We start from the raw sequence: 123,340 nt of genomic DNA, 5'->3' as shown, positions 1-123,340 counted from the left end.
GCATCCCACAATGTAAGGAGACAACAGCAATCTCCCGTGTTGCTATTATGCAATTTATCATTCCAGCTTAGAGCCAGGAAAGTCGATGCAATTCTTAATGTGGATCATCATCAGTATAACTATACATTCAGCCGTGATCAACAGAATTAGAGAACTTTATAGTCTCCTGAGCTGATTCAGCTTCTGCTCATGAGAGACGCCCGGAGAAAAGAAGTGATGTCATTTGTTTACAATGTTTTTATTTTCTTTTTTATCATGTACTCACTCCATTTGTCTGATTTTCTCTTCTCTCTGTTTCAGATACATTTCTGAGGAACATCAGGTACTGCAGGATGGAGCAGAGGAGGATGAAATGTAAATGAAGAAACCATTCAGAAAGACAAAAATACATATTCTGAAAAGACTTAGTAACTTCTTATTTATTTATGTATCACAATCTTCTAAACCAATATCCAAGTCTGTACAGACATTTTATTTAGTTTCTCTAGATTTTCTCACAGCCTGGGAATGTGAGAGGGCATTCACTACAAAGTTTCTGTTATCAGTTTAGTCCTTTCCTGAACTTCTGATTGGCACTTGATAAAGATCTGGAAACTGGACCTGCTGTCTGAAAGTTTTGTGGTCCTGAAAGTTTTTCGGTGACTGTAAGTAATGAAACGCGTTTATGACTTTAATTCAAAGAGGGCTTTTGGCACATTTTATTCCATAGAGACCCCCGGGTAGCCTTTTTTCATACCTCTGTATCGCTCCTTATGACTTTCTTTCAACGATTCAAACAGTAAATCAATATGAGTAAAGTGATAAGTAAAGTTAATAATGAAGTGAAAAAAAAAAGCACTTCAGCTGGATTATCAGGCTACGCCCAGGAGATAAGGTTGTAGACAATAATATTGGTGTGGAAAGCCATGTTTTTGATTAATAACCTGCAATGACGACTAAACTGACAGCAGGGTTTAGGGGAAAATCATCTATCAAGACTTCAGCAAGTCTAAGGAATGCAATGCAGTATTAACACAGGCTAATTACTGATGTCAAACATGCGATAAAGCAAGTTTGTGACAGCGTGTGACTTAATCGTCACTTTAGCTGCTGCTGAGTAAACAAAAACATCAGACCACCAACTTCTCCTTAGGTTTACATGACAGTAAACCTATTTCTCATTTGCATTTTCTTTTGTCGATTTTATGGAAATTCTGTTGAAAGTTTGAACTAGAGTTGGATGGAAACTTGGCTGCTGGCTTTAGACAGGTCAAGAGTGAATGTGACATTGGTTAGGTGTGTTAAAACAACCATGATTCAGCACACATCAGGTGTTTTAGACCAATTTGTGGATCACAGAACCACCGGGTCCAGCACTGAATATTAAGTGAATACCTTTACGACAGAGACACGTTTGGTTTCATTCAGCTGATGATGTACGGTCAACAAAAAGCCCTGAAAACAGAGGGGAGAGGGGAAGGCGTGGAGAGAGAGAGTCAGCGGGGGAATCTGATAATGAAAACCCACTGAGAGTATAGACAGCAGGGGAATCCGACGATAAAATACCTGCTGAGAGCAAACACAGCAGGGGAATCAGATAATTCTGAAGTCAGAGTCTGTGATAAACAAGGAACCACACCGTGCACTAACACACACACACACACACACACAATCAACACGGGCGTCACACACCTCGGAGGCCTGACACCCAGAGAAACCAGCTGGCTGAGGCTGAGATATGCAGAGTCAAGATCAGGCTTTTGGTTGCAGGTAAGGTTTGAAACTTAACAACACTAACCCGAGAGTCAAACGCAAGTAGTGACACACGGCGGGAGTTAAATGGAAAACAAATTCTCAAAACGTAATAGCAGGAGAGCGAGCGACGGACGGAGACTCGCCTTTCTCTCTCAACCAACCATTTTCTCACCAGTTTTTGTTAAGTTCTGTATTTTCATCGATGGAAGAAAAACACTTTAACTGCAAAAAGATAAACTGCTCAGCTACAATGACGCTATTTTCCCATTTTGTAAAGTGAAGATTAGCTGTTGCTACATCTCAAAGGGTTGATAAAAATCACTTAGCTCTGACGAGTGAAACTGGGCCACACTGGGAATAAAGGTGCAAACTATTAGTTTCATTTAAAAGAGAAACGACATTTCCTTCTTACCTGACTGAGCTGTGCTTTCACAGAAATGTGGATAAATTGTGACCAGATTTTTATTCCACAGGTTGTGGAAAGGAATCGACAGCCTTTGTCAGTCTTAACTGCGCATTAATGAGTAGGTGAGTGAATTGTGGCCGTCAGTGAACAGTTAAATGCCACTCTGCCTCCATCCTTCACAAACACAGAGCAGTTAGTAAGTGAGGCCTGGACGGAGCTTATTTATTGTACAGTGTCACCTCTCATCCAAATCAGGTTGGAGAGTTTTTGGCTGCAGTTAAAAAGTAAAATAAAACCAACATGTGATTACATGTGTACTTTGATGTCTTTTTTTCCCACGGTTTGATCAGATTACTTCACTTTTTTTTTTTTCAGGTTCATCAGTTAATTAGTGTCATTAGATGCCAGATGGCTTCACTCTCACTCAGCCAAATGAAGCACTCTAAAGCAGCAAAGGGTTCAGAGATTGAATAAACTATTCAAAGCATGCTCTTATTGGATTGAGCACTCATTCAGCCACTGACTCCCACTGGGTCCCTCTCTACTATCCACCACACCCCCACTCCCCCTCTCTAAAACAGAGGAATTTCTATCTCTGACCTGCCAAGTTAGCCGGTCAAAGCTGTGGTCAGGTTTTGATCCAGCGATTCCAGTGACCCCCGCGAAGAAGCAACGAACGTTATTTCTGTAGACATCAGTGGAGTGTTTCGTTCCTTCGCTGTGGCAGCTTCCAAAACAAGTGAACAGACGCTGAATGGACCTTTGAAACACAGAGAGGAGAGAAGCATGAGAATGAGCGGGAGGGGGAGAGAGAGGCTGGTTCGAGTGAGAATAAAGCAAAACTAAGTGATGATATGAGAGTGTGATGTGGACGATTTTTAATTAGATCTTTAATCTCTAGTTAAGAGTGTCTCCATTTAGTTCCCTCTGTTCATTTTCACACACTTGATGCTGTTTTTAAAAGCAAATTTAGGGACATTTTTTCATGCATAATGAGGCAGAGCTGAATATTCATGTACAAACAGTGTGAGTGTGAATATCTTTGGGAAAACACTAACTCAGGATTTGTCAGTAATCCTGAGTTAGTGTTTCCCTGGATAAATATTGACATACACGAGCTTTACATTGAGTCGCTGTGGTGTGCCGTCTGATCCCGTTCATTATCGTACGATATGGTGCTTGTTTGCTAAAATTCAAAATAACTTTTAAGATGAGTTGCAGTGTCTTCACAGAGCTAGTAGTTAGCTCAACAAATCCAGTATTTCAGCCACTAGATGTGTGAGTTGTTCATCAGGCATCTAGAACCACATATTTTTTAAAGGAGAAAGCAGTACTATCATCCATCAGTCAGTATTCAGGGAAGTCAAAGCCATAATGAGATTTCAGCAGAACTGTTATTAGTAGATTATGGAGTAAACTGAAGCATTAAAGGCTTTAAAAGGACCAGATTATGGAAGGAGTGCATAGTGAGGTTGCAGATTGCAACCAGCCGAATACCTCTCCCTTCACCGCTCGCTTTCCCGGCGTGTTGGAGAACCTACGGTGGCCTTCAGGTAGCGTAAAAATGTGAAAGGTCTGCTCTAGAGTCAGCGCTTGGTTTATCTGTTCTGCGCTTCTGCAGAAACACAGCAGCACAACATAGCGGACTGTGTGGAAGAGGACCTGCTCCCTGTGTAGATCTGTGAAGAAAACACAACAATTCTCAGCTTGTCTCTAACATGAGTCACTTTGCTGCTGAAAGATGGGATTTGCTCCTGTGCCGCTGCCTCATCTTTTCGTCCACACTCGTGTTTATGTTGAATACCAGATGGAGCGAGCTGGTGATCGATGCACCCTGACTCTGCTTTATATTCACGGCAGCAGCTGCAGGCTGCTGGAGGCCTGCAGTCCAACCGGCCGGCCAGTTGGCTGAAACAGAAAAGACACTCAGAGTTTCTCTGAGAGCAGGAAAGAGATCAAGCGGCTGGAAGTCAGAAAAGAGGGAGAGAGATCAGAGAGGTGCCAGCTCTTCTGTGTACTGTACGCTGATGCTTTGCATTCTGGGTAGCGAGGGTTGGAATTAGAGGGTTGATCCTCCATCTGCTGTAAATTAAAGACCCATTTAAGTCAAATTACACAGAGTTACGCAGTATAAAGTGCAAAAACGAACTCTCGCTGTGCACAACTGTTCCTTGTCACAGAAGAAATGTGAGAGCGTGGTTTGGAGGTGGAGGCGTAGAGCAGGGGATGGAGCGGGATGTGAACTCTTATGCTGGACATTTCACAGTAAATCAGCGTAACACCTGAAAACAGCTTTTTGAAAATGCTCTCCTGAGAATAATTCTAAAAATAGGAGAAACTGACTTTGGTCAACATGGTCGGGGGCGTTGAAAGGCAAGAAGACAACTTTTTTGCCTCCAACGTACTTTGTGATCCCTCATTTTTAAAGGTTGATAAAGCCAGTCACAGCTGTTGTCATTAAAGGGGAACTCCACGGATTCACACATCAAAGTGTGTGCAGGTCTTGGGGAGTACTACTTAATGTGTGAACCTAGGTGTATAAAGCCTTTTGTGGTTCCAGAGGGAGCTGTGTGAAGTCTGATAAATTGCCTCCGGTGCTTTTACTTGAGTCAGCGTCGGTTGGGTCTGAGGAAAAGTCTGAAAACGAAAAAGAAAACGTGTGAGCGTGGAGTTAAAAAGACGAAGGGCTGACCAGACCTCCGTAACCTGCTCCTCAGCTCTGCTGCAGGCAAGCAGCTCCAGGCTGAACTATCTGCCACCAGCATCACACAGCCAAATCTCCAACCAAACGGTTAGTGGTGCATTGTGGGTAATGTAAGCATCAGGTTTTGACAAGGAAAAAGACCAATTTTTGGTTCCGCTGCGTTGATTTTGATGCTTTTTTAAAAAAATGTGATAGTGATTTTAACTAGAGATTTTACAGCACAGCAGTGAAGGAATGCACATCCCACAATTACCATTTAATTATTTTCTCTTAAGTCGATGAAATAAAAAGAAACAGGACATTAACAGAGGAAGAAAGCATGATTTTTTAAAAATGTCCGTTTGCTGCAGGGTTTGTGTTGACTTCTTTTCCCTTTAAGAAAAATCAAATATGTAATTTGCCCTTTGGTGCTCAAATGTTTGAACACACATTTTTTTGTACACCTACAATCGAGCTATTTTCCTACCTCCTGCCCGTCAAAACATAAGATTCAGAAAGTCGAATTCCTTATCTACACAGCAGATAAAGTTTATTTGGATTCAGATATTAATTTTCAGATTTGCCTGAAAGAGTCAACAGTTTCCTAGTTTGGAGCATCTGCTGACATAATTATGATCGATATTTGGTGAATAAGCAAAGAATTCCACTTTACACTCTTGCCAGATGGATTGTGTTACCTGTTCCCTGTAGATAGCCTCACTCTCATGCTAGAGGATGACCCTGACTGTGTGTGTGTGTGTGTGTGTGTGTGTGTGTGTGTGCGTGTGTGCGCACGTCAGTATTTCATTTACATAAACTACCATTTTAATAACCTTCAGAAACCCAGCAAAGGCCATGGCTTTGGCCTGCAGCCTTAACAATAACTCATCAAGGCAGAGGAGCAGGCTGGAGGGAGCGAGGGTATGAAGTTGTCACAAGGTCAGTTTTAAAGTAATAATGTGTGTTTGAGTGTATTTGTCCTTCCACATGAAGACTTTCAGTTTTCCAGCTCTTAACTGTGTAAATCAGAACCTAATTACTTATTTGAATTGTGCAGAAATACTGCAGCACAATATTAAAAATGCTCAATGAAATCATTCTGATATTTCTAAAATAACATGATTTCCATCCTGTTTTCTGTCCTCACTAAAATAAATTAAAACCTGTTCTATGAAGATGTGAATGAAAACAAACTTGAATACATTTCCATTCTGACGCAGCTCATTTTTGACCCCTTTCACTGGACCTTCACACTGTGTGGCTCCAGTTTTATTTAGAGTTCATTTATTCACACAACACATTTTATTTTGGCAGAGCAACACAGAGAGCGTTCCCACTGGGCTTCCAAAGTCACATTGCTGGCTGCCAACATGATAAAATGTTAATGATAAAATCACATTTTGTCTTGTTCCTGGTTTTATATCTGTTTTTATTTAGCCTTCACTGATTGTGGTTGAAGTGATGAAGTCTTTAAAAAAAAAAGTGAAACACCCGCAGTCACATTTAAACTCTGAGACCTCACACATGTTCTCAACTGAAGGAAGGAAAGTTTCATCTCAGCTTCAAGATCTCAAATCACTTTCTTCACCAGACTTTGAATCCTGGAAAAGTTAGAGTGGGGAAAACAAGCCAATCTTTCTTTTCCTTTGTTTTTACAAGAATGTATGCTGTTTTATTTTAATTCTTAGTGAATGAAGTGAGAAATGAAATGGTACCTTCTCATTCTATGCAGCCTGATGTCAGGCTGACATGCTCGTCTGTCTGCCATCCAGTCCCTGCCCCAGTATAACAACTGTTTGAGCTGTTGGTCGGCTCAGTGTGACCTCCTGTTCTGCACTGTCTGACAGTAACACAGATATTCTGTGTCAGCTTGTTCCAGCTCAGGTTATGATTCATTTAAGTTATGATGTTCACACAGAGACTCCCTGTCTTTTAAGGCCTGCACCGTCCCATCAGATAAAAATATTCAAGATGTCTTGAGCATCATTTTATACACGTTACTCACTGATTCACTCAGACATCTTTGGTGTCTTTGGAAACGCTGCAGCATGAATGAATCAGTTTTCTTCATCTCCCTTCTCTTTTGCCTTCTGTGCAGGAAAAAAGGACTTGAGTCTTCAAATAACTTTACAAAATGCACTTGCAGCAATATCTTAACAAAACAGTAAATTAAAGTGGAGACAGTTCTGTGTGAGTGGGCCGCCTTTGCTTGTTTCAGTGCACGGTGAAAAGGCTAAACTGGACATGGACTCCAGAGGGTTTGAAAATGGGTCACAGGTGTATTAACTGTGGTTCATTTATGGCAAGAGAAGCAATATTTTTTACTAAACCTGCATTAATGTACAAAGAGTCCAAATGGGTCACAGGATAAAAATATAATTTACCAGATCTCCCTGATTAACTCCACACAGTTTAGGAAAGCAGTGATTAGATCATGAGAAATCAGAGTTAGTACTATGATAAAATAAGAACTGATCTGGAACAAACAGGACATGTTCAAATCAAATGAAGAGCACTAACACAAATGATCTTCACGTCCTTCTGACAATCGATGATTAACCAAGTCCCTCTCTGAACAGATTAAATCTAAGAACATCTAATATTAATTAGGGATCGACAAAAACACCTACCAGCCATGAACTTTAACGACTCCCATAATTACCTCTGCTGTCTGGATTTAATGAACTTCACCAAGAGTTAATGACTGAAAAAAAAAAGCTCTGAAAAGTCCCCTGCTAACTAGATCCAGGCTTGCTTTTTTTCCTGGTGGGCTGTGTGTGAAACAGCAGATTGTTAGTGAGAGTTAGAGAGCCTCAGGTGTGGATGGTCCTGTGTGGTTTAATCCTTACCTGACAGATGGTGTGAAATGCCTGCAGGTGATGAAGACAGCAACAAGTTTCCTCAGAGAGGGCACTTCCTGTCTCTGCTGGGTGGACTACAGGTGAACTGCTCTTCATCTGAACTTAGAGAGGGAAGAAAGAGGTTTTGTTGAACTAACAGGTTCTTGTCTGTCTTTATTACCACTGTCTCCTGGAAAATAAAAAAAAAAATCTCTACATTCAGAGGTCAGTTTTGAAGGAATAATGTCTGTAGTGTATCTGAAACCACAGTTAACTTCTCAAAACTCAAACTGACGTCAAAATAAGAACTTAATTCAAGGAGATGATTACGTTTGAGTAAACTGCAGTTTCTGTTTTCCTCTGCGTCATGGAAATATTTTAATTAAGCCGGACGCACCAATGAAAAGTGGAAACAATCCAGCAAATTAATTTTCTGTAGCAAATAAAGTGTTTAGTTTTGCCAAATCCAAACAAAATAGCCTGAGGTCTGAAACTATACATGCCAGCGCTCCCTTCATCCATTATTCTGGTATTAATTTCAGACGTGAGGGTCTGATACTCACCAACACCGGGCACGCTAATAGAAATTTCAAGACCGTCAGTATTAAATAACCAATTCTGCAGACTCTAAGGGTTAAAGCTTACAAGTAAGTGGTGTATAAATAGCTCAATAGCAGTTTTCTTTTGATTTTAAAGGTATTAATTACACACGGGAAAGATTGTTTTTTTACCGTTACCCTGAATTTACTGTACTTAACTGTCACTGACGTACACAACATCCATTTACTACAGTAAGATAATATCCTCACTGCTAAGACATTGATCAGCACTGGGCAGTTATTGGAACACACATGGATTTACCTTGACTGAAAATACACCTTATACTGTTTGTACATGTAATACATGTGGTCTTTAAGTAGGCATTACTCTAAATCTGGAAGTCCAGGAATCTTGATACTCTGAAAGGTGAAGTACTTTAATTATGAAGGCGAGGAAGAAATGAATCAACTCGTCATTCTGAGCTTTTTGGATAATTCGAGTGTACCAGAGCTTCCCTATTTTTGTGCATTAATGGTCTCATTAAGAGAAGAGAGGACAGGGCTTTCATTAAACCTGAAAATAGCATTTCAATTCACCTCCTTCATTAAAAATGTTTTTGAGAGGAAATTTGTCTGAGCCCAAAATCATCCGTTCAATTACGCTGAGGAAATGAATCATGAAGCTCATAAATAACTTATACACAAGACTTTATCGTGGATTTACTTGATCTTTTTTGTTGTAATGTGATATCATTGAATGTAAAGTGGTTTGTTCTTTTCAGTCACGGCTGCCAATGCAGTTCATCCTCACCACCAGTACAACTGCTGTATGTTGTAAAGCAGAGAATAAAGAGGAGAAGCTTGTTCCAAAATAGCTCAGTTACCCAGAGCACTGGCCGGCTAATCCAGCCAGCAGATTCAGGGGAAGATGAAATTATTCATCTCAGCGTAGTTTCATTTCCTGCCAAAAGAGAAGAAAAAAGAGAGAGAGAGAAAAAAAACTGAGCTGAGTGCAGAGCAGCTGATTAATGAGAAAGCAGGTTGACAAACTTGTTTTGTCAAACCAGCTGATGACTGCGGGGTCCGCCTGCAGCAGAGGCTCCGGGGGGATGAGCCTGCTGAGGATCCTGGGGACTACCAGGAACGCCAGGAACACCCTCAGATCCAGGGATTTTTCAGACAACCTGAACCCGGACAGAGCCCATCAACCATCTGATCTGTGGCACCATATTTTGAGCTGTGTCCTTCTGCTCTTTACTACTAGCACACATACTATCTCAAACTTAATAAGAAAATTAAAGAAAATTAAGCAGCTAACACCACATTTTGATTTCTATTTTAGAATTTCCAGTGGTGAAGAGAGAGAGACACACACACATAAAGAAATAAAAGGAGAAAAAAAATCAAATGTTACAGGGGAAGATGGCTTTTTTTCTTTACTTTCTCTTAAATGGCTTTTGAATCTATTCACACAAACCAGGGTCTCGGACTGGAAAAGGACCAGAAAGTGTGAAATGTCAAATGCAGCTTCTGAAGTGTATCTGGTTTAAGGCGAACAGAGTCAGAAATGGAAATGTTCTTTCTTTCTTTGTTAAAGTTGTGCTTCAGATCTCCATCCACTTTCCTCAGATTAGATTTATTCACACGGCGTATACGTGAAAATAGAGAGACTTATCTGAACTTAAAAAGCTGTGTCTGGTTTATCTCGACTGACACACCGACAACCTCAGGAGTGGAACAGTCTTTTTCCAGATAAGACCGCAGAGCTCCTTAGCTTTCTCAAATATATGAAGGATATACAATTACTGTTTATCTCAAATCGGGTGGTGAGAAGTTGTGACAGAGTGTCTCGTAAATAACCTTCGAAAGGGATGAAATATCATGTTGATCTAAAAGCTTATCCCTCACCGTGCATATTCCTTTCTTCTCTCCAGGTACCAACGGAAAACAAGATCGTGAATTCAGGTTTTAACTGAGACAAACACAACAGAAACATAATTTCTGCTGATTATCTCTGTCTTTTCAAGTGAACAAAGGGCTGTCTTGTTTATTGTGAAACGCTCAGAAGGAGATAAAAAAAGAAAGAACTCAGACGCAGTAAAGGTGCATTTGCCCGGAGATATTTTCCACAGAGATCACAGTGCTGCAGTAATTTCACTGAGGACAGCGAGACAGATACTGGAGACAGCAGAGAGGTCTCTGCCTGCTGTTAGATCTGTGAACACCTCTGGCTGTTACAGCAGAAGAGAGTGAAGAGAAATGAACTGAGGTTAACAGAAACAGACTGAAATATACTGCGGTAAGTACATCTGTGCTCAGATATTCTTACAGTGATGGGTGAAGAGGTGGAGCACGAAGACCGAACCTCAGGACAAAACCTGGAGCTGGTGCAGGACAGAAACATCCTCCAGCTGGGTTTCTGTTGTCAGGAAGAATTTCTACTACGAGCCTGACTGTGGGAGACCTGAACCTGCAGGAACAATCTACAGATCATTTTCCTCTCACTGACTCTCTAAACCACTGAGACTGTTCCCTGATTCCTAATTATTTTATTTAATCTCTGATTCAGCTTTAACGTTTGGCAGACAGATCAGTGTCGTAGTCAGCCCTAGCTTCTTCCATCTCAGATCACTCAGCAAAATTAAACCTCTCTCGTGAAGACCTGAAAATGATCATTCACGCTTTCATCTCCTCCGGAATCAATTACTGTAATTGCCTCCTTGTGGGAGTAAAGCCATCATCAATTCATCGCCTCCAACTGGTTCAAAACGCAGAAGCCAGATTTTTTTTAACAGGTACAAGAAAAAGGCAACACATTTCACCCATAACTACATCAACTGCACTGGTTAGTTGAAGGGTCTGTAAAACACTTGGGTCAACTCTCTGTTGCAGCTAAACGTGCTCTGTGGTGTTGACTTCAGCACCATCAACAGACACTTTGAGGAGATTCAGAAGAGTTTGAGTCTGACTTCTATTGAGATGAAACGGCCGATGAGTCCCTGAAGCTGCCGTCTGGGCTGCTTAACATGACAGCTGTGCTCCTGCTGCTGCTGCGTTTTATCTGCAGCAAACTGCTGCAGGAGTTATTTCCTGTTTTGTGCATTTGGGTTGGAAATAGCTGTGAATCCTTCAGTAAGAGCAGCACGTTGAAAGTTGCTTGTTACACTTTGAGAATCAAAGTCAGGACTGGTTGGGGAACATTTCCATGGTCATAACTGATAACTTTTATTTAAAAATGGCATGAGGGGGCAGTTAAAAGTTTTGGTAAGTTCTGGAGACAATATTTGCATGTTCCAAAGTTTGTGATTTTGGAGGGTTATTAAGTTATCATTCATTATTGATAATTTTAAGTGCTCCCTGGTTTATTATTTAAATTTCAATTTAGACCAGACAGCAATTTTGCTTCTTGGTAAAAAGTTTTAATGGGCTTGCTCTCACGAGAAGTGCCTGTACTGCCAGTGCTGATTGCTTTGTAATTTGAGAGAAACTGCAGTAATTTTCTCCACATTAAATTCTGTTAGTAAGAAGCAAGCAAAGAAGGCAAAGAGCTGTGTGAAATAAGCCCTGCAGCAGAAATGTCAGAATCACGTGGAGCAGGAAAACAGGAAGGCAGGCTAAAGAAAGCGGTGATTGAACTTTCACGGCAAGGTAGGATGACACAGACTCCTCCTTCTCCTCCAATCACACCAAAAAAAAAAAAAAGATCTAGACAGCTCTCACTCGCAGCTCTTTGGTCACTCATTAAATTTTTCATTGATTTTTCTTTATATTTTTGTTGCTTTCAGACTCTGTGGCTCTAAATTGACTTCACATCTTTGCCCTAAAAACCTGGCTGTGCCATTAAATGCCTGATTTTTGAGGTTCGTATCCAGCTTGAGATCCCTGAGGGGGGCTGTGAAGCGTGATATTAGACCCTGAGCTGCACAGCAGGAGGCTTCAGAGTCCAACCTGACAACCTCCGAGCATCTCTCCAACCCATCATCTGTGACTGGCAGCTGCTCTCATCTGGAACAAAACGCTGCTAAAAGAGAGGAGCTGCCTCAGTAGCGTGAAGTGACGCTGAGATGGTCAGTGAACTAAAGCTGCTATTAGGATGAAGCTACTGTCTGTGGATTACTGAACTCTTTGAGAACATTGATGGATCAGGACAAGACCAAGAAGTGAACCAGCTAATAGGACAGAGAACTAACCACAGACCACTGGACAACATGATAACAGTACTGCAAGTGCAGGTTCAGACTGAGTGAAGAGATTAAGTGGAAGGTCAAAAGCTGAGTCTCTGTAACAGCTCCATCATGTGACCTGACCACGATGCCAAAGCCCTGTCTGTTTAATCGGTGCCTGCTGGGTAAATATCAAAAGACTGCACACGAAGTTACAGCAGAAATCACTCACCACATTCCCAGCCAGTATGAGAGAAGGATTTGGAATAATCCCATATGTTATCCATGGCAGCAACTTGTTAAGGCTGTAGTAATCATGACAAGCGCAAAGGAGGAAGTCAGGTGACGTCTTCTGCTTCTACTGCTTCTGTCCTTAAAAGCAAAAACAGCTGACTTCAGTCACTGGTATGGAAAATCAAAAACTCTGGATTCTGCTGTTGATGTCACTCAGTAGCAACGATATCTATTTGTACATGAAACATCCACATATTTCAAGCTCCACACTCCTGGTTCATAACACTCGTCCAGTTATAAATCTTTAGACAAACCCAAGCGATTTAGGTTTTTTGGGGGGTTTTTTTTTGTCAGAAAAAAAAACAAAACACAGGCTCAGAAACACTCCTCGTGATTACTAAATTGACTTTGACATGTACAATCAGTGAAGTGTCCCTTTGAGAGGGCTGAAATCTGACTGGTCTGAGGAGGAGGGGGTTGGAGTCATTTTATAAAATACTGCAGTACTGCTGTGCTGCTTTCAGGGCTCAGTCCCATAAGGAGGAAATTACCCACATATACATTTGGACAATTATTCATTTCTAATAACCTGCTTCACACTTCTTGGTAATAACATAATTTCCTGCTCTTCACTGACTCTTAATGCATTTAGCGCTGCCTCAGGCTCCATTCTCCATTTAGATTAAGATTCTGCTGCTCTGCCTCTCCTCCTCCTCTCACTGTATTAACAACATCCAGCTTCTGTCTTTGTCTCTCTCCACCTGCTTTTCTGTCCATCAGCTTGTTCTGTCTCTCTCTCCCTCCCTCTGTCTTACTTCCTGTCAGTGTTGGTCATTTTTCTCTGCAGGGTCTCTTCCTGTCACAGCTGACACTTGTTTCTCCTCCACCAATCTCCTGCTGACAGCAGCAGGGCTGAACTGAGCAAACTACTTCTCCTCACATGTAAACATCCATTACTGAACACTGAGAGAGGGAGAGAGAGAGAGAGAGAGAGAGAGAGAGAGAGAGAGAGAGAGAGAGAGAGGGGAGGGGGGGCAGAGAAAGAGTGGGGGAAGATGCCACGAGTTGTTGGTGTACCCACAGCTGATGTGTTTCAGGTGTCTTCAACCAAACAAACCTTCTGATAGCTCCGACCTCATCAGGTGAGGATGTTTCCAAGCAGCAGTCTGCTTCCATTACCAACACTCTGAGCAACAGTTGTTTCCAACAGCAACTAGAAAAGACGTCAACAAAAGTCAACGCACATGGCTGAACCAAGTAAAATGAGATGACAAGTGTCAGTGAACGCAGACACCAATTAATCACTTGTTTGTCAGCTTCTGCCTCAGATGTAAAATCAGCATTCCTGCCTACCAGATGAACATTTTCACACTCAGCTTATCTGTAATTTCATCTTCATAAACACTTGAGAAAAATACGTCTCTGTAGAGGTTAAACTTTATTTGCCAAGAAAGCTATACTACCTGCCCACTTGTTGTCTGGTAGATTGATTTTGACTGGTTAGTAAAAGCTAAATTTGCAGGCTAAACAACCAAAACAATGAGCTAAAAAAGGCTAAACAGCTTCACAGAGCTGCAGAGGTGCTGATGATTCTCTGCTCCGTCGCTGGGCTCAGTGATTCTGACAGTTATGAAAATTCAGCAGATAAAGATTTTTTTTTTCCACCCCAGAAGGTGCAACAAAGCTAAGAAAACAGTGAGGAAAGTGTCAATCAAATTCCCAGTCTGTGTCTATATCCGTCACAGTCTGATCAGCTTTTGATGTTTCACATCCACTGTAACATCAGACTGAATAAGATTTAATGAAGCCTTGGATGGTGAAACCTTGTACAGCCGTTTCCTTGAAGAGGAACATGATGCTCTTGAAATGTCAACACCGGAGCGTCAAACTGTCAGATCCTTTTTTACTTCACGTCAGATTTCTGCTCAGGCCCATCAAAGGTCGGACACGATCTACACCGACGCTAATGCTCAGACTGACACAGAATAAGTTAAACACCTCATTTCCCATCAGCACTTTCCCACAAAAGGTCAAGCAATCATCAGACAATTCAGCATTTTTATGGGCGAGCTGCGTCGTTGCTCGGAGCTCAGGACCGTCTCAGCGCTCGCCATCAAAATGTCACCAATCACATGTTGATTCAGTGTCTTAAAGTTTGACCTGCTCAGCTACAGTATATTTGGACTGTGACTTTCTCTCCGAGCTGAATATTTGGAAGAAGTGCTGTACTCTGCCGTAACAATCCTTATTTGAATTGTTTACAGGAGCTGAACTGCTGAATGTGGAATTAATGGAGATGCTAATGACTCTGCTGAATCAGAGTGGAGCTGTTTGTGCTTCAGTGGCTGCAGGTTCAAAGGGTTAATGGATTATTTCTGCTTCAGGGGCAGGAAGGTAACTAATGTGCTAATATAGCATTCAGGTGAGAGGAGAGGAGGTTCGATTATTTCCGTTTGGTCTTCTGCTTTTATATTTTCAGTGCGTTTCATCTCTCCCTCTTAAGGTGCAACCTGCAAACACTTTTTAAATAGCAGCAGAGATTCAGTGGGTCATTTATACATAGTTACACTCATTTACGTTCTGCCAGGACTAATTAGCTGCTTGATATTCCCTTTGTTACAGCCGAATTAATTAATGTCCTGACCCGACCAAAGAGAAAATAAACTCTCTAAACACTACATCACGCTTTTTTTCTCTCTCTCTTTCTATAGTGAATAAATGCTGAAGTGAAAACTGACACAGTTATGTTGACATGAAGCAGTTCAGAATCTTAATTGTGATGAAATGACTGCTGTGTTTAGAGACTAATGAAATAAACTCTGGGTTCTTATGAACTCAGAGCCTACGAACTAACAACTACTGTGCCAAGCTGAATTAAACAGAGAGTGAATTAATGAATTATTTAGTTTGTAAATCATGTTAAACTCTAAAAGTTTAAAGTCTCTAAAACTCTAAAACTCTGAGACTTTGCTTTTTTTCAGTGCTGTACTGAGCATTTCCCTTTTGACTGGCAGATTTATTTATTTGAAGAAAGAAAATAAAAAGAACAGATACAGACCTAAAGAAAAGGTGAAAGCTTGGTTTGGTGGATTTTCTTGGAGACAGCCGCCATGCCTGCGTCAAAACAACAGTCCCATGAATAACATGCAGTAAAAACACATAAAAACACACTGGTCATTTGAGACCAAGTGAAGCTGTTGCAGAAAAACCTCTGAGTCCACTGAATTAAGTTAGGGTGTGTTTTATTCCTCATGAATAAAACTTTCCACATGTAAGAGGAATGTTATCTTTTTAGTAGTTGTATTTCCACAAAACTAAATGTCCCCAAATCCAATAAAGAGCATGATGCTGACTGCTGATAGTATCCAGGACCAGTGGATGTGATCGTTAATTAGCCAATCAAGAGGAAAATTGATCGAATCTATTTTAATCATTGATTAATCATTTCAAGCATAAAGACAAACACTTTCTGGTTTCAGTGAATTAAACAGCAAATTGAATCTTTAGCTTTTGGACTCACTGGTCATAAAAAACAAGCAAACTTAAAACACCACCATCAAACAACTGATCAAAAATATTGGCAGATTAATTAATAATGATAAAAACGGTTGCGTCTCCAGAAGAAATGACCTGTCAACTGAGCTTCACTGATCATGGGCAGAAAGTAAAAGATGATTCTTGACTAAACAGGCGTCTGTACAGCACAGTGAAAACTGGAGTCACAAAGATAATGAGTTCACCACTCCATCTGAAACCGGCTAATTGTAATCTGCTGCTGTAATGAAACAGAGCAGTGGATTGTGGGTCGCTGGTGTCCAACCACACTTCCCATCAGCAGATCTGGACTGGGCTCAGTCACATCACATTGCCTGTATAAGTGGCACTCTTTCAGCTCTGTGTAATTATCAGCCATTTGACACAGTCTGAGCGTCTCGTCTGGAATCCGAATGAGGGAGATAAAAATACGGAGATCACAGCCAACCGGAGCCTTGTACCTGAAAGAATTATCAACGCCTCAACTCCCATCAATGTCCTCACTGAGTCCTCACTAACACACAACAATTGCCTTGTTTGTGGCCACTTTGCCTCCTCACGTCTTCGGGCTGGTAAATTACTTCCTTTGAGAGGTGAATTCCTGCTGTAAACCCTAAATATCAGCCAGTGTGTCGCAGGTTTGTTGAGGCTATGTGGCACAAAGCCCAGACCTGCTATTGATGTGTACAGCTCTTAGTGATGCAGCTAATAAGAGCTTAATGATATGTGTGTGTGTGTGTTTAATATTTATTCTGCAGGGAATCTGTTTCCCAGATATCAGGGGTCAGGTCCAGGCAGTTCATCACCACATCCTGTTTACTGACCTTTGGTAAAACAAAGTAGGAATCAGACCTTTCACACGTCCTCTTTAGCCTTGACCTTCCTAAAACATGCTAATCCAAAACACACAAAGACGTCCTTGTAAATTAAATCCAATTCGTTTCAGCTCCTTCCAAAGGCTGAAATGTGACAAAAGAAGCTAAATCGCTTTTGAAGTAACTGAAGGAAACTGTGTTAGCTGCTGAGGCTGTTTTCACCAGAACCACAACATTTTGATAGAAGAGCACCTGCTTTTTTCACGAGAGAATTGCAGCAGATACACCAGAGTTGTGACAGTAAAAACTTTTCTATATACTTTATATATACATATATAGAGAGACAAACAGAGACAAACAGCAAAGTGTCCTGTATAACAACTTTCAAGAGTCAAGTACAACAAACACCCCAGACACAACAGTCACATCACAGTGAATCCTGTGTCTCTGCCCTGATGGCAAAAACTCATGGTCCCTGAAAAGAGAATCTAAATCATCAAGAGCTGCTTTTCAGGCTGAGGTCATTTCTCTCATCTTCATTCAAGACAATGATTGCTGTGTCATGTGCTAATTTAACATTAAAAAGCCTAATTTACACGTATGAATGATGGCTGCTTTTAGTATTGTAGGTGTCTGGCTGCGTCTCCGAGAGAACTGTGGCTCCATTCAGGATATAACCGACCTCAAAAAGCCAGCGTAGAAATTCAGCACTTTTAAGCTTTTTTCAGGTTCAGTAATGGATTTTTCAACTGAGAGCAAGAGAGGCAGAGAAATAAGGCAACAAAAGGACAGAGTGAAAGGTAATAAGAGAAGGAGACAGACAGAGAAAGGGTAGAAAGAGGAGAGTAAGAGGCAGACGTTAGGAAAATTCAGCCAACTTTCCTATAACGTTTTCAAACATGGACAAAATGAAACAGCGGAGAGAATAAAGGTTGTTTTTGTCTGACAGCCGTGTGTGTCGGTCTGAACATAAGCGATCGAGCAGACAGAGAAACCGGAGCTGTGTCTTCAGCAGGTAAATGTGAGTTCCTCAGGGAGATCGCACACAGACACATTTATTCCCTCTCTCACTTTTATCAAGGCCGAATCTCAGCCATCTTATCCACGGAGGCTCCGTCTGAAGAGCTGCCGATGAGCCCACGAGCAAGGCAGTGATTGTGTCAGAGTAAAAGGCCCTGAGATCTGACTCAGTCTACACCAGACTGCATTCAGTGGGCGGGACAATAACCTGGAAACAGGTGGTTTATATTATGCAGATGATCACTTGCAAAAGTATGATAAAGAAACTAAGGAAGGGAGGATTGAAACTGTTCCCGGTTGTTTCCAATATTACGTCCCCAGCCTCTTCATTTCGGATTTTGACATTCAGCTTCTGTCCTGAGGGACAGAGGAGGCTCTGCGTTGGTTTAGGCGCTCAGCTCAATCACGGCTCTTCAAACAGAGCTTTGATTACACTTCAGAAACAAGAATCTGCTGTTCGTCTGCCTCACAGAGGAGATGTTCTGAGTGACTGCTTCAGATTCTTTTCCAAAGAGTCTCTGATTGGGAAGATTTCCTCTCATCATCATCATCATCATCTCCTGGTAGGTTAATACACACACACACACACACACACACACACACACACACACACACACACACACACACACAGCCTCTGCAGCCCTCCTCCATTATGTGGCTGTGAAATGGAATTTAACGGACTCAGACTGTGAAATGTGGCTGGTAACGTCGCAGTTACGACGCAGATCTCTGCTGAATCGTAATGATTCACACCTTCACCTGGCCGTGTCTCGCCCACGTCAACTATGATCCTGCAACTTGCACAATTGTCATTGACACAACTTTTGGTGCTCGACAGTTCTTGGTACAACTGACATCATCAAAGACTGACACAATCAAAGCCCAGTTAAAGTCCTCTGTGCCATCTGATTAAAAAATTAGAGCAGAAAAAAACAAACCGCTTCCCTGAGAAAGTTCCAGTTCTTGCCGTGACGAGGCATTTTATGAAACGCTTAAAGTTATGAACTGTCATTCACAGTATGTTATAGTTTAACACAGTATTGCAAGAGAAAAACTTCTATTCTCTGCCGTCAACGAGCAAACGTAATAAATCAGAGACTCTTCTTCTGGTCCATGCACAGCTGGGATCCTCGTTGTGTTTAATTTAGTGGCAACTTCCAACATTTTCCCTGTGGAGAAGTTCACACCACAGAACAACAGGATGACTTCTCTTCTTTATATTTAGATCTGAAAGGCAGGAGGGTAACACTGCCTGCAGACCCCTCACAGACACACACACACACTCACACACACGCACACATACACAGACACAGACACACACACACATGGCTATGTTAGACTAGATTTGATGCAGGCTTAATTAATGATTTGATGACTGCTGAGGTGTTAAAAGGAGCGCGTGGAAAGGCGAGAATCCCAGACGAGGAGTGGAAGCAGAGCTGAAGTGTTTCTCTCCACCTGCTGTAGCAGAGTGTCTTTCTAGCTCTCCTCTGTTTGGATCAGCCTGTCTTTGTCTCTCCGTCTCCCTCCCACTCTGCCATGATCTCCGTCTCAGATCAGTACAGCAGGACGCCTGCAGCACGCTGCTGGTGATACTGTAAATGTGGAGGAGGAGAGCTGTCGTCTCTGCAGACTTCGTGCTCTCTGTAGTTGCTGTTTCATTAGAAAGCAGCAGCAGTTCTTTTATTTTTTTACCTGAACAGAGTCGGATTGTTAATGAAACAATCTTTGAGTTGCCTTCAAAGAAAAAGTAAGCTTGTAATTTCAGAGGAACAGATTCAGCTCAGTTGTTTGTCAGGGAATGATTTCTGCAGGTGGCCTCGTCTGTTGTCAGAGGTTAAAGAGGTGGAAAGTAAATGGACGTGGTCAGTGTTTGACTGTTGCCTGTTCAAGAGCAGGCTAACAGGCTGTAGGTAAGACAGCAGGCGTCGCTCTCAGTGACAATCCTACAGAAAATTATGACCCAGCTCTGCAGTTCTTCTCAGCTCTGTGGAGCTTTTTAGCACCTTCCAGCTCATTGCTTTGGTTTTATTACCTACAGATTTACTATTTCGTTCACTCACACCTGCCGATTAAAAAAAAAGCTCTTAAAACACCACACAACAGAGAGACAAAGTTAGCGACTAGCAGGCTAACATAAAGATATCGGCCTCAGGAGTTAGCTGAGGCCAAACCAGAGCTAAAAGGAGAAGGAACACTGAAACATAATACGTTTAAAGAGCACTCCACTGATCCATCACTGCACTCCTAGAATAATGTCGGACTCAGGACAAAGAGGTTTCTTTCGTTAAAAAATTAAAAAAAATCTACACAGCATATGTGCTGATACCCTGCAGCAGAGACGAGCAGCGGGTTATGGAGGTCTGACAAGCTCACGTCTTTTTTAACTCCACACCCACACATTTTTCTTTTTCATTTTCAAACTTGTCTTCAGACCCAACTAGCGCTGACTCAAAGTAACAGCACTGGAGGCAGTTTATCAGACTTCACACGGCTCCCTCTGGAAACACAAAAGGCTTCATACACCTAAGTTCACGTATGCAGAAACACCTCCAAACACCTGTAAACACACTTTGATGTGTGGAGCCTTTTCACCTTGTGATGGCTGGGCTGCCCCCAAGTGGCCGAAAATAATCAATCAATGCTGATTTGATTGAGAGGAGGTTAAAAAAAAAAATTACAGTGAGGAACAGAACTAGAGTGTAACCATTCACGAATCAAGCTGCATTGATCAGTCAATTAATCGATTACTCGACTGACGGAAAATGAATCAGCAATTATTTTGATACACAACTAATGAGTCAGCTTCAACGACCAGAATTTTATTTACTGCATCAAACTACACAAGGACAGATGTGCCAGATTTCCTTCATTCAGATTTGTCAAGTATGTTTATGTTATATAGACACACTGAGAAGTTACAGTGTGGAGAGACAACTCAAAATGTTTGAGCAAACTCAGATATACATTCAACGCCTGGTCCTGCCGTCAGTTTTATTGTCTCAGTTTGACGTCATGAGTGAACCAGGTACAGCATCAGCAGCTCGTCTCCTGAACCCTGAGTCTGACTCTGTTTCTTCTCTGCTGTCATTAATGAAACGGCTGCAGCTCTGAGCTGCAGGCACAGTCAGCCAATAAAGAAACAGGACAATTACACACATAATGAACACTGCCGAGAGGAGAAATTAAAATTTTAACCGAGCCAGGTGTACCGCTGAACGAGAGCGAGTCAAATGTGCTGCGAGGGTTTATGAAATTAGACAGAGGAAAAGGTGGGACTGAATAAATAATCGAACTGAAGAGAGGAGAGAGAGTTTAGGCTGCGTCTGAGTTATGAATTCAGATTTCTCCTCGTCGGTACCCGGGGTTTAGCAGCGGTGACGATACAAAGAGATTAAAAGGCAAAGAGAAAACACTTTTTGTCTGTTATTTCCTTCCATATTCAGTGCAGTTAAAAAGCATTCGGCTGCTTTCACATCAAATATTGGTTCAGTTTTGAAGGTTCAGAGCTTTGAGGCTCCTCTTTCATCTTCCATGGTTTTAAAATCATGTAGTTGCAAATCTGACTGTTTGAAGATAAAAGTTTTTTTTTTCTTTAAGAGCAGAAAGTTGTTCAGAGCTGCCTCATAAATCTCTGCCCCTCTCTCTCTCTTTCTCTGATGACCTTATTTTCTCTACACTATAATTCAGGGGTCTTGAGTTAAGCGGCCTTTTGATCTAAATGATGTTATTAATCAGCACCCAGAGGAGAGGAACCACTAATGACCTTTATAATGAGAGGGCTGAAGTCAACATGCTTCTTCTTCTCTCCTCCTCACCTCCTGCCGTGCTCTCTTTCTCTTCACTGTCTGCCCTTTTGTCTTCTGCTCTCATTTCTTTCCCTAATTTATTTTCCTCCTCTCCTCTTTTCCTTCTCGCATGCTTTAATTATTTTTTCATGTTTAAAATCTGCTTAGGGGGGAAACTGAGAGATTGAGAACAAAAATGGCCTCAAAGGGGAATAAAGAACAGCCCCCCCCCCACACACAAAAACTGTTTAGTGGATGCTTTCATCTAAAGTTTCTCTGTGCACTGGGTGTGTATACATTTTGTAGAACATGAATTCCCAGCAGGAAATAAACCCCACAGCCAACTGCCTCACTCAACGCACTGAACTTCAGATGGCGGCAGTCGACATCCTGACTTCGGGGACGTTGGAGTATTGTCGTCAGTGACAGAGAAATGACTTCACATATTAAATAATTTAATGATCATGATTTACTGTCATTATGGAGCCGAGAGTTTTTTTGTTTTTTTGAAAAACAACTGAAAGAATGAATTGATAATTAAAAGTATTGCTGATTATTTTTCCGTCTGTCTGACTGACACACTGTGGAACAGAGCAGAGTCCATCTGTCGAAGCATTCGAGAAGATAAATCTGTAACGATCACTGATCACAGTTCTGTATGTCCCTGTCCAACCATGTCTTCTACAAAACAAGCTTACAGACTAATTTGCTTTGCCAAACACATAATGGCTGCCACTCAAGTTTTTCAGACGGTTGCAGAAAGGCGAGGGTGGACCTCAGCGTCCCACAAGCTGGAACAGGCTAATGTGGTTTTGGTTAAATAATGAAACAGCCAAAACCTCATGTCCAGAGCTTCATGTCGACGTTGACTTTTTAAATATTTAACCAAGGCCACCATCTTTCTCTGACCTTGACTAAGTGCTTTAGGATGTTTAAACACAACCATAGAAAGGTTTATCAGGCTTTAGCTGTCATTAAAAAAAAACAATAGAAGAAGAATTAACAGGAAGCGTACCAGTTCTATCCTCCCCATAATTAGAACCAATTTAGACAGTTCTTTCTAGGAAACTTCCTCCAAATCTGTGGTTAAGTATCAGCTCCTCTCTTGTAAATAATGTGCTGCCATCAGATGCATTTAGACCAACATGGGTGCTAGAAATAAATTAGAAATAAATTAAAAGTTCAAATCCACTAATTAAACTGACTTTTCCACACAAGTCCATGAACACTTGTCAGTTTTTATGTGTTCAGAAAACGCATCCAATTACACTGCAGCTTACAATTTTACAAATATTATGTAATCTTAAGTTAATGATTTTCCCCTGCAGTAACCAGTAACATGCCTCTGGCTTCCTTTAGGCAGAAAGCAGGGCTGGGATGTGTTAACATCCTCCCTCTGTTCGCCAGAGCCACAGACTCCATTTCATTCTGCTGCAGATTAAAACAGAGAAACAGCTTTGGACTGCAACTAAAATAAAATTAAAAAAAAAAAAATCCACTGAATATAGATTAAGGTGATCATCTGTTCAGAATAATTTATTTTAGATTATTTTATTCAGAGTTCCAGCGACACAGAGCTCATCTGAATGCTGTGTGACTCTCTGGAGACTAAGTCCAGTCAGAGTTCTAGCAGCTTCTCGGAGCTCACTGTTCATCCTGTGTGCTCACACACTGAAACTGGAGTTTAGCCAAGGATGCCCGTCCACCTCGACAAGCTCCAGTCACCGAGCGGGTCCATCTCCCACTGCACAGAAACACCTCCTCCTCCTCCTGTTGTTGTTGTTGTTGCTGTGATGAAATGACCTTGGACTTGCTGTGCGGGATGAATTAGAAACAAGGCTTATGAAGAGTTTTGTTTACCGTCAACATTCAGCTGCAGCAGATAAACAGTCCTCAGGGAGCCAGACATCCACAGCCACAACAAGTTTGTTCAGAGCTTTTCTCTTCACGTGTAAAGCTCCTGTTTATTATTTAATAGCCAAGCAGACAGATGCCTCATTAGTTGCCGATGAGTCTCCCTAATGACAGTTATCAGGTTAATAAGTAATGAGAGTCAGGTGCGTCTGCAGCGGCTGTGAGTCATAAAGCCGGTTCTTGTTTATTGGCTCATGTTGTAGAAGCGAGCAAACAGAAAACATGCGTCGGCTCTAACCTCAGCATTCAGCTCGTGGGACGCTCAAAAATCATTTGTAATTTAGACGTAGTACTGACAGTCGGCTGTCACCACAACAATGATGATTAAAGAAAAGAATCAACTCAACGTGATATTAGTACAAGTGCATTAAAGTGTTCACACTTAAGAGACTGTAAAGGCATAAAAGCATCACTTCTGCTTCACTCGGAGACGGTCCTAATTATAATCTTCACTCTGAGCAGCTTAAAGTTATCGAACAGCTCTGTCCTGCAAACAGACAGGAAGCCATTTAGCGAGCAGGATTTTCTCTCATAACCACTGATTAAAGCAAAAAAAAAAAAAAAAATACTGAACACATAAAAGAGCGAACAAGAGGATTTTTTTTGGCTCACTGAATTTACAGACCTTGAATTACGTATAGTGATCATTTTCAACAAATGTTCAAAACTAATTCATCTTACAATAAATACAGGAAGTATTAAATTCAGGGGAAGCTGTGCATCGACTCCGAGTCTCTCTCTCTCTCTCACGCACACGCACATACACACACACACATACTCTAGAAGCCAAAATCATTTACTAGATTTATTAATCTCAGTTCTTCATACAGTGACCGGCCTGAAGCTATGGTTACATTACTTCTGTCTCCCACTCAGTTCGATCCAAGCCTGTGTAAATGTGTTTCCTGGTTCGCTGCACTCGCAGGTCAGAGTTCACCCTGTTTAACCCTGACTGTGCAGCTTTTTCACAGTCAGCCAGAAGAAACACTGATGCACTGTGTCTGAAAAGTGAGATGTCGATACGCCAGCGGCAAAGCATTGCTCTCGAACATTATAATAATAATTGGCAGATTCCTCTATAATGAAAACAATGGTTAGTTGCAGCCCTTGTGGAAAGCTGTCACAGGTCAACACAAACGCGTAGCACGAGTTCCTAATTGGCCGGGGCTGCGTGATTCATTGAAAACAACATATTTCTGTTTCTGAATGTTCCCGTGTTGCCTCCATTCAGCCCTGAAACTTTCTGTGACTGGGGATCAAACGGTCAGAAAAGTTTTTTTGATGGAGCCACAGATACAGAAGTCCTGTGAAGCTCAGCGGGTGGAGCGTCTCCTCCACGGTCAGTGGTTTTATTTCCACTGGGACCATCTAAACTTAGAGTCTGTGCACTCTCAGTGCTGTGAGCTGATAAGAGAGTCCAGTGAGCAGCATGTACATATGATGACACTGAGGTGTTGATCTCCGTCTCTGTCTGCTGCCTCTGTCTTCTCTTCACACGCTGTGTCATCTTGTTGGTGCAGAGACAAAGAGGAAAAACTACTGCTACCAAAGAAACCTCCTGGCTTCCTGTCTGAGCCAAGACTTTCTGTCTGACGGCCTCCTGATAGAATCCAGTGGAGACCGGACTCTTCCAAAGGTTTATCAGCAGCAAACAGCAGCACAATTACACCACAATCTACAATGGAAACGATTACGGGAAACAGCTCCTGGAAATTAGCATAACTCAGAGTGACTGCCCGTCTTTGTCTCTCAGCATCTCTGCTGTTTTTCTTTCCATCCTGCAGCATCCCAGCATTATTCTCAGCTCTGAAGTTAAACCTGTTAACTTGCATTACACGCAGGAAAAGGATTCCCCCACAATTCACTCTGCTCTGTTTTCCAGGACTGTTGTCTTTCTCTCTGGAAGGATTCAGTCAGATAATGATTAGTGATGGAAACATGGAGAAAACATTGTCTTTTCCTCCCAAAGCAGCTCAACAAACACAGACATCTCCAGTTTTCCTGCCAGCACGCCTCCTCCATCCTCACAGGCAACAGGTTTCAGGCTGATTTGTAACAGGAGCTAACAAATAGAACAGTCCTCTCTCTTCTACACTGCACGGTTTGAGATCCTGGTAGAAATTACAGGATAGAGGAAAGAGCAAAAAGAATCTGTTTTGTCTCCAGAGGCTGATGGCGACAGAGGGGCAGCTATTATGCAAATGACTCCAGAAATCAAAGCGTGTGATGTTTTCCACTGGAACGTGTTGACGGTAAATGACTGGAGACGTGGAACTTGTTGGGAGTAATCAGGCAAGACAGCGAAGCTCGAAGCCGACACGGTGGACAAACTTAACTGAGCATGTGAAATCACAACGCGCCGTTTCCTCCTGCTTTTATTCGGCAGTGTCCCCGCGGAGCCGGAAGCTCACTGATCTAACCAAGCATGCTGTGTTAGCAGATGCTGCAGCGATCTGCAGGATTTATTTAATGACTCCAGATGAGGTTTAACTGCTCCCACTGTCTTTGAAAAACAAATTATACAACAGTTAGCTCCGACCAAGTAATCCAACTGGACCTGAGGCATCCCATGAGTGCTGATACAGTTTGTCATCACTTGGACTTTTAACTACATGGATCACTGCACTTCACAGGTGTTCGAATAACTGTTAATTACACTAACAGTCGTTGGCTTGTATATTAAAGATGTAACAAACTTTGCTCCACAGAGATGAACATATTTCCACAAAGAACATTTGAGTTAGTTTATCACTGGTCGTCAGAAGAGCACAAGGAGAAGGAGAGAAGCCTGGATGCTTCAGTGCAAACCTCCAGGTGTGCTCATACAACATCAGCCGACCTGACAAAGAGCATAAATTAAGCTAATGGTGTTGGGCAAACTACTGTATTAAAGCAATATCACGCTTGAATATCAGCACGAGGGCCTACGACCGCACCCGTGCTGATATTCAGAACAACGGCACGACCTTGTGTGCGATCTTGCTTAAATAACAACAAAAGCAAAGCAACCGTTCAGCCTTGAAGTCCCAAGTTTGGGAGGTGTGTTATTTTTCCTCGTGTTATTTTATGCAGTGAATTTGTGCAGTGTGCAGTATAAATGTGACAAATCCCTGAGATGATTCTTGACACTTTATGCTAATCTGCTCTATTATTTGCTTCCATTTGCCCTTGATGGAGACAGCTGCACCCTCAGGCGCGTTGGAGAAACAGTTTTTGGATTAATGCCTACCACACACACACACACACACTGGGGTTGATCTGACTCTGTGACTTTCACTACTGATTTGTGTCACCACTACAGCCAGCAGACATTATGAAATATGTCTTCCAAATCAACAGAACACTTTCTGTGGATACGAGCATCTGTTCGAGTTCAAAGCGCACTTGGAGACTGTTTCGGCAAATGTTTCCGTACTTTTACACAATGTGTTTCGTTTAATCAACACTCCCGGATCCCAGTCACACCAAGTATTTCTGAAAATACATTTTCTTTACCGATGTCACAACAATGCCATTTGTTAATGGATCCTCTGTACTTTAAAATATTGCCAGTGTTCAACCCGCTCTGTTCTACGCGTTCTGTAAGAGGAAAAAAAAGGTTTGGTTTGGTTCCAGTCAGTAAATTCATTTAAGGTCGCTTTTCTTTTCGTGTTTTTGTTTTAATGCTTCGCCTGTGGGGACGTTCTGACGTTCACTTATCGATCAATCTGCAGTGAGAGAAATGTCACTGCATCGCTGTGGATCAGCAGATTGGCCTTTCGGGATAAATCTCATTAACTTGGTAACATTCCCTCTGCGCTGTCACTCATCAAACCAAAATGTCAAGAGAAAACTGGCACCTTTGCTCCAAGTGGTGAGGGAATTCGAACAAGCCGATCAAACATGGAGGAGGCAAAGCTTCAGGTTTGGATTCATTGCATGTTTCTTTCCGTGTTCCTCCATCAGCACCAACGCTCCTCAAATACATATGAGTAAGCCACAAGCTACATGATGTTCATAAAAACCACATGACCCTCGTCAACGTTGCCTCTACAGTTGCTCTTAGGATTCACTTTAAAATACAGGTGACATCACCAAGACATAAAATCAATCAATCAATAAATAAAAACAGTAGCTCTGTGGGTTTGTTATTAATACTGGGGCCAGGGGAGGAAAATAACATGAATATCTGTTCAGGCCATGCAGTGTTAAAACCATCAAACCTGCCTCACAGAACTAAATCCTGTCCAAATTGGGTGGTTTCAGACTCTCAGTCAAATTGTGAAGTAGGCGTCACTTTACCCCGAAGGCTAGATCTCTCATTTCGGAGAGAGTTAGAGCCAAATGAGTCAGGCCATCTGCTCAGTCGTGCTTTGCTTCAGATTCATTAGAAAACGTCTGATGATTGAGTCCAACGTCCATATGTGTGAATTTAGTTTGGGCTTGATGAAGGAGAAAGTCAGCGACACGACACGGCAGTATTATACCCATGCTCTGTATAAGTTTGTACGGTAGAGGAAGATTTTCTGAAAGCTCACGAGTTGTGAAATATTGTTATCTAAACTTTTACTGCACCTTGACTCTGCAGAAAACTTCTCTTTTTTATTGTCACCTTGCCACAAAGTTAAACCACTTGAACGCCGCTTTCTGCGTGAAAAATACAACCTCATGTCTTCCATTTGAAAACAGCAATAGCCTTGATATCACCTTGGGTCTTTCTGCAAGAGGAGAGCAGATTCAGGGAGGACATCTGGGTAGAAAGGAGCAGAGTGTGAAATATATTTTCAGTTTTCAGCTCAATCTGACTGATAAGATGTAATTCAGAGCAGAATTCAGAGAGACTGAGCAGATTCTCAGCTGATTTTATCTCCCTGGTTAGTTGGGTTTTCTCCCAGCACTGACTGGCTTACGCCACCAAACAGGGAGAGACGGAGGGAGACCGTTAGCTACCTGGAGCTCCTGTGACTCAGGCCAATCTTAATGGAGATCTCTCTCACAGCCTGCTGTAACCAGTGAAGCTCAAAGTCATGCAGTGACAACAGTCAGCCAAGAGCTGTACGTTGGTCTTACAACATAAAAATCCACTGCAACCCTTGTAAAAGACGTCTATAAAACCTCGAACTGTAAACAAAATCAATTCATGATCAATTTGTTATTTTCTAAGCCACAGTTTAATATTTGTGAAACTTTTACAGAGCTATTTATAAGTGTGTGATGTAAAACACCCACTCACCAAACTAGCTGAAATACCTTCAAGGAGCTGTCAGCACAGCAGAGCTACACAGCGTGAAGTGGTTGCATTCACCTGGAGCCTCTGAGTAAAGTGAACCACGTGTGGACACACTCGGCCCAGCTGACTGCTCCAGCGCTCAGTCTGGGCTAAGAGCAGAGCGGGGTGCCAGGGTGGCAGCATGAAATGTCTGTGGGGAAACGTAATCATCATGCAGAGCTGTTCGCAGGAGCCAGAGACGCAGCCTGTCAGCCTCTAAGTGAGTGTGAGTGTGAGTGTGTGTTTGATTTGCAAAGGAGTGTAATTACCATGCAGAGCTGGTAGCAACAGTCAGAGGAGGTCCTGTCTGGATTTGCATGTGTAGATGTAGATGAGAGGGGAGTTCCTCAGAGGTGGTCACACACTCGTACACACACTCATACACACTCAGTGAAGATATTAAGACTCTGTGTGTGTGTGTGTTGACCTTTCAGTGTCCACTTCTGTTGATGCTCCTCATGTCTCTCCATCAGTCCTCAGGTGGTGACGTCCCCCCGTCCTCTGAGGCCGTTTGTCAGTCAGCTGTTTAATGAAACTTAAAATCAGTGTGGAAATATTGTATTAATTAATGTAGCAGACAGTCAGACGACCTTATTAAGAAAAGACTCGGCCATTAAATGAAACCACACCGGACGTGGAGCTTGCACTTCATTCATCCTTTCGTTCATTATCTTCCTGCCTTTTTAAAAAACATGTTGCAAACCGAATTATTTTTCCATACAAGTCTTTCTGAAAGCATTTTCATGTTGTAGGTTTGCTGTGAACACTTCAGCCTTGATTCTGCCACATGTGCATTGAGATTACTTCATATAATTAAACAGTACTTCAAACATGGAATTTAACCCCATTAACTGTTGCCAAGGTGAAAAAATATGTTCTGTAAGTGCTGTTAATTACAGTCACATCAGAAGTAACATCAGAAAAAAGGGTTAAGTAGAACTTACTTGCTTTGCGATCATGTTAAAGATGAAATCCAAGTTCCGCCTGAGCAGATGTTAGGTCGGACGTATGGTGAAGACGCTGAGCTAATGATCAGAGCCTGACTCTGGAGCCTCGGGCGACGCCACGGCAGCCTCTCTGTGGAGGACCAACAGCGACAGTTACAGAGTGGTTCAGCATTTCAGCTTTAATTGATAGTGATAACATAGAGAAGGAAGATTCAAACCTGTGGTAAGGACAGGTACACTTCCACCAGGTGAGCTATCCTCAGACTGACTGCTAAACTAAACGATTAAGGAGCCTGAAGCTCTCTGCACGTCATGTCAATTTTATTTACAGCATAAAGCCAAAAATCTTTGTGCTAACAGAACATGATTGTATTCAGATTAAAATAATCCGAAAATTCAGTTTAAGCGGGGATTTAGTTTTCAGTCTGCCAGAGGAACAGTGGTTGTCCTGACCTTGTTTCTCAGGTGTAACTCTGTAACTGGAGCAATTTAAATTAGGACAGTCCTAAAAAAAAAAAAAAAAAAAGGAACATGCAAACTCAGCAAAACTCCTTTTCCAGGATAAATGAAGGTTTATGCTGTTGTGGGAATAAGCAGACCATGAGATAACAGCAGTTAACAGCAGGTGGATCTAAATAAACGTGAGTTTAAGTTTCACACTCTGTCCACACACACACACACACACGTTCCCTGTCTCTGCACATTACTGCTCTATAATGTTTCACACATTTTCAAACAATGATCCATTTCATTACATCTCCAGCCTGTTTTTATTTAGTTTTTATATCCACAAGCGTCTGTTCTTAGAGCTCTTTGATGGACATGGTGGGAGCTCCACAGAGGTTCTACTGATTCTCAACTTCAAACACAAGCAAACAAGAAAGCACAGCAGCCGGGTCTCTCTGGGTCTTTGACAGTTTTCTAACATTGATTACAGTGTGAACAGATATCATCATCATCATCATCATTTATCTGTGGTCTGAAGCAGAGTTTCTGACATGAAAAGGGGAACCAGAGATCCGTAGGAGTCCACACATCACATCGTATTAGTGGCATCACAGTTTCTGAGCCGTGTTTCTGCACTGATCTGTCTGATCTCCACATGTTATTTCACACCTCTGCTTCTCTGAGCGCTGTGTAGGAGGTGTGACAGATGTCATACAGCTGCAGGAATCTGGAGCTTTGGCTTTTAGCAGAGAAGTTCCCCTAAAGCCTTCTGCCACTTGGAGATTTTACATCATAAAACAACTCTACGCAGCATGTTCTGTTGTGAAAATCCTAAAGCCTGTTGGAGAGCAAACACGCACATTGCTAACAGATTGAGGGCAGATATTTCCTTTTTTGAGCATCTGATGCACCACAGCAATTAGATGCGAAATCAGAGGGCAGAAAACAGCAGGTGGCAAAGTCAAAATGTTGGCAATTTCTCAAAAAGAGACAGCATTTCCACAGCAGAATAAAAGAAAACCTTTGCCCCCTGCTGAATGCTTGATATTTGCCTTCTTATGCCAGGAAATCTCTGATAAATTAATCCATTTTCAAGGTTTAACCCAGACCCGACATCAAAGATGTCATGATCCAACGAAAACGCTGCCTTTTAAAGCATCTGCACGGCGAAATCTGACTTTGTGCTTTGCCTTTAATGTGATTTTTGATTGTAATCGCTGCTTCAAGATTGTTGTATGATGTAGCTATACGTTTATTTAAGCCTTATTTTAAAAGTTTGCTCCCTGTGGTATGAATTTTTGTGTTATCTGTATTTGCAAATGTTATTTTATCTTTCACTATGTGATGTTTTTTTGTCATTTTTAAATTTTTAAATGTCTCTTTTGTCTTGGTTTGTTTTTAATGTCATTACATTTGAGATTGACCCACAGTACATTTTTTGTTTTCATAGTGAAGCACGTGGTGATGCATCCATTTGTATGAAACACTATGTTCGGAAAACATCATTTAGCATAATTAAAACACGGAGCCATTTGTGGTGTAAAACCTTAGTCATCAGCTCATTGAGTCTTAATTTATTTAGTAGTTTAATAAGTTATAAACCACTGGTCCAGATTCAGTGCAAATCACAGCAGCTGGGTATTTTTTCCCCCACCTGGTCCAAACTGAAAGAAAAGCTGACTCACCAGTTTCACTTTCAGATTATTCACAGAAACGTCAGCTCGTCTGCTTTTCATCCATCTGCTCCGCGTGTTCCAAAAACCAAACATTTCGCCAAAACACACCAATTAACTGATAAATTCACCTAATTAAATGTATAATTTTGGCTGATCTCATATTGTTGGGATGAAACTTGTTGACTGATTCTTATAATTTTACAAAAACTTTTTTAAATCAGTCACGACTTCCCATCTTTTTTTCATAGAACAGTGTGAAACTGATTGCCCAAATTTTTGTTGATAACAGTTCAAAATATATCAACTTTGTTTGTCAATTACTTGTTCAGACATGGAATTATAATCAAATACTCACCTCAGCAGGGTTCGACGGTGTCTCTGAAAAGTCTCAGAAAAATAAAAAAAGTATAAAAATGTCCATAGTTTGAGTAAATATAAAAACAGCATGAAGAATATCTCCTCTTATCAGAGGTCTTTATTCCAGTTTGATAAAGCCGACAGCATTTACTCTGCAAAGTTTCTTATTCACAATCTTCCGTCTACCTGATTCACAGGTAAACCTCCACAGTCCCAGTTCATAACTTTATTCCTCACGTTGGATACACAATGATCACAAAATAGTGATTTTTCCCTCTTATTTTTAACACTCCAGGCATATGTACTTATATTTACTATTTGTACAATATATTGTCAGTAAATCCATTCGTCCATCCACCCACCCCTCATCCACATGCACGCACATAAAACACTGTACAAACGCATCGATGGAGACATGTTTAAAGGCTCTTTACCTTAACATTTTATGTCCATTAGTCACGGAAAGAAACAGCTGAGTACCGTCGTCTGTTTTCAAGTTAATGTTCTGACCGCTGCGAGATGATTTGTTCTAAAAGCCGGATGGAGAATGTGGCATGCAGATATAATACAAAGAGAGGAGATGACCTCTCATGTGCTCAGGGGACCCCGGTCCAGTATTTCAGGAGGAAAAAAAAGAGAGAAAGACGGGAAGAGAGGCAGACACAGAGAGAGAGAGAGAGAGAGAGGAGAGGAGAAGGCTTAAAATAAAAAGAAAGAGAAAAAAGGACGATGATGCAAATGTTCTTGAAAATCATAAAGATCCTAAATTAAAAAAAAAACAAAAAAAACCCATAAACCTCCACATCCCTTCTTCTCCTATTTCTAGCTCCAAACTGTTTAATTTCTTAGTGTGTAAACGTCTAAAGCTAAGCCGAGGGTCGAGGGCAGTTTGGTTTCGTCTGTCGGTTCCGCAGTGTGGTACATACAGGAGTCAGGAGTCTGTTTAAGCGATGAGATGTACAGTACAGTTCGTACAGGTTGCATCCAGCATCATAAACCTCCAATACTGACGCCTCCTCTGTGACGGAGGCTCCTTTGGTCTCAGTCAGTCTGTGCAGTAGTAGAGGCTTGTTTGGCCCGTGTGTTCTTAGTTTCAGGAATCCAGTGTCAGGACAGGAACACGTCACCTTTGCAGTAAAGTGGCACAAATGCAGCTGCAGGAGAAAACAAGATACTGAAAAGTGCAAAGAGTCTAAATTTTTTGGTCGCTAGTTAGTTACACCTATGTTTTGGTTTACGAAACAAATTCGCGTTGGCTTTGGTCCACGGGTTGCTAGGTTGGAGAAAGCCAGTGACCGCAGGTTGGTTTGAGACGAAGAGAAGCTGCGCCCGGGCCGAGCCGGGCTGTTTTTGGCAGGGCCATGCTGGGTTGGGAAGAGCTCTGCGTTGGGAGAGAAAACAAAAAAAAAAAATAGGCTTATCCTCTGGTGTCTCTGTCTACCTGCCAAAAATATTCTCATACTCCAGCAGTATCAGCTCCACTATCTGGTTCTGGTAGACCATGTGGACCGCCATGTTCCAGGTCTCTGTTTCAGGCCGCAGCAGCGTGGGGCCGAACACGATGGCCACGCTCTGGGTGGTCATACGGTTCTCCTCTCCATGGTCGATCACCCTGAAGGGAAGAAGGAGTTTTAGTCAGATAACAACACTCTGGTAACGAGGAATTAATTTCTATTTCTATTTAAATTTCTATCAGTCACAATTTCTGTGTCGCAGAGAGAGGGCTCACGGATTAATGGTGTTGTGTATTGTGGTGGGTGACCTTCAGATTATGGCATTAATATGTATATTTTCAGTCAAAAATAAACACAAATGTAGAGAATCTTCATTTACATGGAGGCTTCAGAGAAAAAAAAAAAAGATTTTAATCTGTGTTTAACTCTGTTTAGTGGGTTGGTTTTCTTACTTCCTGAGGTGTTTGAAGAGGACCTGCATGGTGTCGTGGTTGGGCTTGGGCAGCTGTCTGACCAGATCTTTGATGGCGTGAACTCGCTGCTTGTAGTCCGGTATTTCTGCACAACAACAAAAAAAAAAAAAAAAAAAACAAGAAACATACATTAAAGTCGATTAACCTCCCTGCATTCACTTTAAATTTAGCACAAAATTAGTGGCAAAAATCTCCATAAGAAGCTCCTCATGTCCATGTCAGGAAGAATTTCGATAAAACGCTGGTTTGGGGTTTTGCAGCGGTAAATTTCCAGGCGCAGTCTTGCTTTTGAAGTGACAACATAGTTAGTAATACAGACAGTACATGAAGTTCACACTGAGCGAGTGAATGAATGAATGAATAAATAAAGATGTGTGTGCTACAGCTGTGCGCAGCACGTACTGATGGCGCTGACAAAGTCATTGAAGAGAGCGTAGGTGAAGAGAGGCTCTGGCAGCTCTCTGAAGTACATCTTTAAAGCTCCAGTGGTCACATGGATGTCCTCCCACTTCCCGTCTGCCAGGTTCACCTTCTCATCTGGACACAGACAAACCCCTCAGTCAGCGTACTGCCCACAGACCCTTCTAACAGCTCACACGACAAAAAGAAACTGCAAAAACTCAAACAAGAACACTTTTAACAACCTTTCAGACTTTTCACATTATTCTCATTATTATATTCTCCCAAAGAGCAGAGAGAAGCGGTTTCAGGAAGCAGTGACTCACCGTGATTGACGGCAAAGCGTAGCTTCTGTATGACAGCGAGGTTTCCACTCACTCTGTACAGCCCATCTACACACAGACCTGCAGGGGATGATGGGATGAAAACTCAGGTTCAGTAATATCTGCAAACTATTCTTATGTTTTTTTTTTTCTTTGAGTACCAGAAGAATAGAATCCTCCAAAATAAGACAGCTGAGTTTATCCTGCCAAGAAATTCCTACTGCTCTGCTGTTTTTCAGTGAGCGACAGCTTATCTGACATTACCTGTGTTATCAAACGGCAGTAAATCCCACCCTGGTTTCACTACAACCACATTAACAGAAACTAGAATCATTTCCTCCTGACCGAGATCTGGTAACCTGACATGGATCCAAACCCACCACTGTTCTCCACATGGTCGATGCACATCTTCACAAAGCCTGGCACAGTGCTGTTCTCCCTCTGACACAAACTGGACAGACTGCAGCCAAACACCTGATCTGAAGACACATAAGGACAAAAACAAAGTCATGAAACGGTCCAAAGTCCTCAGTCAGCAGAGTGTGTTTTGCCAACACTCAGATCTTAGCTTCCAAAACCTCCCTGTACCTTATTACTTTAATCCAAAGGAAGGCTTTCTTCCTGTATGCCTTTTAAAATGTCAAGCTCAATAAAAGCTTTATAAAAAAAAAACACATTCACTGGACAACAATATAATGTTCTGGCTGAAAGAATCAGAGTCTCTAACATGAAGATAAACTGGTGTTTAAAATGTGAGAGGGCTTTGTGTTTCTAACTGCAGCTGGTTGCCGCCTCTCACCTTTGATGTATCCCTTGTCTCTGACGGCCTGCAGCGTCGGACGGCGGGTGAGGAACTTCTTCAGCTTGTGCCTGGTCTTCTTGTTGTCGGAGGCATCCAAGCTGGCGGAGGTCTTCATTGCTGCTGAGGAGAGATGAGACAGGACAGTGTTGTCCACAACTCGTCTCAGAGCACTGATCGCCATGACGGCCGCTCGATGTTTTGGAGGAATGAAACTGATAAGCAGGTGTTTTATAGGGCAGGTACGACATGAGGTTGTCAACACACTGAGTCAAACAGTTAATTCCTTGACTTGCTTTCACTTTCTTTATGTGTTCTTCTATCCTGTTCATTTTTCCTCTTTTTAGAGAAATCCTGTTTGTCCCCTCCCAGTTCATTCAAGGCTTAAATCTTTAACTCTTGATAGTTTATTATCAGTTTCACAGAAATGTTTATGTGGTACTTTACTTTTTAAAATACCCCTAAAATGGTTTGTGCTTACACATCTGTTTAACACCAGTAAAGAACACACACAGACCTCTGCTTTTCTTTGAGTCTCTGTGTTCTTTCTCCTTGTCATGTTTCTCAAAACCAGGCGACTCGGGCATGTCCTCTTCAATGGCCTCGTCAGACTCCCAGGCCTAAGAATCAGCCACATTAACACACACACACAGAAATAAGACACTGGTTGTAAACACCGCTGCCTGCTGCCCCTTTGGACTCTCAGGGCAGGGAAACAATAAACTTAATGAGCAGAGAAGGTGAGGGTGTTGGTGAGTGTTGGTCCTCACGTGGGTGCTGATGGTGTCCTGCAGAGCTCGGTACCAGTCGGAGATGACGCCGTCATTTTCTGATTGGATCAGCAGCTCTGTGCCCTGTCGAGTCTTCAGCTGCAACCAGGAGACACACACGAGAGAATCAGCCTCCAGAAAATCAGCTGTGCCCTGATTCTGCATTTTAAGCCGTCATTGTTGTTCATTTCTTCATAAGTTCTTTATGTCTGAGTTCATGAAGTAGTGTTTAAATGTGTCAGTGGTTGGAATTAAAAGTATCAGTCATTCTCGCATGTTTACTGCCAAAATGTGGTGATTTTGTTGTGTTGTTGAAAGCGGAGGCAGCTTTACTTTTCAGAGCATTGGAATGAAAAAGTCATACAAATACAAAAAAAAAAAACCTTGAAAAGATTTCTGAAACTACACTTGAAAGATTGTTCTGTTTGTATTAAAGACCTTTCAGTGCTTTCATGTTATTATAGAAAAAAAAAACACAAAACCTGACTCAAAACAAGGAAAAGATCAAAGACCACATAAAGGTGATGTGAGCTCTCCCCCACCTCTATTACGTGCTTCTTGCTGGATTTGTCCTTCGAGGCCCATTCCACCGAGCCGCCCCTCAGATCTACAGTGAACTCGGGTTTGGACTGACTGGCTCCAAACTGGACAGAGGAGAGAAAGGATCAAAGGACCTGTTCATACATGTCTTCAGTATAGATCCTTAATCATTGTGATATGATAGTTTTATGACTTACATATCATTGTACATGATTTTTGATAAGTAATAAAAGACATGTACATGTTCCATATAAATACAAAGCCATTTAAATCCTCCTTCATGAAGGTTGTAATGTTCAGGTTTTGTTGATTGAACAGTTGATTGAACAGTTGATTCAGCTGGATGATCATTTCCGAGGATGCAGTTTGTGGTGCTCTTGAACAGTATTGCGTTATTAAACAGAGGTGTTTCTGATATTTAGCCTACCCTCATTGATATGAATGGGGTGGACAGAATAATAGAAACACCTGGTGGTATAACACAATGCAGTTCAGCAGTTGAATCAACACCTATGAAGGGAGGATTTATGTCCACACTGCTGCAGCAGACTGCGTTAGCTTTAGCTACATGTACCTAATAAACTGCTGAGTGCGTCTGCATATATTTAATTATGAATTAATATAAATGGTAATTCCACTGAATAATAAGAAATCTTGCTCTTTTAAAGTGAATGAATGCTGGATTTAAGATCTCAAGGTTCAGGAAAATGACCCAGTTACACAATCAGACTTCATTACCATTCCTTTCACCTTGAGATCTCATTAACTGCAGGGAAAACTGTGCAGTAACTTAAAACTAAGGAGTCTGTTGAGTTTTGCTTCACCAGCAAACACACATGCAAGTAAAAAGTGAAAGTAATCCTTCCTGTGTGTCACGCTCTGTCTGTGTAATCAGAAAGCATGACAGCAGACCTCCATCCGATGATCTCCATCTCATGTCTGAACTTTACAACTTCTCCATTTCCAAGAAAACAAATCTCTCTCACAGACTACAATGACTTTGCAAATAATGACAGTAATATTGTCTCCTTTCTTCACCTCATGTCAGTAACTGATAACACAGAGGAGTTGGGGTCAGAGCATGACAGACAGGACGGAGATGTCACGCAGAGGAGGAGAAAGAGAGAAGCACACATAAGGAAGGAGGAAGCACATACAGAGGAGGCTCGGTCGAGCCCTGAGCAGCCATAGGAGACAGCAGGACGTTTCTTAGCTGACGGCCTCCAGCTACTCAACAGTGACAGGAGAAATTCAGGGAAGGAGCCGCTGTGGTAGTATGGCTGCATGGAGGGATGGGAGGGGGGATGGAGAAAAGGAAGATGGGAGGGGGTGAAGCCAAAGGTAAAAAGACGGAGGCATGGAAGGAGAAGGAAAAGGAAACATCCAGGAAGGATAAAGTTCAACCCCAACTTCCCTCTAATGACCTGACAAATAGCTCAGAAACTTTAAAAGGTAAACTTTCAGGCGCTGCATTAGCAAAACAAAGAAGGCATAGAAACTGAATCCTGCAGAACGAAAAAGGCAGCCGGCATAATCAGACTTTCCCTTTGGACTGAACTCATTGGAGGAGGCCTTTTAACATGAAAGAGCAGCTACAACTACACAGAGATGACAGACTCATCCTCGTCCTTTGTTCAGGATCGAAAACAGTCCTTCTATTGTATGTATCTTTGTCTAGGCAGCAACACCACACAATTACTGAGTTGATGAGAAACAACTTTTTTTTTTTTTTCTGCCACTGACCCAACTTGTTCCACCTCCTTGTCCTTTGGCAAACAGCAACGTGGATCCTTGGAGGACTGTCCAGGAAGAAGTCCAGTTCTTCCTGGAATAGATAGTTCATAAGAATTCCTGAGTGTTTCCTGTGTAGTTATTCAGCAATAAAGCAGGTTCTTAAGCCAAGGACTGAAAGGTTGACTCTCAGTATTGTTCACTTACTCTTTGATAAGATGCTTGAGTAATGACAGACAACATTCTTGTACAACTTCTCTGAGTTAAGACAAAATTAAACACTTCTGAATTTGAGAAACTGACCTACAAAAAAATGTCCCTCAAAGGAAGGAATCAAAAAACAAATTTGGTATCAGTCCTGAAACGTATCACACGGACTGAGGCATCTAAAAAAATCCAAAGGCTGCACAGCCGTAACAGTGGAGCTGTGAAATTTATTCTCATTCCTACAGATTCACAGCAAAGTAACAATGCTGGCAAAATATCCCACTAAATGATAGTTAATGTTAAAGAAATTACATTTATTTAGATAAAGAACAGCATTAATGATTATAACTGGAACCAAAATGGGGATGTCTGAAACAAAACTAAAAAAACTAAATTCAAATTGGCTTTAAGCAATACTTAGGTCTACACGGGATAATAACACTGCACTAGATTTAGTTAAAGAGTTGGTGCTACTCACCGTACTTTCTTGCCATTCTCAGTGATCTTTGTCACATTCAGAACCCCGCACTTCTCAGATGGCTGAAGAGAAAAACAAGCGTTAGAGCATTCTGTAAAAAAATAAAACCCTTCATGTTACAGACACATCAATCACACAAACTATGACTGACAGCCACAGCAGGATCACGGAGGAGAAAGCTGCTGGCAAAACGACATACTGCTCAACAATAAGCATGTGTCAATCCACAGTTAAACACCACCACCACCTCAAAATATACCACCACCAGAACAATCACAGCTTTAAGTTTGGTATATAACACTAGAGAGCGACCACATCAGAGTAAAATAAATTAGAAGAGGTTAAAGGTAAAGCTGTGGGTTCTTGGCAAAGCGACTGCTGCATTGAGCCAGTGATCTTTTGCCTTTTCAGATTACGATGCAAATTTTGGGGAAACAAAGATGATCAACCCAACCAAGAACAAACCCCCCCAGAAATATTTGAAAGTCTCTTGACAACAAAAAGCCCCCAAGTGATTTGAACAAACCCAAGCCACATGCAATTTGACCTATCAGATCAGCTTGTTAACAGTGTTTCTACACAGGCTCGAGTTCACATTTACTCTCCTCCTTCAGCTTTATTTCTGCTGTAACACTCGACTTTTCACTAATTACTTCCACCTTTTCCGGACCTGTGTAGGAACCCTGCGGTAAGCTTCAACATGTGCCAATGCTTGCAATCAGGGACCAAGTTAAAAGCCCCGTAAGACAGAGTCTGTTGGTGAGGTGAGGACGTGGGGTTAGGGGTGAGTACTAACAGAGGCGGGGGGCTTGGGAGACGAAGGGCAGGAGTCGGAGTCAGGAGAGGGGGGCTTGGGGCCCAGAGGAGCGTCCTGGTGAGGAGACAGGGATGAGGGGGGGAAAAAAAAAAAACACGGTCACATGGGCTAACAACTGAAGGTTAATGAGAAGATGATGTGAGGTTAAGCAGACACAGACAGCTGAAAGAGTGTGATGGCAATTAGCAGTGAGATCATGATGATGCAAAGTGTGTCAAGTACCTGTGTGATGTCCAGGAGGCATGAATGGGTTATTAATTAGATGTGGATAGAGCTACAGTATTTCTCAGTCTGCTCATGCACCTACAGAATACTTCATTTTTAGGATTCATTGCTTTTGTCACTGTGGCCAAACCACTGAATGCTTATGTTCATCAGTTTTTACGATTGAACGTCTAATTTCTTAGTGAAATGATTTAAATGATCAATCAATCAACTCAGGGTGAATTTGACATGAAAATGGGAATGTAATTATTACTCCTGTCGGGTGATTGTCTTCATGCAAGCTGATTGTGTGCTTTGATTTGGGCACGAGGCACTGATTGGTCGATCCGACAGCCTACTGACTTTGTGTTTGTACGGGTGTTGGCGGGCAGAGCCTGCGCGGAAACGCCTGGTTTTTAACAGCCACTGCAACGTAACCAGTCTACAACTGAAACTCTGGACTCATCAAACATCTTATCAATGGACACAACAGATAACAGCTGCACTTGCAACAAACTAATAGTACAGTACAGCTCATTCACAGCTAAAATAGAAATTAGAAATCATTAAGCACAACTGGCAGGTGTTAAAGAAATGGATTGGTAAATTTACTTTGTGGTGGAAGTTTTCACAGGAGATTTTCGTTAGCAGTGATATGAAATATTAAAAGTGGACCAGTCTATAGTCTGTACTTTGCAGCTTTGGGTGTCAGACCTTTTCGCTGGTTTCTGGGACATGAGCGCTGTGTCTCCATTTGGTCAGGACGATGGGCTCCAAGTGTTTCCTGTCCAGACTGCGACTTTTTGGACCGTCTCCGGACGGCTGCGGAGGGGAGAGGTTGTACTGGAGGGAGGGAACGGGAGACCACATGGCATCAATATACAGTCCTTTTAATTTTACAGAATGAAAATATATAGACATAGGAGTTAATATATGTGCCTTACTCCACCTAAAGTTTACACGATGTTACAACTGAACATTAATCTCATAAGTCACAAACATAACATAGATAAGCATAGCACCTCCATTAACAGAAATTTGTGGACTGAAATTTATTTAACTAACTTACTAAGATGATTATTGACAAAAAATACAGTCAACAACTTAATAATTAATTAATAACTTCAGTAATTTATCAAGCAAATTGCCAAATGTTCATGGACATCAGTTTCTACATTGTGAGAGTTTTTTCCTGCTGTTCTCATCTTATATCATTGTCAATTGTCTCTTGGTGTTTTTGGAATTACTGTAAGACAAAACCAGTAATCTGAGGAGGGGGCTGTGGGAACTTGAGGTGGTAACTGTATACTAATTTTACACCATAATGTCTTTGTGTATGGAAGTTCAAATTTTGGTGTTACCTACACCAGTCACTCGGGTTTTACCTTTGGCAGCTCCCATTCTGACCTGGAGCCGTCTGCACTGTAGTAATAAGGTCTGCCCTGGTCATCAACGTGTTTTAACCACTGATGGCGCACGCACACGCACACACACACACGCACGCACGCACACACACACACACACAGACGGGAGAAACACAGGACTCATTATTGACTCCTGACAACCTACTGACCAACAGGCAAACTTAACTCTTAACGTTCTTCATCAAATAATGTTGTAAATAATTGTTAATGCCGTTTTGAATTTGTTCCTGCACCCATGTCTTTTTCATCTCTTAGACTCTTGGACATTTATGTACATCAAGCCATTTTAATTTGAATATATACATCTGTTTTAGTGGATGTGCCGATGTGATCAATCTGATTAACAATTTCTGGATAATCAGGAAACTGCTTTGAAAGCATTGTGAGAGAACCTGCAGCAAACAGTTCAATATTCTCATCCTTCCTCGAGCAGTGGCAATCACTCTCATGCTGAGGTGTTACAACACTGCCTAATCAGTGTGGAGGAAACATCTGAGTGCTGCAACCTACTGTAGGTGGAAAATCACCATAAATCAAACCAAAATCTATTTCCCCCCATGCGTCCCCAGAAACCACCACAGTAAAGAGACAGCAGATCAGCCCTGTGCAGCCGGTACCTTCTCGTTAGTATAGTCGCTGACGTACAGCGTGTGGCCGTGCTCATCCATCTCCTCCGACCAACCACGCGGTGGTGAGCCATACTGGCTGTCTGACTGGCTAGAGTAGGTACTGAAGCAGGTGTCCTCCGACGACAGAGGCTGAAGTCGACCAATGGAGAGCGACAGGAAGGGAAGGAAAGACGGCGAGAGCGAGAGAGGAGTGGTCTACCATTAGTGTAGAGAGAGAGAGAGAGAGAAGAGAGAGAGAAAAGAGAGGGCATCTTTCACCATTGAGTTATAGAGGAGAGAAGACAGTTATGCACCCAGACCCAAGAACCCATGAGAAACTGGCCAACACCAGTTTAATACAGCACCGACAACCAGAAGACCCATCAGAGAGTAAAGAAAAAAAATCACCAATGTTCATGCTTCATTTTGGACAGTGTGGTGTAAATCTAGAGCTGGCTGCTGCAGTGTGACACACCATAAACTGAGTGACAGTGACTGCTTTGCACCTGTAGGTGGCAGTGTGGTACAGCCATTTAATGAAGCGGAGGTTGACTCAAAATCAGAGATGATTCAGGCTAATCTGTTGTGTGACAGTGCGCGTGTTCGTGTGAGATTCGATCATAAAAATAGTCAATCACATAACACTCATTCACTGTTAATCAAATAAATCAAAGCTGGATCACTGACTTGTGCAAATTCCAAATGACTAAAGTCTGTATGTGTCTTTTTAATCACAGTTTTTCAAGTTTTCAAAATTTTTTCCGGTGTTAAAATAAATCTTTCATTTTTTTTTTGAGATGTGTTTTGTCTGAAAATTCAAATCTCCCATCACATCTGTCACCGCCAAGAGAACAATTCTGCAGATGTCTCAGTCTGTCTACATGCACAGCATTGTAAATAATGAGGAAGACACAGCATGAGATGATTCCTGTTGTTGTCTATTTAAAATCTGCGTCTCACTCATGATGCTTCGACGCTGACTGAGTATACGTAAGCATGTGAGGGCGTAAGTTCTTGTAATTCTACGCTTGTGAAAACCAGTTTGAGTTCAAAGTGACGGCATTTTTGCAAAGTCAGGTCATTCTGGCTGGGTCACTCGTTATTTTTTGTGAAACTTGTTCCACTTATTTTTTCATTATTTTCATTTTTTTTCTATGGATCTCGACATACAGTGTATAGTTTGTCTCAAGTATGTTTTTATAAGTTACTGTTGCTGTTGTCGTGAATTGTCTCAGGTGTTGATGATTTAGCTGCCTTTTCAACTGGTTGCTGCTGCCTGTGGTTCTAGTGTTTACTTTGTGAATTTGGCACCTGAAGAAGGTCAGTGCCTGAAGCACTGTACAGCATCTTTAATTAACTCAGTGCTGAAAAATGTTAGGATTAATTTATAATACAGGTTAATGGCCAATGGACAGACCCTCTCAAAACAGATGCTCAGACAGTCTGAAAGCTATGAAAACTTTCTGAAAGTGATATTCAGTCACAGTCACATCTGCTTTCTGCAGTGACTCAACAGACGCTCACATGTGTGAAATGACAAGGGCCCAAGCTTCGCAAACTCATTTCTCAAATTCTTACATCCTCCACCGTTATCGTTTGCGTATGAGCTGAATGGTCTGCAGTCACGGAGAGGAGGTGTGCTTTCGGTGAAGCAGCTTAAAACAGGACCAAAATCTGCTGCCTCAGCTGGTTTTCAAAGCACAGAGGAATGTGGCTACCTGTGTGTTACCTGTAAATGCAATGTGTGTGTGTTTTTTTTTTAATCTCTTGTAGCAGCGACTACCTGTAACACTATGACTCATTTTGATGAACGGCTTCTCGCTCCACCTTTAAGATCACCCACTTTTAAAGAGTCTGCTTTTTCCACCAAATGGGAGACACATTATTTGAACCTGCTCTGAGGGAGAGTAGTGAGTTTTTGTGCTAGAATTAAGTACAGTATAAACCATATTTTAAGAGAGTGTTGTCATAAAGATAGATTTAAAATACTGTGTCTACATGCGTGTGTGTTTTCTTGAACTCTCTATGCAGGGATCCGTACCTCAGAGCTCTCTCCTGCGCTGTGGCTTTCTCCTCTGGAGTTCCCGGTGCTGGTGTCCCTGGCTCGGGGCGGCTTCCAGGTTCTCTCATGGGTGGAGCGGTTGTAGTAGAAGTGCCTGCCGTTTTGGTCCTTGTAGGTTTCCCAGTCACCCAGCGAGTGGAGCGGGGAGCCAGAGGGCAGAGGGGGCAGGTTGGTCTGGGTGATCTTCAGCTCCTGGAGGTTGGTGTAGACAGGTGACTCTGAGCGGCCCTGGCCCGACGAAGGCACCGTCTGATGGAGGGAGAAAGAGAGAAAGAGAGTGGTAGAACTGTGAGTCATCCGTGAGCGGATTTACATCTGTTATATAATCAGGGAAAAGTTCCTGCACAGCATGATGTACGAAATTCACAGCTTTCAGAGTGTAAATCAGCAGCTGCACATGCAAGCTGATGGACACTTTGATCTAAAATACCTTAAAACACCCTCAGATCTTACATCTCAACACCTCCACACTGTTAATGCCACGTTCCCACTGAGCTCTAAATGCAGTCAATCACTGGATCTTTACAGTGTCTGTGCTGGGCAGTGAGTGGCATTGGAACATAAAGGAAATGACTGAAACGCCAATAAATAAATATCTGTTGTTGAAGCTGACATGATTGTTGACCACAGAGGAAAGCACTCAACTCAAGAGGAGGAAGACAGGGGGAAGTAAGTGCTGCTGTTATATAACTGAGTGGCAGGGACCCATGTCAGGTAGAAATGGGGAAGTAAAACTGACTGTCAAGATGCGTCTTGAACATTGGGAGGACAGTTTGTCCAGGCTCATTCTTACAGCTGTGGAAATCTTTCCTAGAGAAAAAGCTGAAAGTACAAAGGTAAATGTGGATTATTTTGTACGTAAAAGAGTGGGATTACATATTTTACAATTTCTTTTGAGACCTCAAAAAAAAAAAAAAGCCCCCCCCAAAATAAGATAAACAATTCTACATATAGGCAGGTCTGCAAATAAAGGCTGCTGTCATAATATCTCTATTAAAAAAAAACTCAGAAAATAGTGAAAACACCCTTTGCAATTATCCGAAACCCAAGGTGACATTTTCAAGTTGCTCTTTTTGTCCAACAATCCTACACCCAAAGATATTCAGTTTATTATAACATAAGAAAAAGAAACATTTTCTGCCAGTTGATTGCTCAGTTAAAAGACTAATCATTTCCCCTCTTATGATTGGCATAACCATTTTAATAAACAAAATATTCTCATTACAGGATTCTAAAATGAATCCAGAACTTCTCAGAGTAGGTTTTTAATCAGAAGACGAAAGTCTCTGCAGACAGTAAAGACTGATCACACAACAAAACATCAATTATGTTTCAGGTCCTGTTAACTTTAACATGAAGGAAATCAGGTCTCAGTTACTAACACACTGCAGAAATGTTCCATCCAGGATGGGAGACTCAACCAAGCTCAAACCAAATGTTTTTTATGTTGCTACAGGTGACCAATATGATTTAAAACACTGTGGATTACTGAATTACAACACTATCGACAAGTGAACAAAAAGTTAGCTCAATAACATTTCCACAGATGTTGAACCACCAGCACGCTGCCTCTAATGACAGAGTATCCTCCTTCAAAAACCTGACGAATGACTGATCCAGTCAATGGACGACTCGTCATGATTATTTCATGCTGGTTTTACAAAGAAGCTGCCTGCCTGCAGAGCGACAGGGCAGAGAGAGTCATAAATAATGCCAGTGCCCTGCGGCCTCCTAACATTGGCTCTGTGATGTTTTTATTGCACAGGGATCAATAGAGATGAAATATGCAGGAGCCCAGCAAACAGCTGGAGGTACCCAGGAGAATCAAATATTCAGCGGACTCGAGGAAGCCTGAGAAAAGTGCTGTTCAGTGCAGCACCACAGCAAGGCAAAGTACAAAATTAAGGTGGCAAGTGCATTTATTATACATTATATATTTTACATAATATATAGTTGCTTCTTCTACCTGTTTTTTTTTAATGACTAGAGGCCAGCATTTGACAGAAAGGCATTGGTCAGAAAGCCCAGAGAAAAACAGGGAAACTGACTTCGGAAAGTCCGACTTCCAAAGTAAAAAACTGCTTTTACCAAGAAGGCTCTGTGATGCTAATGTGCAAAACTGTACACTGTGAAAAAAGATGCAACTTACAAGTTAACTTATGGTAAATAATTAATAACATATGAAATATTACCTCTGGTGGTGAGCACCTAGTAAACACATCATCCTCTGCAGGCAATGAGAGTGCTCGCAGAAAGCTTCTCCTCCAACGGGTCATTGCCATTGTCCCTGCTTGATATTTTGCATTAAGAGTCTGCATTAAGCTGTCAGTTTCCCTTCATGCATGCAGTGTGCAACCCTGGTGATACTGTTCTGTGGTCTTCCTGTATAATGCTGAGTGAACATGTGATTCAGTGCATGAATTTGTCAAAGGGGAAGTCCTGATAGTCAATTGACCATTAAAAAGCCAGTATAGTAGTATCCCACTGAAGCGTCATCCACAAAACCACATTTCCTCCCAAGTCTGGTCGAACTCACTTGAGGGGTGGAAAGCTGCTTAAAAAGAAAGTTTGATATTCCTTTGCTGGCAGGCAAACATCTGAAATCCTCTAAGAGGAAAATTAATAGTGATTTCAAGTGGGAGTCTTCCTGTTTGTCTGAGATCATTTTTATTTCATTAGATTCGGTCGGGTCTAAGGGTTGTAAAACCTTCTCAGCATAAAGATCATGAATAACTCAAACTAAACAACTGTTACAGCTCATGGTCAGCAGCAATATGAGCTACGAGCTAAATAACAGGTCTCATTGTGTAACTAAAGGCTGCACTGCCAGGTCCGCTCATTAAAAATGCTCGGGAAGTCTCTTAACTCCATTACAGCAGCTGGTGTCGGACATCTGGTGTGAACAGACCGACCGCCTAATCAATACTGAGCTCTAAAAACACTGAGCCACAGTGGGACATTAAGAGGTCGACCTCTTATACTGAGGAAGCCGCTCTCTTTGATAGTGCACTGTGCTTTAAGGAAAGGTTGCCAGGTGGCATTAGTGGCAAGTATCATTATGTACTATCGTGTAGCCGGGAGTGGGGAATTATTTGGGGTATTTGGTGTTTCAGAAATAAAAGTCCTGTTCATGCTGTACAAAGATAATGTAAGTGGACTAAACGTTGGAGCACTCCTGAGACTTGAAGGTACATGATGGTTACACAAGCTGAGCCATCACAGCACCAGTAAAGCTTCGATCACACCAGTGACTAACAGTAGCCACAACACCCACTGTCACTGATACTGACAGCAGCACTGAGTCTGATATAAAACTGCACAGCAGCAGCCAATTAACACTTCTGGCTGCAGCTCGGCATAATCTTAATTTTCTATTTCAGGTCAGAGCAGGGGTGAACGGGTAGAGAATAGGAAGGGACACAGAATGACGCTGCCAATTTTTCAAACAAGAGGACCCGCATAGTCTTATCTGTACTGCCTGCAGCTCTGCAGTGGAATAATAATCAACCGGCCCAGTGTTTTTCGGCCGGAGTCGAACCACATCGGAGCCGGAGAGAAACAGAGCTGGAGAAAATGGAGACATGCAGTCAAAGCATCGCGGCTAATATTAGACAGAAATGGCTGCAGATGCTTTGGCCACCACACAGTTTATATTTAGCCTAGGCTGGTGTGAGATTCAAAATGCTGTGCTCATTGTATGCAAAGCCGTTGTCCTGATACACATTAAGCCGGGGCCGCTCTAAAATGGCTGGGTTGCTTTTTTTAAAAGTAAAAGCAACGTTCAGTCTGCTGGTTCTGGTTTGTTTCAGTTGTGGTTTCGCTGGCTTGTTTCAGTGTTTATGCGTCATTTGATTCAACTCCTTGTCTTCAAATTGCTTATTTTGTCTGACCAGAGCTTAAAACACAAAAATGTGTTCAACATAGTTTTGAGGCAGAAAAAAGCAGCAAATTGTGACCAGAGTTTCAATTTTTGTTTTCTTTAGCATTTTTTTTTGACTGGATGTTTAATCAAAACATAATCACCAGATTATTTGCAGCCTTATGTGTTTTTATTTCACAGTCCCAGTCAAACCATTAAGCTGTTGAACCTTTCTCAAATGAAAACCAATCAGAGGCTCCAAAAAAATCTTCCAAAATAATCAATGCAGGATATGACTGTAAGTGGAAGCAGAGCTCTGTAATGACGGTTCCAGACTTTTGCTTTTGTCTCAGCAGCAGAAAGAGAAACAGGAAAAGATCACGGGTAAGCAGAGATGAAGGCAGCAGGATCCTTTAGGTGGCAGCCTGACAACAACAGGCCAGTGGTGAAGCAGGAGGAGGGGCTCCACATGTTCACCTCCTCTCTCCTCCCCTTTTCTGTTTGACACAGATGAACCTGCTCTGCTGCATACCACAGTTAGCCGGGCTATGCAAACACAAAACATACACACCTGTAAACAAACACACACTGGAGTACTTTGATACCAACATGCTTAGATGTGTGGGTTAGACAAATATACACACGGCACACGTGCAAGTTCGCACATGCACAAACATGCCCACGCAATTAAACTCGCACAGAGAGAAAACCTACTTCTCCTCTACTTCCTCGTCCATTCAGTTCTTAGTTTCAACTGGGACAAAGGGCCACTTCAGTGCTGTGTGTGTGTTTAAAGCCACACACATCATGAGTGTGTTAGCGAGGAGCCTCCACCTCCTGCTTAATATTTCTCTTTTTGGCCACAACACCAATGTCGCTGACTGAGGCACACATTCAGATTTTTTCCTTAACAAGGCTTGATCTTGGTTTGATGAGTCAGCAAAAAGCCACGCTGAGTCACTTTTTAATAAACTTTGGATTTGGACAGCATCACTATAAAGTACTAAATCAGATCCTGGGGAAGGTAGACTAATGTACATCCACTTTAAACATCACTATTTGTATGCCAAAGCTTTGATGAGCCACTTTTAACATGATGGACAAGAAATACCAAGATTTACCAAGATTTACAGCAAGTAAACCAGATAACTAAAGCAGCAGCAATTAGTCAATTAGCTGATTAATCAACTATTTTGATGTTTAAATACTAATAATAATATCTGTTTGCAAATGTCAAATATTTGTAGTTTCCATGATTTCATTTTATAGACAAATGAGTAATCAGTGACGAGAATAAACATCAGTTGCAGCCTTACAAATAACAGGCTTGATTCATATTTAGGGAAAACTTCAATGTAATCCATCTTTAAGATTCATGCTGTCCGTAGAAGCAGATTTGGTGCCTTGTTTTAGAGGACTCATTCAAATATTTCTTTAAATTTTCTGTCATTTCATTTCTCTATCATATGTGGTTTGTGATGGGAGAGGTCACTAGTACATAGGTGACACGCTAACAGGTGTATATGGGACAAATGAGCAGTGAAACCAGCCGTGAGGTGTGACAGCGCCTGATCGAAACAGGAAGAAAGGACGTTATATTAGAGAGGAGCTGTGCATCTGGAAAATGGCCAGGCTGCCTTTCCTGATAAGATTACATCACAGAACCATAACACACTAAAAGCATGAGAGGTAATACAGTGCACTAAACAAAAAGACAATTTCCTTACTGTATTTTGTTGTGCTGCTCCTGATCTGCAAGTTTTTATTTACGCCTTTTTTTTTTATTTATCTGTGTTTGTTTTGTTAATTCCCTCTCAAATACATATTTATGCCTTCAGTTACTGTGGGTGAAGGACTGGGCACATAAGAGGGAGGGACACAGAAATCTGCAACTGAAAATGAATGTTCAGTATACTGAGAATCAGCCAGGAACAGAAAAAGACAAAACGTAAACATGGCTGAGGTCTGAAAAAAAAAAAAAACATGCTAAAGGGACCCTGCCTGTAAAACGCTGCATCCATTACAGCCCGGTGGGCCTCTCTGTCTGGTCTGAGGTAATCTCAGTAAATCTGACTGAAATGAATAATAAGGAAGAAAAAGCAAATCATGAGCAAACGCGCTGCGAGTCGACACAAAAAGCTCTTTAAACAGTGGCACCACCCAAGGCAATTACGCAACTCCTGTGCAATTACATTCAACAGGCGAAAAGAGCAGACGATGCAGAGGAATGCTGGGACAACACAGCGAACGGCCTGAGGTGAGATTGTGCTCTGAGTGACCTTCTGGAGCTGAAGTCAGGAGGCTTTCAGGCTCCACTGACCCATATTTAAATAAGGTAAATGACTGAGCAACATATTGAACTTTCATGTGTCTGATAAACAATATTTCTTCCAGGACTGACGGAGGCAGCATAATACGCTGCCAGTGGAAGCAAAAGTGACACAGAAAGTGAAAAGTGATTTTTCTTGGCACGGCCCAAATGCAGGAGCAATGACACTTCACAGATCTGTGTGTGTGTGTGTGTGTGTGTATTTAGATTGCAGAGTGTATGACCATATGCTTGTGAGTCTGGGACAGCAGCTGTCTGGATGCTGCTCTGCCCCCACCACAGGGGATGAGAGGTGTTCCCTGCAGGCTGCGACATGATGCCTGAAACCACAGTCACCCTTTTTTTAAATGCGGGAAAAAAATTACTTTGCAAACATGACTCTTGACTTTCAGACACTTTACTGACATTTATAACCAGAGACACTTATACGACATGAGCAGAAAGGAATCCAGTGTAGCTCAGTGACATATTTTCACACTCCGGGCTTGAAGCTTTGCCCACAGTGACACACGTGTTTAATAAATTCTAATAATGGCCTGTATAATATTCTCAGAGTTGACTCAGCCTTAAATATAAGAGCAGTCCTGTGGTGACATTGTTATTTGAGGCCACAGAGCAGATCCAGCCTGAGGGAACACAGCGCAGCGAGGCGGTTGACAGCCTCGACCGAATGATTAATCCTCTAATTCCATCTACCTGACTGGTCACAGCTAGTGACGCTAATTCTCCAGCGCGGCGGTTGGCTGGTGAGGGGTCTGCTAAGGACAGCTGGCATGTATATAAATACGTGTGTGTGTATGTATGTGTACGAGTAGGTGATTATGTAAGACAGTAGCAGGGGGACAGGTGTGGTCACTCCTCAGGACACATGATGCAATGGGATGTGACTTAGGAAGATGCTGTGTGTAGCTGTCCCCTCCAACTTGAGCTCTGTGGAGGATTTGATGTTGCCATTTATGGACAAACACCGTTGCCAGGTAGAAAATGTACCTTTAAAAGTGGCTAATTTTTTCAGTGGCTGAGAGAAGGAAAAAGTTTTCAAAAGTCCAAAATGAAAGAATGAAAATCTTCGGTACAAGTTAAAACAACAGAATCATCTGATTTACAGTGTGAAATCTGCGGTTGTACCTCTTAGAAATAAATGGCCGCACGCTTTGAGACATTATCTAAATCACCTCTGATGGATGTTTACATCTTGACGCCTGTTATCTTAATCCCGCTCTGTTGAGCCAACACAGCTGAGGAGGATGAAGATATCATGCAAAGATACAAAGACTCTTCATGTCTGTCCTGTCCTGCAACTCCCGCTAAAGCCAGTCTCAACATCCTCCTGCAGGCTCATACATCAGTTATCTGGATCTGTTTATGCTGTGCCACACCACACGTATTAAACTGAGCGCGTTATGAAAGTCCTGCGGAGAAACACCCAATTTACTTTGTGACTCTCTTTGAACCGTCTATTTATCTTGGGTTGGCGCAGCTCAGCCCACCAGCTCTTTCCCATCAGTGTCCTGTTTTACATTCATGAAGTTAGAAGCTGTCAGGCCCACGGGAGGTTCGGTTTTTCTATTACTTGAGCTGAAAAGTTTTATTAGAGCAGCCGGGTGGTTTAAATGCCTTGCTCAAGAGCAATGTGCTCAGTCTCAGTCTCAGGGAACGCGATTTTTATTTATGTCCAACCCAGATTTATCCCAGCTGGTCTGGGGATTTGAAACAGTGACCCTCTGGTTACAGGCTCACTACTGTACAGCTGCTCTCCAGTGTCTGAGACTGAGCCAGCGAGCTGACCCAGAAATCCAAAAGAGCAGTAACTACGTAAGCAGAGAAACTATAAAAAAACCCCAAAAAAAAACGACACCTCATTGTGAGATCCTTAATGAGGGGAAAACATTATTTCGAACAAATGTATGTGCACTTTTCTGACTATTCTCAATTATTTGCTTTTTATGTGAAGCACTGGCGAGTTTTATCTCGTCGAAATTAAAGAATCTAGCAAGGGAACATGATTCTTGGTTACTTCTCTGGATGAGCTGCTCAGAAGCTCATCAACATATACGGCCTGTTAGGAGGGGGTCTGGGGGTTTGAGTAGATATTGCTCAGTCATAATGGGTCACAAGCCAAAAAAACATTGCCTAACAGGACTGTGTGCTAATGTTTAACTTTCAGTAGAGGTATGGAGCCTCAGCAAAATTAATGGCCTACTTCTGAAAAAACATGTATTTCTTCTTTCTGCAAAGATACACAAGAGACAAATAAGAAACTGTCATGGAAAAACCAAGTGGGGGGGTGGGGGGGTTGACTGCTGCTGAATTTCAACAGAACAGCTCACGCAGCATGCCAAACATTTTCCACTGAATTGGAAATGTGAAAATGTGAAAATGTGGGTGAAAGGGCTGAGGAGGCAGTGAGAGGGAACACCTGCAGCCTGATGCATCTGTCCACTTTCTTTCTCCCAGCTTTTTACGCTTTTCTGCAAAAGTGTCATTTGTGCTGCAGCAAATACTCGATGCACTGATTCTCGATCTTTTCTCAAATAAAAGTGCCAAACACTGGCCTTTCCCAGCTTCTCACATATGAGGATTTGCCGTTTTTTTGATGTTTTATAGCATAATCAATAAAGTGTTGGTTGGATAGTGTTTTAGTAACTATTCAGCAGACAGCAATGATCATTCTCATCTCGGAAAGTTTAACTTTTGAGGTAACGACAGGTTTTTTAAATGCAAAAAGTAAATCGCTGTGCACATGATTTGAAACACCAGACCTCTGATTTGTTTTGAAAGCGATGAGACTGATGGTTGTATACGTGGGTGGGTGTGTGTGTGTGTGTGTGTGTGTGTGTGTGTGAGGGTGTTGTAATCTCTCTCTGCGGCAGACAGGGCACATTCAGTTCATTTCCCATTCAGCAGCACATTATGAGAACACAAGCGGGACACAGTCTGATTTCCTCTGGAGTCTGCAATCAACAGCGTTATTTTCCAAGCAGACCCAGACTTCTTATACAAGCGCCATCAGTTTTCAAACCCATCAGTTTCAGCAACTGTTAAACTCAAAAAATTAACCACAGACACATTTTCTGGAAATTCTGTTAAAAGTTGCTCTAAATTTTGATTTAAACTTTTAAACAAATCTAAATGAGCTTCTGAAAGAAGCTGAAAAAAGAAAAAAACAGTCCACTGAGAGGCTGAACACGTTAGTTTCCTACCCTGCTCATCTTGTCAGATCACATTACAACAGACACAGCTTCACTGTTGAGCAGCCTGACCCAGCTGGATCCACTGAATGAGTTAAGACCAGACCCAGCGGGGAGGAACAAGATTACTAGTATTATTCCTTCAAACGCAGACACAGGTCCTTTAAGGCCATCAGTCTAAATGTGTTCGATGTTTGTTCATGGACATAAGTGAGGCTATATGTCCAGAGAACAAGGACGCCGCACAGCCATGATGCTCTCAGCTCAGCCCAGTGTAACTGACAGAGATAAAAGGAGACTCAGTGGGGAGCAGTAATAAGCTAAGTAGACTTTATTCATCCAGAAATACCAGACTGCCTTGAGTGAGGCCACTGGCTTAAACGCAGTCTGTCAGGAAATGTATTAAGACAGGTTCTGTGAACTTAAATGCTCACGCTGTGCTGCTTTCTGAGCCATGCCTCCTTCAAAATGACATAATGTTAATGGGGATCAACCCAGTTTAAAAAAATAAAATTGGTAATGCTTCATTTTACGAGTCTGTAATTTCATCATAATGATTTCTTAGGTAGTTTACAAGAAATAAGTATTAGATTCAGTGCAAATTATAGGGGACAATAATTCTGTTTTTGAAAGCTTCATTTAAAACCAAGTAAACAGAAATTGAAAGTGTACCAACCGAAGAGTGTTTCTCTTCTCTACACTGTTATTAGTACCAAATTAAATGGGTCTTTACAAGAAATTTCTGGGAAATTATGGACCTGGAAATTAAGGGATTACCAAAAAAAAGAAAAGAAAGAAAGACAGAAAATGAAGAGGAAATGGTCCACTCACAGGTAGAAGGTTATTTGAAATAATCACAGCAAAACAGTGACAAACATCCAAAGCTCTGGGAGACCTTTTCTTTGAGTTATATGCAACTTCCATTCTGTAAAGTGTAACTCTCCAAAAATGTTACCGACCTCCTTTTTAGTTTGCAAAGTCTGTTCACAAAGCTGTGTCCCAATTATTTCCTAAGGCTGTTACTGCAGCACCTGACTTCCCTGTACCTTTAGCTTTTTGGTCTACAGCCTGAGCAATCTGATGTAAAACTGCAAACAAAACAGCAGGCTTGTAAAATCATGCCATTTTCATATAAGGCTGAAAATGACACATGGAGCTTCACAGTTTGCCAACAGCGGGCCAAAGCTAATCTCTGCAGCGTGGTGGTAGCTGACGGAAAGGGTCAGTGTTACCAGGGAGCACAAAAATGGTCTCCTACATCCAACAAACACGTGATCTTCAACACAAAATTTTGATTTAAGTAATATTTCACAGATGCGAACCCCCCCAGCCCTGGGAATGCCTCTTGTGTCGGTATATTGATATTCGCATACACGTAGTCAGGTGCTCCAAATTAACTATCCAGAAATTAGATGCAAAATACGTTTAGTGCCGAAAGAAAGTTCTGTCCATGGTTGAAAAATATCTCTCACAGTTTACACTGGAGATGGGGATGAACAGCCCTGCTGCCGCTGCAAGGCAGAGGTCAAGTTATGTGTGCTGAAGACAATAACTGTTAATTACAGCCCTAGGTCCCTGAGACCTGAGCGCAGAACTCCTGCCTGACCATAAAGAGACTTTAGGTCATTGTCCATAACTGTTTCTTTCCACTTCTGGAGTCATGAAAAGCCACATTATTTTCCTCAATGCATTAATGATAGCTTTGAGGTCAAACGTGTGGGTGAAAGGTCAAATGCCTGCAGGGCTGATGACAGAGGCGGTCTGAGGGACTGTAGGTACATCAAAGAGCCCACGTACAATACGACCACTCAGTGTTGACACTAAAGTCCCCTCTTAAAGAAGCCTCCATGAGGCAAAACAGACAAATATGGGATGCATGAAATATTTACATCCGATGCAAAGACTTCAGGGACGGGACAAAAGGAGGAAGTTAAAGAGATGTAAGCTGAGAGACACAGAAAGTAAACAAGCAGAGAATATTGTCCTCTTCATAGAAATGAACTGAGGTTTCATGTTCAAAGCCCTGACATCATGAAATAGAAACTGAAAAAAAGCTTTATGTGGCTGCACATATAACGGAAACACTACACGTCATGCATTCAAGGCACATTCGTAACAGTGGACCTCATAAATGAGTGGGCACTGGAAAAGAGTGAGTCACGCCTGAGACATGACACAAGTGGCCTTTTTTACTGGCACCACAAATCATGGCATAACTCAGACATTAAGGGATCACTGTAAGTGAGAAGAGTATATTGTGTAAGAGGGAGAATTATGTTACGATAGCACTAACCCTGATGGGATACTGGGTTAAATGTTTCTTCTTCCAACCTGACAGACCTGGTTTGGGTTATAAATGTACTTAAACAAATCAAATGTCCATTGAAAGAGGTTAAAAATAGCTCCAGGAGCAGATAAAATCAACTTAGTCTTCATTTGGCTGGTATTAATTTACCTATTGTGTAGCCTGGAGCAGTTCTGAAAAGGCCGGATATTGTCATGTTCAGATTTCTTTTTATAGCATGTTTTAAAATGAAAGTCACAGAGAGTTTCATGATAAAAACAAAAACAAAAACATTTGTTGCTAAATATTAAACAGGCAGGTTTCTAACAAACATCACAGCAACAGTAAAAGTCTAAATACATCAGCTCAGTTTTAACTTTAATTTCCTTTTTTTTTAGGCTGTTGCACTTTCAGTGGAAAAATGAGAAACTGCCTACATTTAAGGGGTCAATGCAGCTCTGGCCTGATTCGGTTAACTGGGTTACTGGCCTGACAGTTATATAGGACATTCTTACTGCTAGAGCCAGTCGTATTTTAAGCTAACTGGGATTTGTTTAAAAAGCCAGCAGGTTGATATGGAGTGAGATAAGACTATTCATTACTTGTACTTCCACTGCACAGAAAGAGTCCTGACTCTTGCTCTGTTGTTAATGTTGATATACTTGATGAGTATGAGTCGAAGGATCACCACAGAGTTGCACATTATTATGAGTTCACACAGAGAAGTCTGTAGTCTCCGCTCAGTTATTATAACGCAACTCAGAAAAGAGTGAAATTAGGCTGATATATAAGGAAACCAAGTGATTTTATCTGCCTGGGAGGGGTTTAATCTACCTCTGCTGGCTGCCTAATTTTTATAATCAGTGTTATTTTCAAAGAAAATATGACTAAAATGTAATGGCTCCAGCTTTTGTAATGAGATTTGCTGCTTTTCTTCATATTATATCATTTAAACAAAATATACATTTGAAGAAGCATTTTCTCTCCTATTTTTGGATATTGTTTTAAACAGGAGAATAATCAGCAAATTAAGCGATAAAGAAAATGATTGTTATTTGCAGCCCTGAGTACATGTATGAAAGTTCGCCCTGGGATATATTTAATAGTCTAGAACAGATTGGAAAACACCAGCAGAGCACTACATGCCTTTAGGACCAGAAAGCCAGTTCAACACACTGCAATACAGCAAGTGAAGAGGCCAATAATTGTGATGCAGGAAAGCTGAGCAACAGCACGCAACGGCAAAATGACAGAGCAATTAGAAAAGCTCAGAGTGTAATTAAGCTTGACAATGTGCCCAAATACTCCCTCCGAAGTCTTTTCACAAGGTCAGCAGCAGTGAAAGGTAATTGGTGGTGAGTGATGAGGAAATAACGAACAACTGGAGCCATTCAGTGCAGAGATGCAACGAGGGCTGGGCGGTGTGGCCTAAAATTTACACCATGGTATAATTTGAAGCGTGGATGATAATGTTACATGTGACAGCATATTCATTTTCTTAAAACCACTGCAACCAATGCCGTCCCACATAATTTGCAGATTATTGTTTTCTGCTCGTTGTCTGACTTTTTAAAGCTGAACCGTGTCCACACAAAGGAAGGTGCACTGGTCTTTTTTTTCCTGTTCAAGGTGCCGTTATCCTGCCTCGCTGTTCTGTGGGACGCTGCAGAGGGCTGCCTCCAGAAAACAGGCCAGAGATTAGGCTGTAGATTATAAAAGCTGGTATTAAAACCCCAGCAGTTCAAGATACTGAATGTAAGTACAAATATCTGCTGTTGACATGGTAAAACCCAAACTGTCTCCTCTAAATAGTCTACTTTCTCGTCATGGGTCATTTTCTCTTTATATGTGCATATTTTTCTCCCCAGTTGTCATGTATTGACTCGTCTTCACACCTTGAAGAATGTGGTGTAGAGGGAGAGAGAGAGAGAGAAAAAAAACCCAAATGTCCTCAAACACTTTTCACCTCCTCCAGATACGCAGAAAAGGCCACGTGTCCCAGTTCCTTACAGCTGCATGCCTCAACAGCGCACCTCTTTATGGAGGTGGTATGAGGAAGACAGAGGCAGGAAGAGAGATCCCTCTGGCTAAGGATGATTCTGCAGTCAGCCTGTGACATGTCAGGACTTCTCCTTTTAAAATGACTTTATGGGCTCAAGTTTGGAGAATTGTTGCTCCAAGAAAAGCACTGACAATGAAAGCAATGGCGTATGCAAAGATGTTTAATTTCTGTTAAACTGTGAGATAAGGATTTAAGTACTACTGAGCTCCAGCTGACTCCTCTCTGAGTGGGCTGAAACCTCGTTAACATCTATCTGATCAGTCCTATCATCTGGCCCTAGAGAAAAGCACCTCATCCCAGCTGTTCCAGTTGGGCAGCTCAGTAACTAGCTCTGAGAAGCTATTGAGGCTGGCAAAATGTGAAGCGAGGTGCTGCTAAAAAAAAAAAACTGTGTTCAGACAGCCAGGCCTGGATAAATAAAAGTGTGGGTAATATAGGGAAAGTGGTGCAAAATGGAAAAAAAGGGGGAAAAACTGCATTGCACAGGCGTCAGCTGCTGTAGCTTGTAGTTAAAATGACTCCTGGCAGTTTTCCATCCACTGGCTTCCACTCTGGGGATGAAGCAGTACGGAGAGAGGAGCCTGAGACAGAGACTGCTGGCTGTGATTACTTCAGTGACCATGCAAATCCTGCAAGGTCATTCTGCTCGGCACGCAGGGAGGCAGAGAGGTAAAAGGAAAACAAAACTCTCCGACAGTTACGCAGTAGAGGGAACAATTCAACAGGGAGCTCGAAGAAGACACTGTACCAGACCACTATTTTCCCAAACATGTTCCAACCTGAATCAAAAAGTGAGAATTTGCCCCAAGAAGCACTCGGGAGCACTAATGCTGCCAGAGAAACAGCTTCCCATGAATGAAACAGCAATACAGATCCACAGAGAAGTCCATTTTCGTTTTGAAACAAACACAGAGCAGAGAATTTCTGGTGACACAGCCCTGAGCTTGAGTAGACCTGAAAAGATCAAACATCTTACATCACAGTGCGTGACTTGTTGTTGTCCTGTTGACTGAGACATACTGTGCTTCACAACAGAGGCCTGGTGAGACCGATTGTAAAGTCAATCTTATATTTAAGTGTTTGTTTATTTTCATGAAAGATCAAAAACTATTTTGTCTAAACTGGGAACAAGGGGCAGAATCCCATTCTCCTGTGCTCCTCTCATTCAGTTTTATAGATCCAGTTATGTGCACTTCCAAAGTTATCCTCTGAAATCGATAACCTTTTAGATGCTGGTGGTTTTTAAGACATGTCTGATCTTGTTTCATTACTTACTGGGAAAAATAAAAATAAAATGCTGACGTGCCTCAGCTACACATTGGGTCAGGGTAGACGAGGTTCTTTCATTCTGTGAAACTGACCGATAACAAATAACACTGTGTGATCTGACTTTGAATAATGTCCGAATGTCCTTGGGGAAAAAAATGCTTGCTTTTCCCTATTCAGAATACCAGCCATTCACTGGGCCTGAACCTGTCTTTCTGGTCTTCAATGCAAATGAACAAAAGTGTGCATCTTGTCTCTGGCCTCTGAGACGGCAATCCTGAGCAAGGCACCAAAAACCTGATCACAAACCAGTTCAATGAGACAAAGGTGGGTTCACTGAGTGTTCTCTATGGGATTTTACAGACAACTGCAACAGAACATCATTACACATTACGCAGATAGTGTGAAATGATATATTACATCTATTTAACGCTTAAATAATCAGAAGGCAGGAGTAGGAGGAAGAGAAAAGGGAAGAGGAAGCGGAAAAGGCAGGCAAGTCTCCTAGAATAATCTACTAATCTAATCTGAAATAGAATTATCCCACAGTTCAAACAGGAGGGTAAGGAGCTGACATTACACCTAGGAGAGCTGGTGCCAATTCCACAACATGACTCTGCAGGTCCATCTACTCATTCTGTGATCTTTGGTCTCCCAGACAGCGTGTACGAAATCGGATTTCTTTACAGATCATTCTGAAACGTGAAGCTTGTTCAGGACACCGACAGCGTGGGCAGCAGGCAGACGTTCACAGCTGCACAGCTGCTTAATGACGGTTTGACAAATAAAGACAAAAGTTGCAGAGCTGGGTTTGAACTTGTAGCTACGCAGTTAATGTTTGAACTATTACGCAACACTGCAAGCTGCTACCATTGTGCTGAGGAGTGAGCATTTCAACAAATACTTCTAACACGAGTCTAAACATGTCTTAGATAATTTATGATTAAAAACCAAATAAGGAGGCCTTGAGCTATGAAGAAACTCTAGAGCCTGTTTTATCTCAAACAAATCAAAACCCTACAAGACCTTAAAGACGAAAGCATTTAGTTTGTTCATTTGTTCAAACCGTACCAACCACACCATAAAACCAATATTTAGATGATCAGATCCTGGATGAATGCTTCACCCAACTGTCTGAAAAAATCAGTGATCAAGAAGCACATGCACAGCTATAAATTCTCTGCAGATGCTGAGAAGCTAAAAATAGAACAAAAAACAAAAAACTGATGGGTTGAAAAATGAAGTAAATATATTACAATATAGGAGAAGTCAGAAACACGTGTCTCCCTGAAGGATAAAGTTATATAGAGAGAAAAAGTCGAGGTGCACGCCAGCGGCAGGCTTTGTTTATATTTCATTTCACATGAGATCTGATGACATGATTTATACACGACCACAGGTTTATTTGTAACTAGATGTTTATTTACGATGAAAAGTGAGAAACAGAAACAGAAGCTTTCATCAGCCATTCGCCAAGCACAGAAGCAGAGCAAAGCTTAAGCACGGATCATCTCGTCATTGATCCCTGACCAGTTCATATTACTACCATTCACACACTGTTCTCTTTATCCCATGACCTCTGCCCTGTGCAACTGCAACATCTCTGTAACAACCAGCCTGGAGCGCCATACAGCAGAGCAACATGTGAAGGGTTTAAAAAAAAAAAAAAAAAGTAATTTACTGAAGATGCAGTGACCCACTGACCTCGAACCAGTGATGTCCATAAGAAACCCACTGTAAGCTCTGTGGAGAAAGTAGGTCTCTATAACTGAAGACTAAACCTGCCTAACACGCATTGTCCTCTTTTAAGCTTTATCTGCAGAAGCCCATATGACGTATGATCAACTCATTCACATGTTCCCAACGGTAGATTCCATGTTCCACGCCTCTGGAGCTGAGGGAGCTCTTATCCTTATGTTAGTAATGGTATAGAAATGATTTACAGAAACACAAGGAAGAGAAAAAAAATAAAATAAAATACAAGACAATATGTAAAAACATGGAAGCTCTGACGTCAGTTTCTCCACTTCAAACCAATCAGAGGTTTGCAGACAGAATTAGGGATGATGATGTTATCTTTCTGTGCCAGAGCGAGAAAAATGGCTACAACCACCAAAAAACAGAAAAATGCCACAATAACTGAGTGTGGATAAGATCCACACAGCTGCACTTACAGAAATACCAACTCTTAAATCAGTGCATTTCCCTGTTTGTTACAGCAGCTTCCGTGTCAACTGAAAATAATGTCAACTGCTAGACACGGGTTAGTGCTAACAATTTCAGACTGGATATTTAAGTCAAACCAGATAAACCAGGTGACCCACATTCCCAGTTCCTTATAATCTGAGAATGATCAAATCACTTTTCCAAACTTTTCCACAACCAAGTAAGAACAGAGTGTGAGTGGGCTACATCACAATGATCAGATTAAAACTAGACTAAATGTAAGACCAGAAATATCTTGTTCCCATGTTGCCAAGTTAATCATCTCAGACTCTGAAATTCAGTGGGGGCAAAGTGCACACACAGACAGCCCTTTATACTGCAAAGTGAGAAATTATAGTGCACACTGTCATCAGCTAGGCAAGCATGAGTACACATGGGCAGGGCCACAAGCAAACCTTTATTTATATTGGACCGGGAGATTATATGGTGCAAACGGTTCCCTGTCATTTAGTGGCTGCTCAGATCAAGGTTGGTTTGGAAAGGTCTGATCTCACTTTACAAAGAGCAGTCTTTGAAAAGTGGCAATAACAAAGAGCCCTCTTCTCATGCATTAAGAACTGTGCCATGTTATCCTAAAATCCAATGATATGTCCTTTAAGTGGTATTTTGTTTCTTTAAATGCTCATGTGGAAATTTAATTTAATTTCTTTTGCTGGAAAGTAACAGGAGATAAAAAAAAGGGAGAAAGTGTGGGAAAGGATTTGCCAAACTTTGCTGTCATGTCAGTGTAATGGAAAACACAATTAAAATAAAATTAAAATAGAAGCTACAGTATATCTGAAATCCAAATGAATATCACAGAATATTTTGTCCTGTCTGCCACTCCTCCTCCTCCTCCTCCTCCTCCTCCTCCTCGTCCTCCCTCCCATCATCTCTGCTGCCCCAAGCTCGTCTCACCAGCCAGCTGTCCAAACAAATGTTACGTAGCTGGCGCTTATGTAATGAAGCATAGCAAGTGCTTAGCGCATCCTCTTAGCGATCCTGTCGCATGCCGTCACCACTTCAAACATCTCAGCATAGAACTGAAGCTCCAGCCTGTTCCTTCAGGCTACTGATCTTATGGATTCAGTGAAAAAAGTGTCTGGGGTCTCAGCGATCAATGCCATCGATCACCGTGAGCACTCCGCACTGAACGAACGGATAATAAACACACGTCTGCCCTGAGCCTGTGAACAAAAGCTGCAAGATCAGCTGCTGTGTGTGTGAGAAAGAGGAAGAGAGAGAGGGGAGGGAGGGAGGGAGAGGGACAAAGACAGCGAATGGGGCAGAGACAGAAATACAGAGCTGAGAGAGAATAGTCACATACAGTAAGCTCTGAGTGCGTGTATGACTGAAAGCTTCTATAGATAACTTTAGTGCTCAACACTCTCTGCTCGCATGACCGGATAAAAATATCGGTGCAATATGTGGTGGCATGCGAGACAAAATTTAAAGCAGACGGCACTTCTCTTAAAGACAATTCTCTTAGAGTGCAACCAACGCTAAAAGCAACAGTGCCAGCTGGCATGTGTGCATGTGTGTGGTAAAGAGCTTCCTGCTACCTTTAAAGCTTTGTCATGAGTTGCATTTTGTTAGAAGTATTTACAGGCTTCAGTCGCTGTGCAGTGCATTACTTTGATCCAACAGAATACAATACACTGAGGGTTGTGCTGACTTGGCAAAAAAAAAATAAAAAATGCACATGTCACTGCATGAACAGAATGACTTCTGCGGCATCTTAAGTTGACTGTTTCTGTATTTTTGGGTGTCGCTGCTGCCAGTACACATGCACAGATAAAGAAGCTGTCTTACCGTCTCATTCTCATCTGGGTACATACTGTCCTGTAGCTGAGCTGCCGCTGCAGAGGAATAAGTGTAGTAGCCGGCGGTGCTGACGAGGACACCGACGATGCAGAGAAACACAGCAGCCTCTGCCTATTCACAAACTCTCTCCCTGTCTGACATGTCGCTGTGGCAAACCAGACAATGTCATTCTGAGGCCCCACACGCAGTCAAACACACACACACACACTCTTATTCACTCACACGTTCTTACATAAACAGATAGAGAGAGAGAGAGGGAGAGAGAGTGTGTGTGTGTACAGAGCTCAGTGATGCTCGCTCTCCCCGGGCTGCAACAACACACACCGCTTGACCTGCCCTCCCATAATGCCATAATGCCGCTCTGCACAACACACAACGCAGGACACCCCAGCTGACATAATAAGCAACATGCACGAATGTGGACACACACACACATGCACAGAAACACACACACACACACACACACACACATCCAATTGAAGCTCTCAGAAGGATTAGGAAAAGCTCCATAAAGTGAGGAACAGTGTGCCCCCTGCCCCCACACACACTTCTCTTCTTTGTCTCTAATCAAAGAAGTCATACAGGGCATGGTAAAGACTTACACTGGATTATCCCCCATAATCGGTATCAAGGATATTTATTATGCTGCTGACAGTTGTGTTTTTTAAACCTTCCAGCAGATCAGGAGTCTAACTTCCGTCAGTGAGGGTGTGACTCATCACTCCTGCACCTCTGGATGGAGTCCTCTTCACAACGGGGCAAAAATCAAAGCCTTCTCTTCTTGATCAGCATCTTTCTAATAAAAGTCTATCTCTGTATTTAGTGGCAAAGCTGCAAATCTTCAGATCTCGGTGCAGTTTCCCGACACAACTCCCACAATCTTGTTCAAATGCAAATGTTTGGAGTGTTAACTTGACGGGTAAACAACACCTCTGGGTTTTTTTTTTTTGTAAATTAGACAGCTGTCCTTCAGTGATAAGTGACGGGATTAGGGATGCACTAATCTGACATGCTGGATAAAGGAGACCAGTCCACATTAAATCTCTTTCTCAGCGTCATTCTAAAATTCATTTTTTTCCCCACTATTTATTAATGGACTGCTGACTCGGCTTTTAAAAGCACAGCAGTCTTTGGTCTCATGGTAAAAATGACTGCAGTGAGGAATAAAGACTTAACTGAGGTATCAGATCAGGCACTGAAAAGGTCTTCAGATTGTACAATCTTTATGAACAGAAAACAAGTGTATGTCATAATAATATTAGTGTTTTATCCAAAGAAAAGCAGACGAAGGCACCTGCCAACCAGGGAGAGCGACACAAGATGATATTTGTCAAGTGTCAAGACATTTTTCCAAACCATCTATAGCTATGAGGAGCTCTCCCTTTAAAACCTGTGGTTTAACTGGGCCACTGCAGGTGGTGTTTGCAATGGGAAGGACAGCTTTAGGTAATAATGGCTTTACTGTATTTTTGCAACAATGTGATGAAGTAAGCACCATGATTACACAGGTAGTTGAATCACTGGATTATCCAAAAACAAAAATTTGCATCCACAGATTTTATCTACCAAAGGTTTGTGGTCTGAGTTGTCAGAAAAAGTGCATGTATCATAAAGCCCTCGCACAAATGTGTACAATACTGAAGTATCTGCATTTTAGGAAGATAATCTTTTTTAAAACAAGGAATAAGTGCACATATAGCTTTTTTTTTTGCAGTGTTAAAGGGAGTTAAAACTGCAGTGCTAAACACTACAAACAGCTTAATTAAACTGCTGCCTAACAGCTGGAAGAGGAGCAGGTGAATTTTAAATGAAAGAAAAAAAAAAAGGAAAAGAGAGAGAGTGTCAAAGAAAGACAGAGACACAAAGTGAGGGTGGCAAACCTGGCCCTGCCCCTGCTCTGTTACACAACAGCCAAATACACTACAAAGGAGTGGGTCAGCTGCCAGACTGCCTGAAGCGCTGTGTGTTTGTTTGTGTGTGTGTGTGTGTGTCCCAGGTTGAGAACAGTACAGAACAGTACTATAAACCCCTCAGGGCTGCTTCATAACACCGGCGATGAGCACACAAACCGACACTACCACAGTCTGCAGTACTCCACTGAGACTTTACTGCTTTTTCCCCAAATGAACTGCTGTTTGCTGACGGAGGTTTTCCTGAAAGGAGACATCTGGGAAGTCATTCTAAGGCTCAAAGCCCAACATACATCTAAATCCTGGTGGTGCTAATGAATTTCATGGCAGGACAGACAGACGTTATAGCTGAAAGGATCGGAGGGTTTAAAAAATAAATCACGGGGAAATAATTAACTAATCAATATAATTAGTTTTCAATGCCCAAAATGTGTATGTTCCATCTTCTCAAAAAGAGTAAGTCTTAGAGTAAACACTCTCCAGATTAATGATGAGGAAAATAGCTGTTAGTTGCAACAGTCATCGGGTTGGCTGAATAGTGACCAAGATGTGAGAGAGGTGGGTTTGTGACAGAAGGTCACCACTTGTGATCCACAAACAATCCGACAGGAAACATGACCGAGTAAGATAAGATGAGAAAGAGAGAATATAAAAAAAGAACTGAGGTTTGAAAAAAAAAACATGAGAACCATTTAAGCAAATGTTGGGAGATGACAGTAAGTCTGGGAAAGTGTGTTGATTGCTTATTTAATTTCAGTGTTACTTACACTCTCCTCCTGTCAACAGTTAACGTCACAGTGCCCCTAAGTGAGGTGTGCAATGGCTGCAGTGATGCTGCTCAGTCGCCAGCAGCACAAGCAAAAACAGAAGAGGCTAATGTGTAAACGGCATCAATGGAAAACAAGGCAAGGGTTTATAAAAAAAAAAAACTTTATTCATAGCAATTAATTCATGCTCTATTAAAAGTATTTACAAACTGGCGCCCGTGATTAATATGTTTTCATCTGTGGGTCCTCAGCATGAAAATATTTGTGACCTTCTGAAAAGCAGGAAGACTCCGCGTCTGAATAACCCTGCACTGAGTTCTGATCCTCTGAACTGCCGCTGCCAACATGTGATATAATAAGGCTTTTTAATAAGGCAGAGAAGGAGAATTAACAGTAGTGCAGATGGCCTGGCTCCTATTAACAGATCCCTCAGACTGTGTGTGTGTGTGTGTGTGTGTTTGTGTTCGTGTTTGTCCGCGTACGAACAGATTTGCATGGATGTGTCTGCTCGTGTGTGTGTCTTTGAATAACTGAACAGAAACGGATGAGTGTCTGTAACTGTCTCTGAGGAGAGGATGACTTTTCATCTACATTAATATGCATGGGGTGTGTTCAACCACTTAACGTACAACAAGGTTTGACAGTGTAAAGAAACACACATGCCAACTCCACTTCCTGCCACACAGCAGCAATCAAAGAAATGAGGAAGTGCTTCCTCCAATCAATCATCCCGCTGAGAGTCATTAGAGGTTTTCAGTTGATTACAGCTGTCATAAAGAACGATGGGAGACTGCAGGGTCGGTGGTACCGACTGGGACAATCAAAGGTGTGGGGTACAGAGAGGGGGTAACTCTTAAGTGCCTGTTACTTTCAAAAGTGAGACACTGCGGAAGCTAATAACGGCGTGCAAAGATACAACAACTGATTTACGCACTTCAAATGTTCATCTTTCTGAGGATCTGCTTTTTTTTGGTAATTACAGAATTAAAGGTTCATAAATTAAAGCCTTAAAACAGACACCCTGAGAATGGGGCTAATCCATAACACTTTGAGGGACGCCTGCCATTTTGCATTACATGAGACTACACTGCACTAACACTACGCTTTCCATGACTAAACTCTTCAACAAGATTGCCCTGTTTAGCTCAGTTTAGGTTTTTAATAGTATTAATTCTGTAAAGCTGGGGCTGCATTGTAGAGGTTCAAATATTTTTATACTTCCCCTGTAAATTCCCCCCTATCCACTCCCAACAGCTACAAGACCAAACACTGAGGCGTGATATCACATGACAGAAAAGAGAAGAGGTCAGGGTTCAGCAGCTGGGAGTCGACAGTTGAGGGTGAAAGGGAAAAGAGAAGTCTGAGTGTGACTTTCTAAAACTAATTACATTAGGTTCTTACACACTGAGCATTCAATAAATAGAATACTGAGTGTTTCTCACAAGTGCTGCTGGATTATTATGATCCTAAAGGAAGAGAGATGATGAAAAGCAGAGCGGATGAGGCGGTGCGGTGAAGCAGCAAATTAAAACACACTGAGACCTTGACAACCATTATATTCAGTGGCTGGCGGGAAACATCTGCTTCAGTGGATGCAACGTCCAATCCAGCATGGCCAGGCATCTTAAGACATACTGAAAGTGTCAGGTGATATCTCAGTCGGTAACTCGATCAATGGCTGATGGGCTTAAAAGAAATTCAAGTGTTGCGACAGCTCTGTGCTGTTTTTCCAAACATGCCTGCACTGTTCCTTTCATTTCTGTGCTGCAGCATGTTTTCTGTGCATTACATGGTTTCTGCCTTGGATGCAGTGCACAGTGACAGATGCAATAGGAGGTGGGGGACAGTAGTAATATGTGTTTATGTGCTATATGTTATTTTTAACCAACACCCTACCCTTACATGCTGATCTGTCAGTAATTCCCAAAATGCAAATGTAGTCCAAACTTCTAACCTCAGCTAAAATCTGACCTGACCATCAGCAAAAACTTCAACTCAACACTTCCTGTAGCTACTTCACAACAGATGCTATTATCAAACCCCTTTCACTTTGAAAAAAAGCAATGGGGGAAGAAGAAGTGCGGAGTTGCTGGCAGCAGAACTTTGTCCCTTTGAACAAACTCCTCCCTGGGAGTTGGTTCTCAGGTTTTTACATCATTTCATTAAACAGAACTAGCTCACTTGCTAATTGGCATTTTGCACGCTCATTAGCTCGGCTGCAAACAGGAGTAAGTTCACACAGTTTATTCAAAAGACATATTTGTACAATCGACTCCTGCCTGCAGTGCCTCATTTGTAAAGCAGGTTATGCTCCAACAGAGGAGGGTAAAATAAAACTGTGCAGCACAGCTAATGAGCTCAAGACAGCACGCTATTAGTCAATGGTGCTAATTCATGTGTCAAAGGTTCAGCACAGTTGAATTTGACACTAAAGATTTTCCAGCATTCATGCTCGCTGCAATTCCACCGAAATGAATTGATTTTGTCTTTAAATTTCTGCTGTGACAGGGCCCTCAGATGGAGAGAACATAAACGGAGAGAAATCTTCCAAATCAGATCGTGAGATTTCATCAGAGTTCAGTCAGGAGTGTCTGAGAGCTTTCAAAAGACAAAGAGTCAAATGTCCATTTTGGGCCACTTGTACTGTTCCCCGTCCCTGACGTCCCTGACGCCCGAGATAACAAGGAATGGATGATATACTCACAGGAGCACAATCTAAAAAGTTTCATGGAACAAAGCCTGGAGGATGATGGAACAGTGGTGGCTGCTGGAAGGGGACTATTCACACAAGTAGTGACAAAGTGGGCCCCAGCGTCAGGTCCAGCGCAGCAGATAAAGGCCTGGTAAGGAGCTGTGCTGCTCTGCAGACACACTCATCACGGCCTCAGCAAGTGGCTTATCAGAAGGAAGTGCATGAGCTGGCAATAAGGAGCAAGGTCTGGCAGCTGGAAACACAAACACACAGCTCCGCTTTCTGCATTTACACTGCTGCTTTGGTTTTTACGTTCAGTGAATCTAATTTAACGGTCACTCTTTGGTCACGCTGCAAGAAAGGAAATGATGAGGCTGAGGTAACACGCGAGAAGACAAAACATGAGACCAGAGACAGAGGAGAGGCAGGGTCTGCATGTTCTAGGAGGTCATGACACACCCATGGTGTTATCACCAGCAGCCTGCTGCAGAGGACAGAGGAAAAACAAACAAGCAACACACTGAGATTGGGTTTCACATCACCAACGCTTACCTTCTAGTTCACATGAGCTTAGTAGGAATATGGGTCAACCTGACCGAACAACAATACATCAATAAAGGAATAGTTAGTGCTGACAGTTCCCTCATTTACATGTCCTTCCTGATACAGGAAAATCCTGGATGAGGAAAATTATAGCAGGAAACAGTGGATTATCACACCAAGGCTGCTTATAAAATGAAAACAACCATCAGGGTTTTAACTGGAAAAGTATCTGAGGGAGAAGGAACCAGTTTAGCCTCGTGACCGAAGAGGTTTTATATCTGTTGTGATAATTGCACATGTGGATTAAATGACTCACACTATGAGAAAATCACACAAGCAAAACAAGCTTGACAACTCTGACCTTTCTCCTGCCATTTATATGGCACACAGAATGGCCGAGGAAGGAAGGAACACCAGTGTGGACTGAATGGTTTCCAGAGAATATACCAACCAAAGTGTGCATGTTCATTTTTAGATAACCTTTAACAAACACATCATAATGAATCACGGTTACGTCAGTGTGATGTATCACTGTGAAATCAGTACCTCTGAAACTAAAGTTGACAAAGTGTTAGTGAGGAGTGGAACTAGGGGTCCAAAGTTAGACAAATATGGAGTTAGTTTGTTCACAGAGAAACATAAAAAGTCATGTATCCCAACACAAATAACTTCTTAAAGTTGTGCTAGATGACTACTCTTGTTTGCCATGGTACCAAGGCAGAAGGAACATTCATGACGTTAGTGTTGGTATCTAGGTCAAAATTCCACAAACTGTAAAAGTCCTATTCTATACATGTGTAACTTGAACACAACTTTAACTCCTATTCCCTGCTTCCCACTGTGACATACAAAAAGAGGTCTACACCCAGTGGCAGCGCCGCACAGACCCGGTTTCTATTTTCCCACTGGCTTTTGTTCAGCAGCAGACTGAGCTAATGATTTCAGGAACAAACACCCCCACTGACCACGCTCACAAGTTCAGAGCCACCTCATCTCACTCAGGCGTTTCTGACTGAAGCTGCACTGGCTGCTGGAGTGACAATTTCACTGTGACCCAGTGAATCATCTTCCTACAGGAAATGTTTTATTTTAAATATCACTACTGTTAAATTATGTGGGCACCAATAGAAACCAAACACACATCATAGAAACATCCAGAAAGTGCAAATGATCCCCACAGCTCGAATGCAGACGCCACTTCGGTGTCTACTGTATCTTTCAAGTACAGCAGACAAAACAGCTGTCTACAGATGTAGACAATGGTCTTAAATCAACAAATGGCTACAGATGGTACCACTGCATGACATGTACATCTTGGTTTTTAGTTAAAAACAGCCTTAGACTGATGTTTAAACTAAAGTAATACCAAGTGGAAATGATCCTGGAATGAGCTAAGAGTGAAAACTGGGTCTTAGAACCAAAATTAGCTCCATGTTTCACGTGTATGAAAACATTTGACCACACAAGAAAAAAAAGTTTTAAATTTGTGTGATTTTTACCTGGGGATGTTCGGTGGACGAGCTGCTCAGTTCATCTCCAGACTCTGAGTCGTTGGTGGGTCTCTCTTCCCCTGCAGAGTCACAGTGTTGGGTGCTGTCCACGTCCAGCGGGGTCCTGGACATCACTGGCGATCGAGCTCGGGTACGGGGCAGACTGAAGGACCCTCCTTTGTGGGCAGGTTGGGAACCCCCGCCGTGGACGGGGTTCTCAGGCGGAGCTCGGTCGTGGTCTGTGGGGATGCTGGGAGCGTGATGGTGATTACTGTCCCTGCGTTGGATGGGGGGACTGAAGTGTCCTGAAGAGGCAGTTTGTGCAGAGGGTGAGCGCCGATAGTTGGACTCATGCCTCTGAAGGTTGTCAGCAGACCGGTTTTGGAGTCCCGTCTCTGGATTGTTTGGCTTTATCCAGTGCCCAGCCCCACTTTGGGCAGGTGCGTTGCCGGTGGCAGCAGGATGATGTGGGATGGGTTTAGGAGGTGGCATGAGGGCTTTGCGGACCTCTCGGACATACTGAGCAGGTACATAAAAAGCTTTAGTCCCCTCTTCTTTTTTCACCTGCCACCAGTCCTCATTGGTTTTCTTGACCAGCATATAGCATTCCCCCTGCCGGATGGTGATGAGGCGGTCCTTCGACTTGTACTCATAGTCGTACTCCACCTCAATGTAAACCTGTCCCGGGGCAATAGGCAGTTCGGCCATGATGCCTCTGACTGTCCACCAGGCAGTTTACCGCAAGAGGAAGATGTTTATTAGCATGGCTTCATGAGCAGACCTGGAGAAAAACAACAGGGGTTAAAGTAAATTCTTATTTTTCTACTTTCTATTGTCCTTTTATAATCTATACCTGGGCCTTGGGTACTGTAGTGGCCTAATGCTTTAATACATGTACCATGTAATGTCCGTTTTTGGAAACAGGCTGAAGATTTTTGTCAAATTAAAGCAACACACCAAGTTTATGTCCTCTAAAAATGCTATTCACTCAGTATTTGCCTTAATGTCATAAATAGAATCTACTTCTGTAAAAACAATGGCTAACTGGCATTACAGTGAAAGTGGCCTTTTGTAAGGGAGCTGTCAGGCAGTGCATTAGTTTACTTTCCATTAAAAACCTAATTTTACTCCAAGATTAACAGACTGGGAAAAAACAAAGTTGAGTGTTTTACATTTCTAGCAGCAATGGCAGCAATTTCTTTGGAATAAAAAGAAGAAAAACTAGGCTGTAAGCATTAGCAGCAATGTCAACCAGCAACAGTCAGAAAAATTTGTTTCAAAACTTATTGAATCGTAAAATTAAAAAAAAAACTGAAAATAGTGAAATAACAATGGTATACTTCATCACCTTAAGCTTTGGTAATATATATGTATAAATCCCCCTTCCTTTCCTGTCCTATTCCCTCTTACACAACACGCACCACAACAATGACACAAACAACCATGTCTTTTAAAGCCTAATACTCCCCTAACCCAATCAGAACAAATGAATGAGATACAAACTGAAGGACTTTAATCCTCTTCAAAGGCTGAATGTACAGTGCGCTCAGAGCTCCGGAGCAGCGCATAAGATTAGACAGAAGGAGGGGAAACATTAATGTGACTCACATGGTCTTCTTACAACACTGAATCTCTGTCTTTATGGCTAACTCTGTCCTTCTCCGTCTCTGTTCCTGTCTGCTGATGACAGCAGCTGAGGCATGTCGCTGATGAGTGGAGACATTAGTGAAATCACACACATACTTTCCTGCTGAAGTCACGCTCGTACACAAACACACACATGCTCTTACAACATGAGGTGAGGCTGCAGCACACCTTGAGCAACCTGAACCTTGAAATGTCTCTTTTTTTTTTTTTTAAGTAATAAAAAAAAGGCTCATAACTCAACTGACAGTATAAACTAGAAGCATGTGATGGAGCCAAGCCTTCGTTTAAAAGATATGTTCTATCTGCAGTGATCTGCAGAGGGCAAACATGACTTCAATAATAACAATCCAATGGCCAAATAATGATAAACACAGAGGCCAAAGCAAAGAACATGTCTCACTGAAGTTATAGTACACGTTTAGCCCGTGGGCAGGAATGTCACATGATGAGATCTTGTCATACTCTGTGCATGCACCTGTACATGTTTCAGATTGTTTTTTGGACACAATCTTCTAAAATTTCTATACCAAAGTGAAATTCCCATAGTACTTGTGTTTCTCACTAGCTCAAACATGGCGAGTAATAAATAGAAAACTAAATCCATCTCAAACATTCTAATCATTACTGAGACCTCAACGATGTTTATACTCAAAGGTCTAAACTGAAACATGGCAAAACAAAGCTCTCCTTGTTGTAATAAGGCAAACCGCATGTTGTAGTATGCACTCCTTGGCCTTTCTAAAATTTAATCTAATGTCCCCTTCCATCCAAAACAAAACAAAATGAGGTTGTGTGTACTTTTAACCTCAGCCGGGCAACAACCCAAACAGTAGTTTCAAAGAAAGTGGTGTAGTCTGAGCCTCATCTGATCTAGATGAGGTGGCAGGATGTTACAATGCCAGGAGCAGTTAGAACAGGATGTTACAGTGACAGTCGTAACTGTAATCCCACAAAGTCAGAGTGAGTCACATGCAGCCCCAACTTTCTTACAAACCCGACAACCACACAACAAATCACATCCACTGCCAAGTTGTGTGTGAGCGTCAGACAGACAAAATCCTGATGGGTCTATTTAGGAGGCCTATTTTCAGAGAATTAATTTGCCAGGCTGTTCCTAACCAGTGTGTGTCCAAAGAATACGTAATTACCATAACATGGGAAGTATCCACATCACACGCACATAAAGCAACATGAGCTATAGCCACTTGATTAATTCTTAAATCATTTCAAAGTGTCGTCGCCATAAAAGTGTCATCTTAACAGCAAACGTGGGTCAGGCAGCCGTTATGTAGCATTTCTGTGGCATCTCTGTTGACTTTCAGTTGTGCACTGGCTTAATAAAGATCTCTGATTAGGTGTGATTAGTCCAACAGCACCTGGATTACTCCCGATGCAGTGACTGGAGGGATAATATCACCACGGATTACCTCGCTGGTTTCGGCTAACGGGCAGTGAGGGAAATCTCAACAAATCCACTGGCTGCGCAGACCATCCATTAGCCAAATGAAACAAAACACTGACTCACATGCTAATTCACAGCTCTCGGTAACAACACACAAAGCACGCCGGGCTAATGGAGCATTAGCTTGGGTGATGGGCGTATCATGACAAGAACTGGCAGCCTTACTCATTAACCTGTGACCTCCTAATTCAGCTGGCTGGCCTGACAGGAAGGAGACTGTTTCTTCTATTTCTATCTAATCCTCGTGCTGAAGACACGTGGACTCCAGTGCACAACAGACAATGAACCCACCTACTAATATTTAGGGATGCGATTAACAAATGTTTCCTTTATCAACCGACCTGCTGGTTCATTTTCCCACTATTTTCTGCCATTTTAAACAAACAATTCACTAACTGAGAAAATAAACTTAGACTTATGGTTGATGCAAATAAGCTCATTATTTTTAAACCAATGAAACATCAGAAAAAAAAAATCTCTTTCCAAATAATATCCTAGCATTAATATCAATTTAATGAAAAACCATGCTCTATAAATGCCACTACCTGAATGACTTAAGCCTACAAACGCATATTAATTGAGGCTTTCTGAGTACCTGTATTCTTCATACTGAAAAGCATTTAGAAGGTTAAGTACGTGGGGGCTGTTGTCTCTTTCACTTATCCCTCTCTAGATTAAGTGCCAGCATCAACACCGCTATTTAGTAGACAGCATAAATCTTCTCAGAGTCCAATCAGCAAAATCAGAGGACTTGCCTTAATTTAATGTGATGGTAATAAGATTTACAGTGGGGTTGGGGGGGGGTAGCGAGTGAGCAGGAAGAATTAAACCATCCAGACTAACAGAACATGAAGACAGGGCCTCGGCTGACATGTTGGGAGCGATGGGAAAGCAGAAGAGATGTGTCTGGGACCGTTTGAACTGATATGTGCTTACAAAAAAAACCTGATGTTGTCAGCACATGTAGGAAACACACCCTCCCATTTTCTCCTGCCAAAACAAAAACAGGAAGCAGCACCTTCCAAAGGGTTTTTCATTGTAACTGCATGAAATGCATGGACAACATGGACGAGTGAGGCAGCGGAGCGACTACTCTGCATCAGGTCTCACATGACTCTTGTTAGCCAGACTGCCTCCATCTAGAGTGGGTGGCCGCTGATTACTCTGAATGAGTTACTTTCACACAGAGCGACTGTCATGGAGATTTTTAGAACAAAATCAAATAATAATGAAAAACAATGTGGTAACTCATGCTGTTGAATCTACACACAATTATTACCTGAATCTGCAGCTCACCTCAGCTTTACAGCGCATCATAGCTGGTTTCCACCATTTGTATATATGCACAGCCAAACTTTTTTGATTCACTCTCATTGCTCTCATAGTGGCATTATCACATTAAGCAGCTGTTTTAACTATATACTATAAAGCTAAAAACAAAACAACAAACACTGGACATCAAATGCTCAGCAGATAGACAGACACAGTTAGCAACTAGCTGGTGAACACAGTGGAGAATTTAGCAGCTAAAGAGCCAGATCTTCAGGAGCGTGTGTGGCACAAAATCAGAGCTAAAGCAGTACAAATACTGGACTCACATTTGCCAGATGCATAAGAACAGGACTCTGCAGGAATCTTGTTTAAATACTTTGATTAGCAAACACATTTTCCACCTCCACTACTGGGGTGGCAGCAGATATCCCAGAGACAAAAACATCTCAAACCCCTGCCACGTTAAACAAAGACTATCCGCATGCCTCAGTAACTCAAGGGGTACGAGAAATGCACTGACTCTTTGCCACAGTAAAACTTTTGAACAATTTCAATCAAGAACAAGCAGAAGCGGTAAAGTAGTGCACTGTGACCTTCGCATGCAGCCACACCAAATATAGGTCCATGGTGCCCTAAACAGCTCGAATTCAGCACAGGCTGTCCCACTTAGGCACCTCTCACCACAACTTTCCTCAAAACTCAACTCCCCAAGGTCCCCTGCCACCGTCAGAACCACAGTCTGTCACACTTCAACAAACCACAGCTGCAGATCACTTAAAGTGGGCATCGTGAGAGAGGAGAGAGAGGGGAGCATGCAACATAACAAAAAAACACAAGAGGAACATGTTTAAAGGCAGGTAGGTCACCCACTGTAGGGACGACAGCAGTCAGTGGAAAATTCAATTCAACATGACATCAGCTTCCAACAGTACAGCAAATCTTTCCTCACACTTACTGGAAAATAAACCAGTTCACCAGTTACAAGCTGCATCACAAAGTCATGGGTAAATGATCTATGATGTGATTCATGGTGTTCAAACAAACTGACTGTTATTTTTTTCAACAGAGAACCAATTTTGACAATCAAATCAACAGCTGAAACCAAGGTTCAATATATTAATTTTCATTCTGATGACTTGACTAGTGTATGAAATGTCACAAATCAGCAAAAAGCGCCCGTCACAGTTTCCCAAAGCACAGAATGATGTCTTAAAAGTGCTTTTTCCAATAAAAGTCCAAAACTCAAAAATATTCAACTTACAAGAAAAGGATGAGCCAATCCTTACGTTTCATTCATCCCTTATCCTTTTAGTAATGGTAATAGTAGTAATAGTAATTTTCATGAATACTTTGAAAGTCTTATAATTTATAACAGGAATTTGTCATTGTGGTTCTTGTTGTGAGCCAAATTATTGTACCATGACAGGTTGATTTCACTGCTGACAGCTAATCAAGTTAACCCACAACCAAGTAGTTAGTGAATTTCACATCTTTGTCTGCTAACGGCTCAACAACTTGACGGTACAAAACAAAACAAAGTCCCATGGGGTTATAAATACACCTCGGTCAGGCTTTAGTCTTGTGTTTGTTCTCTGTGCTTTGATAATGGGTAATATTCCCTAAACGGATTAACTTTAAAGTTCCTGGCATTTGTAAAGCGTTCCTCTGAACTTTATTAGCTACGTGACTACTTTTGTGCACTTTCCGTGCGGCTGCAAATGTCTTACCTTTAACCTACGCTCACGTTCTGTGATCAACATCAAGTTTCTGACAGGGCGTCCGTCCTGGAGCTAATCCACCGCTAACGTTAGCTAGCTAATTAGCTTTCTGGCTAAAACATTCCTCAGTGTCCCAAACACCGCCACACCTTCACGTACCTTCTCTGCGGGAGTGAGACGCTCCGTGGGGAAAAGAAAACGCACACACACACACGCAAAATCCTGGATGAAGCTGAATTCCCGCACACTTTCCTGTCGACCGACCACCGTGTGAAACTCGTTCTCCACTTGGTCAGGTTAGTCAGACTGAGGCGCTCCCGTTCTCCCCTGTGCTTCCCAGGCCGGTGTAATAATCCACTGCAGTGCTCGTCCCCGTGCACTCACTCCTGCTCTCACAACTTCGGCAACTACATTCAAGCGAAGATCGTCTATTATGACGACATATTACTCAACTTTTTTTTTTCTCCGGAGAAACGCTGACTCGCTTTCCGGTCTGTGGACACCCCAGAGTAAACTTTGGCGTTACCATGGCGACCACGGCCCGAATCGAAAGGTCAAACAACAAATCAAATCTCGTATCAAAACTGGTAAGACAGTCGTCTGTTCATGTAAACCGGTAAACTGCTAATGCCTATCACCGCTATGTGTAGTTAGCATAAACTTCCATTAACCCGTTAAAAGCTGCGCAATGTTTTCGACGAGCGGAAAATCGCTCAGAGTGAGCGCTCTCGGCTAATTTGAACTCTATGGTCCGAGCACGCAGGTGTGCAGGGCGCAAATTGGGAATCAGCGCCACCTGGCGGCGGTGATACGGAGCTACAACCACAACGGCGGAAAAGACCAACTTCCAAACCCAAAAACTTGGAAACTATAACTTTGCTATCAGTTAAATTAATTAGGGAGAGTCCTTCGAACCATCACGACTGCAGTTATGTTAATAAGTCCTTCACAAAACATGCCTTGTTTCTCATTTTCTGTCATCTTAAATGTTAGTTAGAAATGTTAGCAAGGCATTGATAAAAGGTTCTACAACAATCCATCAACTCTATGGTCATAGATGTGAATTAGCAGTTTATAACTGGATTTTACAACAGTCCGATGGCGAGACCTCTCTAATGAATTTACATGGTCTGCTAAAAAAAGACAGAAGGCTTTTCCACAACCTGGCAACCCAGAAGTGGTTCTTGTTAGTGACTTTAGTGACATTAGTAAGCAATTTATTACCAAGCAGTAGAGCCTTTAATCACAGTTTGTATACCCTTTACATGTGGCACCTTCTCAGAAAGTAGTACCAGATTTCAAGGGGCCTAATATAAACCATGATGAACAGATCAAGCCCAAGAGCTCACATGGATACTGGGCCATACAGCGTATATTCTTCATAATCCACGAACCTTTCTACAATATTAAGTGTATCAAGGTGACTGAAAATTCATTAGTAAGCTTGTCAACACTTCAGCGTTATAAGACTCATAATATGTTTGCTTCGCTCTTGCAAAACAATTAGAAAATCTTAAACAGAAGAAGGACCGCGAGATGGAAGTTTTCTCATAATTATTTAATCACACATACATTTACATCATGCAGTCAATCCAAAACTGTGATCTCATTAACTTCCCATCTCTGTCCATTTCAGAGCCCTGCTATTTGTGCCCCAGTTCTCCAGGAATGATCCAGTACCTTGTCCACGGATGGATCCTCAAAACTGTCCTTTTAAAACTGACCAACTATTACACAGTAATAAAAAAAAGTGGATACACTTTTGTTTGTTTTTAATTTAGAATTAATGCAAAATTCATTTTAATTTGGGAACACACCACAAATTTTCTTTGCTGTTTTTATCGAATATTTTTGCCCCATTTCATATCAAGTTTTAGTGGAAGGTCAAAGGATAAACATTTTGAGGTCCATGCTGCAAAGGCTTAACTAATCTAGAAGATTACACAGAGTGAACAAACCATCTTGATAGACACCAAACACTGTCCTGTCATAGATACCTGGGAGGTTCTCCTCCTGGCAGCTCGTAAAAAGTATTTATTACTACTTAAATTATTTGCTGTCAACAAACAGTTCCATTTACAGGACTTTGGAAACTTCTCTTTTCCTCCAGTCAAAAACAGCCACATATGGAGTGTTTTTTCTGAGTGCAGATATTGTGAAGAAGTGCTATTAAATCCAACTTTCCTGTTACAAGATGACAGGTTTTAGTATGACATCTTACTAGAGAAAGCCAAACTCCCATCCCCCTTTTGAAGCTACATTTGCTCCACTAGTCTCAGCCAAGAATGTTTTTTTTTCCCCAATAGAGGTTTCTTTAATTTTTCTGTCTAAAAGTGAAATATTTATGTTTACATTCTAATTTAAATATATAATATGGTGCTGGATAGTAAAGTTTTACCATATTGACATCTTACAGGGAGTTTACTGCACAGTACGTCAATAGATACCCATTTATCTCTGAATATTGGTAGAAAAACTCCTGTTTCATGTTTCAGCTTTTCAGAAAGAGCAATGAAAGAAGTCCTCAGTGAGAAAATAGACCAAGTTAGTGAAGCTAAAGCCAACAGAAAAGAAGGGCAGGACTTCGTATGGCAGGATTACCACTGCTTCGACACCCTGATCACAACTGCCAGTCGACCGATATACAGTGTATTTTACAGTATATTGCACTTGCACAAGATGTTAGTGTTCTCATGCTGGGGTTACAATCACAACAAGCTCTTCGCCAATGCACTGGGGCTTCACAGGGTTAAAAATAAAACAAACAAAAACAAAAAAAAAACAAAAAAAACAAGCTGTGGTGGGAATTAAAATGAAAAAAAAAAAAGAAGAACGCTAAAAAATACATCAAAGACAACAGAACACAAAATATATCCTACACCCCTGACTAGATTTAGTTAAATAAACCCTTCCTCCAGGTGATAACAGAAAATTGTTGTGCAATTTTAGACCCTGCTCTCCTGACTGGTTGATCAGCAGCAAAGGTCTGACCCATCGACTGACACCCCCTGCCTGCCGTTCCCCTTCAAATACGCATCTACACGATCTATGGAACAATGAAAGAGATACAGTACATGAAACCCAGCAAAACACATTGCTTTCTGCAAATTTACAACCAAAGGGGCACGTACAGTTACAGGTCCAAAATCTATAAGAAACAACAAAAAGGGTGGGGGAGGGAAGACAAAAATAAAGTATATATAGAAGCGAGGCACCCTTGAAAAGAAACCTTGATACGACAGGGATCAAAAAGAGTTCCTGACAAGTCAGGTTTACAACAAAAAAAAAAGAAAAAACGGTCCTGAATATCCGAGTGACGGGAGATAAGTGAGTGACAGCGACCCAGCTAGGACAGGACAAGCATTGTGTGTGCTATCTCAGTCTATATGCCTGCAGTCTATGTGCTCCAATGTGCAGAGATATAAATAGCATCCATTAACACAGCATTATTAACCACTGAGAGGAGTAAAAACAGTACATTTAGCTACTTAGCATAGGCTATGCTAGGTGGAAGTATGTTTTGTTTACCGGATCATTCTCCTCTTTCCTTCCTTCTTCCTACATTCTTTGCATCCTTCTCATGAAGTCACCAATAACGAGTATAGGTTTCATTTTAACTTAATGATAAAAACAATTGGCCTCCACAGGTATTTAGTTAAATACATCTACAGTACACTGTCTCACGTCTTGGCTTTTTTTTATTTTTTAATCCTCCTTTTTAGCCGTTCGCCCGGTTACCGTTTAGTTCTCTCTCCAGGGAGGCTTGTGCAGTAGTGCCAATTTTACATCTGTACAACAAGACCGGACAGAACAGTAGTGCTCAACGCCATCTAGTCAATTCAAAACCGTACAGTTTTTTTTTGTAGTTTTTTTTTCCTTACAGAAGCATGTAAAATCTAGCCAGAGAAAAGTGTGGTTAACAACCGATAATAGTAATGATGAAATGTACAGAGGTTAGCATATTAGGTCAAGCTATTTCTCTTGGTAGGGTCTCCTTTTCTTTTTTTTTTTTTTTTTGTTTTAGGTGTTTATTTTTTTTCGGATCTTGCTACCGTTACATTCAGCTTGGCACAGTGCAGAACTACTCGCACGATGACGACAGATGACGACAGACTGTGCAAAACAAAAACGAAACCGAAGCTACACATTTGAGTCACGCACGGTTTCGCTCGCCGAGGCTGCGCTCAAGACTGCGTTTGGTTTCGGTGGATAAGAATATTATCTTGCCTTCTGTAAATTCAATTTGTTGTGTTTTTTATTATATCCAGTAAGAGAAAAAGAGATAAGTCATGGTGAGAATTTGGGGGGGGGGGGAGTGGGTGGAGATGGTGGGGGGCTGGAGCTGTACAGGCCAGGAATATTTATATATATATATTTATAATTCAGAAACTCCTTCTTGGCTCCAAAGCAGCGACAAGGAGCCTGTTCGCTGTAATGGAATGACAGGTTGTTGGGGTGGGCAGGGGGCGTGATATTGGCTTCTTCTGTGGTGTTGTCCTTCCATCCCGCTGTTCTTCAGCTGCAGATAAACAGAAAGAAACAACACCATCCATCATGCAGCTGTTAAGTCAACGTGCCAAACCGACGTCTGCTCAAGTTAAAATTGAGGCAGATTTTTTATTGATGCCCATGCTGCTGTTTCACAAACAAGGAACATCTCACATTATGAATATTTTTTAGGAGGATGTACATGTGTACTCTAAAAACCAAACTGAGTGAAGCACTGGCTCTAGTCAGCCACTAGATGCAGTAACCATTAAAAAACATGAAGGTTTGGTTGTTTTTCACCTTCAGCTGAATCATCTGTTATATTATATAATGAGGGAATGCATCAGTAGATGCAGCATCTTGGATCTTTACAATCGGCAGAAAGGCTTTCCACAGTTGCAGTTCCTTTCAGTACATTAGGTGTAGCACGTTTACTCCATCTCTTATATGACACACTGTCTTTTCAGCCTCCTGAACACCAACAGTGGTGGGTCGCTTACTTCTTGTCTGGCTTGCCGCTGCCTCCTCCCCTGATGGACACCGTCTGGCTGTTCTGGTAGAAGCTTCCGCCGCTGCGGTTGATGTTGGGGTGGGTGGGAGATGCCACTGGCTGCTGCCCGGGCCGGATGGGTTTGGCTGGGGACAAGACGAAGACAAGTTTTTTTAAAACGTGAAATCTAATACCTGAGCTTAAGGGGATTTTAGGGGAGCTTTTCCTAGACTCACCCTTGTGTGCATCTAAATATCTACACAATACACAAGTTGCTCAGATGAATCCATACTAAAACTGACAGGAATGTATGTACATGGCAGAGGAAGTTTGAAAACTACCAGCAACTGTGGTGTGTCACAAAAATTTTTAGTTTTATTCCTTGAAAAACAAGGTAAACTGTATTTGTGGCTTTCACTACGAACCGATCTGGGCCGAATGTCCCCTCCTGGCCATGTTCTTGGCTCTGACGGCCTCCTTGATGCGGTCCACCTCTTGCTGGTAGCGCTTGCGGTCGCGGGCGGCGTTTTCCTTGGCCTCCTTCAGAGCAGACTCCAGGGCCTTGACCCGCTCAGCCGTAGCACGAAGACGCTTTTCCAGTTTAGGAAGCTCACAGCGCAGGTCTGCATTATCACGCACCAGCTGCAAAACAGTTCACGTCGTTTTAGATCGTCACTCAGAATTATGGAAATATTACAGTAATATTTAGAAATGTGCTTTTCTATGGTAATAAACTTAAAACTGAGGAACTACAATGGCAAGAAAACTAAGGAGAGGATGGTTGAGCGAACAGGAAAAATAGAATGGAATGAAAAGGGTGTAAAAACTACAAAGGAGATCAGTCAGAGGTAAGCAGTGTGAGATCCTAAAAGGACAGGCATGTGTAACTCTTACCTGTTTGTGAACCTTGGTGAGCTGCTCAAGATTGTTCTCAAGAAAGGAAATTTTCTGTTTCTGTGCAGCACTCCCACCTGTGTCATCTGAGTCCATCTCAGCGCTCTGCACAACAAATACAGACACAAATATTTTTTAAAAACTACAATAAAAAGGTAGGAGGGCTTATGATCACAGACTAAAATACAGCCCTGCCATCTGTTCACCTTTTTCACTCTGGTGGCCAGGTCCTGGACAAAGAGTTTCCTTAGGTTGTGCAGAGTCTGCAGCTCCTTGGCCTGGGGTGGGAAAGGACAAGTCCATTTTAAATTAATGTAAAAAAAAAAAAAAAACAGCAAGCAGCAAGGGAACGTAACTCCACTGGTTTAGGAGATACAGACCAAAATATTTACATTTGCTCAAGAAATATTTTTGTCTATCAGTGACTATCAGATATTTTAACTCACCACTGTCTCTTCCAGACCCTTCAGGTCCTGTCTGGCCTGCTCCCTTCTGTCCTGCATCACCCTGAACACCAACAAAAACATATTTAAAGCTTAAAAATACACATGGCATAACAATGATGGCGTATGAAATGATTAAAAGTAAAAAACTATTGCACATGTGTAAAGTAAACTGAGTGGATGACAGTGAAACATACGTAAGCTCATGTAGCTTGCGGCTCTTCTCCTGGTCGGTGGATTTCAGTTTCTCGTGCTCCACTCTGAGCCTCTCTTGCTCCAGCATGATTTTCTGGTTCAGACTGGGAGAAACAAAATACAGTACTGGTAAACAGAAGCCCCCCTTTTCCTGCTATTTCCGCCCTGCATTCATTTATCAAGGTATCTGCTACATCTCTGGCTCATCAACAGAGTCTATTTTGTTCTGACCTAATCAGTCACCAAACAGTTCCTCACTGTGTTACCTTCTGACTCCACATTCTGTTTCAACTGAATGCACATTTAATTAGGGAAGCAAATACTCAGTAAACACCAATTTCCTTGTGATTTTAAATGTCACTGCTTCTATTTAAATATTTATCCATGTGGTCTTTACTAGGGCAGCACTAACCAACAACAAAAGCCGTTACAAGTTACAGAAACTGAATTCTTACTCCTGCAGTTCAGTGATGAGTTTCTCCTTGTTGTCCAGCTCATCTCTCAGGCTGCTGATCTGCTTCTGGTGAGCTTCACGGTGGGAGTGGATCTGCTTCTCCACTGCTTCCTGAACACACAAACACACATACACAACACATTACACATTTTTTTTTTATCTGATAGGACGCTGGGATTTTAGAATTACTGGTAACAGAGCTAAGCTCTTTTTCTGGGATGAAAATTCAAAATTTTCTGAGGGTCGGAGTTTTCAAATGCCTGTTGATGGCAACACTAACTCCCAAAGCAGCAGAGTCTCTTGTGTCTACTGTTTAATGAGGCAGAGAGACATACCTTGACTTCATTGGCAGTCTGGATCTCATTCTCTTTCTCCATAGCATGGACTTTCTCTGTAAAACAGAGGAGGTGGTTATTAAATCATAGATCTGACCTTTCTCACTAAAAGAAAAGACGCCAAAATATGCTGACAGCAACAAACATATTTACTTTTTGCAGATTCAGCTTTTCCTAAACTCATCTTGCTACACCTTCCACCATGACACTGCAGTCTCACACACACTCTTTAGCACTTTCTCTGATCCAAGCCAGTTCAAATTCAGAACCAGTTCCTTAAACTCAGCTCAGCGAACAACGCAAATTTTGAGCTAGATAACTGTTGACATTACAGAGTTCCTGAGAGGCTGTTTAACTTCTATTGCAGGATTAACCACCTCAAACAGAAGTATTTAAGATGACTTGAAACGAGTGCTGGTTTCTCTGCTGCATCTCTTGCTCTGTCCTCAGACCTCAACATACCCTGAGCACTGAGCTTGACAAGTTCTTCATTGAGAGAGTCCACGTTCTCCTCCAGCTGCCTCTTCTTCTGCTCCACGTTCTGCAGGTACTCAGTCAGCGACTTGATTTTAGCCTCGTGCTGGAGACAGAAGAAACAATACAAACGTTGAGACGTACAATCCTTATGAGGACTGAGAAACAAAAATGATGGTTTCTGTATATACACACAGGGATCACTCAGGTGAACGTTTTCAGTTCATGACATTGTTTGTAGTGAGTTCTTATGTACCTGGGAGATGCGCAGCTGGCAGGCGGCCAGCTCCTTCTCGTTCTCATCCATCTTCTTGTTGCTCTCTGACTGGGTGCTCTCCAGCTGCTTGCAGCGTTTCACCATGCTCTTCACTTCCGACTTCATCTTGCTAATGTACAGACGGGCCACCGTGAACTCCTCGTCTATCAGACCGCTGCCACCCTCATGTTGCTAGAAAGACCAAAGAGGAGAGTTAAGACCATATAGAGGAAGAGGGGCAACAAAGACCAACAGGAAAGCAAAGCTGGATGGAGTGGATAGAGGGACGTTGGACAGGAGATCTAAATTTCTTCATGCATTCTCAGAAGCTGGCACTGGTACTGTGTTGCTATGGTAACAGTGCAGAAACCATCTCGGCACCTTGATGTCGTTGCTGCCCACTGCAATGCCGATCTCCGCTAAATCTTTGAGCAGTGACGACATCATCTCGGTCACCCTCTTCTTCTGGTGGTTGGACATCTCCTTCAGCTTCTGGAGCTCAGAGTCCAGAGACGACAGGATGGACTGAAGGAAAAGAGAAGATTTAAATATCAAATACACATAATAGTAATTAATGTATGTATGTGTCAGTAGGTCTCTTTTTAATCCCTACATGTTGTATGAGTCTCTGTTAACACAACCAAAGTAAAGGAAATGACATAAAGCATCACAGTGACTTTGGGCGTGCTGGTATCTGTGCCCGCCTCACCGATTTCTGGCTGAGCTCCTCGCTGATGGCCTCGAACTCCTTGGTCTTATCCTCCACCTCCTGGCTCTTCTGGTCATAATTGACAGCCAGCTCCTCCAGAGCCTGCAGCACCTCCTTCACCTCCTCCTTGGAGGCCTCGTTCTCTGCCTGCAGGCGGTTCAGCTCTGCCTGCAGGTTCTCATGATCACGGCGGGAGGAGGCTAGAAGCTGCACGCAGGGCAGAGAGGTATAATTATGCTACTTGCTTTCAAATCTATTAGTACGACGACAAAGATCAAAAGTTTATGCAGCACCTGCGCCCCCCCCCACATATTAGACCTCAAGCACTCACCTCCTCCTGGTCCAGCATCTGCTGCTTCAGCTTCTCTGCCAGCTGGCTCTGCTGGTTGATCTCCTCATCCTGTAAAGTGCCAAGAAACATCGAAACATTAGCATTCACACAGAGCACCGCGGGTCTCACTGTACAATGTGAAACTACTAAAGTCTTGGAATAAATAAAGGGATAACTGTTTAGTTTTCTGTATCAGGGATATTTGTATAGAGCCTTCCTTGACAGTCCTCATTCAGTTTATCACGAGCTCACATAACTGTGACAAAGCATCACCCCACTCGATAGTGACTGTTGAACAAAGACATCTGTTTCTCACCTTATCATCCAGCTGTTTGTAAAGCTTGGCCAGTTCAGCCTCACATTTGTCCTTCTCCACGTCGGTGAGGCGAACACCGGGCACATTGGGTGTGGACGCTGGCTTGTCGTTGAGTATGTTGTCCAGGGCCAGAACCTCGGCGTTGGCCTTCTCCTTGTCAAACTGCTCCTCAACTGGCACGCTCTCACCTGGGGTGGGAGATTACAGATTCTGCTCAGTATACGCAAAGAGCCTCATCTGTTCCTGATGCACTAATGTGAGGTGCTACCAAAACCAGCACCTCACATTATGAACATTAGCCATCACAATCTGTGGATGGGTATAGATGTAACAATAGAATAAGTCACAGTCTATTTCCTCACCATTCCTCCAGCGGTTGAGCTCGTTCTCCAGCCAGGTAACGGTGTTCCTCAGGGTCTTATTCTTCTCCTTCTCCCTCTCATACTTCTGCTTCCACTGTTCTGCTGTCAGCTCAATGTTCACAGTCACTGTGTTCTTGATAGTCTTTGCTCTGGATGTGGAAAAAATACATTTATTCCACTAAAAGGACTCTACTAAGAACATTTTATGCACCACCCTCATGTGACTCCTTAAACTACATTAGATTATTAACTAAATTTTTTTTTTTTTTTTTGTTAACAAGGGATCTCAAATTATTTCAGTAAAACAACAGCATTTATATGAAAAACTAAACAAAACACAAAGAGCAGTATGACTTTTTTTCCTGCTACTGGCCCACTAACCTTTGTCCGAACATGAGAGTGGATTTGGTTTCAGCCTCATTAAAGGAGGAAGGCGAGCAGCAGATAACAATGGTGGTTCGACAGTTACCACCCAGCGAGTCCTGCAGGATGCGGGTCATCTTGCTGTCTCGGTATGGGATGTAGGCCTGACAATCACACACAAGTGAATGAGAAGAATACTCAATATAAATTTAACTGTAATAATTCAGAAAATAGAGAAATGGATGAAAACTTTAGAATTTTTTTTCTTTGCTTCTGTTAATAGTTTAAATTACTGACAAAGCGCCCGTGACTGAGACATATAACACCAGTTACAGGTACAATACAGGGTTTCCCATAGTGTTTTATAGTGGTGGTGGGCCACCTCCCCTGGAACATAGATTACCTCTGCCAACATAATGAATAAATTAAAGCACTTAAACGCTGGGGAGTGGGATGAGAGGTGCGATTTCACGCAGCAAATTTCATATATTTAATAAGTGTTGCTTCTGTTTAGAGTGTCATCTTCAAGAAAACAATTTCCCGAGGGAAACCCTGTAATTGTGGGTCATTTGTCAAAACCACGTACGACGGACATCGGAGTTGGAAGGAAGAAGAAAACAAAAACAAGAAAGTGTGGTGTTCTCTGAGCCGGGATGATTCACTTAAAACATTCTGCTTCTGTCCTGAAACCAAAGAAGAGGCCTGCGGTCTCAACAGCCCTGAGCCAACAGGATGTGACGGCTTCGGTTGCAGCTCTCATGAGTTTAGTAAAGTTAGATGCCAGTTAAATCCTAACATGATACCTCAATATTCTATTATTATTGATAATAGTAGCCGAAATGTAGCAGTGTGCTATAATTCTTTAGACACCGCTATGCTCTGTCGGGAGTGAGACATCTCTGTACAATAGCTCATTTGTTTTAGACCATCACAAATATATCAACAGCTGTCCGCCTCAGGTTGTTTACAGAGCCGAGGGGCTCTAGAACAAACCAATCATTGATCAAAGTGAAAAGTGTGAAATCAGTATGAAACAGCTAAAGCAAAACATTGCTTGGAGGAAGGTTTTTATCTGCTGAAGTTATTTCTGCAGAAAAAAGGACCTCTAGTTGGATCAAAATATCGTACTTTCACAGTACGGTAACTGAAAAAGATGCTGTTCTTTTTCACATGTATTGCGAGCTCTGGGCTGTGCAGCTGGTAAACAGAACAGACTTCCCTTCTGTCTGCTACATCAACCGTAATGTCTGTAATTTCAAAATGCTATAAAAGCTTTTAGGAAAAAAAAATAGAAATCCACCTGAGGTCATAACAGATCCAACATTTGTTCAGCTGAATAAGCTAGATAATGATGGCAACAACAGATTTTGGCTCATTATGATCCACAGTAAAGATTAAAACCGTGTCATAGCAATCGCAATTAGGAAAACCTCAATTATCTCATAAGGCAGTTCACAGAAGAACACCACAACATACTCAACAAACGGAACGCCACGGTAACACCAGCAGGCAAATTTAGGCAACAGAGCTGAGTTTGATTTAAAGTAGAGTTACTGACCGTTCCCTCAGCCAGAGCAGAAATGACGTTTCCCAGGGATGACAGGGACTTGTTGATGTTCTTGGCTTCATCCAGCACAGCTCCCTCTGCTCCTGTTTTACTGACCTGAAAATCACAGACAATAACCTCAACAAGAGCCTGTGCAACTCAAAGATTAGGACAAAGAACAGACTGCAATCTGAGACTGGCCCAACTGAATTACAAGTAGACAATGAAGGGGAAATGCAGACCACAATGGCTTCTCACAAAACTACTCCTGGACTAGAATGAATATGCCTAATTTTACCAATATATTTAACAGACGGTTTACTTTCCCTTTGATTCTCCATACCTTTTCACTACCAGCCAGATCCACCAGGTAGAGTTTGCCACTGAGCTTCTGCTCTGTCTGAGTGTTCTCCTGTTTGACGTTTATCAGGAAGATACTGTGACTCCTGGAGCTGTGTTCATTCATGTCTGTGAGAGAAATAACATGCGATGTGATCAAAGCATATCAACCTTAAATGTAAAAACCCCAGCCCATGTGTTTATGACACTGATTATTGGATAAAAAAATAGAATGGTATCTTACTTGTAACTGCTACATGTCTGTTGGATTTGCCTTCATCGATTGTATCCATGACCTCCTCAGGGCTGCAGACAAACCTCTCAGTGCAACCCTTAAAAAAAACAAACACAAAAAACAAAACAAAGAAAAGCCATGAGGTTAGAATAATGGCCTTCTCTAACAGGTTTTACCAGATCTTTAACATGTCGCAGGAGGTTAGGTCTAACCTTGACGTAGGGTACTCTGTTTTTGTCTTCATGCACTGACAAATTGGTCTTCGACACTGGAAATAAAACAAAAAAAAGTGTTAAGGCAGATTGACTTTGAGCTATAAACACACAGCATGTTATGGTCTATCGTGGTATTAAAAAACAAAACATAAGGACAAAATCATTCGTTGTTAGGTTCCAGTAGTGTCCATATAGACATTTATAACTGACTATTAAACAAAATCAGTGCTTATACAGCTAACACCACCATCAATTATGTTCCTGACACAGATGCACATTAATTTTCTCCACGTTTAACAGGTTTTTAGCAATTGTCCTGTCACGTCTGTTACCACTGTATGGTACAATTATGAGATCTGAGAGATACAGCATTCAATCCTGTGTCACAGCCACTTACCATCCAAGAGGTCCCGGATCTTGTCTAAGTAGATTTCAAAATATGAAACCTGTAAACAGAAGAAGGACCTCATTATTTGGCAATCCAGCTAAGAGATGAGACCAGAAAATCAAATACACTTGGGGGTCGCCTTGTTAAGTGCAAATGACAGAACAGCGCCTCTGTAAAATTACATGGGTTTTGAAGAATACACAAACAACAAAAGACGCTATTAACGAACAGATAAGGAAAATCCACTGGGACAGCGCAACACCTTGCCCGTTCTGCTTACTTTGATATGAAACTCCAGGTTTTCATCCATAGAATAGATGTAGTTGAAAATGTCTTGAACTATCCTGGGGATGATGCCCATTGCATCTGTGTCATGGAGATTCCCCTGCAAAACGAGAACAAATGAACGTCATGTTATGACGTGAAGTGAAAATTTTCATTCAAAAACCAAGTTCATTCAAAAAAAGTGCTTAGAAGTAATCCTTACCTCCATGGTGTGTGTTTTACCAGATGACGTCTGTCCATATGCAAAAATTGTTCCATTGTATCCCTCAAGAACATCTACAGAACACCAAACAGAACATGTTGAAGCAAGGATTCAAAAGTAGGTATAAAAGGTATAAAAGTCTGGGGTCTCTACATAAAATGTCTGGGGTTAAAAACATGCTCATAAATACTAAAGTAAGACCCCACCTTTTACAATCTTCTGGGCGCAGGCGTTGTACACTTGTTCCTGTGTTGTATTTGACTGAAACACTCTGTCGAACATGTATGGTTTACCCTGGAATAAACAGAAGACGACAAGTGAGTGACAGCTACAATACCAAAACAAAACCCAGTATTGTGTAACTTCATTAAAAATAATGTTCTGTGACATGTTTTGCAAACAGATCTGTGTGTACTAGGTCCTTTCAAAAACTGACAAACACAAAAGCGTTTCAACATGAATTCAGTAGAGAATCTGATATGTGCTTCCTGAGAAAACCTTTGAGGCAGAGACAAGAGAACTCAAACTTTATGGAGAAATTCTCTTCCAACAAAGCCACTTTAAAATTGTATCTGTCTGTTGGATTATAATTAGTTTTAGTTTACATTTCCTTATTTTAATTTTTTTTTCCTTTTCTCTACGTTTTTGTATTTAAACTGCGAGTTGAAGTTGTTTAAAAAAGGAAACTATCCACTCTTCTTGTCCAGCAGGTTGTTATAGATGAACAGCATGAGCAGCAATAGCCTGTATAAAGAAACTCAAACATTAACAGACCATGTGGCCACAATACATAGGTCAGTCTTTCCACTAGAAAACAAGCTGTCAAACCTGATGTTCTCAATCTAATTCATCCTCTGCTGGTTGCCTTTTGGTTCACCTCTGAAAATTAGTATCCCTGTCCTCATACAGCTCCTCTCTGCCCATTTGAACTTCCCTCCAACAATCTCAGCACAGCATTTATAATGAACTAACTAGACCTTGAGCTTTTACCACTGGCTTAAGAGCCAGCCCGCTTCAAAGAAGCAGAGCGTAGCTGGTTGTGATATCCCATGGGCTAGACAAAACTTCAAAGCACAAATCCAACGAGATAGCAATCAATAGCTGAACTTAAAAAGGGAAACTGTAGGGTAATAAAACTGATGCTACAAGCAATTCTGAGGTTCAACTGAAATGGCTTGTCTTTGGAGGTTTGATGTCCCAGTTGACTCATCTCATCTCCGGCCTGATGGGTGGGGTTCTAGCAATGATGTATTAAGAGTTCAGAAAGAAGACAGCCCCATTCACATTCAGGTTCAGCGTCAACACTTGTAGGTGCGAGAGAAGGCTGAGAATGTGGGAAAGCACCTGGTGTCACCTCGCAGACGCCACTGATCGACGCTTACTCGTTTAGAACCAGTGGTACATGTAAACACATTCGTAACTCAAGGTGAAACCACAAATATCTCATTGTCTGATACTGAAAGCTACAGCACCTTTAGCAGTGCAAGAATTATCCAGGCTCCTACAGCTGAAACGCCTTCAATTTGCACCCTGGCTCATAATCCCCGCCTGACAGACGGTCACATCTAAGGCACAGCTCAGTGCAACACAGACCCGCAGCATCTTAAGGCTGAGACAATTCACTCCAGCTAGCTACATCCTGGCAATTAACCTTGCCCACAACAAGAGAACTGAGCCACTATAGGGCCTGCCAGAAGCTGTCAGCAAACAATAGCACAGCCCAGGTTTAAAGTCCTCATTGTTACTGCTGCTACTGGCCTCGTTACCTACACTTCTCTCTAATGGGATTACTTGCTGAAAATGTAATTACAGTGAAATGCATTGTTAAAGTATTAATAAGTGCTCAGTCATGTTCCTGCTTCCTGGTGGCTTTGTTATGATACTGCCCAAGGTAAGCCATTCAGGAGGGACAGAAACAAACAGTCCAATGCTATTCGGCATCATGTACATAAGTCTAGTTGTATGATGCACGAAATCTAATTGGATATGTGTTGCTAGGCAAAATAGGTCAGTCTTCCACAGATTATAGATCCACCACTATACTATCTAAAAGTAGCTCAGTCTTGTTCTTGCGGGGCATACAAGCCTACTATATGTAAACAGGAGATGTGACAGAAAAGCATGAGGGAATGACCTAATCTTGTGTGTGCACAACTGACAGGATAATGGATCCATGAATAATTCACCTGCTGCACAATCACACTACGCTGGCAAAGCTAGCCTGGCAAACTGAGCTAGTTACAACACCCACATCACTACATCTGGAAACTTCATCTTGCCCTCTTTCCAGACACAAACAAAATCTCTGGTGTAGGCAATCGGTGACCCTCCATGAATATGTGAGAGCATCAAAGCAGCAACACCAAGGCTTGCAAAAGAAAAGCTGCTTGTCAGGCATCTTTACATCATGAAGTGTGGTCAGCTCCACCACAGGCTGAGCAAAGAAGCACTGGTGCTGAGGCTTCAGCCCTAATAGAGGGTCCACGCCCTAGATTGTTTTAAAACGGATCAAAATATGAGCAATGTAATCAGTCACCCTGGATAAGAGCATCTACAAAACAAAGTACATCACATAATAATTACCCTCCCCACCAGGAGAGATCGCCCAGCGACCGGCCAACTCCCTGCTCTGATTGGTCGAACAGCTGGTAACCAGGAGAGAAAACACAGGGGGATTACCCAGGAGGCCTGAGCTGCTGCTTATGGGCACTGTAAGTGTTGTACAAAGCAGATGCACCAGCAGAGGCTACTAGGCTCCGGTCTGCAACACTTGTGGCTCTCACAATGTGCACTGGTATTTTGGCACTATGACTGACTGGCATTCTGAACTGGGCAGGGCCACATCATGCCTGAGGGACACAGACAGTACGCTTGCTATTAGTTAGAGGCCTAAAGTCAGTGTCAGCAAAACCATTCAAGAAGTCACCACAGCTATAATAGTCTTCTCTGTTTTGCATGACAGAAAATGAATAGTCCTGTTGTATTCTAAATTCACCGTCTAAATAAGTAGTTTAACTCTAAAGAGGATGTGATTCATATCCACTTAGAACTTCACGGATGGAAATCAAGATCAGTTTCTATTGCCTTGTAAAGTTATTTTCACAGGTGCGCATATTACGCAGACACCAAAGTCCACAAAGAGAAAGACATTTTGTTGGTAAGGAAACCTAATGTTTAACCATGATTTTTTTCAAAGGATATAGCATTGACTTTTGCACATTTAGCGTATACAAACTTGATATGTTTTGCCAGGCTTTTATGCTGTTATGTTTCTGAATTACCACAGTCATAGAGCAAATGAAAAAAACAACCCTTTCACTTTTGTGAATGATTTTCAATCCTACCATACAGATATGGTGCAGTGGCACGCAATGGCATGAGCCCAGGCTGTATAAACAGCGCCTTTTGAAAACATAAGTGTATAGTCCTACGATGACAAAGCATTAAGCACATCATTAGCAAACAGACCTCCGGGCAGACTCTTTGATAATTCAGTAAAGTGGAAGTAACATGGCACTGCATTAGTAAAGGCATTTCCTTCTTTTTGTCATAATTGACATTGTGCCCATGCAACTATCCTTATCAAGTGTTGAAAAACTCTGCATTACTGGAGAGGCAATTAACCCTAAGATAACAAACTTTGGTTTGATCCCAAACTCAACGACCTTCTACTAAACACTGATACAGTATTTAGTAAAAGGCCAACAGACTACCTCTGGCCCGCACATAATTTGACACTTCCACTGCCACTGATTTTATTTTGACATTACCATTGTCTGTGTTCCCTATCCTTTAATGGAAGCACATTTTCAGTCTGTGATATATTCAAGAATAATTTCCAATTCGTCAACTGAAGGGTTGGTTGTATAGCCAGCTGGTCAGCTAGCTAATGTTAGCTTTAATTAAGCTACAGTATTAAAACTAGCCAGCTAGCCAAGGCCGGCTAATCTGTCAACTACCAGCTGGCCTAGCCTGCTAGCCAACAGTCTGTTAGCCACTACTAAATCAAAGCTGGCTTACGCTTTATGCTGACGCAAACTGTTCACAATTAATAGCTTTATCGTTACAGATGCAGAGCTACTTATTAATTAATGTCGTAACAAAAATGCAGTGAATACAGTGCAGGATTGTCAGGCTAACGCTGGCGACATTTAACCCGTGCCAGGCGATGTGTTTGTGGCTTTGTTGAATGACAGCTCGCTAGCCATGACGGGGACACCGCGAATAGTGACATTTTTCGGTAACAGCAATTGGACTAGAAGTGTGGAACTGAACGCTGCTGCCGATTGTCCACGGACTGGAGACTGGATATGTAACAAGCTAAATATAACTGACTGTTTGGGTGGCGCCAGAAGTTGGCTGTAGCTTAGGGCCAACGGAACAACGCAACGGTGAACAGGTCAGCCCGTGCTAACGTTAGCTAACGAGCTAAGGTGCTAACTACCGTAGCTACAAGACAATCAAAAATGGCGTACTGCTGACTGTGCCAGTGGGCTCTGTCACATTGGTAGCTAAAGCCCCTCAGCAAAATAACTCACCCCGATGACAACGGTGTCTTCCCCTTGAAACTTGGGAATGTATCTGTCGCCTCTGGTCACCTCGGAGCTGTTCAGGGGCCTAAAACGGCACATCACTTTGATGGTGCACTCCGCCGGGTCGGCCATCTTCCACGGTTCACGAATGGAAATTCACCAATAAAATTAAAAATATATCCTGGATCCCAGGGGCGGCCGCGGGGGGCGAAAAGGGAGGCCGAGCCCCTCTGTCCCAATCTCAGGTTTCGGAAAGGGCGATAATCTGCCGGGCATTCAACAGAAATCCTTGTTTTCCTCTCAATCGGTTCCCCCTCCTGTTAGGAAGCCATGATACCGGTGGATCAGCGGCTGGCCACCTCACCCCTCCTGCTGCTGTGGATGTGGATCACCATGACGTCACCCCGGCGCTCCCCTCCTCTCTGTTGTTGTACAGCTCGATAAAGCAGTGCATTAAAGTTCGGGTATTTCTGTCATTTTTTTAACAGGTTATTATTCTTCTCTTAGCAATTCTGCACAGGCCAAAATAAATAAAAAAGTGAAAATATTAACTGAACATTGGAATTCGTAAATTAAAAAACCTCAGATCCCTATCTTACAGAGAGTAGACTCGTTTCATTTTAGTCATCCAGGCAGTAGTCAGAATATCACACATTTGCACAAATAGGACTGCAAATGGAATATAAATCATAGACAGACAAAAGATACCACCCAAAGGTGGTGGTAAATTGATTGTTCACTGCTAAGCTGCTACACACCTGAGGCCATGAAATAACAGGAACTTGGAGTCCAGTGTTTAATAGCATCCCTACAATTAATGGTCAGCCTACGGTACCAACCTACCACAGCTGTCAGTGTGACTCAGGTCTCTTGAGAAACCAACAAAACCAATTAACAAGTTCACACAAAATAAACAAATTACAGCACTTCAAATCACACAACTGATGAAAAGTTGCCTTTACCTATACATGACAAAATAGACAACAAAATGAAAGTTTTTACACTGAAAAGGAACCAAACTAAATTTAGTTTGAGACAGTGTGAGCAAAAACACAAAAACATCATATCAATTCTCTGGCAAAATAAGAAAGCACATTTATTCAAGCTAACTTAATCCATTTCAAACCATTTCTTATGTTATTGCTTTTTTGTTGGTTACAAGTAGTATTTTTAGACTACATTTGTCATGAGCTTTAAAAAATTAAACACAGCAGTGTAACAATGTAAAAATCCTCCATTAAAGGTCGTGCAGTGAATAAAAGTAATAAAGTAAAAGTAAAAGTACTCCTTATAGTAGTTGCATGGCCCCTTTCTGTATTATATTGTTGTATAATATAATATTGAATTATTTTTGTTGTCGCATTAATGTGTAAGAAGCTTTTTAATGCTGTAGCCATTGGATTTGGGGCAGTTTTATTTTTTATTTTACGGAGTGTTGGAAACTCCATTTTATGAAAATGTCTTGTGGTTTTTAGTCATATGTTTTGTGATTAAAATCCTTATTTGAAAAGGACCTTGCAGCTATAACTGTCAAGTCATTGTAATGAAGTAAATGTATATAAGTATATACCGCCACTGGGAAATTAGAATAAATGTATTTAGTTAACTTACCTCTGTGTGTCAAACAGAACAGTCACATATAGGGAGAAACTGTGGAAAACACGTCTGCAGTTATTTGTCATGCTTTAAAACCTCTATAACCCCACTTCACTTTTTCATGTCCATCATTACAAAGGCATGTTTTGTGGACAAGGTTTGTTAAAACCCATAAAACTCCTACTCAACAGCCCAGAATTTTTAAGGATACCAAATATGCTACACTGAATTGCTGGAAAATATGTGTGAAATTAAACACAAGATGACTAGAGTTTTCCATTTGATGTGCAGCCATAAAAAACTGCCTCTTAGATTTGAGTGTTTCACTTAGTATTAGTGGCTTCAGCGAAGCATCGGGGTAAGTTGACACAGCTTATGACGTTCCACAGTGTGGGAGACATGTTTTATCTACTGTATGTCGCTCTAAGGGAAATTTAAGGAAAATATTATTAACGCTGGTGCTGCTGTTACACCCAGAAGAGGATATAACCGTGGCCTGTGACTCAGCTGTCTTTGAGAGAGTATGCTGTGGGAGCTGCAGCTGTGAGACCTCCTCCTAAATGAAAATGCATAATGTCTGACCTCACTCAACAGATGCCATAATGGAGCAAAAGCCATGACAAACCACTAGCGGCTGAACACATTTTCTGGCCACTCCCTGAAACACTGAAGGATATCCTTTTTCATGTTGGAGTGCTTTGCTAATCCAAATACCAGTTCTACTGGCCCACTACTTGTGTGTTCACCGAGGGAGCAAAAGGGTGTGGTGCTGCTGTGTGAGCTAACAAGGTAGTCTGGTTGTCAGTGAGAAGCAATTCCACAAAGACCACATTGTCTACTGTTCAGCGTAGCCTAAAGAATAAAAGGAAGGACTATTCAGTAATATGAGCTGGTTTCATATTTACTTCTTTACACATTTGACTACTTTGCTTTAGAATGAGAATAAAGGCTGAGGTGTAAATTAATGGTACTGAGCTGTTTATTTGAGACCGCCCCCCCATCTTGTGTACTAAAGGGCTCAGCATCCATCTAAGCCTATTAGCTGACAGCTGTGTCTTAGTTATTGTAGTCTTGTATTGTGTTGATTTGCTTTTGTTGTTAATGCATCAGGCTGCAGGCATGGATTTGGTTGGAGAATCAGTGATAATAAGTGAGTGATCAGAGTCCTCTTCTCCAGTTTCCCTTCTCAGTCTTCAACAGGATGGAAAAGGATGGACAATTCAGGATTCAACATCTCCCCTGGGTTCTGCAAACAAAAAAACCCAACATCAGCCCTTAAAACCGGAATCACTGGTTTTGTGTGTAATCTATGTGCCGATTGCTGGCTTGAGGGCAGTGTAGTCAAATTAAGAAAAGACACACTATAAAAGCATCAATCGATCAGTTTTTGGTACTTTGGAAAAACAGAAACACACAAGGAATTAAGTCCTTGAACTTGAGATGAACAGAGAAAGAAGAAAAACAGAAAATCAGATGAAGGTTGGAGACAGAGAACAGTGGGCCAGTAAAACTGAATATATTCTGGTTGTTGCAGGAAATGTGGTTGGTTTGGGTAACGTGTGGAGATTTCCTTACCTCTGCTACAAGAATGGCGGAGGTGAATCATACAAATTTGGTATTTAGTAGAACTGCATTATTTTGGGTAGAGGGTTGAGGATTGGCAATTAAAGGATATCACTGATCTAATTTGTCATTTCCATGACAACACATGCCTCTGTATTCACTACAGGAGCCTTTCTGTTGCCCTATGGTCTGTTAGCTGTGGTGTGTGGGATACCTCTGTTCCTGCTGGAGACTTCGATTGGTCAGTACACCCAGGAAGGATTCATCACCTGTTGGAGGAAACTGTGTCCACTGGCACAAGGTGAGTTGATGTGTGCTCAGATAAAAACTTAAGTCAGCAGAAGAGAAAAAAAAACATCAGTGTTACACTGTTCGAGTTATTATAATGACACCAACTTTAGATATGGAACTGTTTTTGTCCAAAAGTCAACCAACCAAGTCAATCAGCTCAAAGAAATTTCTCACCTTGATCTGAAGACCTAAATCATTATTGTCCTGGAAAATGTAAACAAATTTTTCCTGAATTTTAGGAATAGGATATGGACATTTGGTGATGAAACTTTATGACTTCAGCTACATTGTAATCCAAGCCTGGGCTCTCTACTACCTGGTGTTTTCATTCACGTCCCAGCTCCCTTGGGCCAGTTGTGACAACACCTGGAATACAGGTAAATGTAATATTGTGGAATTTATTTTCTAAAGCTCACCAAAAGGTTATATGAATAAGGCATGACAGTAGCCAAAGTGAGATACTTGGAAAAGCAGAAATGATAGAGACTGGGTGTTTGTGAGTATATAGTACATGTAGTAAATATATCATAAAATATAAGACAGTAAAACTCAGATGTGATTGCAATTAACCTGTACCATCAAACCATTTTGGGGAGATTCACAATGTAAAGGCAAACATCTTGTATTAACATGTATAAGAGTAATTCCTCAAAGTCACCATCATCATTTGGTTGTTCCCTAAACCAGTTAACTGTATGGGTCTTCAGATTTTGGATCCTCCTTCACTAAATATGACGGCAAATCAGACCATGCTGACCAACACCAATTCTGCTGCTACTGAGTTCTGGGAGTGAGTCCAAATTCATTTTCTGTTGATGACTTTTCATGCATTGAAGGTTACTACATACTGGTGACCCACTGGAGATGTTAACTGTTATAACAACCTGACCAACCATGATCTTTACCTTTTAGTCACCAACTAGTGTAGTAAACTTATAAAAGTTTGAAACTTTAAATTTCTCCTGTTCTCAGACGGCGAGTGCTGGCCATGTCAGGTGGGATTGAAGAGCTGGGCAGTGTAAGATGGGAGCTGGCCTTGTGTCTTCTGGTCAGCTGGGCATTCTGCTACTTCAGTATCCGGAAAGGTGTCAGATCCTCTGGAAAGGTCAGTGGAAATATTTTTATATGAAGTGTTATACTTATCACCATTAATTCTAGTTACATTGAAAAAGATTGGGATTTTTTTTTTAAAGGTGGCATACTTCACAGCCACTTTCCCCTACGTGATGCTCCTGATACTGCTCATCAGGGGACTGACTCTACCTGGAGCATGGGAAGGAATCTACTTTTACCTGTACCCAGACTTGAACCGTCTTGTTAACCTTGAGGTATTTTCTTATGATACTATTACCATGTACAGTACATTGAATCATTTCAAGATGCAGTAGAGAAAAGATCATCTAGACCGGTTGACAATCCACAAAATGACAAATTTCCCATCTTGCTGAAGACATGTACAGTACTATTTTTGCTGCAGCAAGCAATAGTTCCTAATAAACTCCTGGATATAGTATATACTATACACTATACACTATACTATACTATACTGTGAGTAATATACTTTTTTGTCACATGACAGGTCTGGCTAGAGGCAGGATCTCAAATATGCTTCTCCTACAGTGTGGCTATAGGAACTCTAAATGTTTTGGGCAGCCATAATAAGTACAACAACAACTGTTACAAGTAAGTTACAAATATAAAAACAAATGTACTGAAACTACAAAATATGTTAAATAATCACTTCACTTTATACCACTGCTGGATACTAATGCAGAGGCGGTTTGTGTTTCTGTGGCCTCCAGAGACTGCTTTTTGCTCTGTCTGTTGAACAGTGGGACCAGTTTTGTTGCGGGATTTGTCGTCTTCTCTGTACTTGGATTCATGGCTCAGAAACAGGGTGTTATTGTCGACCATGTAGCTGAACCAGGTAAACACGAAATGACATTCAGATTGAAAGTTCAGATTTAGGTCTAAACACAGAGAGAGTAAATAAATACTCACCTAAAGTTGCTTTCTTGCCAATGTCCAATTCATAGGTCCAGGTTTGGCCTTCATTGCTTACCCTCAGGCTGCAGCTATGATGCCTTTGCCACAGTTCTGGACTGTCTGCTTTTTCCTGATGCTCATTTTCCTCAGTATTGACACTCATGTAAGATGTTGCTCTGTATTACATGATAAATAATAACTGTTGTGTTGTGGCCACAAAAATGTAATTGTTTGCTTGTTTTATTTTGTCTCCAGTTTGTGACAGTTGAGTGTGTTATCAGCTCAGTAACCGACTTGTTTCCGAAGCTCTTGCGTGTACCAAGAAGGTCTGAAATCTTTGTTCTCCTCACCTGTTTCTTCTCCTTCCTCATACACCTGACATTGGTTACTGAGGTAAACAAAAGCATTTCCACAGAAGCACCTTCAAACTCTTCAAACTCTTGTCATTAAATGTTTCTAAAACTATTTCTCGTGTTCTAATCTCTTCCTGCTGTAGGGAGGGATTTACATCTTCCACCTCATTGATTATTATGGCTGTACCAGAGCTTGTAATTATTTCATGGCTTTATCTGAGTGTCTGGCTCTGGCCTGGAGTTTTGGTAAGAAAAAACATTTACACTCTAACTCGTTTTCATGAAATACTGTGACTATTTGTACAGCATCAATCTATGCATGTGTTTGTGTTTCCAATAATCAGTTATGAGGTTATTCTTTTTTCATATTGCCTCAAGTGAAAAGGTAGGAGGAATAAAAATAAAGTTTTGTTGAGTGTTTTTTATGATTTGAGTGGTTGCATTACCTGAATGTAACCAACAGTTTGCCTCAGATTGTTTATCCAGTCACACTGATCACAGTCAGCGGCAGAGTACTGCAACATAAATAATTAAAAAAAAAAAAACTTAGAGTGACTTGTGTGGTCTAATGTATATGAATTTCTGAGGTGCTGACAGTCTTATTAACAAGATTGAGGACATGACAGGACAGAGACCATCTGTTTTCTTCAAACTGTGCTGGAAATACATCATTCCTCTGCTGTCACTGGTGAGTCAAATAAGCTTTAACAGAAACTTCTGTGTTGCTCTAATTTGAAAACTAAGAGTCAGCATCAACACTAACAGGTCGGTCCGGCTGTACATGGACACATTGGTGCTGAGGACAATAATGAATGTTATTACTTTTGTACACATTGGCTCATAAAACAAAGAATAAGAGGACAGGATAAAAGTTATGACAATACATTGTGAGGGGAACATGAATGTCTGTACACCTAGAGCAGTGCTGCTATACACTGTATTCTGAAGAAATAAAAGCTTTTATGCCCTGCCACAGTCCTGCAACAGCAGACTAGACTTGCTGATATTTGTGCTAAATAACTAAAGCTTTAGGGTCTGTGTACTTACACATTTCTAAGTTAAACTCTTCATTCTGTTTTTCCCAATTAAACCATAAAAATTCCCCAAACCTTTACAGATTTCCTTTATCCTTTACCTGGTTGGTTACACACACCTCAAGATTAATGACTGGTACGTTTACCCCAGCTGGGCATATGCACTAGGATGGACCATGACTCTCTCCTCTGTTCTCATGGTGCCCCTGTGGGCAGCTGGACAGATGTGTTTGACATCAGGAACCTTCAGACAGGTCAGTGGTAAAAGACTTTTCTGCAACTCTGGATGCCTCAAAAAAGAGCTTGACATCTTATGATCTGTGGCCACACACCAATGGGTGCTCTCCAAAGTCACTTAACAAAGTGCATCTATACCAGATGGGTCTACTTTCTGGGGTCTGGAAGATCGCTCTGACCCGGTGTTGGCTGGAACTGAAGCCCATGTGATCATATTTAGTGGTGTGGGTAGTCAGGCATGGTGTATACTACTTGTTCTGACTTCATTCAAAACCTTTGGTATGGTCTGAGGGAGATGGGTGTCTTACACCTAAACTGCAGCTTTGGGGCCCAAAATGTCCCATGCGAGTGTCGTAATAAATTAATGTTTAAACTTACTCACTCATCATGTTCTTTTCTGTGTGCCAGCGTTTGTACAACCTTTGTCGTCCTGTTGAAGATCCAGCCTGGCGGAGAGGAAATACGGGAGAGGAGGGGACGACTGTGGAGCTGAGGACATCTGCAGTGACAGCTTAATATTACCTGAAAAGTCACATTAACTACACACTTTAATCATTAGGTCAGTTATAAAATAAATAAAAATGATTTTTCTCACTTTCTATGTAGCAACATCCCCAAACGTCCACAGTTATCTCAGTTATCATTCATTCAAGAGTCACTGTGTAGTTTCTCCTGTCAGATTCTATTTCCACCACATATTCTTCTTTAGTTCAGTCACTGACCAAGCTCTTGCTGTCGCATGTTTGACCTCCACTGCCAAATATTCGTTTTGCAAAATAATACATCCAGTTAACTTTTTGTTCCCACGAAAAAAACATGGGGTTCCATACAGCTTTTGAAAACACCATTTATATAAAGCAATAACTAGGACTTTAACAATTCAATTACGGGTGTATTCCTGTAAAGTAAAATGGAAAGTTCTTCTGTTTCCATCTTGCGGGGTATCTACTAGTTGTCACTGTCAAATTACAAAATAGAAATGTTAAGGTTTGTTTTGCATGTTAACACTCTATCTATAACTTTGTTATCCTGATTGTCCATACTGTAATGTAATTTTACAATGTTGGTCATCCATTGCATGTCAGGTTTCCTGCAGTTTTCCTTCTCCATTAGAAGAGTTTTGAATTTGCATTTTTCCTTTTCCAAATCAACCTTGAGGCAAATTTTTGATTTGTAATATGAGCTGTATAAATAAAATTTACTTAATACCAAAACCAAAGAAAAAAAGGTTTCATCCTAATTAAATCATGTGCATCTGGGTCTTTGAATTACACTGTTTATTGCTGAGACATAGATAACAAAAGCAGAAAAATGGGTAAACGAAAATGAAATAGTTCAACTTTCACAAAGCTTCAAATTGGAAGCCAATCAGAATTAGCAAGTGTCTGGTCATGGCCACAGTGAGATGATGAAGATATCTGAACATCTGAATTTTACAAAGGTAGAGTCGGGAAAACCTAAGTTGGGAACCTTTCTCTTAGTTGCAGCATTTGACTTGGGGCAGTGCTCATGATAAAAACACTAACTTCATAAAACAATGTAAATAGTGGAGAGAACACCTCAGGCACAGTTACACACAAATAGTCAGAGGACTTCATGAAAATGATTACTTCTTTGCTTTGCAAACATTCAACCCAGAGCCACACACTCAGACATAAATCCTACAACACTGACAGCTAATATATCAAATAAACTTAGTTTCATGGCCATAGTTTAATCACCTACATCAGAGGTACAGTATGAGTAAGATGGATGAACAGATGAAAAGAGTTTTGCCTCAAGGATCCTTGTAGTAGTTGTTCTGGAGCCTTTGATCATACCACATGATCTTCATCAGAGGAGGCAAAGTTTACCCAGTTGTCACAGGATTGTAGATGTTAACTTTTTGTCCTCCTCATCTGTTCATCCTTCTTCCTCATTCATCTGACCCTGGTCACTGAGGTAAAGAAAATAATTACATAAAAGCACATTTTAACTTAAAAGCTCATTGGTCTCATGTCATGTTAGTAAATGTTTTTGTATTATTCATTTGTCTTTGTCTGTTCTAGGGAGGCATTTACATATTCCAGCTAATTGATTATTACAGTTGTACCAGAGCCTGCCAGGACTTTATGGCTGTATTTCAATGCCTGGCTGTGGGCTGGATTTTTGGTGAGTAAAAAAAATCATCAGTACAAGCATTTGTTACCTTCATTAGAGCTGCTGCAGAGTCACGGTTGAACAATATTGTTTTTGAATATACTGATGTTATTCAGGTGAACATATAGTTGGTTAAAAAGAATTAACTCCAGAAGTTTGCCAAGAAACAGAGGACTGGAGCTGGATCTGCAGTTTCCAAAGTGAGCAATGCCCATGTCAGACTTTGTAAGTAGACAGGTTTTTCCACAGCTGTTCTATGAGTTTAGGGGGAAATACATAACTGCTGAAAGGTCACTCCTGTTCCCTGAGAGACGGAGTAGAAGGTGGATTAAAATAGTCTGGTAGGAACGGGATCTACAACATGTGGACCACTTACTTCTTGCTGATGGCAACTTTGATTTTATCCTCAGTCACCATAATAAAAGATGCTCAGTGGAGATTTATGGACAAGATGATCCCTTGGAGTTGCTATAATTCATGTTAGTGCCTTTCCATGAATTGGTGACAATTCTTCACATTTAAGAAGTAAATTAAAAAGTGAACTGGAAACAATCCAGAGGACTAGACCTCACAAGGAAAGTTACCAGTGTACTGCTTTCCATAAATGTCCAAAATCCAGTAGTACAATCGAGAGAAACCGTCATGAACAGTCTGAACTTCCCTCAGATGCCGACCATTTCTGTAACATCATCGAGGACATGGCAGGACAGAGACCGTCTGTTTTCTTTAAACTGTGCTGGAAATACATCATCCCTCTGCTGTCAACGGTGAGTCAGAGACCATGAACACACTGAACAGCTCGGCCCTCTCTGCTGGCCAACAGTGACTTCACATGCTTTCTTTAACTTCAGCAGTTTCCTCACTATGTAAATGTGACTTTCTGTTTCACTGTCTGTGCAGTTCAGTTAAATTTGGTTGAGCTGATGTTTACCTTCCAGTTTCATTCCAGTTGCATTACAAGCCTTCGATAGCTCAGTGGTAGAGCGGAGGACTGTAGGAGAGTTACTGCTGACATCCTTAGGTCGCTGGTTCAACTCCGGCTCGAAGGAAGAGTCTTTTATGGGTGTAGGTGTCTCAACCCCCCTACTCATCCTGTGGGGTGGCTCTGGTGGTGGGTGGTAGGGTGGGTTGTCTACTGATTGCAGGGGTAGGCGGTTCAATCATCCTGTCCGTGTGCCCAGGTGTCCTTGGGCAAAACATTGAAAATGCCTGTCAAACGAATAACATAAGTAAAGGTGATGAAGTTGTTTGCAGTTTAAATCCAGTGTTACACATAATTTACCAACATTCAGTACTGTATTCAGGCCTGTTGTTGTTTTAGCATTGTTTTTATTTATTTTTTAAGTGAATGACTCATTGTGCTACGCCCCGAGTCTTTGCTTTACGATTCTCATCTTCACAGGTTTACTTCATCACGTACCTGGTTGAGTACAAACACCTAAAGATCAACGACTGGTACGTTTACCCTGACTGGGCGTACGTGCTTGGATGGACCATGACTCTCTCCTCTATTCTCATGGTGCCACTATGGGCAGCCGGACAGATGTGTCTGACATCTGGAACCTTCAGACAGGTCAGTGCTCAGAGAGGAGTTTCGGCTCGTGTACCATGTGAGAATAAACACCAGTCAACAAAAAATAAACAAACAATATCCTTAAAACCTCCACAAAAGATTTTCTCCTGAGATAGTTGGCTGACCAACAGCTTTTCAGCGCTGAGTCAGCAGGGATTTGAGTCCATGCAAACATCCAAATCCTCTGATGTGCTCTGTGGGTAAAAACATTACTGTGGAAACTCAGTCACCTTGTTTTTTTTTTTTTTTCCTCCCGTGTTCCAGGGCTTGTTCATCCTTTGTCGTCCAGTCGAAGCTCCAGCCGGGCAGAAGGAAAATGGAAAACAGAGGGAGGAGGGGGCGACTGTTGAACTGCGGACACCTGCAGCAACTGCTTGAAATACATGACCTGCAATGTAACAGTACTACACAGTTCAGCTGTCGTATAAACTTCAGTGGCAATTCAGTGAAAACAGCCTCCTCTTAAGAAAAAGGCCAAACAATCTGTGATTTATTCGACTTTTTTCAAACAAGCAATCTGGAGATGTGATCTCAGTACCTGGGGATTTGTTATGAGGATTTCCCGATAGTGTATAGAGGAAGTGATTAGTCAGATTTAAAAAGTTGGACATTGCTAATGAGAATAATCATCAGTTGCTTCCTTAGCTCTTATAATACTGTGGAGAGTATATCATCTCAAACTGAATTCCTGTCAGCGTCCTACCATTTTAAAGATTTTGTTGTGTTCATTCGGAGGCAAGACATATGTTTGGTTTCACTTTCCAACAATGTTTATTAACTAAGTCTTGTATTCACATTATACAGTGTTGATGGTGAAAAATTAAATTGTCTATCATCCTGAACTGAACTCGTCCATGTGTTGAAGTGCATTTGAGAAGTGATTTGTATTCCTTAAAAACTGTCCATACGACGTGTTTCTAAGAGTCAGTGAAGATTTGTACAGGAAGTCTGTGGCAGTACATGTTGTTCCTCAGTGCTGACCAAAGTGTCTGGTGCCGTCTTCTGTTATTTCTTTTGGAAAAATCCCATAATGGAAGCTTGTTTAGCTCCTTTATTGGCGTTAGCAGACGTTTTCCTCTGACTTTTCTTCTCGTCCTCTTTGTTACTTGCTGGTAGTTTTGCTGGGATGGGATCCTTTGGAGCTTGTTTGTTTGCCTGAACATCATCTTCTGTCTCAGAGTACGACTCACTCTCGTAGCCTTTCTCAGTCACTGTGGGGAATAAAAGATAAACCAGAGTGATTAAATAAGGCAAAAATCAACCAAACTAATACAATACAAAGTTCTTTTAAGTTGTTTTCACACGAGTTTTCAATCCTCCGTCGGTTTTTCATACCAATGCATCCTTCGTCATCCACAAAGGTACGAGATTTCAGGACTCGTCTCCTTTTCCTCGTCTTCATTTCAGAGTGACCCTGCTGTAGAACAAAAACACATGAAAACATGAATGCTCAGTCAGCCATTCAGCATTAAACACACAAAGAAAGTTTCACCAAGACTTTGAGTGGAATAAATGGATTTGGACTGAAACATCGAACACTTACACGTGAATGTGAAACGGACTCGATCTCCTTTTCAGGTCTGGGTGATGGTTCTCTTGTTTCCATCTGCTGTGGAGAATCTGGAATGACTGGACGGGCGAACAAATATGATAAAGTTGATAATAATAATAATGCTTTCTTTTTAATGTCTTGAATTTTTGTACCATTTTTAACTTAAATTTATCATTAAAATACAAAAAGACTGAAAAAAAAAAAAGAATAAAGCGAAGGTGAACAGCTCACCGTCTTCATCACTGCTGTCTGGTTCAGGTTTCTTAATCCTCCGTCTCTTTTTCTTCTCCATTTTTTCCTCCTCGCTGTCAGAATTTTCAATTCGCTTGGTTTTGCTTTAAAAAAAAATTTGACCTTTATTTAAATAAGTTTAAAGCTATTTTTGAATATAGCAAATCAAGTTCATCATTGCTCTACTAAGCACTCACTGAACTCCTTTTACAATAATTTAAATAAATCCATACATTTCTAAGTCGTGACATTCAAGTCATCTATAGACAGGATACGTAAAATCCAAGCAGTGTCTTCAGTACAGTTTTTTGAGCACAAAATCAGCTGATTTCCCACATGACTATGAAAATACACACACACACACACACACACCTCCTGGAGTCTTTCTTAACATCTTTTAGTGATTCCACTGCAGCAGCTTCTTGCTTGTCTTCAGGTTGTGAACTCTGATGTTGCTGCTCTGCTGCACAGGACTGAGCTGCTTCTTCCTCCTTCACTGTTTTGTCAGGTTTTTCTGACAAAGTGAGAAAGAGAAAAGCAATCGGATGCAGTACTACACAGTGATACAGCTTTGTCCCTCATTGTAGAAAACAACACCGTGGAAGCAGAAATCAAACAGCAGCAGCCAGTGAATTTAGAGTTAATATTTCATACAAACATATTGAACTGAATGTGCAGCAAAAAGCACTGCGACTACACTGCTGCAATTCACTGGTAATTTTACTCACTTGCTGTTTGACTCCCAAAGAAGTTCATCATTGGACTGGCCTTTGCAGCTGGTTTGCTTTTGGGGGCATCGATCTGAAATACAAACCACAATTATAAACACCAGTTTATATCTGTGATATATATCTGTGATGGAAATCTTGTGAGCTGGTTAACTTTTGATGGAAGAATTAATGGGACCACAGCACCCACCCTTACATGTGAAGATTTTATCGGGTACCAAATCCTAAACATTAAACCACATTACCCTAAGTCCTGTTGTATATTTCATGCGCTATCTACGTCCTCCCCAAGGGAAGACAGAGTACACCAGTCACGTGACTGTTCACTCCCTCGACTGGAGGCTTGATTAATCATATCTTTCACGACCTTGGTTGCTTATGGCAACTGCTACTGGGGACTGGGCCAGCCTGACTCCATCAGTGTCTTCACAGCTGTCACTGAGGCAAACAATGAAGTGTTGCTCTTAGGGCTTACTTAGTGACATGAGGAGACAGTGCCTAATGCTACCTAAAGACAAATCCTTCTACAAGTCTGTTTTTTTTTTTGTTGGAGAGAGAAATGTAATGAAATGTCACTTACCACAGGTGCATCCTCCTTCTGTTCCGACTTAACCTCTTTGCTGCTGTCCTGGTTCTTGGGAGTAGCTTTATTTGCAAACATTCCCATGATGCCTTTTTGTGGCTTGGTGGATGGTTTTGAAGCTGCATTAGCTTCTCCATTCAGGATAGATTTTTTTGCTGCTGGCTCTGGTGTGGGAGCCCGTTGCATTTCTCTCGTCTGCTGCAGCTCCAGAGAAGACATGGGCACCGCACTGGCACAGCGGATCGCACTGTATCTACAATACAAGTGAAAGGAAATATTCAACTGCTGCCACTTGTAGTCAAAATGCCCACAGAGTACATTTAATTATAAGACAGTTTCCTTATTGTCCATCAACATACTTGCTGCAGTTCTTAAGATTGTCTTTCACAGCATCATAGTCAACGCTGTAGAGGGGGCCGCTGTCTTTCAGTAGAGCTTTCTGGACACTGTAGATGTGGACACTGACTATCAAGCTCATCTTTGCTTTGAAATCTGCAAAATGAAACACCTGAGGTTAGACGCTTCTGCCTCTTCCACGACAGATGATTCGCTAACTACTATCATAAGTAAATAAAAAGTATAATTTTACTTTTGCAATCTAGGGTCTAAAAACAGAAGCAACAAGAGTAAATACTGATTAATGCTCTGGGAAATAAGCTTTACACACCTTCCAACTGCTCTTCTCTTACAACTGACACCTTGTGGCTCTGAAAAGCAAACACGATGTCAATAAAACAAACCAGCAAAGCATTTTTGAACGACCAGAAGGACGTCATGTTTCTCACCGCTTGGCCTTTGTCGACAAACTTCCCCGACACAAGATAGGTGGCGTGGAGCTGAGCTGAACTCTCCTTCCTCTTGTGATCCAGGTAATGGTAGAGCATTCTGAAGACAAGACACACACTTTAACGGTTTCATCACTGTACAATGATTTGCCTACTGACGGACCAAGAGAATATTAATGGGCAACAATTCGACACAAATGGCAAAACTTTACTGGTTCCAGCTTCTTAAATGTCATGATTCGATGCTTTTCTTCATCATACATGAGAATAAATATATTTCAGAAAGGACACTGAATCAGAGAGCTCAGTTATGGCAGACTACATGATGATGCACTGATTGTGAAAGGTAAAAACAACCTGATGTTGTAAAAACAACCCGGCTTCTTTCTTAAATAAATCTTTGGCTTGTTCCTATTTCTATATTTTTTTTATGCCAACAGTCCACAGAGGAGGAGGGACACTCACTGTTTAGCTGTGTTGACATGGACTCCAAGTGTTAGACTCAGCCATTTATAGGTCACCTGGTAAACAGAAAACACATTAAATTTCTCCTGCCACATGAATCAGGAAAGAAGGAGAAAACACTATAAAAGTTTGACATTAGTTGTAAATACAGATTCAAATAAAAATTGATATATTAACAGATTATCCCCACTGCACAGTGTCCTAAACCTACCATGCTAATCTGCCATTCGTTATAACATCTTTGCTTCCATCATTCAGCTCAATAAATTTCCGACAGCCCTGTTGCTTTTTCGAAATCTCAATATTTAACGATTGTTCGACATTTGATAAATCCCTCAGTGTTTCACTGTTTCAAAAACGCAACGGCTGGCGGCTAACGGCGGTAACAAGCTAGTCAACTATAAACTTGACATTTTGTTGAATTTAAGAACTATTATCTGGAAGGTTCATGGCCGAATTGTCCAAAAGACCCATACAAATCGTAAAAACGTGTATATTATACCATGCTGGACACATACGCTGCTCTAAAGAGGAAGCGAATATTAAACAGGCAGTTTTGTGAACGCAATTCAGCGGCTAATTATATCAAGGCTAACCCGGTTCTAACGTTACTACCTTGCCATTACAGCTCCCAGAATGGCGTCTAGACAGGAGACACAAGAGTTCACTTACTATCTTGTTGTGGTCGTTGACAAATTCGTCGATATTATCCAAATAAAGCTCGTCCATTTTGTTTGATTATCCGTGAATGTGGACGTCCTCTTAAACCGATTCAACTGCGCGGGAATGCAGTTTATTTACTTCCTGTGAAATGTCACGTGTTCGCTCTTCTTTCCTGTGAGGCTGCAGGCTGCCCTCTACAGGCCAACACGGGCTACAGCTGTTAGCCGGAGAACAGGTCATTCATTCATTCATTCATTACCATTGGTAAAAAAAAAAAAAAAAAAAAATCTTAGTACTGACCTCACTTTTTCAAATCCCATCACACGGTCAGTAATGTTATGGGACAATGTGGAGCTTCACCACGCTCTTTAAGTCTCAGAGTGGTTTACAGTCCATCCCAGGATGGTGTCACTTTTCCCTCCACCTTACTCTCCATTCCTTGGCCGCACAGAGGAATTATTTTATTCATGGATGTGGCACCAGCCACATAGTTAGATGTCCCTGTTGGACACAGTGATGTCCGGACACATCTGCAGAAGATTGCCAGGACGGATCAGGCTGTAAAAACATTATTTCCCAGGTGTATCACAAGAGAGAACAAAAGGTGTGACGTGTTCTGTTGTATTTGTATCTGTAGCTGTCCTACACAGCTATTTACAGGGAACATTTTGTCCATGTAGAAGTGCTCTACTAAACCAATAACAAACATTTAAGCCTGTTGAATTATATTGCAGGATTTCAGATGTCTAAACTGCCCTGCTTTTTGTTGTGACACGTTGCTTCATTACCATTTTCAGTCAGTCTCATATACACTGCACAGCTTCTGTAAACACTCAAGAGGCAGAACACCAAATGTGTACTCGTGGATGAAAATAGTCCCTAACAAATGCACCATTTACTTCTGTCTGAGTAACATTTGATAAAAAAACAAAACACAAAAACAAACTATAATGTGCAGCTGTTTTAGGAAATTATTGAGCCCTTAAAAAAATTAAACTATATATTTTTCACCCATTTCACAATATTAAACATACACTAACACCAGTCTTGTCATGTATATCTTCTTATGCTAATTTTTTTTTCTTTTTCTTAAGTAGGAAATAACAAATTTACCTTGCTCAAATGTTGTTTTTGAGGATAATATCAATCTACAGAGGAGCATGTAATCCATCGACTGATCTTAATGCATAAAAGATTCAAAGCTGGAGGTAAAGGGGGTTTTTCACTGTGTCGACTGCAAAGCCTTGTCTCTCGGAGCTTTCTGGTTTTAAGGAGCCAGTTCCTTTAAAACTATACTTACAGACAGCACTTGAGGAAATATTTTTTAATCCTAAATATCTCCTGGCTCTGTGACATAGAATTTGTATGATATAACAAGATATTCTGTGGTTAATGAGCTGTATATTGCATGAAAACATCCCTACAGGGAAAGAGATCAGATTTACTGTGGATGAAAATGCATGTGTTGTTTTTCTTGATGAAATGGAAACAGGAATAAAACACTGAAGCAGTTTCCCAGGTGTGAGCAGCATTTTGTTGCCCTTGGATGTGATGATGTGTGTGCACTTTTATTGTAGTACAACCCTTTTTTAAATTTTAGAAGATTTAGAAAACATGGCGCCCACTGCTCAGCTCTAATCTCAGCCTGCACAGTTCCCCACTGCAGACATATCTCTGAACAACACCTTTAACTGTCCTGTCTATCCTTTGAAAATCTTTCCCAACAACAACAACAAAAAAACTGTGACCGGATGTTTCTCCCAATACTCACAGTCGGCGATGTAAACTCATTCTAAAGGCTGAAATATAATTAAAATAAAGGGCTGTGTGCTAAAAGGTTAAATTACCAGGAGGCCTTAGACTCCAGCAACCACCAAACACACACATTCTTCACTCACAAATATTCATTAGTTTAGGTTGTATTGTCTCTGAACTGTGGAGATTCGTTTCAAATGTAAACTGGCTGGCTTTTTTAACAGAAAATGCTGACTGAGAGTCAAGGCACAAGAATTAAAGATTATTAAATGCTTCATGGATAATCATCACTACTTTTAATGTGTTTTAAACAGAGAAACTAACCGGCCAGGAAATGGAAATAGGCGGAGCTCCAGCAGCAGTCGGCAGAGAAAAAGAGGCTCCTCTTCAGGCTGCAGGGAAGAGATCAGCAGCAGTTATCAGCCCACTGAAACACAGTCAATGTAAATTTTAAACTTTAATGAGCTGTTGTGACAGATTTATTCAGGAGGGACAATATTGATATATAAGACTCATCATCGATTGTAGGTTTTCCAAGCAAATCACTGGTCAACATGAGGGCTTCCTATCGTCTATTAAACATGAGTCGGATTTGCCTTGGTAGCCTCAAACTAATCACTTCTATGTTGGTCAGCACATGTTTGGTCTGTCTATATACTATACTATAACAATGTTCAGACATGGTTTTCTGAGTATATATATAGAGACAAAATGGATTCTGGGATGGACAATACAACATCACAGTAGCATGATAAATGCTGCTGTCGGCTGAGTACATTATGTTAAGGGAACATATGGAAGTGGTTAACTGCTTGTCACACCTGGACGTGTTGATGAGAGTCAGGGGTACTTGCAGGTTTTATACACAGACATAATTTCACACCATGGAAATGGGAGTGTCATCATCATCACATGTGAAAAAAGTTATAGAAAGAAAGTCTCAGAGGATGCTGTCAGCGTCGGTCGGGGTTGAAGACCACAAGTCTGAAAAAAAAAAGAAAAAAAAAGTGAGGTTGTAGAGATAGAAAGACGAGATGATACCAGGCCTCCGCAGCCTGCTACCATCTCAGCTTGAGGTTAGAGGCTCAAGGCTACGTTTGATGCTCACACAAAAGAATCACCCACTGAACTGTCAGTGGTTGAGTTGCATTGTGGGTAATGCAGGTGCCAGTTTTTGACAAGAAAGAATAACACATGGAATAAAAAAAGATGACACCTCTGCTGCAGCTTCATCGATTTTGATGTGTCTTTTTTTTTAATCAGCAGAGGAACACAATGTTAAATTAAAGTTCTTATTATTCAGATTTTAGCTTGTGTGATTATTTCAGTCCAGAAAGTGAAAAAAAATAGCACAAAGGTAACCACAGTCACAACGAAGTTAGTGGACTGGGCTGCCAGGTGTTCCTATTATTTCTTATTACAGTCCCTGTTCTGTAAGTTGTCAGTGTTTATTTTCCGTCTCAGTGAAGCAGAGAGGAAACGCGTCAGCATGACAGCCGTTTCACTGCAACATCTAATAGTTTTACTAAAACTATTATAAGAATTTTATCTCTTCTGTTCTCTCCGCAGCCGGCAACACGAGCCATCATTCCCTCTCTCTCTCTCTCTCTCTCTCTCTCACACGCCCACACAGAAGTTTGGTGGCTGAAATGTTAATCTTCGGTGAATGTTTGAACTTGTTTATCTTCCCCGTGTGTTGTGACCCACCAATCTAAAATCTAAAGCCCATGTTAAAGAAGCTGCAGACAAACATCATGCAGCAATTTCCAAAGGAGAATTAGAACTAGAATCACATTGAGGCAAAGCACAAAGTCGACTTTTGCCATGCGGACACTCACAAAAGCAGCAGTATTCCTCTTAGAAATGAATCTGATGAGATCTTTGATGTCTGGTCTGGGTTAAACCCTGATAATGGATTCTTTTATCAGTTTTATCCTGGTGTAAGAAGGCAGATGCAAAGCATTTGGCCAAGGGAAAAAAACCTTTCTTTTATTCTGATGTGTAAATATCTTTTATCTTGGAGAAACTTGCAACATTTTCCCTTTTCCCCCGCCGTGCTCTGGTCTCTGATATCACATTCTGACTGCTGTGGTGCATCAGATCCACAGAGAGATACCTGCTTTTAAAGAAATGCATAGGGAATATATTAGATATCTCTCATGCTGCCTACACATGCATTTCAGAGGCCTTTGCTCTTCAACGGGCTTTAGGATTCCATCAACAGAAAATTCTGATTGGTTTTAAGGTTTAAAACCTCCAAACGCCAGCTGCTCCGAGGGAAAGTTATCTGCTTAAATCCGAAAGCTGCCGATTTCCTCAACTGAGCAGCAGCAGTCACTCCGCCCATCACAGCGCTCAGGGAAGCAGACACGTGTGAAATAACATGCAGAGATCAGATACATGCAGAAACACAGCAAACAAGTGACATGCTGTGTAGCCTCCTACAGATGTCTGGCTCAGAAGCTCAGACTCTTTTTCATGTCAGGAACCTCACACTGATCTGCTTCAGACCACAGACCACTGTTTGATGAGATATTTTCCTCACAAACACCAACCGAGAGGACTGTTGTCATTAGATATGATGTTAGATCTGAATTGTGATTGTCTTCGCTGCAGATGGGGGAGGGGGGGGGGGGGGGGGGGTTACAGTAACAGTGAGAGATGTTAAATTTATCATTAAACTTTTTTTTAGAGATTCTCTCTGCATGCTACTACACAGCGCCAGAATAAAGAAATACAACTGTTAGTCATTTTTATGAAGGAAGGAGTATGAAAAGAAACCCTTCAAGGACATCCCTTTTTTTTTGGGAAACGCTTTAAAATGGTGATTCTCCCAAATAACAAAAAGCATACTTTCTCATTTATGTCACATGGTATCTACAGCCATGCTGATAGTTTTGGTTGTCCAAGTTTTGAGATTGCTGCCTCCACAGCGGCACAATAGAGATGAATTTTGTCTGTGCAAATGTGTTTCCTCATTTGCACAGCACAATCCACAGCAAACAAAAACCTGTTTCTTTTACAGAAAATATAGAAAGAAAATAGTTCAAATGAAAATGGCTGACAGGGCGTCTGCACTGTGTTGTTGTTGATTTAAATTCCAATTCCAAATGTCTGTTTTTGTGTAATTTTGGTGATGCCAACATTAAATAAATCACCTGTCAGTCAGGAGCTAAACTGTTCTAAAGTCAGCCCACAGTTTTGTAAGAGAGCAGCTGAATCATGCTGAGGAGCAAAGCACACATAAGAAATACTAAATTATGAAAGGTTCTCTAAGGTCACAGGCACCGGTTTCAGTTGTGGAGCATCCAATTTTTCATGGACAGAAAGCTCAAGCTACATTTCTCTATGACACTGTCGTTACTGTTTGCATCCAAAATCATGTCCCTTTCCTTATCGAAACACCTGCTCTTTGCTTGAACAATGATGCTTATTGAGCTTCCAATTGGGAAAACAACTTACTGGAATCCTTGTCTCACATCGTTTATAGTGATTTCACCTGATCAATAATCAAATTAAATGTTTAGTTGGTTTCAGTAATTTCAGTAGTTAGAGTGTTGCCTAACAGTAGCTGTTGGGCGTGAGACTATCAATCACTGAAGGATTCGACCCTGATGTGAACCACTTGGCTGCTTCCACTCTGAATTAAAATCAACCAGTGTGGATGTCACAGACTCTGTGTACTCTTTATATGATGAGCAGATTCTTCTATCAACACTGAAATTAGACGGTAGCTGTTGCTGTTGGTCCTCCACAGAGAGGCTGTCATGGCAGCGCCCCAGGCCCAGTGTCAGGCTCTGTCAGAGGGGGCGATCATTAGCTTCCTCCCCGAGGAGCTGTTCCCCTCTCAGCATCTGCTCCACTTCACCCTCAGCCCTTTGTGGCTCCTGCTGATAAGGCCAAGCTAATATCTGCTCAGTCTTAGGCTGCATGGGAAATAATAAACACAGGCTGAGCCGCTGTCCATTCCATCAGGACGACCGAAACTGAATCTAGCCCCCAGGCTATTGTTATTCCACAACAGAGGAGAGTGTATGCACAGCTGAAATCCTGGCCAGATGTTTGAAACAAAACATGAGACAGTGAAAGGGTGACAGATTGACTCAGTGGTCACAATAGATGTCCCATAACCAAAATGTCACGGTTTCAAACCCAGCTACGTCCAGACTGCTAAAATGTCCTTGAGAAAACTATACATCATTCTGAGCTGAAAGGTGAAAATGAAATGTGACCAAAACTACCTAAGTATGAATCTTTAACCCATCACAGGTAAACCTAACACAACACTGCCCACACGAGTGACCAGCAACAAAATCCAGCTGCGTTAGAAACACGTTTAATCAGCTCACCAGTTAGTTTTACTGTGGATGAAACCCTGAACCATGTTTGATTAGATTTGTGGTAAAGAACTGATCCATGTGATTATTAGTTTAGTGCTGAAGAGGTTGATTTCTGGAAGATGTCTGGCCACAAAGGTTCAGTCTCAAGCTTCACTGAGTCACACAAAGTGTATTAACATAATTTCTTCATGAAGAAACTGGTCCTCTGTCTGCTTGTCTGTAATGTAATATTTCCACATTTGTTTAGATTTCATGAAGCAGTGGTGTGTAAAAACATCCTCAGAGACACGAGAATGAAAGGAAAAAGATAATCTCCATGGTGTAATACACACATACACACACTACCCAACCATCCACACAACCACTCCGCTGACTCCTGCAACCAGTTCTTAATGATAATCATTCTCTCCAATCATTAAAACAATCACACACACACACAATTTGCTCAGACATTGCCTTGGTTTCCATTCATTGTTGACAGCCTAACTCAAACCTCTATTCACACCTTGCCCCTAACCTTAACCAGGACCTGAGAAATGATGCTTCCCCTCATTAGGACCAGACAGTGGTCCCCACTGAGGACTACCGGTCCTGGCATGGTCTGTGTTTACACCCAAAAAGGTTCCAAAGATACACCAAAAACACAAATTCACACACACACATGCACTTTGAGCCCGACAGGCTTCTCTGCTGACTCCTGCTACCAGATCTGCATGATGATTACACTCCCCACAGTGAGCTGCATGTCAACACTCTGCACGTTGACATGCAGCTCACTCATCCAGAATCGAATGAAAAAGGAGAAAGTCTGACTCAGATCTGTCTGCACACAGCGCAGTGTGGCTACAGCTGCTTCATACTACGACTACAAAGCACCGTGGGAGGCCACACACAGCGTGAATCTGCTCTGTGGGGTGGAGGGTGGTGATGGGGAAGACTCCCACAGTTATGTGTTCGTGCCACCTGAGAACTTAAGATGTTGATTTCCAGTTTTACTGTAATTTACACACTGAACATTTTCTGTAGGGATGCACCGAAATGAAAATTCTTGGCTGAAACCGAAAACCGAAAATGAGGAAACCAAGGCCGAAAACCCAAACACCTAAACACAGAAAGAAATTATTTTGCCAATTATTAGTACCATTGCATTTATGGCTATGACTGTGTACTAACCTCATTAAAATTACAAGGCATTGCGATTACATAAATTAATATGAATGTTTCAAAGAATAAATCAATTTAAACAAGATTGTAAAATTAAATATGTTCTCATAAAAACACAAAGTGCATATAAGTCAAGTGCATTTTAAAATTTTCGCTGTAGGACTACAACATAATAGTGTGTCAAAACAAAGTTTGCCATAGTCCATATGTTAACCGTAGGTCTTTAACAACAACACATGTACCAAGAGTTGCAGCGCTTTAAGTTTTAAACTTCCTTACCTTTAAAAAAACGTCCGCCACAGACGGAGTGGGCGTGGCTCGGAGGGGTTTTCCTTTTCTGCGCAGCATTCCTCAGCACAGCGACCGAGATGTTTGGATTTCAGGTGTAAATTAAACCCGACGTGGAGAAATTCTCTGCAGATGCGCCCCCTCTTCAAATTTCGACAATACGTTTTGCAAATCGCTAAACGTGTGTCTTTCTCAGATTTACCAAAACACGTCCACACCGCGGACACGTTGGCCTTTCCAGACACGCTCGTACAGGCCGCTGTTTTCGCTTGCGTCATCACAACATCCGGTTTCGGCAGTGTTGTTTCAGTGATAAAAGTTTTTCGGCCGAAAACCGAAAATGCACTTTTGGGCCAATTTGGCCGAAAATTCGGTGCATCCCTAATTTTCTGTTCTGAAAAAGAAATGGGAATATTACTTCTGCAACACTGGACACCCAGAAAACCACTGAACAACAACACTGTTTATTGTTTTATGGACACAAAGGGCAGCAGTGAGCATATTACTGCTGTTCATGACTGGTGTGAGGTGAAAATGGCTTTGCAGCCAAGCTTATTTTAAGACTGACACAAATAGGATTCAGAGGAAATAACTGATAGTTGTAACATACAACAAATGCCACCTTTGTGATGCTAACAAAACGATAATAACCACGCCGTGAGAAGACTGATGAGAAGCTGTCATCGGTGCAGCAAAGCCAGGCTGGTCTGACAGGTCTGTGGTGCTTCAGGCTGCTTTATAAAGAATTTGATTTTACAGGCACTTGAATGCCATTTGCAAATTTGAATATTCATTTTCTGAATGGATTATTAAAGGCCAAATTGACCCTGACTAAACTGAGTCTTTGAAATTCACGGTCTCAGTCCTCTGTTTAATAAATGATAATTTAATGCTCAGCGTAGCTCCACTCGCCGTCTTCGCTAACTGAAACTTACTTCACCGTGAAATCCAGTGACCTCTGCTCCATTAGCTGAATGTTCGTCTGTGTGTGTGTCATTTAGCCCGGTGGTTGTAAATGTCCTTGGTAGTAACTTGCTTTCAGAATTCTTTGCTTGCAGGAATGATGGGCTGTACATAAAGTGAGAGAAAGATCTCTTCTCAACCTTCAGTGTTCTCTCAGTGTTTCTCTTTAGATTCTTTTAAAGTGAGATAAAAAAAAAAAAAAGTTTTATGTTCACTTTTCCAAGGCTTTGTTGAAGCAATAGTACGTCTATTTAGAGTTAAACATTCAAATATGGTATTTCTGGCTTCTCAGTAACACATGTTCAGTTACTTGGTTTATACTTTTAAACCAGACCAGTGTGGGCGGCAGATGAGGCAATGGATTCAAGAGGACTGTGTTTTACTGTGTTTCTATTGCCACAGTCACAGGTTGTCATTGGACTAATTTGACAAACTGACTGGCTCCCAAACGTCAGCTCAAGGCAGGTCTCACCTAACATGAGCCTGTCAGAGGGGAAAGGCCAGAGAGAGAGAGGGGAAAGAAGGAGATATGAAAACACCAGAGTTGGCTTTTTTCTTGAGACCTTGATTTATTCTAGTTTACTTCCAAGTAAATGTCAGTGATTGTATTTTGTGGCCTGCTTGTAGCTGGTATGGCCAGAGGGTGGTAATTAAATCCTTTTTATCAGTAGTTAGTTGAGCAGATTGTGCAGTTTCATACAAATGTTGCACAAACATTTCTCTGATGTAGAGCTGCTCTGAAAGCACAATAATGCTGTGACTGAATCAAACCAGAGTTTAGATTAAAGCTGTAGACCTCACATCCATTTACTCTTAATCTCAGAAAGTTGCTTTAAAGCAGTGGCACCAGTGAATTGCTTTTTTTTGTTTTGTTTTGTTTGGTTGTCTTTATTTTTCTTCGACTTGTTTGTTCAACAATAGCTTTAATTTATCTAGAGCACCTTGTTAGCCTCACAAACCTTCACACTCAATGAACACCAATAGTGATAAATGAAAGAGACACTGCCATTGCATTACGACTGCAGATGTAGTTTAAAAACACAGATTACTGATAGAGGTCTAAGGCTGTTAATCACCTCCTATGGATTACATGAGCTCAAGTCAGAATATGTTCTGACTGCATATAAACCGTAAGTGTCCGGGACTCACAGACCTGGAGTTACAAGCTTTTCGCCATCAACAATTGGCTTTGCAGGTAGCCGGGTGAGTAACTTGGCAAACATTGGAAGGCATTTCCTGTTACATTTTAAACACTGGCAGAAGCTCCCATCTGCAGAAACTATCAATGAGAACGTCTGCAGCTGTGTGTTATTCTGTTGTTTTAGGTGACAGAGCTCATGAATGTCTGCAAGCTGTAGCAGGGACACAGATCGGTGCTAGAAGGCACAATATCAGAGCAATGCTAACCAACATGCCTGAGGGTGCAGCTGTCTCCATCAAGGGCAAATAAGAGAAGAAATTAGCATAAAGTGTCAAGAATCAGCTCAGCCATTTGTCGCCACGCTTCTACTGCACACTGTCTGCGGTAAATGTATTCACTGCATAAAACGACACCAGGACAAACACGGCCTCTTAAAATTGGGGCTTCAAGGCTGAATGGATATTTTGCTTTGCTTTGCTTTTGTTTTGTTGTGTTTTTCAAAGACAGTGGGAGCAGTTAAACCTCATCTGGAGTCATTAAATAAATCCTGCAGATCGCTGCAGCATCTGCTAACACAGCATGCTTGGTTAGATCAGTGAGCTTCCGGCTCCGCGGGGACACTACCGAATAAAAGCAGGAGGAAACGGCGCGTTGTGATTTCACATGCTCAGTTAAGTTTGTCCACCGTGTCGGCTTCGAGCTTCGCTGTCTTGCCTGATTACTCCCAACAAGTTCCACGTCTCCAGTCATTTACCGTCAACAAGTTCCAGTGGAAAAGATCACACGCTTTGATTTCTGGAGTCATTTGCATAATAGCTGCCCCTCTGTCGCCATCAGCCTCTGGAGACAAAACAGATTCTTTTTGCTCTTTCCTCTATCCTGTAATTTCTACCAGGATCTCAAACCGTGCAGTGTAGAAGAGAGAGGACTGTTCTATTTGTTAGCTCCTGTTACAAATCAGCCTGAAACCTGTTGCCTGTGAGGATGGAGGAGGTGTGCTGGCAGAAAAACTGGAGATGTCTGTGTTTGTTGAGCTGCTTTGGGAGGAAAAGACAATGTTTTCTTCATGTTTCCATCACTAATCATTGTCTGACTGAATCCTTCCAGAGAGAAACACAACAGTCCTGGAAAACAGAGCAGAGTGAATTGTGGGGGAATCCTTTTCCTGCGTGTAATGCAAGTTAACAGGTTTAACTGCAGAGCTGAGAATAATGCTGGGATGCTGCAGGATGGAAAGAAAAACAGCAGAGATGCTGAGAGACAAAGACGGGCAGTCACTCTGAGTTATGCTAATTTCCAGGAGCTGTTTCCCGTAATCGTTTCCATTGTAGATTGTGGTGTAATTGTGCTGCTGTTTGCTGCTGATAAACCTTTGGAAGAGTCCGGTCTCCACTGGATTCTATCAGGAGGCCGTCAGACAGAAAGTCTTGGCTCAGACAGGAAGCCAGGAGGTTTCTTTGGTAGCAGTAGTTTTTCCTCTTTGTCTCTGCACCAACAAGATGACACAGAGTGTGAAGAGAAGACAGAGGCAGCAGACAGAGACGGAGATCAACACCTCAGTGTCATCATATGTACATGCTGCTCACTGGACTCTCTTATCTGCAGCAGCTCACAGCACTGAGAGCGCACAGACTCTAAGTTTAGATGGTCCCAGTGGAAATAAAACCACTGATCGTAGAGGAGACGCTCCACCCGCTGAGCTTCACAGGACTTCTGTATCTGTGGCTCCATCAAAAACGTTTCTAAAGTTTGATCTCTGGTTATCTAAAGTTTTAGCACTGAAGGGCTGAATGCAGGCAAAGAGGGAAATAATCCAGAAATGTGGCTAAAGGTAGGATATTTGTTCTACGAAACTACAGAGCGTGGGCACAGTAGACTTTAGTAGTTTCCATCCGAGATCTACTTGTGGGAGATGAGAGAAGAAACAAGTATTTTAAAACTATTCAGTTTTATGTTAGTAGTAAATCAGTGGGGACGTAACATGAAAGGTGAGAATTATCGCTCAACTCCAGAGTTCCCCTTAGCTCTATGAAGTATTTTTGTGTGTCTAAAACCTGAATTAACTCAGGTTTGAGCAGATGTTATAACTTTCTGATATGATTTATGCTGCCTCTGTCTCTTTTGGCCAATCAAGAACCAGCATTACATTGCACAATAGTTCTCCGTTTGATCCAATCAGGCCATGAAAATATTTCTGTCTGAAATGTGGTAATAGACAAAATAATGCCTGCACACTGCTGTCTTCCTCTCAGTTCTTCTTTCATTATTTGTGGATGTAAATGAAAACGTTTTGACCACAGATGATCTTCTTCAGGTGAAGGTGAACGATGTGAACACAGCGGTGACTCTTTGAGGTTATGACTGAAATGTCCTGCAGTTACTACAAATAAGCAGCAACTTCCCCCGAATCCTTAACATCCAGTGTCTGAGACTGTTTGGTTTGAGGATCTCCTACTCTGATTTCATTTTAAGGACAAATAATTAATCTGCTTCCTATATGTCTTCGCTTTAATCCTAATAAATTGAGTTCATCCTTTGCACATGACCTGAACATGTTAGTAAAAGTAAAATGTTAACTGATTGGTATTTAATTAAATTCACAACCCTAAATCAAAACTTCCTCACAGTCTTGTCCTCACCTCTTTATGCATTCAGTCACTTTTAAATCCAATCAGGGGTTTTAAGGCAAATCCTCGTCATTAAATAAACCTCTGTTCGGTTTACTCAGGCGCAGTGCAGGGACAGAGCTGCTTGATAGCTTGGTGGCTTTAAGCCGCTCAGAATGAAGATTTATAATTACTCCAAAGGACTGTCTGAGAGTCTCTCAGTGACCTGAGGTAGAGTCAGAATTTATGGAGGAATTATGTGAGAATAGACTTTGTTAAAGGTGGATCAAAACACAA

General features: G+C 41.7%; 4 protein-coding genes and 1 non-coding gene across 11 annotated transcripts; 2 read left to right on the top strand and 3 right to left on the bottom strand.

The window, feature by feature from the left end:
• Positions 1-32,443: 32,443 nt before the first annotated feature.
• On the bottom strand, positions 32,444-77,550 carry LOC121192957 (rho GTPase-activating protein 12-like). Of its 7 annotated transcripts, none has more exons than XM_041055018.1 (18): positions 77,315-77,550; positions 71,066-71,837; positions 44,614-44,883; positions 42,582-42,788; positions 41,926-42,006; positions 41,255-41,383; positions 40,316-40,390; positions 39,520-39,581; positions 38,847-38,928; positions 37,106-37,207; positions 36,564-36,662; positions 36,311-36,413; positions 35,794-35,916; positions 35,375-35,473; positions 34,998-35,075; positions 34,675-34,809; positions 34,252-34,357; positions 32,444-33,957 (listed from the first exon to the last, which is right to left on the bottom strand). In XM_041055018.1, exons 2-18 carry the CDS (start codon positions 71,762-71,764, stop codon positions 33,783-33,785), a joined length of 2,625 nt encoding a protein of 874 aa, XP_040910952.1. In that variant the 5' UTR covers positions 71,765-71,837; positions 77,315-77,550; the 3' UTR covers positions 32,444-33,782. The 7 variants fall into 7 exon arrangements, with proteins under 7 accessions (XP_040910952.1, XP_040910953.1, XP_040910954.1 ...); XM_041055019.1 differs by having other exon boundaries at positions 35,794-35,913; XM_041055020.1 differs by lacking the exon at positions 40,316-40,390.
• A 3,605-nt stretch (positions 77,551-81,155) lies between these two features.
• LOC121192786 (kinesin-1 heavy chain) lies at positions 81,156-95,359 on the bottom strand. Its single transcript, XM_041054670.1, has 26 exons — positions 95,014-95,359; positions 90,682-90,769; positions 90,476-90,549; positions 90,269-90,373; positions 89,998-90,046; positions 89,598-89,653; positions 89,395-89,482; positions 89,155-89,279; positions 88,824-88,928; positions 87,284-87,429; positions 86,903-87,051; positions 86,541-86,728; positions 86,225-86,293; positions 85,894-86,100; positions 85,566-85,709; positions 85,185-85,376; positions 84,917-85,034; positions 84,455-84,510; positions 84,121-84,230; positions 83,668-83,769; positions 83,474-83,534; positions 83,234-83,305; positions 83,028-83,132; positions 82,559-82,775; positions 82,144-82,279; positions 81,156-81,674 (listed from the first exon to the last, which is right to left on the bottom strand). The coding sequence occupies exons 1-26, from the start codon at positions 95,137-95,139 to the stop codon at positions 81,671-81,673; spliced, it is 2,892 nt and encodes a 963-aa protein (XP_040910604.1). The 5' UTR covers positions 95,140-95,359; the 3' UTR covers positions 81,156-81,670.
• Positions 95,360-98,043: 2,684 nt separating this feature from the next.
• Positions 98,044-106,157, top strand: LOC121192876 (sodium- and chloride-dependent GABA transporter 3-like). The gene is made up of 14 exons (XM_041054823.1): positions 98,044-98,200; positions 98,333-98,467; positions 98,697-98,834; positions 99,145-99,247; positions 99,430-99,562; positions 99,651-99,785; positions 100,037-100,140; positions 100,260-100,384; positions 100,494-100,606; positions 100,699-100,836; positions 104,116-104,218; positions 104,873-104,973; positions 105,609-105,779; positions 106,044-106,157. Exons 1-14 carry the CDS (start codon positions 98,044-98,046, stop codon positions 106,155-106,157), a joined length of 1,770 nt encoding a protein of 589 aa, XP_040910757.1.
• On the top strand, positions 105,168-105,255 carry trnay-gua. The gene is given in 2 exon segments: positions 105,168-105,203; positions 105,220-105,255. It is a non-coding gene; the product is annotated as a tRNA-Tyr (tRNA).
• A 380-nt stretch (positions 106,158-106,537) lies between the features above and the next one.
• pold3 (polymerase (DNA-directed), delta 3, accessory subunit) lies at positions 106,538-110,922 on the bottom strand. Its single transcript, XM_041055411.1, has 12 exons — positions 110,796-110,922; positions 110,124-110,179; positions 109,659-109,758; positions 109,541-109,580; positions 109,233-109,365; positions 108,871-109,126; positions 108,291-108,363; positions 107,935-108,076; positions 107,563-107,666; positions 107,323-107,408; positions 107,115-107,196; positions 106,538-106,990 (listed from the first exon to the last, which is right to left on the bottom strand). Exons 1-12 carry the CDS (start codon positions 110,850-110,852, stop codon positions 106,785-106,787), a joined length of 1,335 nt encoding a protein of 444 aa, XP_040911345.1. The 5' UTR covers positions 110,853-110,922; the 3' UTR covers positions 106,538-106,784.
• Between the last annotated feature and the right edge of the window lie 12,418 nt (positions 110,923-123,340).

The sequence above is a fragment of the Toxotes jaculatrix genome, chromosome 14, assembly GCF_017976425.1.
Source record: "Toxotes jaculatrix isolate fToxJac2 chromosome 14, fToxJac2.pri, whole genome shotgun sequence".
In the NCBI taxonomy this organism is placed as follows: domain Eukaryota; kingdom Metazoa; phylum Chordata; class Actinopteri; family Toxotidae; genus Toxotes; species Toxotes jaculatrix.
This window is presented reverse-complemented; position numbering and strand designations above follow the sequence as displayed.

What these genes read in the sequence shown, in the direction of transcription:
- LOC121192957 (XM_041055018.1), bottom strand. Translation starts at nt 71,764, where the DNA reads ATGGCCGAACTGCCTATTGCCCCGGGACAGGTTTACATTGAGGTGGAG. An exon ending in AGGACACCATCAGCACCCAC is followed by an intron (nt 36,414 to 36,563) that starts GTGAGGACCAAC and finishes GCTGATTCTTAG; the next exon opens with GCCTGGGAGTCTGACGAGGC. An exon ending in AGACAAGGGATACATCAAAG is followed by an intron (nt 35,474 to 35,793) that starts GTGAGAGGCGGC and finishes ATGTGTCTTCAG; the next exon opens with ATCAGGTGTTTGGCTGCAGT.
- LOC121192876 (XM_041054823.1), top strand. Translation starts at nt 98,044, where the DNA reads ATGAACAGAGAAAGAAGAAAAACAGAAAATCAGATGAAGGTTGGAGAC. An exon ending in ACCTGACATTGGTTACTGAG is followed by an intron (nt 100,837 to 104,115) that starts GTAAACAAAAGC and finishes TGTCTGTTCTAG; the next exon opens with GGAGGCATTTACATATTCCA. An exon ending in CATCTGGAACCTTCAGACAG is followed by an intron (nt 105,780 to 106,043) that starts GTCAGTGCTCAG and finishes CCCGTGTTCCAG; the next exon opens with GGCTTGTTCATCCTTTGTCG.
- pold3 (XM_041055411.1), bottom strand. Translation starts at nt 110,852, where the DNA reads ATGGACGAGCTTTATTTGGATAATATCGACGAATTTGTCAACGACCAC. An exon ending in AAGAGAAGAGCAGTTGGAAG is followed by an intron (nt 109,366 to 109,540) that starts GTGTGTAAAGCT and finishes TTCATTTTGCAG; the next exon opens with ATTTCAAAGCAAAGATGAGC. An exon ending in AGACAGCAGTGATGAAGACG is followed by an intron (nt 107,409 to 107,562) that starts GTGAGCTGTTCA and finishes TCGCCCGTCCAG; the next exon opens with TCATTCCAGATTCTCCACAG.
- LOC121192786 (XM_041054670.1), bottom strand. Translation starts at nt 95,139, where the DNA reads ATGGCCGACCCGGCGGAGTGCACCATCAAAGTGATGTGCCGTTTTAGG. An exon ending in AAGACACCGTTGTCATCGGG is followed by an intron (nt 90,770 to 95,013) that starts GTGAGTTATTTT and finishes TGTTTATTCCAG; the next exon opens with GGTAAACCATACATGTTCGA. An exon ending in TGGGCAGCAACGACATCAAG is followed by an intron (nt 85,377 to 85,565) that starts GTGCCGAGATGG and finishes TGGTCTTTCTAG; the next exon opens with CAACATGAGGGTGGCAGCGG.